The 136660-nt window shown below is 53.0% G+C and overlaps 1 protein-coding gene and 1 long non-coding RNA gene across 5 annotated transcripts; one reads left to right on the top strand and one right to left on the bottom strand.

The window, feature by feature from the left end:
* Positions 1-15080: 15080 nt before the first annotated feature.
* RBM19 (RNA binding motif protein 19) lies at positions 15081-135888 on the top strand. 4 transcript variants are annotated; one of them, XM_070386088.1, is made up of 25 exons: positions 15081-15229; positions 17516-17698; positions 18074-18199; positions 18389-18427; positions 18698-18890; positions 20023-20240; positions 21893-21973; positions 24125-24203; positions 25488-25559; positions 26488-26691; positions 27222-27352; positions 28109-28230; positions 28671-28767; positions 29314-29424; positions 33603-33803; positions 35443-35572; positions 41951-42117; positions 42955-43015; positions 46843-46922; positions 48773-48828; positions 52158-52274; positions 100427-100532; positions 115252-115372; positions 134562-134672; positions 135345-135888. In XM_070386088.1, the coding sequence occupies exons 1-24, from the start codon at positions 15194-15196 to the stop codon at positions 134657-134659; spliced, it is 2829 nt and encodes a 942-aa protein (XP_070242189.1). In that variant the 5' UTR covers positions 15081-15193; the 3' UTR covers positions 134660-134672; positions 135345-135888. The 4 variants fall into 4 exon arrangements, with proteins under 4 accessions (XP_070242189.1, XP_070242191.1, XP_070242188.1 ...); XM_070386090.1 differs by lacking the exon at positions 21893-21973; XM_070386087.1 differs by lacking the exons at positions 134562-134672; positions 135345-135888 and adding an exon at positions 117936-118395.
* On the bottom strand, positions 101416-105463 carry LOC138991477 (uncharacterized). The gene is made up of 3 exons (XR_011467433.1): positions 105327-105463; positions 102995-103124; positions 101416-101749 (listed from the first exon to the last, which is right to left on the bottom strand). It is a non-coding gene; the product is annotated as an uncharacterized lncRNA (long non-coding RNA).
* Positions 135889-136660: the final 772 nt, after the last annotated feature.

Here is a 136660-nt window from a genome sequence, read left to right as displayed (position 1 = left end):
AGAGTCTCGGGTTCAAATTCATCTCTGCCACTTTCCAGCTGTGTGACTGTGGGAAAGTCACTCAACCTCTCTGGGCACCACTTCCTCCACTATAAAATGGGCATAACCAACTGTAGTTCTTGAAGCCAGTAGTTTGCACAGGGATAAATAAGATCATGAATGGAAAGCACTTGGGGTGAGATAGGAGCTTAAGGAGCAAATATTTTGCCTCTGCTTGTGAGAAAGACAGCATGACATTGTAATTCAAAGCACAGGCTCAGGTGCCAGAGATAATCCTACTGTCTAGCTGTGTGACCTTGGGCAAGCCACTTTCCTCTTTTGAGCATCAGTCTCCTCATCCAGAAAGTGGGAATCTTACTATGGCCTCCCTAGTAGGGAAGGTTCATATGAAAATAAACCAAGGCAGCACCGTAAAGTGCTCAGAACAGTCCTCAGCACATTGTGTACACTCAGGAAACATGACCATTGTCCTCGTGATGCGGAAGAGCAGTGTCAGGCGATGCTGTGTGACCACGGCCATTGCAACCACCTCTCTGAGCAGATTCCTATCATGAAAGGATGATGATAATAACATCATTATTATGATAATATTGTTATTGTGATAGTAAGTAATAAATTTGTTATTATGATAATAACAAAGAACTCACAAATCTGAGTTCTTATCATAGGGGCACTGTGATAAGGCAATCCCACGAGGATAGATGGCACAATGGGTCACGGGTCGTTTAGGGTTAATTTCTTTTAAAATCAGGAGAAAAGGGGACTTCCCTGGTGGTCCAGCAGTTAAGACTCTGAACTTCCATGGCAGAGAGCATGGGTTCAATCCCTAGTCAGGGAACTAAGAACCTACATGCTGTGTGCTGCTGCTGCTGCTAAGTCGCTTCAGTTGTGTCCGACTCTGTGCAACCCCATAGACGGCAGCCCACCAGGCTCTGCCATCCCTGGGATTCTCCAGGCAAGAACACTGGAGTGGGTTGCCATTTGTGGGGCAGCCTAAAAAAAAATTTTTAGTTATTAATAAAGTCAGGGGAAAAAAATGAACATAATAGTAATGAATATAAAGCTGTGAATCCAGCCTGGGTTATATTTATCTTTATACCAACACAGTCATAAAATAGATATATGACTACTGCAATAATTATATGACTAGGTATAATGTTACATATCATACATGTATAACATATATATAACATATGATTGTACATGTGTTATATATAACATGTGTGTATATACATATATAACATGGTATGTATGATATGTAGCATACTTAGTCATATAACTATTGCAATAGTCATATATCTATTTTGTGACTGCATTTATGAAAGTGAAAGTGAAGTCACTCAGTCATGTTCGACTCTTTGTGACCCCATGGACTGTAGCCCTGCCAGGCTCCTCTGTCTTTGAAATTTCAGGCAAGAACACCGGAGTGGGTTGCCATTTCCTTCTCCAGGGGATCTTCCTGACCCAGAGCTAGAACCCAGGTCTCCTGTACTGCAGGCAGATTCTCCACAGTCTGAGCCAACAGGGAAGCCACTACATTTTATACGTATACACTGTATGTAACATAAAATTATATATATAAATACATGTATCTTTTATTATGCACAGGATATATATATATACACACACACATATATAGGGGCTTCCCTAGTGGCTCAGACAGTAAAGAATCCGCCTGCAATGTGGAAGACCTGGGTTCGATCCATGGATTGGGAAGATCCCCTGGAGGAGGGCATGGCAACCCACTCCAGTATTCTTGCTTGGAGAATCCCCATGGATAAGAGGAGCCTAGCGGGCTACAGTCCATGGGGTTGCAAAGAGTCAGACACGACTAAGCAACTAAGCACACACAGCATACATATATAGAGATACATGTGTATATATATATACACAAACACACACATGTACGTGTAGATAGATATATATGTATAATTGTATTAATGGGGGGGAGCAGTCGTCTTACTGTGTCCAAGTCCCAGAGGAACTAGGAGTCCTGAAGTGGGCCTGATGCTGGCGTGGACGCTAAGGCTCAGCTAGGCTGGAAGTATCCGGGCAACTACATAGATCACACCTCAGAGATGTCCTCACTCCCCAAGGGACAGGGAATCTGGGACATGTATCCACCCACTTCGCTGGGTGAGAGTAATCACAAAAGCCTGCCTAGTGTCAGGGTGTGTAGGGCCTGAAGCTGTAGGAAGCTCTCGGAGGGGAGACAGGGCTGCAGAAGCAGTCTAGCAGGTGTCAGCGCCCAGGGAGTGTGGGCGGACATCAACGCCCTCTGATCAGAACATCACTGCTTTCAGTTTCTTAGGCATCTTCCCAGAAGTAGTCTATGCATATATAAGCATATGTATGTATATTTGATATATTGTTACACAAGTGGTACCCTCATAAAAAAAAGATACATTTTTAAAAATGGATGCATTTATGAAGGCATCATCAAGACACTTGTTATAGTAAAAATAAACATGTATATACAGTACGGTCTTTAAACCAAAATGGAATTATACTCTACATACTGTTTGGAACACTGCTGTCTTCCTCCATTGAATATATATCGAACATCTTTTCATGGCCTTCTTTTTAGGAGTTAAGTGAATATCATTGTGTAAAAATATTTCAGAGTTTTAAATATTTTTTCTTAAAGTTTTAAACAATTCTTGATGGTTGGCCATTTCTAGAGCTTTGATTTTTCACTATTATAAACAACACATACTCAAAGCTTTAATACGTGGGTGAAATAACTTCCTAAAATAAGCTCCAAGAAATGCAACCACTGTGGAAAAGTCTTCTATGTGGTTTTGCACCACTTCTATGGAATATTATAGAAGGTCCATTTCCCAACACCATCATCAATACTGATTATTACATTTTTTTTAATTCTTGCCAAGTCGGAAATAAGTTAATCAGTAAAGATATATTCCCGAAATATTCCAGAGGCACCATTGTGTGAAGTCTGTATGTTGTCCTGTGAAAGAGAGGAAAATCCACCAAATTGTGGGGCCCGTCCTGCTGCTGCTGCTAAGTCGCTTCAGTCGTGTCCAACTCTGTGCGACCCCATAGATGGCAGCCCACCAGGCTCCCCCGTCCCTGGGATTCTCCAGGCAAGAACACTGGAGTGGGTTGCCATTTCCTCCTCCAATGCATAAAAGGGAAAAGTGAAAGCGAAGTCACTCAGTCGTGTCCGACTCTTAGCGACCCCATGGACTGCAGGCTACCAGGCTCCTCCATCCATGGGATTTTCCAGGCAAGAGTACTGGAGTGAGTTGGGCAATCTGGGCTGCAGGGCACAGACCTGGCCGGCTGGTTACGGTTCATTGACTCCCAGTCCCGCCCCCTTATCCGTCCTTCACCAGCCTGTTGGACTCAGCCAATGGGAGGCACCATCAGACAATCGGAGGCGGGTCAAAGAGCAGAGAGGTCTCACCCACGCACGGCCTGCACGGGTTCATGAGATAGGTTGAGTCTCACTGTGCCCATAGCTCCCCTTTAAGTAGTTCGTGATCGCCTCACTCCCTCTACCTCTTCACTCCTGCAGTAACAATATCTCTGTATTAGTCTCCAATGGCTGCTGTTAACAAACCACAAACTTAATTTAAAACAAAACACATTTACTCTTTCACAGTTCTGCAGGTCAGAAGTAGAAAACCTGGGGAGACTGTCTCACTGGGGAGACAGTGAGGTATGTGTTGAGTCGTGCTGCCTCTGGAGGCTCTGGGGAGATTCTGATCCTTTCCTCCTCCATCCTGGGGGTGAGGGGTGCTGCCAGCATTCCTTGGCTTGTGGCTGTACCTCTCTCATCTTCAAAGCTACATCTTAAAATCACCCTCTGCTCCATCTCACATTGTTCATCTCCTCTATGGGAATCAAATCTCCCGCAGTCTCCCTCTTCTAGCTTCACACAGAAATCTAAAAACACTTAATAGCTGAAAAGACACTATTTTTTTCCCCACAAGGTAGTATTCTCAGTTTGCAAGGATTTGTTGTTGTTCAGTCGCTAAGTTGTGTCTGACTCTTTGCAACCCCATGGACTGCAGCACACCAGGCTTTTCTGTCTTTCACCATCTCCCAGAGTTTGCTCAAACTCTGAGTTGGTGATGCCATCCGAGCATCTCATCCTCTGCTGCCCTCTTCTCCTTTTGCCTTCAATCTTGCCCAGCATCAGGGTTTTTTCCAATGAGTTGGCTCTTCGAATCAGGTGGCCAAAGTATTGGAGCTTCAGCAACAGTCCTTCCAATAAGTATTCAGGGTTGATTTCCTTTAGGACTGACTGGTTTGATCTTCTTGCAGTCCAAGGGACTCTCAAGAGTCTTCTCCAGCACCACAATTCGAAAGCATCCATTTTTCGGTGTTCAGCCTTCTTTATGGTCCAGCTCTCACATCCATACACCACTACTGGAAAAACCATAGCTTTAACTATATAGAGATTTGTCGGCAAAGTGATTGCAAAATCAGGGCCAGGATAGCTAATCGGCAGGGCCATTTCTCAGCCTGCCATGGGCTCCACTGTTGCAGCTCTGGTGCCTTTGGTCTGTCAACTAAAAATAATAGTCACAATCTAATAAGAGTTGAGAGTTATGTTTCACTCAGCAGGAATTTGGGGACTTCAGACCAAGAGAACTGCTCCGAGGGGGTAATGGGAGAAGATAGGTTATATAGAAGTTTTGCAACAAAGGGCAGATAGCCTGAATGTCAAAATAGTATTGCCAATTAAGGAAAATCAGTTATCTTAAGGAATTTAGCCTTTTCTATGTAGCTTCCCATGTGGCTCAATAGTGAAGAATCTGCCTGTTAACGGCAGGAGACACAGGAGACAAGGGTTTGATCCTGGGTCGGGAAGATGCCCCTGAAGGAGGAAATGGCAACCCACTCCAGCATTCTTGCCTGGGAAACTCCATGGGCAGAAGAGCCTGGTGGGCTACAGTGAATGGGGTCACACGGACAGATGACTGAGCAACTGAGCATGCATACAGACATGTATGGGAAGATGCAAGAGTCTGGGCTCACTGAAATCATGCCTTTGTTATGCACCTCAGCTATCTGGGGCCAGTATCCTGTGTTTCACATCCTGAGTTTCCTCGGAGCTCACCACTCAAGGGAGTAGATACAGTCTGATGGCTGCTGCTGCTGCTGCTGCTAAGTCACTTCAGTCATGTCCACTCTGTGCAACCCCATAGACGGCAGCCCACCAGGCTCCATCCCTGGGATTCTCCAGGCAAGAACACTGGAGTGGGTTGCAATTTCCTTCTCCAACACATGAAAGTGAAAAGTGAAGTAGCTCAGTCGTGTCCGACTCTTAGCAACCCCATGGACTGCAGCCTACCAGGCTCCTCCATCCATGGGATTTTCCAGGCAAGAGTATTGGAGTGGGGTGCCATTGCCTTCTCCAGATGGCTGCTGCTAAGCTGCTAAGTCACTTCAGTTGTGTCCGACTCTGTGAGACCCCATAGACGGCAGCCCACCAGGCTCCCCCATCCCTGGGATTCTCCAGGCAAGAACACTGGAATGGGTTGCCATTTCCTTCTCCAATGCATGAAAGTGAAAAGTGAAAGTGAAGTCGCTCAGCTGTGCCTGACTCTTAGTGACCCCATGGACTGCAGCCTACCAGGCTCCTCCATCCATGGGATTTTCCAGGCAAGAGTATTGGAGTGGGGTGCCACTGCCTTCTCCACAGATGGCTGCTAGATGGCAGGTATTATTTCCTGAGTTCCCTCAGCGCTCACCCCTCACCTCCGGTGGTGGAATCACTGGTGGCTGGGACATCTTTTGTTTGCTGATGTGGCAGGAAATATTCCATTTATCAGATCCTTGGCATCTCCTAACCCTGCCCATGACTCTAGTCAGTCTCTGTATCCAATGTCTTCAAGACTTCCAGGGTCTTTTCTCTGCTTGCGACCGTGACTATCAGTGTCCTTTCTTTCCTTCCCAGACAGAACGTTCCCTCTTGGAGTCTGCATTTAGACAGCTTTCCTGCACTTCCTCTGGGTTCAAACCCATTTATGTATCCAGAAATATTTACTGACAAACGCCAGCCGCGCTGTTGAGCAGGCTTCCACTGGCAAGGAAGCAGTGTTCTGTCTCCCTGACGAGGCGAAGTCAGGAATAAGCCCCATCCATTGTGACCAGGTTAGGCCCATATGTCTAGGACTCCTGCGGCCCAGTGGACCGTGTCCTTGAAACCTCCCACTTTGAATTCAGGTTCACAAAGATTTTCCGCCTTGTTCCCGCCGCCCTAAACGTGTTTGCACATGGTCCTCTGGCGCCACTTGCTGGTCAATCTCTAGAACTGCAGACAAATTTCTAAATGGGCAGCGCAAAGACTAGATGAGTAGAGAAGCCTCTTTGTTGATTAAGATGGGCTTCCCTGATGGCTGGGCTCGATCCCTGGGTTGGGAAGATTCCCTGGAGAAGGGAACAGCTACCCATTCCAGTATTCTGGTGTGGAGAATTCCATGGACAGAGGAGCCTGGCGGGCTACAATCCATGGGGTCGCAAAGAGTCAGACAGGACTGAGCAACTTTCACTTCCCCTGGTGGTTCAGTGGTAAAGAATCCACCTGCCAATGCAGGAGACGCAGGTTTGATCTCTGGGTCAGGGAGATCCCCTGGAGGAGGAAATGGCAACCCACTCTAGTATTCTTGCCTGGGAAATCCCATGAACAGAGTCCATGGGGGCTACAGCCCATGGAGTCGCAAAAAGTTGAATGCGACTAAAGCAATTTAGCATATGAGGGATCTTAGCTCCCCAACCCACCAGGGATGGAACCCACACCCTCTGCACTGGAAGGGAGAGTCTTAACTACTGGACCACCAGGGACTTGCCTCTTCTAGCTTGCTGGTTCCTCATCTAGTCTGATGGTGGCTGGATCACTCAAGCTCCACCTCAGTCATCTTGCAGAGTTCTCCCTTTGTGTCTGTGTTTCCACGTGGCTTCATTATAAGGACACCAGCCTTTGGAATGAGGCCCCACCCTATATCTTAAAAGAATTCATCTTGAGATCCTTCACTTAATGACATCTGTAAAGACCTCAGTTACAAATAAGGTCACATCTGCAGGTTCCAAGGATGTCAACATATCTTTTGCGGGGGCCCGGGGGTGGGATGGGGGAGAACATGATCAAACTCCTGGCAGGTGAGAACAAGGTTGGCACAGGTGAGAAGCAGAGAGTGGCTGGCGTGGCTGGAGCTGAGTGGAGGGGGAGCAGTGGTCAGTGGAGGGACCTCATAGGACCTTGAGGCCAATGTCAGGAAATGAACTAGCTTTTCAAGCCATGCCTCCTCGGTGATCCTATTTGGCAGTCAGGAAGCTGTAACCGGAACGGTGGAGTGACCAGGCCGTGTGTCTCTCCTCCTGCAGGTTGACCTGGCCTTGTCCTCAGGGTGGGAGGGGCTCCCAGAGAGATGGCAACATGTGAGCCCCCTATAATCAAGGCTCAGACATAGCCCCGCCGCTTCCACCCCGTTCTGTTCATCAGAACCAGTCCCCCAGCCAGCCTGTCCCAATGCAGGAAGGGGAAATGGGCTTTCTCTTGATGGGAAGAACTTTGAGTCTCCACACTGAGGATGGGGAGAAAAGAGGGAACAACCAAGGTCATCCTTACACTCGCTCCATCACAGCCAGATTAGAATCGTGGCTGCGTAACTTCTGAGCTACGACATTCATGCTTCCCTTCACTTCTTTTAACAGATAAACATGGATAGTAGCTAATTATCCATGGCTCAGGGGGCTGCTTCTCAGGTGGCGCTAGTGGTAAAGAACTCACCTGCCATTGCAGGAGACATAAGAGACACAGGCTTGATCCCTGGGTCGAGAAGATCCCCTGGAGGAGGGCACGGCAACCCACTCCAGTATTCCTGCCTAGAGAATCCCATGGACAGAGGGCTGGGCAGGTTACAGTCCATGCAGTTGCAAAGTGTCAGACATGACTGAAGGGACTTAGGAACAGCATGGATCAGGGATCCATGACCATGTCCAGCAAAATGTGGAGTTTCAGCTCTTCCTCTTCAATTTAATTACAACATTGCCTTTAAGTCCCTTCTTTGCATCTCAAACACGTTAATTGCCAGTTTTCAAGGCTCACTGCCTCCAGGAAGCCTTCCCTGAGTGCACACTGACCCACCTGACCAGGGCACTACCTTTGTTAAGCCCTTCTAAACAGTCAAATAATCAATGCCTTAAAAGCCTTTGGGCATTACTGTTTTTCTTTAGACTTAAAATATTTCAAGCATCTGACCCATGGCCCTGAAAGAGCCCAACTTCCTCTTCAACATTGCATTTGGTAAATAAATTCAATTAAAAAAAAATCAAATTTGCACCCAGCAACAATTACCCCACCTCCCCCCAGCCATCCTGTCCTCCTTCCTAGAGGAAACTGTTACCAATTTCTCATCTATTCCCCCAGAGCTAGCCAAGCACTGGCTCAGCAAATATTTTCTATGAAGAACCAGGTGGCAGTCCATAGATTCGGTTTTGCAGGCATGTGGCCCTGGTCACACTGTCTCACCTCTGCTGTCATCACACAAAAGCAGCCACAGACATGACATATGTGAACATATTGGACTCGATTCCAGTACAATTTTACTGATGGACACACAGATGTGAATTTTACATTATTTTCATGGGTCACACACCACGGATTTTCTTTTGGTATTTTTTTCAACCACTTAAAAATGTGCAAACCTTGGGATTTCCCTGGAAGTCCAGTGGTTAAGACTCTGCACTCCCGATGTAGGGGACATGGGTTTGATCCCTAGTCAGGGAACTAAGATCCTATAAGCCACATGGAATCACAAAACAAAATAAAAATTTAAAAGGCGTGCAAACCCTCTTAGCTATGAAGTCATTACAAAAACAGTGATGGAACGGGCCAAACCCAGCCCAGGACACGGTATGTCGCCCCGCATTCAGAAAGACCACAGCCCCCCCCAGTTTTTTTCTACACCAAGGGCAACATCTTTCTACACCATGTTTTTTGCCCTATATAATATGCCTTGGCGATTATTCCACCTCTATAAATACTGATTGCATCAGTATTCATCCTTCTCTTTTAATTTTCAAAATATCTTTTTAAAGAGGTAGTTACTAGATTATTTGGAATCATTTTCGGTATACAGAAATGAGAGAAGATTTGAGCTCTCATGCACCCTGCATCCAGTTTCTCCTACCACGAACATTACTCTGGTAGGTTTGTCACAGTGAACCAATCTACAGTGACATATTGCGTTGGCCAAAAGTTTCATTGGGGTTTTTTCGTCACATCTTAAGAAAAACCTGAATGAATTTTGGGGCCAACCCCGTATTATTACTAACAGAAATCTGTGCTCTGTTTGGACTTCCTCAATCACCGCCCTGCCATGTCCTTTTTCTTTTCCAGAATCTCAGGCTAGATGGTACATTTCAGTTGGTCAACCCGCAGCCTTCAGCTCCTCCTGGCTGTGATGGTTTCCCAGATGTCTCTCATTTGGGTGACCTCGACAACTTGGAAGAGTTCCGGTCAGGGATCTTTGTAGGCTGTCCTCTCATTGGAATTTGCCTGATGTGTTTTTTCATAATCAGGTGCCTCGTGTGCAAGAAATCAAGGGTCCAACTTTCTCTCTTTTCTCCATCCTCCAACCCTTCTGAGATCTCTCCCTACCACTGGCCCCTCCCTGCCAGGAAATGAGTTACTGTGGGGTCTAGACAGACTTCTCACTGCCTGAGAACTTTTGTGAAGGCAGTGTGATTGATGGGAGTCAGCTTAGATTTATCTGCCTTTTTCCTTTTTAATCCCCAGGTGCAATCAGAGAGGCCAGCCTGGTAGGATCCAGGTGCCCCTGGCTTATATATGCTGGGAAGGAAAAAGAGGCAGCAGACGGAACAAGAAGGCAGGAAAGCAGGAAGACTAATAACAATGTTACAACGTAGCTGTTTATTAAATGCATTGGGATATACAGGTTCTTCCTTTCCTGGACATGTGGGGACCATATTTTTCCGGTCCAGAGTTGGGCCGTGTGATTAGCCTAGAGCATTCAATTTTCTTTTAAGACTTTTGAAAGGCCTTCTGATATGTGAATTGAGAGAAGGCTACATTTAGTTGCACATTTTAATAAAGGCAGTTCATGAAAATAATAAAAGAAAAGTACATGAAACCAGGCCTGGCTGGGCAACCCACACTTGCCCTCTCATAAAAGGCTAAGATCTCAGAGCTCCCTTGTAAAGCCTGCTCCGGCCGGGCCCCACCAGGCCTGTGGAGTGCAGAAAACAGCCCCCTAATTGTCATTTAATTAAAGAGCACTTTCATACCCATCAGTAAATAACTGTTGAATAAATTGAATGTCTTGGAAACACAGTGACCCGTTGTCACCTACTCTAGACGTGAGGGTCCGTTTTTACATTGGGGTGTCTGTTTTCTTTGAAACACACAGTATGTCTTATGTAGACAGGACATAAGACATGGAGAGGGTGAAATATGACCTTTGGAGTAACCTACTACCAAGCAAGTAAATCCTCAAGTAATAGGTTAAACAGACATGCCCACCTCCTACTCCCTAGAACCTGTAAACGTGACCTTACTTGGAAAAGGGTCTTTATAGATATCAACCAAGGAATCCTGAGAGGAGGCCATTCTAGATGTAAGACAGGACCTAATAAACATGTGGACACCAAAGGAGGAAAGGGGATAGTGGGATGTTGGGAGATTGGGGTTGACGTATATGCACTACTGATACTACGGATGAAATAGGTGACTGAACCGACTGTGTAGCTCAGGGAACTCTAAATGCTCTGTGGTGACCTCAGTGGGAAGAGTATCCAAAGAAGAGGGGATACGTGTATACATGTAGCTGATTCACTTCGCTGTGCGTGAGTGCTCAGCTGTCTCCTACTCTGTGTGACCGCATGGACTGTAGCCCACCAGGCTCCTCTGTCCATGGGATTCTCCAAGCAAGAATACTGGAGTGGGTTGACATGCCCTCCAACCCAGGGGTGGAACCTGTATCTTCTGCACTGCAGGCGGATTTTTTACCACTATGCCATCTGAGAAGCCCCTCACTTTGCTATACAGTAGAAACTAACACAATACTGAAAAGCAACGATGAGTGTGCCCTATGTCACTTCAGTCATGTCCAGCGCTTTGCGGTCCTATGGACTATATAGCCTGCCAGGCTCCTCTGTCCCTGGGATTCTCCAGGCAAGAATACTGGAGTGGGTTGTCAAGCCCTCCTCCAGGGGATCTTCCGGACTCAGGGATCGAACCCACATCTCTTTACATCTCTTGAATTGGCAGGTGGGTTTTTTTTAACCATTAACATCACATAGGAAGCCCCCGAAAGCAACTATACTCCAATAAAGATTACTTTTAAAAGAAAAAAGATGAGCCCTACACCCAGTAGCAGGTATCCTCATGAAACAAAAGAGAGGGAGGTGGATTTGATTCAAACATGAAGATGGAGGCAGAGATGGAGTGATGCAGTCACGAAGCCAAGGTTCCCCTGGAACCTCCAGAAGCTGGGACACTCAGGAAGCATCCTTCCCCAGAAACTCTGGGGGCAGCCACGCCCTGCAGACACTTTAATTTTGGATTTCTGGACTCCAAAACCGTGAGAGAAAACATTTCTGTTGTTTTAGGCCACTGAATCTCTGGAAATTTGTGGCAGGTGGTAGGAAACCAATACACCCCAAGATCCTATGTCCACTGGCAAAAAAATGCACAAGCTACAAAGTAGAAATTGTGTTATATTCAGAAGACTTACTGAGGACTTAAGCCAAGGAGCTTAGGGCTTCTCAGATAGCTCTAAGTCACTGTTCCAAAGAGGTAAGGGAGGAGCCAGGATACATAGGACTTTTTGACTGAAAAAAAAAGTTGACTACAAATGATTACTGATAATCACAAAAACAGACATCTTAAATTAACAACTTTAGCGATTTTCTATGTATGGAAAGATGCAAGAGTGTGGGCTCATGCAAATTATTCCTTGGATATCTTGGCCACCTAGGGTCAGGATCCTGTTTTTCTCCATCTTGAATTCCCCTCAGGGGGCACCTTTTGGGGCAGCTGCAGTGGCTGATGGTTTGGCAGCTGCAAACACCGTCTGTTTATTGAACTGGCAGGCAATATTCCTTGTCTACACCTGTCACGTAATATAACAATATTTAACAGCTACACTGAAACCATAATCACAGAAAACTAGTCAATCTAATCACACTAGGACCACAGCCTTGTCTAACTCAATGAAACTAAGCCATGCCGTGTGGGGCCACCCAGGACAGGCGGGTCATGGTGGAGAGGTCTGACAGAATGTGGTCCACTGGAGAAGGGAATGGCAAACCACTTCAGTATTCTTGCCTTGAGAACCCCATGAACAGTATGAAAAGGCAAAATGATAGATACTGAAAGAAGAACTCCCCAGGTCAGTAGGTGCCCAATATGCTATTGGAGATCAGTGGAGAAATAACTCCAGAAAGAATGAAGGGATGGAGCCAAAGCAAAAACAATGCCCAGCTGTGGATGTGACTGGTGATAGAAGCAAGGTCCGATGCTGTAAAGAACAATATTGCATAGGAACCTGGAATGTCAGGTCCATGAATCAAGACAAATTGGAAGTGGTCAAACAGGAGATGGCAAGAGTGAACGTCAACATTCTAGGAATCAGCGAACTAAAATGGACTGGAATGGGTGGAATTTAACTCAGATGACCATTATATCTACTACTGTGGACAGGAATCCCTGAGAAGAAATGGAGTAGCCATCATGGTCAACAAAAGAGTCCGTAATGCAATACTTGGATGCAATCTCAAAAACGACAGAATGATCTCTGTTCGTTTCCAAGGCAAACCATTCAATATCACAGTAATCCAAGTCTATGCCCCAACCAGTAATGCTGAAGAAGCTGAAGTTGAATGGTTCTATGAAGACCTACAAGACCTTTTAGAACTAACACCCAAAAAAGATGTCCTTTTCATTATAGGGGGCTGGAATGCAAAAGTAGGAGGTCAAGAAATACCTGGAGTAACAGGCAAATTTGGCCTTGGAATACAGAATGAAGCAGGGCAAAGGCTAATAGAGTTTTGCCAAGAGAACGCACTGGTCATAGCAAACACCCTCTTCCAACAACAGAAGAGAAAGACTCTACACACGGACATCACCAGATGGTCAACACCGAAATCAGACTGATTATATTCTTTGCAGCCAAAGATGGAGAACCTCTATACAGTCAGCAAAAACAAGACCAGGAGCTGACTGTGGCTTAGATCATGAACTCCTTATTACCAAATTCAGACTTAAATTGAAGAAAGTAGGGAAAACCACTAGACCATTCAGGTATGACCTAAATCAAATCCCTTATCATTATACAGTGGAAGTGAGAAATAGATTTAAGGGACTAGATCTGATAGATATAGTGCCTGATGAACTGTGGACAAAGGTTCGTGACATTGTACAGGAGACAGGGATCGAGACCATCCCCATGGAAAAGAAAGGCAAAAAAGCAAAATGGCTGTCTGGGGAGGCCTTACAAATAGCTGTGAAAAGAGGAGAAATGAAAAGCAAAGGAGAAAAGGAAAGATATAAGCATCTGCATTGCAGGGTTCCAAAGAACAGCAAGAAGAGATAAGAAAGCCTTCCTCAGCGATCAGTGCAAAGAAATAGAGGAAAACAACAGAATGGGAAAGACTAGAGATCTCTTCAAGAAAATTAGAGATCTGCCTCTTGAGAAATCTGTATGCAGGTCAGGAAGGAACAGTTAGAACTGGACATGGAATAACAGACTGGTTCCAAATAGGAAAAGGAGTACGTCAAGGCTGTATATTGTCACCCTGGTTATTTAACTTATATGCAGAGTACATTATGAGAAACGCTGGACTGGAAGAAACACAAGCTGGAATCAAGATTGCCAGGAGAAATATCAATAACCTCAGATATGCAGATGACACCACCCTTATGGCAGAAAGTGAAGAGGAACTAAAAAGCCTCTTGATGAAAGTGAAAGTGGAGAGTGAAAAAGTTGGCTTAAAGCTCAACATTCAGAAAACTAAGATCATGGATCCAGTCCCATCACTTTATGGGAAATAGATGGGGAAACAGTGGAAACAGTGTCAGACTTTATCTTTTTGGGCTCCAAAATCACTGCAGATGGTGACTACAGCCATGAAATTAAAAGATGCTTACTCCTTGGAAGGAAAGTTATGACCAACCTAGAAAGCATATTGAAAAGCAGAGATAGTACTTTGCCAACAAAGGTCCATCTAGTCAATGCTATGGTTTTTCCTGTGGTCATGTATGGATGTGAGAGTTGGACTGTGAAGAAGGCTGAGCACCGAAGAATTGATGCTTTTGAACTGTGATGTTGGAGAAGACTCTTGCGAGTCCCTTGGACTGCAAGGAGATCCAACCAGTCCATTCTAAAGGAGATCAGTCCTGAGTGTTCTTTGGAAGGAATGATGCTAAAGCTGAAACTCCAGTACTTTGGCCACCTCATGTGAAGAGTTGACTTATTGGAAAGGACTCTGATGCTGGGAGGGATTGGGGGCAGGAGGAGAAGGGGACGACAGAGGATGAGATGGCTGGATGGCATCACCAACTCGACGGACGTGAGTTTGAGTGAACTCTGGGAGTTGGTGATGGACAGGGAGGCTTGGCGTGCTGCGATTCATGGGATCGCAGAGTCGGACACGACTGAGCGATTGAACTGAACTGAACTGAACTGAACATTGACAAGTGATGCTCAGTAAATGATTCACGGTACCTGGCAGCCTGTCTGAGCCTCAGCCCATGTCTCAAAGACAGGCAAGATTCCCTAATCCTGCCCCCACTCACAGGGCCAGTTAAAAGCTGAATAATAATAAAATAAAACGGAAAAGATAGCTAAAACGATTTCTGCTTAAGCACAGTTCAAACACTGCTCCAGCCAGTCAATTCCCTGCCAATGTTACGAACGAGCGCCCCCTGCCGGCCTAGCCATTACGGTGTCTTACCCAGGCGCCGCCAAACAGCCTGCGCCTGTGCAGGATGCAAGCACTCAGGCCCGCCCCTTAGAGGGTGTAACTTCCTTGGGTAGGTCTTTGGCCACGCCTACTTCCGTAGAGGCGGGCTACGTCTCTAGCACGTGACTTTGTTCCGGCTTGCCAAAGATGGCGGCGCCCAGAGCGGTAGCGTGAAAGTTACTGGTGGTAGTCGCTGCCTATTCGTGCTGAAATCAAAACAGTGGGACAGTTCGCCATGTCGCGACTGATCGTGAAGAACCTCCCGAATGGGGTGAGTACAGAAACTGGGTTTGAGAATCTGAAATTGGGACCCAGCCAGAAGTTGGAGGTTGGGAGGGAGGTGCCTGGGGATTCTTGAGGGGCTTTCTCTCTCGGGCAGGGTTCCTGGATGATTCCGCAGGATTGTCGGCAGATTCATTTGACGGCTGGGAGAGACGGGTAGTGCCTCTTAAAGGTTTTACATCTGGCCCCTTGGTCCCCCAAACCTCTTTCCCAGGGAGGTGCTAGTCCCCACGTCGTGTCGAATGCCTTGCTCCCATAACCCCCTTGTTCGATCCCTTTTTTTTGTTGACTTCTGACTGAATTAGACACTGCATCTACATTCCTCTTCCATTTGGGATACTGTCTGGGAGAAAAATGGGGTGTAATTGGCTGGGTACCTGCGTTATAGTTCCCGGTTCTCGCCTTGAGGGCAGTAGGAATGAATAGTTTTAAGAAAACTGAGTGACTGTGAAAGGTTTTAAACCACTTAATTCCGTAAGTGTAAAGGGGTGGCCCAGTCATACTTGTCTCTGCCTAGAGCCCACAGAACCTGGCACTGTGGTAGGCATGCAATAAAAGCATCCCGAATAAATGTGAAAAGATAGCTGAATGTGTAGTGTCAGATGGCTAGATGCCTTCTACCCCAGAGGATTGTCTGTACGTATTTAACAGTGACCTTTCCTTGGGTGGAGAGGGCCCTCCACCTCTGGTGTGGCCAGTAAGCTCATTCCCCAAATACAAAATGTGCCATGTGGATGGCATGAGAGATCTGTACTCCTTAGAAAGAGTAAGAACATAAAGCCATTTCTGTTTCATTTTTGTGGTTTTTTACTTTACCTTTTTTTCCTCCGTGGCAGGTTGGGGATAATCACTTAACCATATGATTATTAAAATTCAGTATAAAATGAGGAGCAAAATCTTTTTTTTTTAAGGGTCTTTAAAATTTTTTTATATTTATTTGGCTGTGGGATCTTTAGTTGTGGCATTTGAACTCTTAGTTGTGGCATATGGAATTCAGTTCTCTGACCAGGAGCCCCTGCATTGGGAGCACAGAGTCTTAGCCACTGGCCAGCCAAGCAAAGACTTTTGTTCTGTCCTGTCCTCCATCTCCAAGAGTAACCATTTTTATGACTTGGCGTCTCTTGACAAGTTACTTATTTCAAAATCCTTAATGTCATCACACGGTAAGCCTGCATATTGTCAGCTCCTACTACAACTGTTTGTAACTAATTCTTTCATTTATCAGACAAGATATACAATAGGAAGAGATAGGCCATACTGAGAAGCAAAATGAGATGGTAGTTAGAGGGGAAGAAAGGGTCGCCATGCTAAAATCCTCATTCATCAGATTGAGGCATCAAGAGATGCTGTCTAAAGCTAAAGGATGGATCAGTAATAGATGGGTTTTTTTAAGATTTTTATTTATTTATTTAGTTTTGACTGTGCTTGGCCTCCATTGCTGAGTGGGGGTTTTCTCTAGTTGCAAAGCAAGTGCTTCTCACTGCAGTGGCATCTCTTGTTGCAAAGCACAAGTTCTAGAACAAGGGCTCAGTAGTTGTGGTGCACAGGCTTAGAGCTTCCACAGCATGTGGGATCTTCCAGGACCAGGGATTGAACCCGTGTCCCCTGCATTTCAAGGCAGATTCTTAACCACTGGACCACCAGGGAAGCCCCCAATAATTGGTATTTTTAAAGTAACCTGTTTAGGGTAAATGATGAAAGAATTAAAAACAATAAATAACAGAGACTGGAAGGGAGGAATGGATGATGTAGGTTTCTTATCTTTCATAGTGGAAGTCAGCAGGTAGTCTTTGGGGGTATAAATAGGCCAGGAAACAAAGTTGAGAGCTGACTGTTGGGACATAGAACGGTGCTTATGAGGAGTCCTGAAAACAAGCTGTAAAGATGCTTACTCCTGTCTCCCACAATCAGCGAACACTGTGCGGTTTACCATGTTCCGTATTTCACACATCTACTGTGACAGCATTTGTTAGATGTTTGCATCGCAGCAGCTACCGTGCTGGGCTCCTGGCACAATAGGTCTCATTAACCTCCTAGCAGCCCACAGGCCTGCAGGATTCTGAGTCTTGACTTCCTCACTGATGAAGGGACTTGGTTAAGGCCACACACAGACCAGTGTTGGAGCTGGGTTAGAACCAGGTGCCAGCCACAAAGCATGCTCTGCCACTGCCCCGCCTAAGGGGAGGAATCCCGGGGTCTCGGGTTCCCAGCCCATTTTGTCCCTTTGGCTCCGAGGCCTCCCAGCTCCTCCCTCACCATTCCTGTCCTGTCCTAGATGAAGGAGGAGCGTTTCCGGCAGCTCTTCACCGCCTTTGGCACGCTGACGGACTGCAGCCTCAAGTTCACCAAAGACGGCAAGTTCCGCAAGTTTGGCTTCATCGGCTTCAAGTCCGAGGAAGAGGCCCAGACGGCGCTGAACCATTTCAACAAGAGTTTTATTGACACGTCCCGGATCACGGTGAGCGGGCATGGACCTCACCCCTACCTGCCTGTCGCCAGGGATGCCCTGGCTCTTTCTCTCCACATGCGAGACCAGTGCCTGGCCCCTTCCAGACCGTGATGCCTTTGGTCTTCCTCACTGTTCTCAGATCCTCGTGCTTGTTAATCCCCTGCAGCATTTGTAGAAGCGGTTTTCCCCAGAGTCTCTTGATTCCCTGCGTTGGGGGAGAGGAGCCAAGAATTTGTGTGTCTCCCAAGCTCACAGGTGATGGTGTTGCCGCTGCTCCCAAATGAGAAGCTCTGGTCTACAGTGTTCACCCACTGCCCCTGGTCAGCACCCGCCTGTGCTGGGCGTGGTGGCAGGTGTCATCATCAGCCTCTCTGTCTCTCGCAGGTGGAGTTCTGCAAGGCCTTTGGGGACCCGACAAAGCCCCGAGCCTGGAGCAAGCATGCTCAGAAATCGAGCCAGTCCAAGCCGCCCCCAAAAGACAAAGACGCCATCTCCACAGAACCTAAGAAAGTGCGTGGATGGTCACTCCCGGCCATATCCCGGGTGTCAGCAGAGCAGTCACCCCGGGAAGGCAGGGTAGTGGGAGGTAGAGGGATCTGAGAATCCCTCTTGGATGGTTCCCAAAAGCAGCCCTCCCAGGGCAGTGGGGTTCCATCTCCTTTCATCTCTGACCCTCACACCTGTGCCTTCTGTTTGCAGGACGACAAGAAGAAGAAGGTCGCAGGTGAACTGGAGAAGGTGGGTCTGTCTCGGTGACCACGCAGAGGGTGGGCAGCAGAGACGGCCCTTGCCGCCCGTCTCTCCTTGCCATGTCTCTGTGGCTTCTTCGTCTTTCTGTCCAGTGCCACTCTCCCCAGGACCAACCCGCCTGGCCCCCGGGAGCCCTCTAGAGACTGGGGGAACATGGCCTCAGAGAACGTGGTTACTCTCCAAAGAGTTAGCAAGGTTGAGCCCTCCCTGACCTACTTTGCCTGTTCTCTCTTCTTCCCGCTTCTCTGGCGCCCACAGCTGAAAGACGATAATGAGTTCCAGGAGTTCCTGTCGGTTCACCAGAAGCGGACACAGGTGGCCACTTGGGCGAACGATGCCCTGGACGCTGAGCCCTCGAAAGGGAAGAGCAAGCCAGCCAATGATTACCTGAACTTTGACTCCGACTCAGGGCAGGAGAGCGAGGAGGAGGAAGATGGGGAGAACTCGGAAGGTGAGGGTATGCCCCCCGCTATAGTGTGCGCCCTGCACCTGCCCACACCTGAGCACGAGTGACCTGGGAGATAGCAGATCAGATGCTGCCCCATAGAGGGTTGATTATCCCAACCATGGGTACGTCGGACTTGATCGATCCTGGTCCCTTATCCAGTCAGTGGATTACTCACTCAAGAATTGATTGAGCGCCTGCTGTATGCCAGGCAGTGGATGTAGCAGTGAGCAAAAGACGAGAGTCTGCTCCTATGGAGCTGTCGTCCTGGTGGGGAAAGAAACAGTAAAGGAATCAGACTGATTCCTTTATTCAGTATTCAGTAAATGATGTGAATGTGAGTGCCACAGAGAGAAAGTAGGAAGTGGGGGGTGGGAGAGGCCCCGGAGAAGGGTGGTCCTTGAACAGAGGCGGTGAGGGATGAGCCTCTGTCCTTAGAAGGGGCTCACGGTGTAGCCATAAGGGGCTCAGCGTGGTGAGTGCGGTGATCGAGGGCTGGAATCAACTTCGGTTGAAAGGCAAGGGAGTGAATTTGAGGTGAGTTTTATGACTGGTAAAGTCTCTGTGCAAAGCTGGGATCCAAAGGACTCAGTGGGAGTTGGGGGGACTCAGAGAGGGTGGAGGGTGAGGAGGGGCTCCAGGCAGAGGGAAAGGCATGGCAGAGGAGTGGGAAGAGCAGGAGCCAGGGGGTGTCCACATGCTCAGGGCGGCTGCAGCAGAGGGGGCTGGCGGAGAAGCCAGTGAGCTCACCAGACCCCACGAGGAGTTTGGATTTCCCCTGAAAGAGCAACTGGGGTAAAACCCGAGCTCCTTGTTAGGCCTGGGAGCCACCGCCAGGTCTGGCTCAAGGAGTAAAAATCCTCTCTAGGGTCTCAAAAAGTCGTGAAGCCTCACACTTGGCCAGTAAGAGAGGCTGGTGAGAGAGCCCTGAAATTCTCCACGTGGAGTGTGGAAACTGTCAGAACACTGTCATTTCAGTTATTTATCCAAGGGCTTGCTGGGCACCAGTGGGGCTTGGCAGGGGCTCCTGGTCACCATGAGCTTAGCACCTAATGTGTCACACCACCACGCTGTCTGCCACCCCAGCCCTCTGGTTTGCTCGCAGCCATCACCAATTCCAGCCTTTCCATCTTTCCAGAGGAGGAGGATGGCCTCAAACCCAAGGAACCCAAGGCAGCCGTGCAGAAGGAGCTGTCCGACATGGACTACCTGAAGTCCAAGGTGGTGGCAGCTGAGTCACCGTCCTCAGAGGAGAGTGAAGATGAAGCTGTGAACTGTGAAGAGGGGAGTGAGTCAGAGGAAGAGGGTTCCTTTGCTGCCCCCGCCCAGCAGGACAGGGAGGCGGCCCCAGCCAAGGTGTGTGTGGATCTGTGAGGACCTGGGGAGGGAGACCTGGACCTCGCCTACCTTCCCTGCAGCCCCTTTGTGGGGAGCTTAATATTAAGGAAGGATAGTTCAGCAGCCTGGAGACCTGCCTTAGCTCTCAGCCCAGCTGCTTGCTTGTTGTGTTACCCCAAGTAAGCACACTCCATCTCTGAATTTGGTTCCTTTTGCTAAGAGAGAGGCTGCCTGCCCCTCCAGAGTTGGGGGGGATGTAAACAAGCTGAAAAAGGGTCTTGAATATACTATACTTAGTATTCAGTAGGAAGGTAGGCGGGTGTGAGCCCACAGTCGGCAAGAGTAGATGAAATTAACTGAGCGTTGACTACATGTGAGGTTCAATGCCAGGCATGTTGTTTGTCACTGAATCTCATGGTAGTTGTGGGGGAATGGGGTTTCTTGTCCCATTTTACAGGTGAGGAAACTGAGGCCCAGAGAAAGGAAGTGACTTGCCCACAGGCATGGCTGGGTAGTGGTGGGAGTCAGGACCCAGATCCAGGTCTGCCAGGCTCTGGAGTCTAGATTAAAACGTGGGCACTGCCTTCCAGGACAGCCACCCCGTCTCTCACATGAGGGTTCTCTTTGCTCAGGACAGCGTCCCACATCCTTTGGGTCCTCATTCCCTCTTCTCCTTCCTCCTCTTTCTCCTTTCTCTTTTCCCTCCTTTCCTTCTCTGCCCCCTCATAATTGCTGCTTCTTGTTCTCTTTTCCTAATATACATATTCAAAAGAGATAGTCAAGTGTGGCTAAGTCAGGGAACTGCGTTCAACTCCAAGCTCTGACCTGGAGCAGCCATGGGTCCCGAGGTGAAGTGCTTCTCCTCTGGCCTCTGACCTTCATGTGAGATGAGGCTCAGCGAGCCCTGGTCCCTGTGTCTGATTCCCAGGGCTCGCTGAGCCTCATCTTAGATGAAGGTCAACCCCCGTGCCTGAGTGTGCACTGAAACTCAGAAGTTGCAGGCTTCAGGGACGTATCCCACAACTCACGCAGGGCAGCGCCCCACAAAAGCACATGACTCTTTCTGCAGTGATGTTAGACCTGATTATTCATCTACTTGGGATAATTGTAAACCTTAAATTGTGCCGGAACAGCTCAGAGCAGATTGCACCAGCAAATGAGTCCAAATCAGGGCAAGTTTTATTACCCAAGGAATTAACCCCCAAATTAGGTGTTTTTCAGAGCTGTTTCAATTCTAAAATTACAGAGGACATCCCGAACCTGTAACCTCTGTAAGACTGTTTTACAGATTCAGGAGGACGGCTGTGTCTGCGCAGTGCTTTGTGTGATGTCTGGCATAGAGTAAGCCCTGACTCCGTGGTGGCACATGTCACCTCAGGGCTCCTTCCATGTCTCTTGCCCCTCCGTGTGGCCTGGGGCCCCTGCGAGCAGAACCCCCGTGAGCCAGGCTGTGGTTCTGGCCCTCATCTTGGGGCCACATGGAGTCTTGGCGTCTCCTCCGCCAGGCCCTGGCCAGACTCCGCATCCCTGGCAGGCACGATGCTCCGGGCATCGCCCGTTCGCCTAGCGGCAGGGGTTTCAGCACGCTCACTGGGACGCCCAGGTTGGCTCCTCCTGCAGCCACACCTGGGACCTCAGTGCGATCATTTCTGCTCTCTGCCATCACTCAGACCGAGAAACCAGCCAGCCAGAAGGAACCCACCACCCCCCACACTGTGAAACTGCGGGGAGCCCCATTCAACGTCACAGAGGTGCGTGCCAGGAACCGGGTGAGGCAGGGAGCCCCTGGGGAGGGGGAGACAAAGCTAAGGGTGCCTGGAGCCTCTGTTTCGCTGGGGCTTCGGGGTCAGTTGAGGACTTGAGCTGGAGGGAACTGGGGGCCAAAAAGGCTGAGACATAGAATCTCGGGCATTGTCAGGCTCAGAAAACTGACGGCTATACCGAGACAGAGAAAGACTGAGCTCCCTCATTGATTATCTATACTAGGGGTGGGCAAACTTAGCTCTGCTAAAAACTTTTAAAAAGGGACCAGCTAGTAAATACCTAAGGCTTTGTGATCAGTCTGGTCTCTGTCACCACTATTCAACCCTGTTGTAGCAGAGACAGCCCTAGATGACAGGCAATCCAGTAGGCATGGCTGTGTGCCAATAAAACTTTATTTACAAAAACAGGCAGCGGGCCGCATTTGGCCTGCATCCTATAGTTTGCTGGCTCTGAATCTACACAAGAGAGAACACTTTGTAAGTTTCCCTCCTTATGAAAGTAGTATAAGTTCAGTGTAGGAAGTTTTGTTAGTGTAGCTAAACAAAAAAGCAAAAATGACCTATTGCTGGGATGACTGTAGAAATTGCCAACCCAACTGCATGGAGAGAGGGGAGTGGTAATTAGAGAGGATCCTTGGATGCAGTACTAATGACCTCCAGGTCTGGTTACTATAGGCGGAAAGAAGGACCTTCCCAGGCAAATTGGAGCAGGCTCCTCCAAGCCCTACATCTATATCCCGTTCACTGACAACCACTAATCAATTCTGGGTGCATCTTCGTAGAGATTTTTTTTCTTTGTATACAGACACTGACCTATGTCTTTTCTTTCTAAAATGCAGTTCTACAGCAGGAACTATTTTGAAACTTACCCCCCCATCATATTATGTCATAAATATTTCTGAATATTGAATATTCTGCTATAACACCATTTTTCACGTTGCATGCTCTTCTTTACTTGGCTATGTCACGTCTTAGTTGCAGCACGAAGGCTCAGCAGTTGGGGCACATGGGCTTAGTTGCTCTGGGGCAAGTGGGATCTTAGTTCCCTGACCAGGGATCGAACCCAAGCCCCCTGCATTGCAAGGCCAGTTCTTAACCACTGGACCACCAGAAAGTCCCCTGCGTGCTTTTCTTTACTCTGGATGCACTGTGTTATATTCAGTGCTGCTGCTGCTGCTGCTGCTAAGTCATTTCAGTCATGTCTGACTCCTTGCAGCCCCATGGACTGTAGCCCGCCAGGCTCCTCTGTCCATGGGGATTCTCCAGACAAAACTGAGTTGTGTCGCCATGCCATCTCACAGGGGATCGTCTGGACCCAGGGATCAAACCCCACATCTCATATGTCTCTTATATCCAACCCCCTAAACTGAGACATGGGTGTTGTTTCCAGTCTTCTGCTGTTTTGAATAATGATGCAGTCAGCACATTTCTTGAGATCAGAGGTCAGCAGGCTTTTCTCTATCGACATCGGTGCACATTTTAGGTTTTTGTGGGCATATGATCTCTGTTGTGCTTTTTTTTTTTTTAATATTATAATCCTTTGAAAATGTAAAAGCCATTCTTAGCTTGTAAGCTGTGGGCAGTATTTGACCTGGGGGCTATTGTTTGCCAGTCTTGGCTTGTATAAATATTTTATACAAACACCTGCACGTACATTATTAAGGCTTGGATACAGAAAATCAGTCCCTCTCTGGAAGCTTGGCCAGTTTATGCTCTCTTCAACCGAGTATGAGAGTGCCTGTGAACCCTGGGCATCCCTCTTTATCAGTGCAACAGGTCAAAATGACATCTCATCTTTCTGAGTAATTTGTGGAACTCAGTAGTCATAAGAAAAAGATGGATTAATTGGCTAGATAACATTTAAAACTTCTCTAAGGCAACTTTGTACCATAAAGTCAAAAGGCAAACAGCAGGCATTTACAACACAAACAACAGACAGAACTCGTTTCTTTAACTTACAAACAGGTAAGTAGAAATCGGGAGCTATGGATGACCCGACAGAAAAGTAGAAGCAAGGATATCTTCTAAGAGAAAGAGTTCAAATGGCCCAGAAAGATGCTTGAGTTCACTGGTAATTAAAGAAATACAGACCAAATCTGTATTGAAATGGGGAACAAAAACTTTTTCTTCTCCTCACAGAAAAATGTCATGGAATTCCTGGCACCTCTGAAACCCGTGGCCATTCGAGTAGTGAGAAATGCTCATGGGAACAAAACAGGTGAGGCGGCGGCTGTTTCCGGGGGGGCTGGAGAGGCAGGTGCCTGGACCGGAAGGTTGGGACAGTGGAACTGTGGAGGTGCTTTGAGGGTAGTCGCTGTACTTCTCCTTGCGGCCCCGTCTCAGTGAATGTGACAGTGCCAGGACGGAGTCTGCCTCCTGTCCCCGCCACGGGCATGTGGTGTGCGGCTGTGGAAGCAGGCCCGGCCCCCAGGCCTGGGGGCTCAGTAATGACTGTGGCCTTCAGCCCAGGGGCTGGGGACCCCCGGGGACTGAAAGTAGGAAGAGGCCACGATCAGATTCAGGATGGCCCCCTGCTGGTGAGAGGAGGGTCTGGGGCAGGGCCCGAGGAGGCAGGTGGGCTGGGCTGGGGGCTTTTGCAGTCCCCAAGGGGAGGGTCTTGTGACACAGACCAAAACCCTGGCCTTTGGCGCAAATTATGGCCCTGCTACCTGCTAGCCATGTGTCCGTGGACACATCCCTTAACTCAGGTTCCCCAACCCTGGACCACGGATTGGTACACGTCCACGGCCTGTTAGGAACTGCACAGCAGGAGGGCAGCAGCTGGCGAGCAAGGGAGGCTTCGTCTGTATTCACAGCCACTCCCATCACTCAAATTACCGCGTTACCACAATATAACAGAAATAAAGTGCACAAGAAACGCAGTGCGCGTGAATCACCCTGAAAGCACCCCCACTCCCAGTCTATGGAAAATCGTCTCCACGAAACCAGTCCCTGGTGCCAGAAAGGCTGGAGACCTCTGTCTTAGCACGCCTCTAGGAAAGTGGGGAGGGGAGGCCCCTCTGCGGCTCTCGGGGTTGAGGCCCCTTGAGGTCGAGGCCTCTCATTCTCAGAAAGACTCCTTGGAAAGGCACCTCCTTGTCTGTGCCAGTCAGAGCCACAGGCGGTCACTGTGCAGGTGGCCCCTCTGGTGCCAAGCTGGGCACAGCCCTGCCACCACAGACACTTGTCTGGAGAAGGCCAAGGAGCAGGCACTGGTCAGCGCGGGGTGAGGCTGGGAGGGAGGCCAAGATCGCCTTTGTTCGTGACTCCTGTGGTCCAGCACTTTCGTTCCAGAAAGCCAGCCACAGGGTCAGAACTCTTCCTGCAGAGGGAAATTTGCCCTGGGGAGAGGGGAGTGGAAAGAAGAACCTGTGGGATTTGCCAAAAACTGTAGGTTTCCCTGCTGCTTCCCCCAAACACCTAGCACAGCGTGAGTGTTCCTCGTGGCGCCCAGCAGTGTCTGCAGCCTGCGGACCTCACCTTTGTCATGGTCCTTTGGCAGGGTACGTCTTTGTGGATTTCAGCAGTGAAGAGGAAGTGAGGAAGGCCCTGAAATGCAACAGGGAATACATGGGTAAGGATGCCCGCACGGTGGCAGGGGCTCTTTCAGTCAGTTACTCCGTAAGGTCATGTTAGGGGTCTGCTGTGCGCTGCCACGCACTGCCTGGGGCACTGAGGATAAGGCCCCTGCCCTCCTAGGGCGGAGATCAGGCTGAGTCTCCTGTAGAGGAAACATATCGAGAGGGGGAGAGAGGCGGTAACCAGAGGGGCTGTGCTGTGGACAGATGCAGGCAAGGGTCGGGATTGGAGGATTTAAACAGGATCTTGTCTTCTTGGACCACGTTGAGCTGGTGACATTGGAGCAGAGGCTGGAGGAATTGAGGAAGCTGGCTCTGGCTTTGTGGGGCGGGGCCGTTCCGGTACAGGGAACTTGAGGTCCAGACTTGGGAGGTCTCTGGACTCTCTACAAGGACGTGATCTCTGACCCCTCCCTGGTGTGGACAGGTGACTCAGATCCAGCCATCAACCCCTTGTGAGGACGTGAGTTCTCTTAGAGAAGGGAGTAACCTAAGGAGTCTTGCTCGCAGCCCAGGTGGTAGGATTTATTGAGTGCCTATGTGCGTGTAGAGGGAAGGTGATGGTTGCAGTCTAATCAGCTGCTCAGAGCGATGCAAGGACGCAGCTGAGCGGCACCACCAGGGTGGGGCTGTCACCCGAGATGATTCCCAGGGCAGCGCCAGGGACCGGGCCCTGGAATCAGGAAGATGCAGCCTCGTGACCCAGGCCAGCTCCTGCAGGGCTGAAGCCAAGCTTGCAGGCTGAGTGACATTCAGGCCCGGCTTCAGCTGGGGCCACTGCCCTGCTGAGCAGAGCCTGGCATGCGGTGCCATCCCCAGCCGCCTTCGCCGTGGCCTCTGGAAGGCAGCAGCAACGATGAATCTGGAAGCTGGGAGGTTCCGGGCCTCCCCCCGGCCGGGCCCTGACGGCCTTCCCTTGCCCAGGTGGACGCTACATCGAGGTGTTCAGGGAAAGGAATGTCCCCGCGGCCAAGGCGCCCCTGAAGAATGGTGCCAAACCCTGGCAAGGCCGGACGCTCGGGGAGCATGAAGAGGAGGAGGACCTGGCCGACTCCGGGAGGCTCTTCGTGCGGAACCTGCCCTACACCAGCTCTGAGGAGGACCTGGAGAAGCTCTTCTCCAGATACGGTAGGGTGGTGGCCTCCGGCTCACTGCACGCACCTAGGGCAAGTGGCCTGAGTCCCTGTCTGCCTAGGCTTAACCTTGGCCTGACGACTTCCCTTGCTGGTCTCAGTTTTCTCATCCATAAACTGGGCTTCATCATCTCTGAGCTGCTATCAGTCAGACAGGTTGTAGGTAGAGGAGCTCGAAGTCCTAGATAGCATCACAGCCACCGTTTGTGATCTGAACCCAGACTCCCTTAGCCCTCACTCATTAAAACTCAGAATTGACGGGGTTGGGTATGGTTTTCTGAGATATCCCTGGTGTCCAAACTCTGACTTTGGTCTTGGAAGCCCACTCACTGTGTGTGCGAATATGAAGTGCTCTCCAGTCTGAATTCTGCTGTCTAAATAGTCCTCCTGTTTAGTTCAGCAGCCGCCTCAGCTCCACGCTCTCACTGGTTAAAACCCCTCCCCTGACTAGTGCCCAGCATTTTCCTGCCCGGAGCTCACACCTGGCCCTTGCCCATGGGACACTGACGCCCTTCCTGCCCGCAGGTCCCGTGTCGGAGCTGCATTACCCCATCGACAGCCTGACCAAGAAGCCCAAGGGCTTTGCCTTCGTCACCTTCATGTTCCCGGAGCATGCTGTGAAGGCCTATGCCGAGGTGGACGGGCAGGTTTTCCAGGTGATGGCCTGTGGGCTGGCGGACGACTGGTGGGCCCAGGCGGTGGGAGGAGGCCGTGAGTGTATGCACATGCACGTGTGCAGGCACGGACATGCAAGCCAGCTTCTAGGGACACGCACCTGATGCCCGTGAAGCCACCTCCTGATCTGAGCTGCTGGGAGGGTCCCCCCCCCCAACCCCACCCCGAGGGCAGGGTCTGCTCAGTTCTGGTCCCTGATTTAGTGCCTAGAGGAGCGCCTGGCACATAGTAGGCCTTTAAAAAGTGTTTGTGGATTAAATGAACATGCTCTCCAGCTTGAGAAATACCACTTGGAGGAGGAGGAAGGAAGGAAAGGGTTTTGAACCGGGCATTGAAACGGCCACAGTATAGAATGTAGGAAGCTTCTCTTTCCAAGTAGCGTGCTCGGCGCACGCGCCTCCCTTTCCTGTCATTCATTCACTCGTTCATGATCTGTTGATTCCCTGCAGGCGCCAGGCCGGACCTGATTCTTGCCCGCATGGGGCGCACATGCTCACAGGGACAGGGTAGGGTGGAGAGCCTACAGGCGTTACTTACAAACTGCGCAGCGTGCTCTTTAAGGCGGCATCAGACCCCTGTGCTAACCTCATGGGTGTTCTGCCCAAGGCTCCCGTCTTAAGACAGAACTCTCAGCGCTGGTCCAGCCCCCACGTGGAGAGGCCAGCGTCCCCCAGGCAGGATGTAGAAGCACTAGCCCCCTGCCTGTCCTCACCTACTTCCTCTCGTCCCCACTCCAGGGCAGGATGCTCCACGTGTTACCATCCACCATCAAGAAGGAGGCCAGTGAGGATGCCAACGCCCCGGAATCATCGTCCTACAAGAAGAAGAAAGAGTCCAAGGACAAAGCCAACAGCTCCAGGTCCATACCCGCCTCCGACCCGGGCTTCCCTGCCCTCGTCCCTCCTCTCCCTGCCCCCTGGGCTCCCGGCTCCTCGTGGTGACCTTAGCCCCTCATCTGTAACCTTGTTGCACCTCAGTTTCCCCATCTGTAAGATGAGGAGAATCAGAATCAGTGGTGCCTCACTTTCATGGTGTTGTAAGGATCAAGTGAGTTATTGTAAGTGAACCACTTGGTCCCTAGTGCGGAGTGAGTGCTTGACGGACCTGAGGGGGTGGTAGTATCATCGTGACTCCGTTGTCTGTGGGCCCTGGGGGTTTGGCCTACACCAGGGAAGACTGAGCAGAAGGAGGCTTTGGGGACTTAGGGAGGCAGGCCCAGGAGCTCCTTTCTTACAGGCTTTGCATCTGAAAAGAGCTTCCCCTATTCACCATCCGTCTGATCTCTTTGTCCTGCCTCAGCTCTCACAACTGGAACACGCTGTTCATGGGCCCCAACGCCGTGGCCGACGCCATCGCCCAGAAGTACAGCGCCACCAAGAGTCAAGTGTTCGACCACGTGAGTGGGCGCCCCATCTGACGTGTCCCCTGCTCTGGGCAGGGGAGGGGGTGCTCTGGACCTGCTCTTGGGGAGTGGTTCTGGGTGGGAAGGCAGCAGGGCCATAAAGGGCAACAGTCCAGCTCTTCTTGAACCTTCCACCAGAGGAGGAGGTGAGGTCATTAACCAAGGCGCCCTGCATTGGGGTGATAACTTGAAGAAAGCTTCAGCCAAGTAGGGGGACAGAGTGAGAGCGAGCAGGCCGCTCAGGGGTGAGACATTCTAGCATAAATTGAACAGAGGGTGAAGCTGAGTCTGTATAGAAGCCCCGAGGTATGAATGAACTTGACATGAGACCCTTACGTACGAGTGGAGGGGTGAACATGGGGTCCTTGATTCACCCCGACAGACGTGGAACCCAGAACCATCAAGTCAGCGGGCATCCACGGGGAGCATCCATAGGGTCTCACTCTATCCATGCCTCCTCCTCAGACTGTTAGGAGGTGTGACAGCTGACCTGTTGCCTGCCCAACAGCCGACAGGGCACCTTCCCTTTCCCTCCCGCAGGAGACCAAAGGCAGCGTGGCTGTGCGTGTGGCCCTGGGAGAGACCCAGCTAGTCCAGGAAGTGCGGCGTTTCCTCCTCGACAACGGGGTCTGTCTGGACTCCTTCAGCCAGGTGGGTGCCCTCAGGGGTGGGGGTCTCAACATCAAGGGACGTGGGCAAGGGTTGGAGGGTCAGGTCTGTCAAAGACGTTGACTTTGCAACTGTCAATTAAAGTAAGAAAGATCATTGGCTCAGACTCCTGGCCTGTCGGAGCTGGATGGTGTCTCTTGGGGGCTGATAGGCAAGAGTTTCTGCACACAGGTTGGGTGTGTGTGTGAAAGTCGCTCAGTCGTATCTGACTCTTTGCGACCCTTTGGACTATACAGTCCGTGGAATTCTTTAGGCCAGAATCCTGGAGTGGATAGTAACCTTTCCTTTCTCCAGGGGTTCTTAACATCCCAGGGATCAAACCCAGGTCTCCTGCATTGCAGGCGGATTCTTTACCAGCTGAGCCATAGGGGAAGCCCAAGAATATTGGAGTGGGTAGCCTATCCCTTCTCCAGCGGATCTTCCTGACCCAGGAATCAAACCAGGGTCTCCTGCATCGCAAGGCAGATTCTTTACCAACTGAGCTACCAGGGAGGCCCTTACACAGGTTGGGGGGAGCCCTGAGCACCCTTCATTCTGTCGCTCCTCTGCCCCGCTAGCGCCTTACTAAGAGTACCTGTGGTGTGTTTGGCGGCTGAGACCTTTCTCGAGCCACGTTGGGGGAGGGTCCTCTACGTGCTTCTGCCCCACTACGTAGAGGTTCTTAGGTGTCTGGACAGTGAAGTCTTCGAGGGCCTGTTGTAACACCTGACGTCACCACCACACACCACCCCCCAACACACACACATCGTTTTACTAGGAACCTGAGGTCCGGGGGCAGAGATGGGAGGACCAGAAGGTCAGACAGTGAGTCTGTTGTAGGAGCCTGGACTCAGTCTCAGGGCTTTACACCCCCAATCTGCAGTTTCCTCAACTTCACCAAACCTTAGAGTTTCACCATAAAAGAATGGTTCAGATGGAAGGACAGGTAGCTAGTAGGAGGATAATTAAATGGTTGGATGGTAAGTGGGTGCATAGAAAGTGGGAATGATGGGTAGGGGCATCTCGTGGGTGAGTGGATGGATGAATTCAGAAAATGTGCTGGTCTAACGTTCACTAGGGCTTCCCAAAGCACTCTTTGACGTTTATGTGCTTTATTAATTCTTTCACCCTCATTACAACCCCGGGGAGGCAGCACCATGTGCTCCCCTTGTACAGAATGGCCCATAATCACAGATTCACTCGTCTTGGGTCACGGTGGAGCTGGATTTGAATGCAGGCCCGAGTGTCCATGCCTCTTAACAGTGCGCTCTGTGACCTGAGTTACACTTAAACACCCAGTGGTGCCCAGCTTTCCCCCGCTGCCGATGGCTTCTGTCCCCTTCTCCTCACTCAACCCTCACAGCAACCGCGGGAGGCCTATAGCTGAAAGGTGGGTGTTGCCATTAGCCCAATTTGGAGATGCACAAACTGAGGCCCTTTAGAAGAAAACAGAAGCAAAATACTCTTTGACATAAATCATAGCGGTATCTCTTTGGATCTACCTCCTAGAGCTATGAAAATAAACAAATGAGATCTAATTACACAAGAGCTTTTGCACAGAAGAGGAAACCATGATCAAAACAAAAAGACAAGCCACAGAATGGGGGGAAATATTTGCAACTGATGTGATCAACAGGGGATTAATCTTCAAAATAAATAGCTCATGTAGCACAATATCAAAAATCAAATATCAATATCAGCCCAATCAGAAAGTGGGCAGAAAATCTCAGTTGACATTTCTTCAAATGAGACATAAAGATGGCCAAAGGCACGTGAAAAGATACTCAGCATTGCTAATTATTAGGTAAATGCAAATCAAAACTGCAATCAGGTATCACTTGACACTAGTCAGAATGGCCATCATCAAAAAAATCTCCAAACAATAAATGCTGGAGAGGCTGCGGAGAAAAGGGAACCCTCCTGCTCCCTTGGTGGGAATGTAAATTGGCACAGCCACTATGAAGAACAGCATGGCGGTTCTTTTAAAAACTAAAAATTGAGCTACCATACGATCCAGCAATCCCACTCCTGGGCATATATCTGGTTACTGCTGTTCAGTCACTAAGTTGTGTCCAACTCTGTGACTCCACGGACTGCAGCACGCCAGCTTCTGTCCTCCACTGTCTCCTGGAGTTTGCTCAGATTCATGTCCATTGAGTTGATGACGCTATCCAACATCTCATCCTCTGCTGCCCCCCTCTCCTTTTGTCGTCCATAATTTGAAAAGATTTATGTTAACATTCAGTGAAGCACTATTTGCGATAGCCAGGACATGGAAGCAACCGAAATGTCCGTCAGCAGATAAATGGATACAGATGTCCACATCTAGACTGGAATATTACTCAGCCATGAAAAAGAATGAAGTCATGCCATTTAGAGCAACATGAAGGGACCTGGATTATCATACTAAGTGAAATAATTCAGAGAAAGACAAGTATGATATCACCTACCCGTGGAATCTTTAAAAAATTATGTGAATTAACTTACAAAATAAACAGATTCACAAACTTCCAAGAAAAGCTTACAGTTCCCAGGGCAGGGGATGTGGTGGGGAGGGATAAATGAGGTTTTGGGATTGACACGTACACACACCACTGTATATAAAATAGATAATCAACAAGGGCCTTCTACTGGAGGGCTCCCTGGTGGTCCAGAGTGGTTAAGACTGCATGTCCACTGCAGCGGGAGTGGTTTTGATCCCTCGTTGGGGAACTAAGACCCCAAGTAGTGTGACCAAAAAAATGCCAAAAAGTACCTACTAGGGACTTCCCTGGTGGTCCAGTGGTTAGGCTCCATGCTTTCACTGCAAGGCACATGGGTTCAATACCTGGTCTGGAAACTAAGATCCCACAAGCCACATGGCCAGAAAATAAACACAATTTAAAAAAAAAAAAAGGACCTACTGAAGAGCACAGGAAACTCGATATTTTGTAACTGCTTATATGGGAAAAGACTGAAAAAGAACGAATGTATGTATAAATGAATCACTTCACTCTAACCTGAAAACTAACACAGTGTTGTAAGTCAGCTGTGGTGTTGTTTAGCTGTACAGTCATGTCCGACTGTTAGTGACCCCCCAGGCTCCTCTGTCCATGGGATTCTCCAGGCAAGAATCCTGGAGTCGGTTGCCATTTCCTTCTCCAGGGAATCTTCCAGACCCAGGGATTGAACCCGCATCTCCTACATTGGCAGATTCTTTACCGAGTATACTCCAGTATAAAACAAAGGAAAAGAAAATAGGCCTAGAGGAAAAGCACTTGATCAGAGGTTTCAAATTAGACCTGTGGCTGAGTTGAGACTTGTACCCAGATAGACCCCATGCCTGGAATTCTTCCTGTTAATTTTTTCAGCTCTTGCACTCCATCTGCCATTCATTTTTAAGAAAATAATTTCTAACGTTAGCCAGCTCATGCTGAATCAGTTTGCTTATGTCAACTTGATAGACTCTTTTCCCGGAATGATCCATGAAATGGGTGTCGTGTCCCCGTGAAAGGTGATCAGCTGAGCCATAGCCGAGGGTATGTCTCAAGGTCGGACACCTGGTATCTTGGTTTGGGTTCTTCCAAAAGCCAGTTCAGAGACAGATTCAAGCACAGGTAGTTCATTGAACAGAACACACAGGCAAGAACGGGCGAGGGGGCAGATGAGCCCAGTACAGGCTGTGCTGCTGGGGTGGCAGGCTGAGGCTTTCCCGGGGGGAACACTCACCCAATTCACATGGGAGTTGTCCCACCCAAGGGACTGGGGATGTACCAACTCCAGAGGACCATGGGCTGCTCCCACTCGGTGTTAACTCCTCACACATGTGGCAACAGGTGATCTTCAGTTTCTGGCAGAGGCCCTGAGTGCAGGGATTCAGGTCCCGGCCCTGGCTGGAGTGTTCTGGAAGGTCCAGCTGTGGTGAGGCAGTGTCAGAATCTGCCTCGCCTCAGAAGTGGAGGGGCTGGAATTTGACCCGGCGGGGGAGGGGGGTACAACCCTGGAGCCCTCACCTTCATCCCTGCCCCTTATCCCCCTCCAGAGAGGGTAGGGTTTCCTGGGCCAGCTTCCTGAGGGCCTGGTACCCCAGGTCTCACGTGGGCGCCTGGTGTGGGTTTATCCACCCCTCACTTGCTGCCAGTGGGGGTCCGGTGAGTCCCTTCCATCGTCCCACCTGAGCTGTCCTGTCCCCCTCCCTGCAGGCTGCTGCTGAACGAAGCAAGACCGTGATCCTGGTGAAGAACCTCCCTGCGGGCACCCTGGCAGCTGAGCTGCAGGAGACCTTCAGCCGCTTCGGCAGCCTGGGCCGCGTGCTCCTGCCAGAGGGTGGCATCACAGCCATCGTGGAGTTCCTGGAGCCGCTGGAGGCCCGCAAGGCCTTCCGACACCTGGCCTACTCCAAGGTAGGGCCACCCGAGCCCCGCTTCCAGGAGGGGACAGAGGGAGCTGACGGATGGGCCATCTTGGCATAGACCTTAGACCCGGCGTGTGCTGGAAACCACCGTCACTGTCGGGACTGCAACTGTCACCCTGCCCCTGGGAGCACCTTTGGATGGGAAATGTGAAAGGCAGGCTACACACATCCCCCGGGAAGCCTGCCTTGGTTCCCTGCCAACCCTGGGCCCCTCAGCTTTCTAGTGCCCCGTGAACTTGACCATCATCCATGCTGCTTTGGATGGCTTGTACCTACGATTAGTTGAAAGCCAAAAGGCAGGCTTCCTCCTTTTGGTGTATGCTAAGTCACTGCTGCTGCTGCTGCTGCTAAGTCACTTCAGTCGCATCTGACTCTGTGCGACCCCGTAGACGGCAGCCCACCAGGCTCCCCTGTCCCTGGGATTCTCCAAGCAGGAACACTGGAGTGGGTTGCAATTAAGTCACTGCAGTTGTGTCCAACTCTTTCTGACCCCGTGGACTACAGCCTGCCAGGCTCCTGTGTCCATAGGATTCTCCAGGCAGGAATACTGGAGTGGGTTGCCATGCCCTCCTCCAGGGGATCTTCCCAACCCAAGGATCGAACCCATGTCTCATGTCTGCTGCATTGGCAAGCAGGTTCTTTACCACCAGTGCCACCTGGGAAGCCCTTTGGTGATTACGGAAAAAATATATGTATTAGTGTATTCCTTTCTGTGGTTGCCATGATAACACTAATTTAGTGGCTTAAAGGAACAGAAATGTTTTCTCTCACAGTTCTAGGGGTCTGAACACTGAAACCAAGCTGTTCAGGGGCCAAGGGTCATGCTCCCTCTGAAGGCTCTTGGAGGTGGGGGCATGGATCTTTCCTGGCCACTTCCAGCGTTTGGTGGCTCCAGGCAGCCCTTGGCTTGTGTCTGCATGACTCCAGTCTTTGCCTCTGTCCACACAGCTTTCTCCTTTTCTTCAACTGAGATCTTCCCTCTCCTTTTCTCTTACACGAACTCTTGTCATTGGATTTAGGGCCCTCCCAAATAATCCAGAGTGACCCATCTCAGAATCATTTACTTAGCAAACACTTTTCCACATTCAGAGGTTCTGGGAGTTGGCACATGGACTTACCATTGGAAGGGCCACCATGCAACCCGCTGCAAGAAGCTACTGTCTATCAGGCTCTTCAGTGCTTTGCAGACCGTTTGTCTTGTTTATCCTTAAAAAAAAAAAAAAAAAAAACAACCCTCTGCACGTACACGTGTGCACGAGCACGGTCTGTGAGTGTGAGTCTGTGGAAGGAGAGAAAGCCGGCTGTCCCACAGCCTGCTGTACTTCCTCCAGGGGGCTGCCCTGTGTCCATGGTTCTGCCCCCAGTTCCGCTTCCCATTCACACCCCGTTAGAGAAGGTTGAGGGGACACAGATGTGTCCAGTGACAGCAGATGCTCTGACTTCTCCCCTGAACCCCGAGGTGCAGCAGCGGCCCCCTGTTCTCAGGGCTCAGGCGGCACATAGGGCTCTAGGCTGTGCCCCTCCTCCTGACTCCACTCCCTGAGGTCAGGGAAGAGGGTCACCATACTCTGAGCCTCAAGCTCTTGGTCTCTGTTGTGAACTGAGTCCCTCTCCCCACTTCTCTGCAGTTCCACCACGTCCCCCTTTATTTGGAGTGGGCTCCAATGGGCGTCTTTTCCAGCCCAATCCCCCAGAAAGAAGAACCCCAAGATGCACCAGCGGAACCAGCGGGAACAGACAGGATGGAGCCAGAGACCGGTGAGAGCTGGGTCTGAGATCACGGTGTCCTAAGGCAGCAGGCAGGGGAAGGACAGAGGGCTGGGGGCAGCACCAAATTGTGTATCAGGTATTTGGTTGAAAATTTTTTTCATCCTGAGACTGGTGGGTGGGTGCCCGACTCTTGGATTTTATAGGCACAAAAAATGTCCTTAAAAAACAGAACATAAAAATGATGGGTATGGTTAAGGTAGGCTGACTTTTTTTTTTAATATAAATTTATTTATTTTAACTGGAGGTTAATTACTTTACAATATTGTATTGGTTTTGCCATGTATCAGCATGAATCTGCCACAGGTATACACGTGTTCGCCATCCTGAACCCCCCTCACTCCTCCCTCCCCGTACCATCCCTCTGGGTCATCCCAGTGCACCAGCCCCAAGCAACCAGTATCATGCATCGAACCTGGACTGGCAATTCATTTCATTGTGAAAGGGGAAAAAAGGCAGGTAGAATCTTTTAGGAGCGATTCAGAACAGAGCAAGAGAAAACAGCCTTCTAGTTCATACATCTGCCAGGATAGGTGAGCCTGGCTGTTGGGAGAGAGACTCAGTCTCTGGGTCCTTGGGATGGTATGGCGCCCTCTGGTGTCCAGTGACTGCAAAGGCAGGAAAGGGGAGGGACCTGAGACCCCACCGGCTTCACGCTTGGGTGGGGAGGGGGCGCTGCTGGTGCTCAGCAGCACAGCTCTTCCGTGTCAGCCCTGTTGTGCAGATTGAATTTTAAGACAACTTGCTGACCCTGCTCCCTGAATGTCAGGAGTGTCCCCTGTAATTGTAATGTCCCCTGCATGCCAGGTGTCCTCTAGGGGACAGTGCAGCCCTCGATTGAGAACCACTTGGTCAGAGGCCTATGATTCCGTCCTAGAATCTGAGATCTTTAGAGGGGACCTGGCAGCCCCTTAACCAGACAGTAAGATCTTGCCTGGGGACCTCCCTGGTGATCCAGTGGTTAAGACTCCAGGCTTCCACTGTAGGGGGCATGGCACAGATTCTATCCCTGGTCAGAGAACTAAGATCCTATGTGCTACACGGTTTGGCCAAAAATAGATAAATAAAAACGAGAAACAGTTTTTTAAAAAAAGATCTCGCCCATCGGTAATATCCCTCCTCCTTACCCCCATCTTATCATTAGGTTGCCAGTTTATTCAAATAAGGATTAAAGAACTGCATCTCCCATCTACCCCTAATAAAAGAATGGGTGTTATAGGAGTGGGAGAAGTGAGCAGTGGGAAACAAAATTCTCAGATGAAAGAACAGCCGTTTAACTGAATAGACCTCGCTGGTCACAAACCTCCCTAAGCTGTCTGCATTTCCCAGTTCGCCCTGGATTGGTAAAACCGCCTTCAGGACTGGCCCGGTCGCTACAAGGCATTGGGAGCCCCTGGACAAGAAGCCTCGTTTCCGTTAGGAAGGAAAAGTCCTCAGTCTCTGCTTTGTGGGGCCCCCAAAGCACCCCTCCCCATTGTGGTTACCAACCATGGATACAGATCTTTCAGAAGTCCCTCAGTAGCCCCCGTCTGTGAGTTATTTTTGTCTACAGATTGGATTAGCCTTCTCTTCCAACCTGCTTATGCTCTCTTCAAAAGGAATTTTCTTTATGTAATCACGATTTCTTCTTAATCAGCCATCAGCCTCAAATTATCGTCAACTTTGATTTTTCACTTAAGTTATTAAACTTGGACGTGACTCTTGTTTTTTGTCCAAAAGCAAGTCGTCCTTTAGAGCACGGATTTGCCAGGAGTGAGGGTCCTGGGAACAGACCAGCGGAGGCCTCTCCCTGCCTTGGTGGGATCGCTGAGCGTGGTGGCTGCTGCCACGTGGCTGCGCCCTTCTACACCTGTCCTGGTGCTCCCCTCCTGTCTCGCCATCCTTTTCTTCTGTGGTGCTCGTCACAGTTTGTATTTATCCTGTCTATTCATTTGTTTCACTTGCTTAACATCCATCGCTGCTGGGTGCCAAGCACCCCGTGGGGCCCCAGGCATAGGGTGGCTCAATGAATGTGAGTCGAAGGAGTGAATGAATGCAGGAAAAGGGATTTCTGTGCGTCTCTATCTCCCCCTGTGAAAAGTAGGGCCTGGGTCATCCTTGTCCTGTGTCCCGAGCCCCAGCATGGAGTAGAGCTTGGTGACATTGGAGGATTTGTGCTCCATGGTTAGTTCAGCCTCAGCATGTGGCGCCATCTGTGGCCGTCATCGCCATGGCTCCCCTCATGGGTGCCAATTTGCACCCACCCCTTCACCTCCCTCTTTATTTAAAATTAATTAAGCTTTGGCTGTGCTAGGTGGTGGTTGCTGCGCGTGGGCTTTCTCTATTTGGGGCAGATGGGGGCTACTGTTCATTGCGGTGCTCGGGCTTCTCATCGCGGTGGTTTCTCTTGTTGCAGAGCACAGGCTCTAGGGCCTGTGGGCTCAGTAGTTGGGGCTCATGGGCTTAGTTACCCCGAGGCAGTATATGAAATCTTTCCCGATCTGGGATCGAACCCGTGTCCCCTGCATCAGCAGGCAGATTCTTAACCAGGGGACCACCAGGGGAGTCCTCACCTCATTCTTAACTTTGTTGCAAACGCTTGTCACTTTCAGATGTGCATTGTTACGGCTTCACTTCCTGTCTGTCGGACTCCCTCACTAGCCGTCCATCCCACAGGGCGGGCGCTGCTTCTGCGCACTGCTGTACCCCAGCCCTTGGCAAAGCAGCGCCCAGTGTCTGGTGGGAGAGCAGGAAGTGGTTGCTGAGCAAGTCCACGGGCCAAAGCCGCATTTCCTCCCCGCCAGGCCCTGCACTAAGCACTCTGGGTCCTCAGGATTTGAGGCTCATGGCTCCTGGGGAAGTCTCTGTCTTCCTTGTCCTCTCCTAGCCCTGTGACCGGGCAGGCCACCAGCCTTCTCCGAGGCTGTTTCTGCATCTGTACATCGGGCAGGAGGCATTTGTGAGAGTGTGGTGAGAAGCCGCCCGTCCATCACCATTACTCTGACCCGCATCCTGCCTAATTCAGCACCGTCAGCTGAAGCGGATGGTCTCGAATTCAGCCCTGAGCATCAGCCAGATGCCAGCTGCTGAGCTGGGGTGACCAGGATTTCCCCAGAAGCTCCCAGGCTGATCGGGAGACGGGGAGCTTTTAGGGGGTAGCTGAGATGTCACAGTCATAGACGTGGGCCCTGGACGCAGAATGTTCTGGAGCCCTTCAAGGGGAGGCTTTGCCAAAATAGTGTACTCTGGTCAGAAAGTAGAGGACTGCCCCGCCCACCCCCAGAGTGCAGGTGTTGAGCACACCAGACCAGGCCCTGCCTCCTGCGAGGGGCTGCTGTCCAAGGTCCTGCGGCCACTCACACAAAGGCGGCCTTGGCGCAGGGAGGAGGGAGCCTGTAGTTGTGGCAAATACAGGGGATTTGGGGCCAAGAAGTTGTGTGCGCCTGTGCTGATTTGAGGCCCCACTGAGTCCGGCGTCGTCGGCAGGCAGATCCCCACAGAGCTCATCTCCCGGCCTCCGTTCACCCTTTTTTGTTCCCTTTCTTACTCATATCTCATACATGGTCCCTGAGCTGTTCGTTTTCACCCGCTCCTCCCCAACGCCCGCCCTCTACACACTGTCCACGAAGCTCCCCCAGCTCCCCGTCCCCTCGGCCCTGGGGACTCAGCCAGCCCCCAGCCCTGGATTTTCCCAGGCTCCCCAGGAAGGCAAGCAGGAGGGGAATGGATGGAGGAGTTTTTGTTCACTGCCCCCCTCTCCCCTCCCCCTGCCCCCGCCTTCTTTTCTGCAAAGCCCTCCATTCTCTGTACCCGTCTCGAGGGAGGGGGACAGTGTGTTTTATCTCTCCACAACCAAGACCCTCACCTCCAGATAAAGGGCTCCGAGTGGGGGGAGGTCCTGAAAAGCTGCTTGCAACTGATAACAGTCTGTGCTGTCAGCCTTCCGCGCCCAGAGCCGGGAAGGGGAGGGAGCCACCGTAAATTCTGCGGCCCGATTATAATAAAGCCCCATGTGGCGACGCGTGACTGGATTTTACTGTGCCAACCACAGATGGAAGCATACCCCCTCACCCCCGCCTCTCCCAGCCCCCTCCCACCCCACCTTGCTTTCCAAGCCTCCCCCCTGGTCCCCAGCACCCCCACCCCCGGCCCCATCCTGCTCCTGCTTCTTCCCTCTTTTCCTTGATCCTGGTGAGGTTGTTGGCAAGCATCTATGTGGTTCATGATACATCCTTTCTCCTTCCCCATCTTCCTGTCCTCTGCCCACTGGAGGTCAGGGGAGGACGTGCACTTCACAACGACCTCTGGCTTCGTCCTTGGCCATTTGCGCACCTCTCTAGACCTGGGCGTGGGCCACAGCAGGGCCTGGACACCCGGGGAGGAGGAAGCCCTTCCCAGGGACGTGGCTGGCAGAGACACAGTCCCCTGGACTCAGAGCTGTGGCACCCGCCGTTCTCTACAGCCTGCCATGGGCCAGCCTGCTTCTCAGGGCCATCGGCCTTCAGAGTTGGGGATTCACAGCGTCTCCCCCGGCCCACTGTTGTAACTGGCTTCTGTGCATTAACTCTCGTAACCGTGTGACTGCTCTTCCCCTTTTCTGAATGGAAAGAAGGAAACACAGAAAGGTTGAGTGACTTCTACCAAGTCCCACATCTGGAAAGAGCCAGGCTGTGCCCCACAGCCACCAGCTCCAAGGTCTGTGCCCTTAGCCATGAGCCTGCAGCTTCTTGTGAAAGATCCGAGCACCGGTCCATAACTTGGGTCCATCTTCCCACATGGCAGCCGTTGGCTGGTGCCAAGAACAGGCTGCCACTTAAATGGCCGTGAGCTCTCCTGGTTACCATCAATCCCACCAGTCTTTTCTGCAGAAAAAAATTCTTTTCAGTTAGTCTCCCATGAACCTCTCTCCCAACCTGAAGATGCCTGGGGTTTAGGGTTCAGGTGCAGCGACTTCCAGGACTTTCTTCGGGCCCCTCCCATCTATGGTGATGTGTCACTGTGGTCAGCAATGGGATAATGTCCTCATAGTGCCTGGCCCAGCCCATGCACGCAGTGGGGCATCTGATCAGCATCTCTTCCTTTCTCCTTTCATCTCCAAGACATCGGGCACAAGGAGAGCCAGTGGGGCGGGTGTCCTTCAAAGCTGAAGGTCATGGTGTTCTTTCCAATTGAAGTTCTCATTCAGAACCTGGAGTCTTAGCCTCTGCATAGCTTTCTTCCCTGTCATTAACAATACTTTTTTTCCACCCCGCTTTGCTTTGAAAGTTGAGTTTTGAGGACAAATGGCCACCCCACGGAGTCACTTGTTGGATAAATTGTGTGAGTTTCTCGGGTAGGGGAGGGAGCCTTCATGTAGATTTCTTCTTTTTTGTCCTGGAGCGAGAGTCTAGATTCTAGGTTCACCTCCAAGGGAGTGCCAACAGCAGAGGCTGCCCGTTCAACTGATGTGGAATGGCAAAGTCCTCACTGTTGCTGTTTCCATTAGGACTTGAAAGGGTTGTTTCATGACAAAGTGGTTGAAGTTTAATTAGGACTGGCCGGCAGTGGGCTTGCATCAGAAAGGGCCAGGGAGATGGAGATGGCTCTGGTGCTCAGCATGAGGATACAGGGGACGGATATGAAACCCCAGTAGCTCCCTTGGGCTTGAACTATTTGAATGCAAGTGTTCATAAGAGAATGGAGGGTCCCCATTGTGTGCAGGGCTCAGACCTGGGGTGGGGGAGGGAGCCTTGGAGAGGTGGTGATGAACTGCCTTGGAGAATGGCTGAGATGAGGTTTGATTTCCCCGGGGTGGTGGTGGTTGGCGGGGGTGGGGGTCGGTATGGGAGGAGCCTCTAAAATCTGTGGGGGAAGGGTGATTGTCCCCAGACCCTGATCATGAAAGAAACTAGAGAGGTTGACCCAAATAGAGTACATTTCCCAGCAGCATAACTTCTCAGGAGGTTCTGATGCGATTCTCAGCCTCAAGAGGCTTCCACACTCACCACCAGGGCTGACCAGTGGCCCAAGTTGCAGCCATACGCCCACCCTGTAACTCACAACCTCACTCTTGCCCTTCCCTTCCCCTGCAATGCTGTTCCTTCAGACGAATGTTGATTCGTCTAAGTTAGGGCTCCTGGTTTTTGGTCTGTGCTGCATACTTTTTTCTCTTGAAGACAGGAGCAGGATAGTTTCTCCCCTCCCCAACTTTGCCCCCCAAGAGTTGCTAAAACCCAGCATGAGCCAGAGCCTCCAAGTCCTGTCCCTTCCTGACACTGGCCACTCAGAGACAGAACCCTCTTGATCCCCCTTGGTCTAGCAGGTTCTGTGCTTTAGGTCTTGGTGCTTAGGCAGGTAAGACATCATTTAATGGATTTCTTTTGTTGGGGGGGGGGCGGTTGGCCTGTGCAGACGGTGAGACCCCAGAAGGTGAACAGCCGACGGATAGAGCAGCACACGACGCTTCAGCAAAGATGGAGGAGGAGGAGGAAGAAGAGGAGGAGGAAGAGAGCCTTCCCGGGTGCACCCTGTTTATCAAAAATCTCAACTTCGACACCACCGAGGAGACGCTGAAGGGAGTAAGTGACTTCTTGGCCCAGAGGGAATGGGTGGGGGTGGGACTTCCAGTCTGCTGATCTATCCCTGTGGTCCCTGCATCTGTTTCCCACTCCCCACCCCCTCGCCTGGAAGTGAGACCTGCGGCAGCGTGTAGATGAAGAACCTACAGCCACCCGCTTGACTCTTTTGCTAGGCTGTGTGGTGGACATCTCACCCAGAGATTTGAGCCATGGCCAGACCAGTGTGGGGGCTGGGAGGGGCATCCGCGCGCACGTGAGACACAAGAGAGGGCCTGTTGGGGCGTCTGGGGAGGCGTACGTGGTGTGAAAGCTGTAGTCAGAAGACCGGGCCCCTCCCCACATGGTGTCTGCGAGGTTGACATAAACGCCAGGCCAGCGCAGTCTCCTGGCTTGGCAGAGCCAAGCAGGGGCACAGCAGTGAGCACGTCAGGGGCAGCCCTGCCAGGAGATCCTGATGGCCGAGAGTGTTGCATTCATAGGAGGGGGCAGAGGGGAAGACGATGGGGAACTCAGCAGCCTCTGCTTTTACTCTCGTCCTCCGCACGCCTGCGGTGACCTGGGTCCCCTCCAGCTTTCAAGTCAGTGGGCCCAACCTTTTTGACACTAACAACCAAATTTTGTGAAAGACAATTTTCCCATAGACCAGGACAGAGGCCATGGTTTCGGGATAGTTCAAATGCATTTCATTTCTTGGGCATTTTTATTTCTGATCTAATACTGCCGCTGATCTGACTGGAGATACCGGTCCACGGTCTGGAGGTTGGAGACCCCTGTTTCAAGACGCACCTGCACCAGTCGCAGGATTAGCTGGTGACACATGCCGACCTTCTCTTCCAGGTGTTTTCCAAAGTGGGTGCGGTGAAGAGCTGCTCCATTTCCAAGAAGAAGAACAAAGCAGGTATTCCACACGAGAGCTCAGTCAGAGAGAAACAATTGTGAAAGAAATGGTGTTGCTCTGGGTGGGGGGTGAGGGTGCCTCTCGCCCACTGATTCTGAAGGTCTCCTTTCATTTTGGAGCATTGCCAGCCCCACACTCTCCTGTCTGGCTCGTCCAAAATGGTCCTCGTTTCTAGGTGCATGGAGACTCGCGATTTCCAACGGGAGCAGCCATGCACATCAACTTCTCCTGAGTCGAGACCCTTTGCCACCCTGGATTGTCAGGGGTGGTTTCGGAGCAGGGCTGTTAGGGGGCTGGCAGGGTTGACCCTGTTCAGCGGCAGACACCTCTCCATCCTCCCAGCGTCTCTGCGCTCCTGGAGGTTCTTCCCTCCAGGGAGGAGCAGGAACCGACCCACCTTGGGCTTTCCCACTTCCCTCCCAAGACCAACCACTCAGATGTGGAGCACCTGAAACACTCCACTGAGTCATCAGCCACACCCCTCACTGGCCTTGGGGTGCCTCGGCCAGGCAGACACCACCTTCATCCCTCCAGTCCACCTTGGGCATTCTGACGAGTCCCTTGGCCTCTGGTCTATTTTTCTTTTCCAGCCCTGGCTTCCTACAGATGATGGACAGGCCCTCGGCCCTTGCTTTTTTTTTTTTTTTTTGCAGTCACAGAGTCCCTGTCCCTTCAATTTGGGGTATTTGTAGGGATACCATGTGGGTCAGCCCACGACTGTGTCCTAAGAAAAAAATGAGCTAGTGATGAGAGCCCGGGGGGCCTGGCTGGACAGGAGCCCAGCCAGGGGTTCTCCACGTCAGATCGAGACTCAGAGAGGAGGGAGATGGAGCAGTTAGTGGGGTGTGTGGCTGAAGGAGGCAGCAGAGGGCTGTGGTAGCAGGTCGGGAATGTACTGATGGGGCAGAAGATGCTCCTGGAAAGGTAGGTGGATTCCACATCACAGAAGGCTTCCTGCTGGGGAGAGGAGTCTGGGCTTTTTCCCAGAGCCGCCTTGGAGGGTTTGAAGCAGACACGTGGCACAGGCTTTGGGGCATTCCCCTGTATTGGTTTGGGCTGCCATCACAAAGCAGGAACCAGGAACCAGGTGGATTCCATCTCAGAAGTTCACCCTCTGGTTCTGGGAGCCAGAAGTCCAGGATAAAGGTGCAGGCAGGGTTGCTTCGTTCTGAGGGCTGTCAGGGAGGATGTGTTCCAGCCTCCTTGCTCGGCTTGCAGGGGAAGGTCTTCATGTTCACGCGGCATTCTCCCCGTGTACACCTATCCACCCGCTCCCATCACCACTTTTTTTTCTCATAATGACACCAGTCTTAATTGGATTAGGGCTTAGCCTGATGCCACTAAGTCACTTCAGTCATGTCCGACTCTTTGAGACCCCATTGACTGTAGCCCACCAGGCTCCTCTGTCCATGGTATTCTCCAGGGAAAAGTACTGAAGTGGGTTGCCATGCCCTCCACTAGCGTATCTTCCCGACCCAAGGATTGAACCCGCGTCTCTTAGGTCTCTTGCACAGGAGAGTTCTTTACCCCTAGCACCACTTGGGAAGTCTAATGACCTCATCTTTAACTTGGTTATCTCTGTAGGGAACCTGTCTCCAAATAAGGTCGCATTCAGAGAGGCAGAAAGTAGGACCTCAGCATACACATTGGGGGGTCGGGGGATAGGCCACCGTTCAAACCATGACATCCCTGTTCCCGTGAGAACTGCATACATAGTTTAGGCTACAAAGGAAAGGCTACAATGTAAGCATCAGGTGAACAACAAGAAGGCTGTCTTGTGCCGGATCAGGAAAAGAGGTGATCCCTGAAGTCTGGGGCGTGAGTCATGCTGGCAGAGGGGTCGCCCACTCCACCTGCGGCTGTTCCTGCTGGTTTTGGTGTCACTTGGCCCCTCTGGAGCCTGCCTCCCGGCCCCCCAGAACACCCTTCAGCTTTAGAGCAGTTATCTGGTCTTCTGGTGTTGTGAGCAGCTCTCAAAATCTACACTGTCTTTCAAGAGTCTCTGTTTGAGAGCCCTGCTCTCTGGGGCTCATCCATCAGTGTCTGTTACCAGCGAGGGGCTCCAGAGGAACCAGAAAGCTGGCTCAGCTGGGGTCATCAGGGGACAGTTGTAATGAAGGGGGCAAGTGCCTGGACGTGGGCTGGGCTGAGACCCACGGGATGCTGAGGCAGTGGGTCCTGTGGGAGAGCACCCCTCCCCTGCTGAGCTCAGAGGCTGTCGGGGAAGGAGTGTGTGACCAGAGCCGTAGAAGAGGGGCCCCCAGGGACTTTCCTGGGGATGGAGGGCGGGCAGGGGGTGAGACTCCATGCTTCCAGTGCAGGGGGCTGGGGCTCAACCTGGTCAGGGAACGAGATCCCCCATGCTGCAACTAAAGGTCCTACGTGCCGCACCTAAGACTGAATGCAGCCGAATAAAGAAGTACTCAGAAAAGAAGAAGAAGAGCCACCAGCAGAGCCAAGGGTGTGGATTGGTCACTGGTGCTGCCAGAACACACCAGAGCACGGAGACAGTGGAGTGCTTGGAAAGAGCCGGGGCCCTCGACGCGCTCTCCTCCACCCACCCATTTCAAATCGGGGTTTCCCATTGGCTAAACCCGACACGAAACCAGAAGGCCAGGGAGCCCGGGTTGTACTGTCTGTGGCCGTCAGCCTCCCAGGGCAGGAGAAGGGCGGAATGGGTCTGCACAGCGTCAGTGACTTGGGGACGAACTTGACTTCTTGTATTTGCCGTTCGCTCGATGCACTTTTTAAATAGCCTGTGTGCACAGACACCCCTCACCCACCACCCACACCCTTGACCCTGAGAACAGAGTGCGCACAGATCCTCTGACACACAAATACTGGAAGTCCCCACAGGGCGGTGCAGCCCATCAGCCAGCAGTTCCGTCTGAGCCTCCCTGGTGTTGCCCAGAGAGCCATGCACATTTGGGCTGTTTGTGGAATGCCTTCCTGCCTTGGGCCCCCCCTGTTGTGACAACACGTGGTTGTGAGCAGAAATGCTCACACGCAGGGGCATGTGGCAGAGGGGCGGCCTCACAAAGAAGAAATGCAGAGATGAGGACCACTGAGCCAGTGATGATACAGCTTGGAACCTCCTTTGAGCCCATCAGCCTTGAGCCAGCCCTCTTTGAGTGAAGCTGTGAAAAAGAATACAGAATACAGTCAGTAATCGGCATCCCATTTTGTGTCAAAAGGGTGAGCTGTCAAGACAGAGCTTATTCTCATGTCCCCGCAGTTACACGCGTTTACGTACAGGAAGCCAAATTCCCTATAAATGGTTGCACTGTCCCTGGCTCTCTGAACTCGGGACTCACGCCCCAGCAGTAGGGAGCCAGAGAGGATCTCATAACACAGTCACCCCCCCCATCCCAAGCTGATGTCTGAAACCTGGGAACCGGAGGTCCCTGGACGGTCAGGAACACTTGGGAGAGTAAGCCCCTGACACCCTTGACTCTGCTGCGTGTGTCCATTCTGTGTGTGACGTGTGGAAGCAGGGGACTGCCTAGGTAGAGTTTTTTGCTGCTTGGCCCAAAGGCGGTCATCCCTCCCTCTGGAAGACGGGATTCTATCACAAAGCTAATTATCATGTCTATCATCTGTTAATTAATAGTCCACCAGGCCTCAGGTGGCGGCTCTGTAACCGTGTTGGCTGATTCTTCAAGACGACCAGTAATAAATGGCAGACCAGGGGCTGGGGTCTTCCTGGGAACCAAGAGGGGCATGAAGAAATCAGGGGGCCCCTGGGAGCCCTTGAACTTGGTCCGTCCTAGCTTTGTTTTCCTCCCCGCCGGGCACCCTGGTGCGACTCCCAACTCTGTTTCTTTCAGGAGCGCTGCTGTCCATGGGATTTGGGTTTGTGGAATACAGGAAGCCGGAGCAGGCACAGAAAGCTCTCAAGCAGCTCCAGGTAAGCGGGGAGTCTTGGCCGAGGTCTCCCAGAGGCGGCGCTAGGCAGGCGGTGGGGCCGGTGTCCTGTCCAGCCTCTGAGACGGAGCAGGAATGCAGGCAAGCGCACATCTTCTGAGGCCCTAGGCTACAGCGGCCTGAGGCCCTGCAGCTTCCTCCGCTCTCCCAGTCCCTGCGGTGCTCTCATTCACTCTCTTGATCAAGAAGAGCCTGGTTTGTGCCCGGCCTTCAGGAGACCGGTGAGCAGACCTCTGAAGAAGTAACACCAAGACCAGGTCGTGAGAAGGGCTCGGGTTCCCTGGCAGAAAGGGGGCAAGGGGCAGTGTTTGCTTGTGCACCTCCTTCTTTCTGGAGACCCCCTTGCTCCCCGCTGTCACCTGCCACCTGTCCTGCCATGTGGGGTGGTGGCCAGGGTTGGGGCACTGCGGACAGGCTGGGCACTCATGCTTGTGCCTCTTGAATAGCTTCTAAGTGCAGGGAGCATGGAAGGGCCCCACAGGGGTCCAGGATCCCTTTTAAACCAGTATTTGGAACAGCCCATGTCTGTCTAGGCTGGGCAGGCAGAATGAGATGGAGCTGACTAGGGCGGAGTTTACAAGCCAGGGCCTCGCCCCCTGGCTCCTTGTTCTGAGATGTGTGCTGGCTGGACTCTGGGTGGTAAGGGCACCCATACGGGGCCACCTCTCTGGGGAGCCGGACTTCATCATAGGGACCCTCCAGGCAACTGAGTCTGTCCCGGTAGAGCTTGCTGGTCAAGAGAAAGGCCTTAGGGGTTAAAGGAAATGGAACTGGGCGCTTAGCCCGTTTGATAGTTTTTGTAGACAGTTGTGTAGACTTCTGACAACTCTCTCCCTGGCCCAAGGTGACTCCCAACAGAGCTGAATTGGGTTTCGGTGGGGGTTGGGGCGGGGGTGGCCTCTGCTTCTCTGCTCTCCACCTCAGGTGCCCACGGGGCCAGGGTGGCCGTGTAAACTAGCCAGGGGCTGGATCACCCAGAGCAGAATTGGAGTGTCCCCCATCCAAAGGGGCCACGTCTTGGCCTCAGCCAGTTACTGCCTCACGGGCAGGTGGGCCCCAGCCATACCACATCTTCTCTGGTTTTTTGTTTTGTTTGGGGTTTTTTTCAAGAGACAGTGGAAATCCAGCTGTGTCGTTAGATGCCATGTACTCCTCTAAGTGGATTTCAGCTGTGCACGCCCAGTGGTCTGTCTTTTCTCGCCCGTGTAATCCAGAAGTCTCAGATTCCCCCGCACACGGGAGAGTTACATTCTGTGCCTTGCTGTGTGCTGCATGTGGGCATGTTGCCCGCCACCCAGAGCCGTTTCTACAAGGCTGTGTGTGCTGTATTTTACGGGAGATTTAAAGGATTTTCAAGGGTAATTTTGCTAATACACCAGTTTTGCCTAAGGGACCCATGTTAGAGCCTCGCTTTAGAGACATCTCCGCTGTGATTTAGAATTTTTTTTTTTTTTCCAAGAGCCTACAATTCAAACCAAACTCTCTCTTTGGAAACCAGACCGAAGGGGCTTACTTGGCCTGAAAATGCTTATAAACAATGAAAAATTCTGTGCCCCTCGAATGGCTTAAAGGTTAAGGCCATTCTTGGCTCCAAGAGGACTCCGAGGGCTGGGTCTCCATCACCGGCAGCTGCTGCCCACGCTCGGCAGGAGCCACTTCTGGAAGAAACCTTCATTGGTCCTTGACCCCAGCGGGCTTCTCTGCCCTGAAACAGTCAGCGCCCCCTGGTGTTGCCATTCCCCTTGCTCAGCCAGAGCCCGCTCCAGCAAAGGATGGGGCTACAGGCGCATGTTTCTAAGACAGAGGGACAGGCTGTGTTGTCTCCTCTCGCAGGGTCATGTCGTGGACGGCCACAAGCTGGAAGTGAGGATCTCGGAACGAGCCACCAAGTGAGTCTCCACCTCCGCACCCCCTGGCCCTTCCCTTGGATCTGAACCTGTCCCTTTAGCCCTGATGCCGGTGCCTCAGAGGGCGTCTCACGGCCCTTTAACATCCTCCCCGACCCGACCCCTCTCACCTCTGGGGCCCCTTCCTGATCAAGGGGGTGCCCCACATGCCAGCTTCGATGCCCTTTCCCTGGTGAACTGGGATGGTGCCAGTCCCCAGAGTAGATACGTAATACACATTCATTACAACAGAAGGAATACAGGCCAGAGAAGCAAGCAAAGCTGGCTTGTTCTTGCTGGTATCAGTGAGCCAAGGTAGAGTCAGCTGCGAATTGTTGGCACTTTGATGAACCAAAAGCAGCAGTTAAGACCTAGACGTCTTATTCTTTCCGTCTTTACGGGGCTTTCTTTCTTGGAGCCAGACAACAGTGCCCAGAGAGCCTCTGCTTAATTCGAAAAGAGGTTCAGTAGGCGTCAGAGATGGAAGCAGACCACTGCACTCAAAGACCAGTTACGTGAGCTAGTGGAGGTCTTCTCGGGGTTTAGTGTTGTCCTTGTGTCTTCACCCGCTCGCACATCCTCGTTGAACTCATACACCAGGAGTGCTTTGAACAGCGGCCAGCACGTAGGGATCAGACGTTCTCGTCGTTGTCCTTGTCAGAGCCACCCGCCCCACCTCACTGTTGTCATTGAGCAGATTGGTTGCTGGTGAGCTCACCTGAAGCTGCTGCTGTTTCTTCCTTCTCTGTCTGTTTTTCTAATGCTACCTGTGAAGCCTGCCTAGGCCACATCTGGTGGTCTCGATCCAACCTGGTCCATGCCATGCTGAGCATCTTCAGCCAGAAGCAGGCTTGGTGCGGGAGCCCCCAGAAGCTAACAGAGGTTCCTGAGCCATGACTTAAGAGTGAGAGTCCAAGCTTTGAGCCCCGCAGCTTTGGGTTCTAATCCAGGGGGCTCCATGGCCTTGGGTAGGTGACTTTGCCCATCATGTAAAATGTGAGAACCGGAGATTGTGCACAAAGCATTTAGCACATGCCCTGCACATGATCACTCAGCTAGTGGTGCTGGTCTTTTCTTCTCAGTCCCCTGACTCCAGGGAGTCAGGCTGAAGTCATCTTACAGGTTCTCAACTCCTAGGCCGTGTTTAGTCTTTCTTTCATTCAACCAAAAATTACAGAAAGTCTGCTGGGAACCAGACAGTCTTCTCAGGAGCTGGGGAGGGAGAATCCTTGGGTTTCTGAAGTGGTGCTGTTTGATAGACCCTTCTGCAGGGGTGGGAACATCCTATGATGCTCTCTGCACTGTCGCTACGCATGGCGTTTGAGCGCTTGGGACATGACAGGTACCGCTCTGTTAGTTACCTGTCACACTATACCTGAGTATCCCCAAACTTGACAGATTAAAACAATAAACGTTTATTATTATCGCATAGCTTCTGAAGTTGAGGAATTCAGGAACACCTTAGCTAGGAAGTTCTGCCTTGGGGTCTCTTAGGAGGTCACAGGCAAGATGCTGGGCAGGGCTGCAGTCTCATCCGAGGGCTCAACTGAGGTTGACGGTTTTGCTTCCAAAGTGATGCCCTCACACGGCTGTTGCCAGGAGGCCTCAGTTCCTCACCACATTGGTCTCTTCCCTAGGCCTGCACGAGTGTCCTCACGGCACAGCAGTGGTTTAGCTCCAGAGCAGGTGATCCAGGAGAGAACAGGGAAGACGTGGCAGTGTCTTGCAGTGTCTCTTATGACCTGGTTTCACAGGAGAGCAGGAGGGGCATAAATACCAAGAGGCAGGGGCCGTTGGGGACCACCTTGGAGGTTGGATGACCCAGCAGCTGAGGAGTTGAATGTCTTAATTTTGTGTCATGTTAATTGCGATTTAATTGCTTGCCACATGCGGCTGGTGGCTACTGTGTTGAACAGCACAGCCCTAGAAGACAGACAGCAGAGAGACACACGACTAAATGTGTAAAGGGACTTAAGACTCCGTGCTCCCAATGTAGAGGGCCCCGGTTCAATCCCCAGTCAGGGAACTAGATTCCACTTGCCACAGCTAAAGATCCCATGTGCTGCAACCAAAAACCCTGCATGCCGTGAGGAAGATAGAAAATCCCTTGTGCTGCGGCTAAGGCCTGGCTCAGCCAAGTAAAAATAAATGAAGTTTAAAAACCAAAAACCCCCAAGTGAATTTTTTTGACAGTAACGAGTGCCAGGAAGAAAAACAGCCAGGGGGTGGGAGTGGGTTGCTGTTTCAGTGGTGATGGGGAGGAGGTGACGGTGGATCAGACTTCAGATGAGTCAGAACAAGTCATTTTAATACCAGCTGCTGTGTATGGAGGGCTTGCCCTGTGCTGGGCACAGTGCAGAGTGTTTCGACACATCTTTCTCTCATTAAAACCTCAAACAATCCGACAAGGTTGGACGGTTATTAGGCCTGTGATACAGCCAAGAAAACTGAGACCCAGAGAGGCCAAGTGATAACTTGCTCAGGATCACACAAATTCTAAGTGGCCACGAGACTCTGACACTCAGATGGTTAACTCATGCCCCTGCTCGCCACCCTCCCCTGCTGCCACGGAGCGGAAGGTCTCCCTGGAAGAGCAGGGGGACAGGGTCCAGGTGGCCTTGAGCCTCAGGTGGAAAGTTTCCTCTCGCAGCCCTGGCCTGCCTCCGTGGTTAGAAGCTGCTTCAGGCCCCTCGTAGCTCAGTTGATAAAGAATCCGCCTGCAGTGCAGGAAACCCGAGTTCGATTCCTGAGCGCAGAAGATTCCCTGGAGAAGGAAATGGCAACCCACTCTAGTATTCTTGCTTGGAAAATCCCATAGACAGAGGAGCCTGGCAGGCTACAGTCCATGGGGTCGCAAGAGTCGGACACGACTTAACGACTAAACCACCACCACCACCGGGCCCCTGTATGCTGTGCTTCCGATCAGTGATGAAATGTCTCTAGCAAGACCTGGGGAGCAGCCAGAGCCTCTCTGGGCACCTGCAAAGATACGGAGGAGACTGGGTTTGGGGTGAAACTGCCCCAGCTGCCCCCATCAGAGTTCATGAGTGCCTGCTAGTCCCAGATGAAGGGCAGCAGACACCCCCTGGGTGGGATGTGTCACCTGGACATCCACAGCTGCAGCGGAGACGAGAATTAGGCTGCATGCCACCCAGGGAGCCCTCCTTCCCTTCCCCTTCCTCTCAGCTGCGTCCACACTGACTCTGTGAGTCCCTCACCTGAGCAGAGGAGGAAAGCATCAGGGCTGGTGGTGGGGGTGGTGGTGGAGTCAGCGGAGGGCAGCAGCTGTGCCGAGGTCCCAAATAACCCGAAGCCTTCCCCTGACCCACCAGGCCAGCCCTGACATCGGCCCGGAAGAAACAAGCGCCCAGAAAGCAGACAACCTCCAAGATCCTGGTGCGGAACATCCCCTTCCAGGCTGACAGCCGCGAGATCCGAGAGCTCTTCAGGTGAGAGGCAGGGCTGTGCTGGGTGGGAGCCGGCTGGGCCTTCGGGTCCTTGATGGTGAGCTGAAGGCCATCACAGTGGCCTCTCAAAGGTCATGTTCTCGCCACCAATGATGTGTCTCCCTTAATCTCAAACACTGCTGTCTCAGAGCACTGGGCAGAAAGGTGTGCAAATGGGATGATCAGTTTTTCTCTATCCACACTGGTGACCTACAGGAGGGGCAGGAACCAGGCAGACTGAAGCCCAGCTCCTCCCTCGATGGGCCCGAAATCCTGCCGCCCAAGTCACCCTTTGGTTTAAGCAGGCAGTCTGCTGCCGTCTCTGTACATGTGAATCACCTGGTGACTTTGATAAACACACCTTTGCTCAGACTCCGCCCCCAGAAAGTTACATTCCTTCCCTTGGGGGTGGAACCCAGACATTGGTCTTGGGATCAGAGTGCCCCAGGGGATTCCAATATCCTGCCGGGGTTGGGGACCCCTGGTCTACATTGCTGTCTGTGGAAATCCCCTTTTGAAATGAGGGGAGATCGCGTGCCTACATTATGTAGTCCATCGCCAGCTGCTAACACAGGAATCAGAACTCAGAGGTCTCTCAGAGGCCAGGCAGGAAACAGCCTGGGAGAGCTGGCAGGTGGGGACTGACGGGCTGAAGGCCAGCGGCAATCTAGGTGTCTCAGGTGCTTCTCTTAGGTTTAGAGAAACTGGCAATCTGGATCCTTGGGGAGAATAAGTTGGCAACTAAAAACGCACTTTCTAAAAACAGCGCTTGTGGGACAAAGTCTATGCGTGGGCCAGATAGAGCCTGGGGCCACAGGTTTGCAGCCCTGTGCTGGAACATTGCACCAGTTGGTTCAGGTAAGTTAGCTACCACCTAGTACCAAGCCCTGGATGAAGTGTCTTTAGGGAAAGGGCCTAAGGGGGAAACGTTTAAAGCAAGCGCGCTCTCCAGGTGTGTGCCACGCAGCACAGCGAAGAAGCCACTAAGCTCTCAGAACCTAAGGGCAGGTGGTGTTGGCCCCAGCCTAGCAGACCATGGGAGCCTGGCTGCAAACTTGGAGTGTTCTGGGAACCTGTAGCCCCTTGGCCTGCACGTGGCGGGTGGGGTGGGGGGCATTTAGGATTCTGCGTGTTAGACCTTGTTTGTTGATCCCGCGTTTGTCCAGTTCTCGAACAAGGATCGGGAGAGCCAAGTCCCCGTTAGGGTTACCCATTAGCTTCTTGCCAGGTAAGCTGTGGATGGAAGATAGAAGTCCTAGATTTTGGAGACTAGAAAGGATGTATCATCGTTGTGTGAAATCTACTCTCTTTGCTCTTAGCGGTTTAAAGAATGGGAAGCCACTTGAGGGATTTCCTTTAAAAACTCCTGTCCTCCTTCCCACAATCTAAATCACACACTGGCGTGCCGTTCGTTAACAGACGTGGTCAGCACGGTGCCGATGCAAAGATGCTAGCCCTGTCGGTTTCTGAGTAGTAGGGTCTTAGTTATAATTTCTGGTAAGGTGGAGTCACAATGTGGGGGCTGTTTTCCATCTCCCGATATCTGGGGAGACAAGTCAAGAAGAGTGAGCTTGCCATCCCAAGAAGGTACGTACCCTGAGCCTCTCGTGGCTGCTGGTTTCAACGAGCTCCTGCTTTTTGAGGAGTCCAGTTTAAAGAACTGCCAGATCAAACCAGGATTGTACGTGTGGATGGAGAATCGCAACTCGCCGAAATGACAGCTTCGCTTGGTTTTGCAGTCTGAGAATGACACTGATCCAGGGAAACAAAAGACCGAGATGGAGAAGGAAAAGCACTGTCTGGTCTCGCATTTTATGTTTGTTTTGAGAAGACAGGGAATTAGTGTCCCTCCCCGAACGTCATTACGCGTGGCATCTCTTCTTCCTGCCATTCCCGGCAGTAGTTTTCATCAGCCCCTGAAAACCCAGAGCCTTCTTGGAGCCTGGCTTTGTTGTGTGTCCCGGCTGGGAGTTTGAGACCATTCCGAGCGTGGGCAGCAGGGGGCGCTGTGAGTCTTCTCAGAGAGACAAGCTGGGCCAGAAAACCAGACCCAGTTTCAGACAAAGCCAGCAGCCCTCAAGGGTCAGAGGCAGGGGAAGATGTCAAGGTTCAGGGGAACCAGTCCAGTCCATTTTGATGGGCAAGTTTTGTGGGGTTATCCTACCAGGCGTGACCACAGCTCACTGCGTGTTGGGCTCCACACCATGCTTTCCTGTGCTGTATCTTTTTTTTTAAGCAGCAGAGCAGCGCTGCAAAGGAGGGGTGCTGTTATCCCTTCTGTACCCAGAGGGACGCTGGAGACCTGGAGAGATGAGGTTTCCAGCCCAGGACCACACGACTGAGCTGGAAGTGGGGTGTCCTTGGTCTGACCCAGAGCCCTGGCTTGGAACTGCACCTCTCTGGGCCTTGAACCATGAACTGCACCTCCCTAATCCTTCTCTTGGGTCTTGAAGAAGTTACCGTCCCCAGATCATTTTAGTAGAACTGCCATCCCGTGAGGGTGTGTCGTTTGTGCCAGGCACTGCGCTAGTTGCTGGGCACAGAGCCATGTCAGGAGAGATGGGCTCCTGTTCATGAAGGACCAGGGAAGAAAGTGACTGTGACAGACAGTGACACACTCAAGGGGTGCGAGCTGGAGTGCAGGGCCGTGGGAGAGTGTAGCCTGGTTCTTGAGACCACCTGTTGAGAGGCAGCAGCTCCCCCCTGGGGGGACCCTGCCCGTGAGCTGGGGGCAGCAGCTTCTCGGCTGAGGCAGTGTTGGCCTGGGCCTTCCTGGAGACCGCCAGCCTTCCATCTGGGCTTCACTGCACCGGACCCCAGCCTCTGAAACCCAGCCTGACGGGTGCCCAAAGACCCTGCAGATCCACGCCTCCACAGGATTGTCCTCTGGGCCAATTCAAGGCTCACCCTTTAGAAAAGTCAGGGAGGTGGGACCTCCCTCGTGGTTCAGTGGTTAGGACTTCCCCTTCCAGTGCAGAGGGGTGTGGTTCAATCAGGGAGCTGAGATGCCACATGCCTCAAGGCCTAAAAACCAGAAGATAAACAGCAGAAGCAATATTGTAACAAGTTCAATAGAGATTTTAAAAATGGTTCACATCAAAAAAAAACACAAAAACTAAAAAGTAAATGGAGTAGCACTTCCCAGCTCCCTCCCTGTTGCCCCCTTTCTGGACCTCAGTTTCCCCCGGCATGAAATAGCAGTCCTCATACTGCTGGTAACGTGTGCTGTGAATTTTGATAACGATGCCAGAGTAATAATCACTAGTGTCTATCCCTATCACGAAGCAGACTTTTGGAGCCCAACCTCCACACCAGGCACTGCAGAGTGCTTGTCGTCATTGTCTCCAGAAGAGAAACCAGCTCCGGAGCCCAGAATCCTACCGCTGCGTCGTCAAGACGGCTCGGGCTGGCACCCGGCTCCCTCACCACGTGGTTGCCTCAAGGGCTGTTAAAAGGATTAAGTGAGATTATGCATGTGGGGCACTTAATACAGCGCCGGGTACGGAGCGGGTAGTTAATCAGTGTTCGCTGTGGTTATTAAACAGCACAAAGCCAGTGGCTTCGGGCTGGGAACCCCGGGCAGGGCTGACTAAAGACAGAGCCTGTGTCTTTGACAGCAGTGCCGAATCCTTGGAAGTTTTCTGGAGTATGTCCATTTTAAAAAACTTGTATTTATTTTATTTTTGACTGCGCCAGGGCTTCGTTGCTGCACAGGCGTTTCTCTAATTGTGGAGAGCCAGGGCCTCTTCTCGAGTTGCAGTGCGCGGGCTCCTCGCTGTGGTGGCTTTTCTTGTGGAGCGTGAGCTCCAGGCCACGTGGGCTCAGCAGCTGCGGGTTCTGGGCTCTAGCACACCGGGTCCAAGGCCACGCGGGCTCAGCAGCTGCGGGTTCTGGGCTCTAGCACGCCGGGTCCATAGTCGTGGCCCATGGGCTTCGTTGCTCTGTGGCACGTGAGTCGCTGCCGAACCAGGGATCGAACCCCTGTCTCCTGTCAAGCGGGCGTCCCCGCTGCTCTCTGGGTTGGCTCTGGGGTTGGTCTGTGGTTCACTGTGGAGGCCACAGGCCCCTGGTGCATGGATGGTTCCCAGTAAATGTGTGCTGAGCACCTGGATTTAACTGCAAAGCCTTCCTCTGTGGGATCTGATAAAGACAGGGCGTGAGACATGGAGAGGTTAAGGAGTTTGCCCAGGGTCACACAGCTCTGCAGCGGCACAGCAGGGTGGCTCTCACTCTAGACGCCCCTTCCCTCACCTCCCCTGAGGTCAGGATGTCAGGTGGCAGAAACGCAGCCACCTCGGGCAGGCTGAGCCTTCAGCCCCAGGCTGCAGATGGACACTTTTTCATCCGAGCAGGTTTCTTCCGCTTCCTCAGAGGTGCGAACCGCCTGCCAGGGGTGTGAATGGGTGAGCTCACAACAGGTGTCTAGAGGCCTTAATTACTCGGCTTGCGTCTCCCATCCCCAGCACACCTGTTGTGCCCGCTTTGTGGATGGCGTCCATCCGTCCCCGGCCCCCTCTCCTCCTCATTTCCTTTTGCAGTGACACGGTGACCACGACCAGGACCGTGGAGGGAAGGCCAAACGCAGCTGGCCTGCCGAGTTCCTCTCTCGCGCTCCCCCCTACAACCCGCGTCTCCCCTCACCCAAGGGCGGGGTCACTGCCGGTTTAACTCCTGGTGGTCCGCAGTACTTTTCCAGAAGCTTTGAGCCCTGTTATCTGCTCTCCACAGACTCCCTGGAAGACGCCTGGGGCCACTTCCCCTTCACCAGGGAGAAGCCCTGCAAAAAACAGCTCAGGTCGTTCGAGAGAGCCAGCCTGGACCAGTCCTGAAGGCGGCGGGGTCAGGGGTTGAGGGGGAGAGAAAACCCTCAGCCAGGTTCTGAAGGGGTGGGGTGAGGAGGGCACAGCTGTCCCCAGGTCCCCCCTCCACCCACCCCTGTCATCTGCCAAGTGCCACCCCCGCAGAGCGACCCTGAAAAGAAGGCTCTGCATCCACTGATCAGACCTGGCCATGCTCATTCATGGTTTTGTCCACGGCTGCTCTCACCTGTAGCAGCGTCAGAGTTGGGTGGTTATGACCAAAACAAGATCCACAAGGTTATGGAATACTGACAGTCCACCCCTTCATGGGGAAAGTTTGCTGAGCCCCGGACTAAAGGAGATCGTGGGGCCTGCAAGGAGACGGGGCATGCCCTAAGGGGCTTTGTTTCTGTCTTCTAGTTTTAATTGTACACAGAAAGTAGTTTTTTCTTCCCCCTCTTATAAAAAAGAAAAATGTGACAGGTAATGCTAGGGCCCCGCTGACCCCTCTGAAGACAGGATGTGAGGTCTCAGCTCAAGGAATTGCCCTGTCCATTTCTGCAAACTGCACCCAGGCCATTTTTTCCATCAGAGTATCTCTGCTCCTCCAACGTTGCTGAGTTTTTTTGTTTGTTTGTGTGCTTGCTTTGTTATAGGACCGTTTTTTTATGAGCAGTTTTTGGTTTACAGCCAAATCGAGAGGAAGGTTTAGACGTTTCCCACGTGCCCCTGGCCCCACCTATATGTACACGGCCTCCCGAACTAGCAGCGTCCCTACCAGAGTGGGACATTTGGACTCAGTGACTGTGTGGTCTGCGGTGTTTTGTCTTTTTTGAATAACAAATGCTCCTGGGAACATTCTTGTGTATGTCAGTAGCCATGTGCGTGTTTTTCTGTAGGGTGTACCCATAGGAGTGCAGTTGCCGGGTCATGGGTGAGCATATGTCAGCTTCAGTAAACATTACTGAGATGCTTTCCAAATCAGTTCTATCAGTTTCCACTTGCAGTTGCCCACTGACCTCGCCAACACTTGGTAGTGTCTGTCTTTCTCTTTTTAGGCATATCTGGTGCGTATATAGTAGCATCATCCCATGATTTTAACTTGTGCTTCCCTGATGGCTAAGGAAATCAAATCCCTTTTCATACTTTATGGTGATTTGATCATGTTATTGTTCAGTCGCTAAGTCACGTCTGATTCTGTGACCCCGTGGACTGCAGCACACCAGGCTTCCCTGCCCTTCAGCATCTCCCAGAGTTTGCTCACACTCATGTCCATCAACTCGGTGACACCATCCAACCATCTCATCCTCTGCCTCCCTTTTCTCCTGCCTTGAATCTTTCCCAGCATCAGAGTCTTTTCCTGTGAGTTGGCTCTTCACTTCAGGTGGCCAAAGTATTGGAACTCCAGCTTGAATATACCCTTGTGGAATGTCTATTCAAATCTTTTGCTCATTTTTTAAAAATTGGGTTGTCTGATTTTTTTTATTATTAATTTTCTTAGTTACCTTTTACATAATTATGCACATTCTGGATTCCAGTCCTTTGGTGGATGTAGGATTGCATGCCCTTCCTCTCCCATTCTGTGGGTAGCTTAGCGGTGTCCTTGGATGAACTGAGTTTCTTAATTTTAAACATTGTCAATTTGTCATTTCTTCCCTTTCTTGGTTAGAACTTTCTGGGTCCTGTTTAAGAAATTGGTGCCTCCTCCAAGCTCATAAAGACGGTCTCCTATGTTTTCCTCTGAAATCTTTGACCCTTCGTAGTTATGCAATCCATCTGGAATTGATTTTTGTGTATGGCGTGAGGTAGAGATCAAGGGACATTTTTCCCCCACATGGATATTCAGTCGGCCCAGCATCATTTATTGCAAAGGCCATTCTTTCCCCTGTGCTCTGCAGTATTGATTTTGTCATAAATCAGGTGACCGCGTATGTGAGGGGCTGTTTCTGGACTCTCTAATCTGTTCCACGGGTCTATTTGTCTCCCCTTTGCCAATACCCCCAGTCTTAATTACTGTGGCTTTGTAATAGCTTGCTCTGCGGTGTCTTTGTTCCTCGTGACGGCCTCGGCTGTTCTCGGCCCCCGTGCTCTTTGGGTCTGTGTGTTTTATTCCTCAGCAGCTGGAGGTTCTGAGCAGAGGGAGTGGTGGGATCTGACATATCTGTGAATGATCTTGTAAGGAGACTCGAGAGGTTTCTGTAGTCCCCTCGGCTAGAGGTGACAGTGGCCGGGACCAGGTGTCAGCCGTGGAAGTGGGGTGCCAGATGTGTATGGGGGTGCATTTTCAGAGTCCTGCTAATGGCTTTAATGAGGACTGCGATGCAAACGGGAATCAAGGATGACCCCTGAATTTAAGTCCTAAGCAACGAACTGGATGGTCCGGGGGCAGGGCAGTCCAAGGGAGGATGAGCCCCACTCTGCACACCCACCGCCTCCTCGCCCGTGATCCAGCACACATAACAGGGGCCAGAGAGCGCGGCTCAGTTGGCCTGTCCACTGGTGTGCTTGTGTTTGGGGGTTCGGGGCCACCCGTTAGCTGCGTGATGTCAGCTGCGGCAGCGGCATCGCTGTGTCAATGTCCCTCACCGGCATGCTCTCTGCCGTGAGAGGGAGGGCTGTTGACAACAGTCGGGTGTTTGCACGGCCTTTACCAGCAGGCCCTACCGGGGCCTGAAGTGCCTTTGTGCTCACGATTTCATCTGTTCCTTCCCCCCGCAAGCCTGGGGAATGGCCGCTGATGAGGCAGATGGCCATGCGGCCATAAAACCCCAAGCAAGCGGCAGAGTCAGATCTGTGCTCCCAGTCATTCTCTTTCTCTGCTGCCTTTCCCGTTACAGAGTCGGGGACAGAGACACTCCTTGTCCCATGCGCTCCTCTCATTCGCTCAGTCGTGTCCCACTCTTTTCGACCCCATGGACTATAGGCCGCCAGGCTCCTCTCCATGGGATTTCCCAGGGAAGAATACTGGAGTGGGTTACCATTTCCTTCCCCAGGGGATCTTCCCAACCCAGAGATTAAACCCTCATCTCCTGCATTGGCAGGTGGGTTCTTTATCACTGAGCCACCAAGGAAGCCCCCATGTATCCATGTAGCTTATATCTATTAAGTCCTTATACTATGCCCATGATTTTCCATGTCCGTGATGCTTGTCAAGGCCTGTCTACAAATACTTAACATGTGCTCACTGCAAGCTGGGTACTGTGCCCATTTCATTCAAAGAGCCTGCTTCTGTCCCTGGGATCACTACATTCTAAGGACATGATGGGCCCACCTGGGAAGGTGATTACAGTTATGAGGCATAACAACAACAACAAAAACACAAAGGTATCTTCTTTCACTGAGGGACTGTCCCAGAGACAGAATGCAGGAGTCCCTGCCTGACCTCTTTTTATTTTGAAAGAGATCCAGGGTTCTGAGTGGACTCCACAATCCAGCTGTAGAACACAGCTCAACACCCTTACATGGTCCAATCCCAGAGGTCCCACCCAGCCCAGCCTATGGGGTGACCACATCTCAGCTCCAGCTTTTAATGCAAGGGCCCCATGGTATAGAGGAGAGAGGCATGAACTAACCAGGCTGTAACTGATTAGAGGAGACCTCAGGGCAAGACTCTCAGCAGATGTTACTGGGCATCTTATTTCTGCTCAGGGGAAAACCAAGCAAATACATACACCTGTCACCATGGCTAAAAGAACAAAATAAGAGTAATACAAAAGGCCAATGAGGATGCAGAGAAACTGAATCAAACACATTGCTGTTGAGATGTAAAATGGTCCAGCTATCCTGGAAAAGTGTGTGGACAGTTTTAGACAAATGAAACAGACACTTATCACACGACTCAGCAACTGCACTCTTGAGCATCTGTACCAGAGAAATGGAAATGTGTGTTCATACAGAAACCTACATGGAAGACTCCCATGGTGGTCCAGTGCTTATGAATTCACACTTTCACTGCCAAGGGCCCGGGTTCAATCCCTGATCAGGGAACTAAAATCCCACAAGCCACACAGCACCGCCAAAAAAGAAAAAAGTTTACACATGTCTAACCACTGATGAGTGGATAAACCAAATGTAGTCTGTCTCCACACTGAAATGTTACTCTGCCATAAATAGGAATGAAGTACTGTTGGCTTCTATACCATGGGCGAACCTCAAAAACAATATGTTAAGTGAAAGAAGCCAGACACAGAAGACCCCACATTACATGATTTCATTTATATGCAAAGTCCAGAAGAGGCAAACCGAGAAAGGAAGTAAATTAACGGTGGTTTAGGGATGGGGTAGAAATTGTGGGTGACGGCTAAGGGATGTGAAAGCTGATGAAATTTTCTAAAATGGCTGCAGTGATGGTTGCACAACTCTGAACACACTAAAAGCTGTGGAATTGTACACTTTGGGCGAATTGTGTGGTATGTGAATTGCATCTCGATAAGCTGTACTCTTGCCTGGAAAATCCCATGGACAGAGGAGCCTGGTAGGCTGCAGTCCATGGGGTTGCTGAGAGTTGGGCACGACTGAGCAACTTCCCTTTCACTTTTCACTTTCATGCATTGGAGAAGGAAATGGCAACCCACTCCAGTGTTCTTGCCTGGAGAATCCCAGGGACAGAGGAGCCTAGTGGGTTGCTGTGTGTGGGGTCGCACAGACTTGGACACGACTGAAGCAACTTAGCAGCAGTATCAGCAAGCTGTTGGAAGGAAGGGAGGAAGAGGCACACACAAGTTCATACCTGTTTCATTCATAATGTCCTTCAGTGGGCACGTGGTTAAAATGCGATGCATTTGGGTGGTAGAATACAACTCAGCAATAAAAAGGAACAAACCAAGACACCGTGGTGTCCCAGTGGTTAAGAATCTGCCTGCCAAGGCAGGGGACACGAGTTCAACCCTAGGTCCGGGAGGATTCCACATGCCTCTGGGCAACTGCGCCCAAGCTCTAGAGCCCGTGCTCCGCACCAAGGGAAGCCACCACAGTGAGAAGCCCGCGCACCGCGACTCGAGAGTAGCCCCCAGTCCCCACAGCCAGAGGAAGCCTGTGCACGGCAACGGAGACCCAGTGTTGCCAGCGCCCCCAAGTTCATTAGTTAGTGAATTCTTTTTTTAAAGAACAGATCGGGCTTCCCTGATAACTCAGTGGTAAAGAATCTGCCTGCTAATACAGGAGACACGGGGTTGATCCCTAGTCCGGGAAGATTGCACATGCCGTGGAGCAACTAAGCCCTTGGCCACAGCTGCTGGAGCCCACGAGCTGCAGCTTCCGAAGCCTGCGTGCCCTGGAGCTCATGTTCTGCAGCGGAAGCCGCCGCAGTGAGAAGTCCACACACCACAACTCGAGAAAAGCCCATGCAGCGTTGAAGACCCAGAGCAGCAAAAACAAATACATAGACTATCGACACAGGCAGCAATCCAGATGGATCTCTAGAGAATTACACTGAGTGGAAAAGCTTATCCCCAGAGGTTACATACTGCCTGATTCCGTTGCTCTAATGTTCTTCAAATGACTGGATGACAGAGGTGGAGAGCAGATGGCTGGTTGCCTGGGATTGGGTAGGCAAGAGGGAAGGATCCTGTGATGGGCCGGCTCTGTGTCTTGTGTGGGCAGACGAGTCTACATGTGATAAAATTGCACAGAACAGAATATTCACACACATGGATACATGCAAAACTGGTGTTTGGGAGCTTTGGGAGCATGGAGTATTAGCCCCTGGACCACCACGGAAGTCCTTTGTGATGTGCTAAGTTGCTTCAGTCATGTCTGACTCTCTGCGACCCTGTGGACTGTAGGCCGCCAGGCTCCTCAGTCCATGAGATTCTCCAGGCAAGAAAACATGAGTGGGTGGCCATGCTCTTTTCCAGGGTATCTTCCCAGCCCAAGAATCAAACCCAGGTCTCATGTATTGTAGGCAGGTTCTTTACCATCTGAGCCACCAGGTTTATGTATAAACTTGGCTATGGAAAAAGAGTAGGCTTCAGTTGTTTGCAGTGTGAGTGAACAGGTTAAGTGTTTTTGCACCCTTTTCGGAGAGCTAGGGAACCAGCAGGTAGGTTCCTTAGGCTCTTGTCCATCTGCAGATCCATCTCCAGGTCGTCAGTCCTGCAGGCTAGGTAGGGAGCCCCGAGGGGTCTGGTTGACTTGTGAGCTGGGTGATACTCCCTTCATTTCAGAGGCCTGCTTTGCAGAAAATCCACGCCAGACTCTGCTTCTGTTTGTTTTTCTAATGACCCTGTTCCCTCTCTACCAATAATACATCTACTCAGGGGCAGTCTGGAGAAGGCAATGGCACCCCACTCCAGTACTCTTGCCTGGAAAATCCCACGGATGAAGGAGCCTGGTAGGCTGCAGTCCATGGGGTCGCGAAGAGTCGGGCATGACTGAGCGACTTCCCTTTCACTTTTCACTTTCATGCATTGGAGAAGAAAATGGCCACCCACTCCAGTGTTCTTGACTGGAGAATCCCAGAGACAGGGGAGCCTGGTGGGCTGCCGTCTATGGGGTCGCACAGAGTCGGACACGACTGAAGCGACTTAGCAGCAGCAGCAGCAGGGGCGGTCAGAGGCTGTAAAAGTGACTGCAGCACTTGCCCACAAGAGGTACTCGGGCCACCTGAGTTCTCCTTTTCCACACCGTCCTTGTCCCCCCGTCATCAGAAGTCAGCCATGAGCTTGGAAAGGAGCCAGTGTGATTTTCCAAGTGAGAACGCCCAGCCAGGGAGTCAGGAGAATTTTGGCTGAGCTCCGCCAGCACCCGCTGCATAGCCTTAGGCACTTGGTGACTTCTCAGAGAGTCTGTTTATTGAGTGACTCAGTGATGGGGTTGGGCGAGACCAGTGGAGCAGAGGGCTTCCTCCTCTCGAGAGCCAGCACAAACCCTTTGGTCATGGCTGCTGTTCGGTCTCAGAGGATTGTGAGGCTGCCTGGGCTCTGCAGGAAATGGCACTGTAATTGACTAGCGATGTCTGCCACGGACGTGGGCGCGGCATCTGTGATAGGCAAGCGGCTGCAGGTATCCACCGAAGAATATGGTATTTATCACCCGTCGCTGGAGCTCTTACATTTCCATCTGCTGGACTGAGTGGTAGTGCAGTTCCAAACCCCAGCCTGTGTGAAAGCCTACTTCGCTCTCCTCTCTAAAAAAATAAGAATGAGCTGAGAAGTTGAGAGGCTGTTTCTTCCTGTGGTTGTTCTCTACCTTCCTTTGCGATTCTGTAGATCTGGTCTTCCAGCGCAGCCAATGTTTCCTATCTCTCCATGCCCAGACTCATTCCAGAGTAAGGTGACGAAGCCCAGACAGTGGAATGGGGCACCCTGGGGAGAACCACGTGGTTCCGAGGTTGGGGGGCAGGAAGGAGGCTTTGTGCACTGGCTCCCGCCCGCAGCAGCCCGCCCCTACCTCCTCGCTCCGCATTTGGTGCCTTTTCAGTTACAAGGTCTCGGCGCTTTGTCTGGGTTTGCAGGAGGGCGGCAGTCGGCTCATTGTTGCCTCGGGTAATTGTGCTCTGTGTCTCCTGCACCCTGGCGCTGAATGGCAGCGGGGAGGGAGCCCCAGGAAATCTTGGGACACCTCGGAGTAAGAGCAGCTTCTGAATCCTCTCCCATCTCGGAGCTTTCCATGGAAAGGGGGTCCTGCCACACTGCATTTTAGTTAACAAATACCTCTTGGGTTTAGCAGATATTTACAAAGCATCTCTCACGAGGCAGGGACTGTGCCAGAAACCATCGTGAACTCCCGAAAGGGAAGGGACTATCTTGGTTTAGGGAGAAGTGGATCCAGGGTTCACTCCAGTAGAACCCTCACGGCAGAGGGCAGGTCATACACATGGTTGGTCTGGTGACTCAGCTTCTCTAGGGCTCAGTGTTCCTCTCTGTGCGTGGGCGTGTGCTAAGTCGCTTCAGTCGTGTCCAACTCTTTTGTGACCCTACTGGCTGTAGCCCACCAGGCTCCTCTGTCCATGGGATTCTCCAGGCAAGAATACTGGAGTGGTTTGCCATGCCCTCCTCCAGGGGATCTTCCTAACCCAGGGATTGAACCCAAATCTCTTGCATTGTCTCCCGCATTGCAGGCGGATTCCTTACTGCTGAGCCACCAGGGAAGTCAGTTCATCTCTGTAGAATGGCAGGATTAACTGCTGTTTCCAGTTTGCCATAAGGACAAGGTCAGTGCTATTGGTGAAGCACTTGGCCCTGCTCCAATTCAGAGAATGCTGTATCTGGTACCCAGAACTCCCACGGTACACTGGGAGGGCACTGCTTATTCCCAGCTCTCCTCCTAACTAGCCACACGCTCTTAGAAGACTTACCTTGTTTTTCTGCTCCTCCCCAAGGATACTCAGAAGTGAGGGAGCTTAACAGCATGAAGGTCTCCAGAAAGGTTTTACATTCTAAAGGAGCATTTTGTAAAATCACTGGCCATAGCCGTGTTTCTCAAACTTGAGAAATATATAAACAGCCCTCCTTTTAAAAGAAAAATGTCATGGCCCTTCCCCCCAACAGCAGTGATGCAAATATTTTTATTATGACGTTACTTAACTGTGTACAAATGTAAACCCCAGCATCAACCAACAACTTAACACAGTTCTCTTAGGACCATATAACCAAACACATTTTCACATTAAATACAAACAAAATTCAAAATCAATAACATTCGGATTAACAACATTTTTTTTAGTGTGATGGATGATGTTGTTTTGTGGAAACCAAATTCAGAATGTGGGTTTTAATATTAGGAAGATGTTGCCACAGGTCCAGATCTGTAGTCAGTTTCCCTACTTTTCTGTCAGTCATACTAATGTGGAGGATGCTTGTTTGCATAAGTAAGTACGGGCAGGAGGGGAGGGATTTATTTGCCAGTGCAGCATAATCAGACCTCTCTCCTATCGGAATCTCAGCCAGTCATCAGGTGTCCCTTTTCAGGCAGCGTCACTCAGTGGTTCTATAAAGCCATCTCCATCACTTGAAAATAAACAGTTAGCATTAAAGCGTCACTGAAAATATCAATGAATAGGACAACCAGTTTCTTGTTGACTTGAGGACAGAGAAGTGTTTCATTGTTCCTTCCGGCTAATCATTTTCTTGTTGCAAGTTGGGGCATGTAAAGGTAAGTTCAGCACGAGACAGCATCTGTTCTTACCCCAAGTGCTGTCTACCCTGGTACAGGCCTTTTGAGGTTAGCGCTCTTGTACCAGGACTCTCCATAGCACTGTTATAATTCACATATGCATGCATATATTAAAAATTGCAGAGTGGGATGGGTTGGGAGATTGGGATTGACGTATATACATACATATGAAATAGAGAACTATTGAGAACCTGCTGTACAGCACAGGGAGCTCCGCTCAACACTGGATGGTGACCTGAAGGGGAAGGAAACCCAAAAAAGAGGGGATAAATGTAAACATATAGCTGGTTCACTTTGCTATACAACGGAAACGAACACAACATTGTAAAGCAACTATACCCCAATAAAAAGTAATTTAAAACAAATTACATTTTCTGAATACAAACAGAAGATTTTTTAATTATCCTACAGAAGTAGCTAATCTTGCCCATATCCCTGCCCCTACTATCGTACATGTCCCCAGGTCGAACTGAGAGGCAGCAGACCTTACAATGAGAAACTCAGTTCTATTAAGTAGGCGCTTACCATAGTACAAATTTCAGGTCCAAGGCACTTGTGGGGTCCACTTAGACCTGTAGATCTTTTTCTCTAGCGAGCCCGCTTACAGTTGAAATGCTACTGTTTTTTATGCAGTTCATGCAGAAGTCACTCACTTGGTCACGCAGAGTTCATTGAAGCTTTTGGAGCTCTGTAGCTTGCCCTCCCCGCTCCGAATTTGTTGGGAAAAGATGGGGGCCAAGACAATTGGAGATGTTAAAATTAAAGCAAGAGGTTGCTCAGCGCAGGGTCTGTCAGAGCTGGAGGCTTGTGCTAAATCCATCACCACCCGTTAGCTTCATAATTCAGAGCACCTCACACTGTAGTCTGTGGCACTTGCAGCATTGTGCAGTATTCAACCTGTACCACTGTCTGTGGCAACCCTGGGAGTCCATCAGGTTGCAGTTTCACTGCTGGCCCCTTCATCACCAGCTGTCAGACTTGAACAAGTCATTTAAATACCCACATCTCAGTGTCTGCATCTGTAGAATGGAGACCACAGTACACACCTGTCAGCGTTATTGAGGATTCAGTGAGGGGATAAAAGTGAAAGTGATGTGCTTCCCAAACTGTGCGCCGAGGCTCTTCAGGCTGCCTCAGTGACCTCAGAGATGCACTGTGGGTTTTTCAAGAAGAACACAGCGACATCATCAGTCATGGTGCCAACTGCAGCTTCAGTTGTTTATACCTATTAATGGTTTATGGGCTTCCCTGGTGGCTCAGACAGTTAAGAATCCACCTGCAATGTGAGAGACCTGGGTTTGATCCCTGGGTTGGGAAGATCCCCTGGAGGAGGAAATGGCAACTCACTCCAGTATTCTTGCCTGGAGAATCCCATGGACAGAGGAGCTTGGCAGGCTATAGTCCATGGGGTCAGAAAGAGTGGGACATGACTGAATGACTAAGCAAAAGGCACATTAATGGTTTAGACTGTTTAGCTATTATAACGTCCTCAGTTTGGTTCAGTTCAGTCACAGTCGTGTCCAACTCTTTGCGACCCCATGAACCGCAGCACGCCAGGCTTCCCTGTCCATCACCAATTCCTGGAGTTCGCCCAAATCATGTCCGTTGAGTCGGTGATGCCATCCAGCCATCTCATCCTCTGTCGTCCCCTTCTCCTCCTGCCCTCAATCTTTCCCAGCATCAGAGTCTTTTCCAATGAGTCAGCTGTTTGCATCAGGTGGCCAAAGTATTGGGAGTTTCAGCTTCAACATCAGTCCTTCCAATGAACACCCAGGACTGATTTCCCTTAGGATGGACTGGTTGGATCTCCTTGCAGTCCAAGGGACTCTCAAGAGTCTTCTCCAACACCACAGTTCAAAAGCATCAATTCTTTGGCGTTCAGCTTTCTTTATAGTCCAACTCTCACATCCATACATGACTACTGGAAAAACCATAGCCTTGACTAGACAGACCTTTGTTGACAAAGTAATGTCTCTGCTTTTGAATATGCTATCTAGGCTGGTCATAACTTTCCTTCCAAGGAGTAAATGTCTTTTAATTTCATGGCTGCAGTCACCATCAGCAGTGATTTTGGAGCCCAGAAAAATAAAGGCAGCCACCATTTCCACTGTTGCTCCATCTATTTGCCATGAAGTGATGGGACCGGATGCCATGATCTTAGTTTTCTGAATGTTGAGCTTTAAGCCAACTTTTTCACTCTCCTCTTTCACTTTCATCAAGAGGCTCTTTAGTTCGTCTTCATTTTCTGCCATAAGGGTGGTGTCATCTACATATCTGGGGTTATTGATATTTCTCCCGGCAATCTTGATTCCAGCTTGTGCTTCTTCCAGCCCAGCGTTTCTCATGATGTACTCTGCATATAAGTTAAATAAGCAGGGTGACAATATACAGCCTTGACATTCTCCTTTTCCTATTTGGAACCAGTCTGTTGTTCCATGTGCAATTCTAATGGTTGCTTCCTGATCTGCATACAGGTTTCTCAAGAGGCAGGTCAGGTGGTCTGGTATTCCCATCTCTTTCAGTGCTCAGTCATATCTGACTCTTTGTGACCTTGTGGACTGTAGCCCGCCAGGCTCCTCTGTCCATGGGATTTCCCACACAAGAACACTGGAGTGGGTTGCCATTTCCTTCTCCAGGGGATCTTCCCGACCCAGGGATCAAACCTGCATCTCCTGTGTCTTCTGCATTGCAGGCAGATTCTTTACCTGTTGAGCCATCAGGGAAGCCCAACCTGTTACAACCAAACTATTAGGTGTGTCTTTTGACCTAGGAATGCCATGAGAAAATTACTGAAGTGTCAAGGACAGCAGGCATGAACCAAGAATGTTTGGGAAGCTGTGGCCTACTGTTTGGTACAGTCACAGCTCGATAAAGGAGATTGTTTTATTATAATTTAACCAGAAAGGCTGTGCCGACCCCAAGCTTCCATTCTCAACTCTTCATGTGTTGCACGTGTGGGATTGGTGTCCTTGATGGCTAAGCTTCCCTTCCTGCCTCCCTTTGCTCCACCTCTGCTTGCTTGTAAAAAGCATTTCAGAACATTGACTTCCCAGCTGAGATTTTTTGAAAAACCCTGGGCTGCCCGCAGTCATCTCAAAGGGGTATCATGACGCGTCTGAAACATAAAAGTCTTTAGAAGGAAATGCATTCACTCGAGTGTCCATGTGCCTCACAGGGTTCTTGGCGAAGGCCAGTACCCGAGGTCTCAACTCCAGGGTGGGGGAGAGGGAGTGGCCTTGACCGCCTGACTTGTGCAGAGGATGGCCTTGACACCCTAAGCCTTTGAATTGTACATGCTCCCCTGGTTGTGGAATCCCCCGTGCTCCCACAGCAGCTTTCCCTGCTCTGGGACAGGCAAACACAGCACCCTGCAGGGAAGGTGTGTGAACCCAGGGCCCAGCATTGTGTGTGTGTGGTTTGGTGGTGGTGGTGTTGCTGTTCAGTCATTAAGTTGTGTCCCACTCTTTGCGACCCCATGGACTGTAGCAGGCCAGGCTTCCCTGTCCTTCACTATCTCCTGGAGTTTGCTCAAACTCATGTCCGTTGAGTCAGTGATGCCATCCAACCATCTCATCCTCTGTTGCCCCGTTCTCCTCCTGCCGTCAATCTTTCCCAGCATCAGGGTCTTTTCTGATGAGTCAGCCCTTCGCATCAGGTGGCCAGAGTATTGGAGTTTCAGCTTCAGCATCAGTCCTTCCACTGAATTGGTTTGCTGTGGTTTGTTTTAATTCTCCTCCTCCTAGCCACCTCTGACCGTCTGGCAGGACTGGGGGTACACTTTAGCGTGCAGATACAGAGTTAAACTCTATGAGCATGCCAATATGTCAGTTTTGACTGGCAAAAACAACATTTTTACTTCAGCCTAAGTAATTGTTCATCCTTAATTGAATACCTTCCATGCAACCGTCAGTTCCATGCACTCATGTTTGTGATCTCCCTTTTTATTAATTTTTTTCCTTTAAAAAAAGAATTAGTTGCACAACTAAAACAGAAATGTTTTCCTCGTTGAAAGAAAGCTGGAAAGCCAGACGTTTAACCACTGCCACCCCAGAGAAATCTACATGATCCATTTGGCCACCCACCCACCCCTGCCCCCATCCCCTCTTCTAGGTCTTTTCTCGTGCTTTCTATATATATGTGAACCCTGGTGGCTCAGACAGTAAAGCGTCTGCCTGCAGTGCGAGAGACCCAGGTTTGATCCCTGGGTTGGGAAGATCCCCTGGAGAAGGAAATGGCAATCCACTCCAGTACTCTTGCCTGGAAAATCCCATGGACTGAGGAGCCTGGCAGGCTACAGTCTGTGGGGTCGCAAACAGTCGGACACAACTGAGCGACTTCACTTTCACTTTCACTTTTCAAAGACAGAATACACAATTGCATTGGTTGATTTAGACCGAAACGGTGCCGTATGTCATGTATCATGAAGAGTTTTTCCCTCCTCAAATGTATCTTGGCGATTTTTCCAACTTAGTCCCTGTAGCTCTGCCTCATTCTTCTCAATGTGCTATGTCATCGCTTTACTCTGGGAATCATGCAGCCCATTTTACAGATGAGGAAAGTGGAGTTTAGAGTGGAGACAGTCACAGAGCCAGGAGGTGGCAAAGCCACTTCTGACTCCCCAGCCCAGGCTGGATTTCCTCCCCCCGAGCAGCCTGCTCGGTCATCGTTTACAGACTGATGTATAACTCCCTCCAACCCAACGGGGCTGCTGGGCACTCCCATCATTCAGGTAAATGGAGAATTACCACTGATAGCATAGATGGCCAATTTCCAAGGAATTAGAATAGAGTCATGCTGGAACTCCGTGGAGTGTAATTGAATGTTTGATGATAGGGGCCTGCAGGACCCTGGGTCATCATTGCAGATATCAGTTGTCACTGCGCGCTGGTAGAAACCTTAGTTCACAGGGCGTCCTGGCTGCTGGCCTGAGCGACTCTCAGTGAGTGCCCGTCCCCTGTGACAGGCCTTGTCCTCCGGCCAGAAAAAGCAGGCTTAGAGAAAGAGACAGTGCTTGTCCAACATCGGAAAGCTCAGGGACGTCGGGGGTGGTGGCCCCCAGCTTGGCCTTTAACATCACCCCACCAGATGTGTCCCACCTGAGCTTCTGCAGAGCCCCGTCAGCCAGAGTTTGGACTCTGCGCTCAGCCACCACTGGCCTTGGTTACAGCCCAGACCTTCACTCATTTGAAGGAACAGATGTGCAGTTTCTTCCTTTTTTTGGGAAAAGGAATATCTGAGAGTTGAAGGAACTTGAAAGTGCCAGCGGCTTGCCTAGGAATCTATAAAGGGACCTTGTCTTTTTCTCTCTATTTACAAGTAGATTCCTCACCCACTTGCAGAAGGAGTAAGACCTTAGTTCAGTCACTGCAGAAATGTAAGAAAACTGTCAATTGGAAGGAAATTATAGTACAGTTCCCATACTGGGGAGTCCTTCAGTAAAGGGGTACTCAAGTCTGAGCTTCGTAGCAGTCAAAGCAAAAAGGGGAAAAAGCACCAGTGCCTGCTAATTCTTAAGCTATCGTCCAGCCCTCTAAAGAGATACTGCTCCCATGGAGGGCTCCCATGGGACTGGCAAGATGAATTTTTTTTTTAAATTTATTTATGTTTTTGCACAAATTTACAGCCCTGTTCTGGAATAGAATACAGAGTTGACACAAAACATTAAAATGAGCACAAGACAACTTTGAATTATATTCATGGAGTCTTATCTTGTCTGACCTTTGGGATAACGTGCATCACTGAGGCGTCTTGAGAAGTCTCAAGTTTAAGTGGAGAGAAAGGGCTAGAAAGAGGGGGATGAAAGAAGGAAGATGGTGCCAGGTCAGGAGGAGGCCCAGTGCCGAGCTTGTGTTAGTGCACCAGCCCATGCTGTGAATGTGTGGTGCGTTCTGAGGGCAGCATGGTCCTGTAGAACTCTGCGACCGTGGAAATGTGTCCACTCTGGTGACCATCAGCTCCATGTGATCACTGAGCCTTGGAACACGGCCTGTGCAGCTGAGGAACTGAATCTCAGTGTTGTTTAGTTGACCTTAAATAGCAAGTGTTTTTCCTCTCAATTTGAAGCAGTCACATGTGGCAGAGGCTGCCATACCGGACAGCACAGTATAGAAACGTTCATACCTTTTGATCTGGCGATTATGTTTCTAGAGTTTTATCCTAAAGAAATGATCAGAGGTAGGGACGAACTTGCTACACAGGGATCTGCCATGAAGGATTGCTCATGGCAGTGAAAAACTGGAAACACTATTAATACCCAGCAGTGAGAGAGGGTGGGTTGAGTAAATTTTTGAATGGAATGCCAGAGAGACATCAACAGCGTTCATAAAGAACGCAGACGAGAGGGGAAATGCTTTTGTCCAGCAATTAAGTGAAAGACGCAAGAATCCAAATAGGGTACAGTGTGATCTCCAAGTAAGCATGGGGAGAAAAAGACAGGAAGGAAGTGCTCCAGAATAACAGTTGCTGTTGGTGGGTTTATTGTCACTTCTTATTTCCATCTCTGCATTACTGTGCGTTCGGCAGATTGCCTACATGAGCGTGAAGGTTGCTTTAGATTCAGAAGGAAAAGTAGTTCTTCAAAATAAGACAGAAGAAGATGGCTATCCATTGCTCTGAGTTTCAGGGGCCAGGAGGGTGGAGGATATTTCTTGAAATATTCTGGTCAAACTCAAAACCCAGTTAACTTAGAATAGATCCTCTGAGTGGCTCCTAGCTTTCTCTCTTTCCCCATCTCTATTCCCTATTGCCCTTGAACTCCAAAGCCAACCCTTTAAAAAAAAAATCTATTTGCATTTAGTAGAGCCAGGATAATATACCACTTTAGTGGTGTTTTCTTTTTTTTTTTTTTTTTGCTCAGCACTGTACAGAATTTCAAAACTCATATTGAAAACTCTATTGCATCTTTCTCTGTTATTAGTAAGGCAAAGTTGTTGTTTTGGCTGCGCCGGGGCTTAGTTGTGGTATGCGGGATCTTTAGTTATGGCATGCGGAATCCTGGTTCCCCAACCAGGGGTCAAACCGGGGCCCCCTGCGTAGGGAGCTCGGAGTCTTAACCGCTGGACCACCAGGGAAAGTCCCAAGGCAGAGTTTGACTCTTTTTAAAATTCTCTCTTCTGATTAGAAAAGTCACCTCATTCCAGAGCCTTTGGAAAACCAAGCACAAGCCAAAGAAAACTGCCCCCTCCCCACCACGAGACACAGCAGCTGGCTTGGCGGGTGCCTTCCCGCGTCCTCTTTCATACGGCTCTAGTCAGGGCAGGTATTAATATCACCGTCTCACACATGAGGAGACAGCGGGGTCAGCGGGGTTAAGTGCCTCGCCTGGGGTCTCGTGGCTGGTTAAGTGGCAGAACCAAGCCCAAGCCCGAGTTCTAGTCTGCATCCTTTCCCTGGCTCTCTAGGTGAGGTTTGACGTGGCCCCCAAACAGGCTCCTCACCTATTCATGGGACGTTGAGAGCCTCTTGTCCTTCCGAGTGCGGCACTTAAAAGCTTCCTATAATGGCTCAGCTCACAGAGTAAGTTACACCGGGCTGATCCTTTCTTTATGGGAGTTTACTCTTTAAAGTAGGCACGGGTGACACAGACGGGGTTATTCAAGACGTGCATTGTCGCACACACAACGGAGTAAGCTAAATGTTTACCCGACACATGGACGGGGGAATAAAGGCTTTCTGCAGAGAAATGAGTGGGAAGAAAGAGAGTGAGTCATGTGGAAGAGGTTTTAATCCAGGCAGCATGATTGCACTTCCCTGGGACAATTATACTCTGCCTACCTTGAATTTAAATAAAGTCCCTTCAAGTCCCTTCAACAGCTTGTTCGCAAAAGTGCTTTTTTTTTCAATTTCACCCCAGCCTGAGCCGTCACCTCGGCTTCTCTGACTATAGCCAAGCTCAACCCAGTGTGGTGTGTACTCTGGAATTTTCAGAGGCATTCCGTATCCTCAAGTGAATGAATGTTACGGCCTCTGCCTCCTCTCCCACCTGGAGGATCCCAGCCCTGCCTTAGATCCCAGATGAGGGCTGGTTCCAGCCAATGAGAAGGGAGTTTCAGATCCTTTCTGAGCCCCCTCCATCCTAGGGAAGACAGGGAAGTGCTGACCACACACTTTGTATTCCCTGGGGCTTATTTGTGCTTTTCTATACAAGCTGTGTTCCTGTTGGCTTCCCCAGGGGAGTAACAGCCTAAGTTTGAAGGAAAGAGTTGGCTTGATAAATAAAAACACAGCCCAGCAGATGGTGATGCGAGGGGGCGGGGGGCGGGGGTGTGAGGCATCCTGGGAAGGAGCCTCCCCCTCCCTGGCTCTCTCCCTGGGGCTTCTGACTCAGCCTCCCTGGACGGGTGGAGAGAAAAGAACCCCACCACCACTGGCACATCCAGCCACATCTTGGAGTGGGCAGCATTCCCTTTGGGGAAGGATGGTGGACCCGTTCTGAAATCCTGTGGGACCCCCTTTAAGGGGAATGGAATGGGGACCGTCTTCCACGTCTTGGTGGTTTGGGGTTTTTTCCTTAGCCCATCTCTCCTCCCCTCGGGCCAGCACTCATATCTCTAGCATCCCTGACCATTCCCCGCTGCACCCAGAAGCCCGCGGGGTGGTGGGGGGCAGCGGCACGTCCCCGCTCACGAAGTCACTCATTTGTATCTCATTTTCGAGTTATTATCGAGCCACCGGTCGTGAGAGTGTTTTGACAGCAGCTGTCAGCAAGGTGCAGGCAGCTGCCATCGCCTCCGATTGGCTGAAGACACCTATGGCAGCGTGCCGAATAACATCCTAGCCTGTCTCGCCCCGACCCCAGCCAGGGACCGGGGAGACCAGGGTGCCAAGGGGAGAAAAAGCAAACAGAAGAGCAGAGAAGGGAGACCACGCCGGCCACTCGAGGCCCCAAGGCAGCCAGCCCGGTTCTCAGCTCGGCAGCATCCGGAATCCATAGCATGTTTTCCGACTCCCGCTAGAGAAGACGGCCGTAAAAGACTCAGATTGTGTCTCGCGTTTTGTGTAATTTATTTTATTGGAGGTTTTTGGGCAGCAAGGGTGGGGAGGATGAGAGAGCATCCATCCAAACAACCATTTAGGCTTGTCAGAGTTCATTTATTGAATTAGCGAGGTTACCACTGCCGGGCTCCCAGCTGCCAGCCCGCAAAGCTGGGCTGGATGCAGCCTCGAGCCTGGAGCAGAACCAGGCGCTCCGATCAATTACGGTGGCTTTTTTTTTTCCTTCCTCCCTCTGCTCGACTGAAGTGCAGAGGAATGTGTGTGTGTTTTCCTTTCTCCCCTGAAGAGTCTCCTTCTCTCTGTAATATCAGTCGTTCCACGTGTTTCTTTCCAAGCACCGTGCATCCAAGCAGGGAATAAATAATGCTTTGTATTCACTGCCTTTTACCTAAGCAGTTTAAAATTCATTCTTTTCTCTTCTTCTTTTTCTTTAAGTACTGGGGTCCGGGGCGGGGGAGAGAAAAATGTGAGCGACACCAGAGAGCAGCTGTTTCGTGATCAGGAAGCAAGCTCACTTCTGCCTTAAATCGAGGGCCCGTGGGGTAGTCGCAAAGACGCAGTGACCGCAGGAGAATGTAATCTTTATGTACCAGGTAAGGGAGCCCATGTGTCATCCTTGTTTCCTCCCCTCAAAAAATTCCCACATCGACTCAGACTTCCACGATGGGGGTCTCTTACTTTGGGTTTCTGTCGCTGCAGTCAGACTTGGGGCTGAGATGGTTTGGGCATTACAGCCGGGTACCCTCCTCCTCCCTGCAGAGTTCCCTCACCCGTTGGTACCCAGAGAACTGAAAAGGGCTACATCCTCAGGATGCCTCTGTTTATCTCTAGCACAAGTGGTCACGGGGCTTCGCTGGTGGCTTAGCGGTGAAGAGCCCACCTGCCAGTGCAGGAGATAGGGATTTGATCCCTGGGTCAGGAGGATCCCCTGGAGAAGGAAATGGCAACCCGCTCCAGTATTCTTGCCTGGAGAATCCTATGGACAGAGGAGCCTGGCGGGCTGCAGTCCATGGGGTCACAAAAGAGTCTGACATGACTGAGCAACTAAACTGAACAAAGGCTTCAGCAGCGAGCACTCACCAGGGGCGTTTGTGCCCACGGGGGGATACTCGGCAGCGTCTGCAGTCGTGTTTGGTCGTCACAGTGTGCTAGGTGCTAGCAGCCTCAAGCGTAGGCCAGGCATCCTTCAGGGCACAGGACGGCCCCCCTACAACAACAGAGTATCCTGCATAAGACATGGGTGGTGCCCAGGTGGAGAAACCCTGGCCTGTAGGGAGAGGGACCTTATTTGCAGAGGAAACAGCAGAGGAGCTGTCAGTGTACCAGTGTTTTTAAATAGGGCTGCTGTCGGCATGGGATGAGAGGCGTCTGAGGGGTATTTCATCTGTAAAGCTGCCACTTAATCAGTGCCACTGATGTCCCCGCCTTCATTGTGACAACCAAAAGCAGCCCCCTTCTGGGTGAGGGCTGCCTCTTTCCTTAAGAATCCCTGCTTTGGGGGCTTCCCTGGTAGCTCGGTGGTAAAGAATCTGCCTGCCAATGCAAAAGACGAGAGTTTGATCCCTGGTCCAGGAAGATCCCACATGCCTCAGAGCAGTTAAGCCTACGCACCACAACTTCTGAGCCAGTGCTCTAGAGCCCAGGAGCCACAACCCCTGAAGCCCACATGCTCTAGAGCCCGTGTTCCGCAACCAGAGAAGCCACCACAGTGAGACGCCTTTGTACCACAGCTGGACAGTGTGCCCCGCTCACTGCAACCAGAGAAAGCCTGAGCGAGCACGGAAGACCCAGAGCAGCCAAAAATAAAACTAAAAAAACACCTGCTTTAGTTTTGTTTTTAGTCATGACTGTGTGCCCAGTGCCAACCTAAAGTCTTAGGTATCCTTTTTTTTAAATAAATGTTTCATTTTCTTGGCTGCACCACACTGCATGTGGGATCTTAGTTCTCCTGACTAGGGATCAAGCCCAAGACCACTGCACTGGAAGCGAGGAGTCTTAACCACTGGACCGCCAGAGAAGTCCCTTTGCACATCCCTTTTTATATTTAGTCTTTACCGCAGTCCCAGGAGGTCGATGTTCTACCTCCACTGTAAAGATAAGAAAAAAATGAAGACTAGAGAGGTGACAGCCCTTACCTGCAGCCAAGAAGCAGGGAAGACAGGGTTAAAACCCAGACCTGTCAGAGGCCAAAGTCTCAGTCACTCTGCTTTCCGATCCTCTCGGAGCCTCCGTCTCCTCACCTGTTAAATGGGTGGAAGTGTGATAACCATTCTCCCATCTCAGATGTTTTCCTGAGAATCATGAGAGAGAATGCATGCAAAGGGCCTTTGGAAAAGTACAGGGTACAGATGTAAGGAAAGTGTAGTATTGTTGCACCTGCCAAGAATCTGAAGCCGTCTGAACAGTGAGAAGTGTTTTTCGTGAACCCATGTCATCAGCTGAGTCCGTGGCCCCTGGAATGTGAGCTTGGAAGATCGCCCTTAAAGCTAGACGAAGTTGGGCTGAAACATGCAAAGTGGCCACATGGCTGTCTCAAATACCCTTTGGGTGATCAGATGCTGGCTTCTTCAGGACTGTTCCATGCTGTGTCATTAAACAAACTGGTTATATAATGGTATTTCAAGGGGGATGTTTTTAAAGCATTGAGTTTATACAAAAAGCATCATGGGTGTAGTGGTTAAGTACCCACAACCCAGAATCTCAACAGAGCAATGTTCTGTGCTGTCTCTCTGTCCCCAGCTTGGATGGGTGATGGGGGGGTGGGCAGTAAGTCGGGGAACCAACAGCAGGGTGAGCTGCACATCCAGATCACTTTGGGGGCTTTTAAAAGTGGGGAAGACAGAGCCTCATCCCAGCCCAATTGAAGTGGAACCTCTCGGTACTGGCATTTTTTTTTTAACACCTTAAGTAAGAATGTATTTTTTCAAAAACAGGGTTGTTTTTATCATTGCAGTGCAGTTCTCAAAAATCATGAAATTACCTTGGATGCAGTCATCTTATCTAATCTACAGACCTTATTCACATTTTGTTAGTTGTCCTAATAATGTCCTTTATTTGGGGAAGAGGCAGAGGGGCCAGGTCTGATTCAGAATTCAGTCCAGGATCACATGTTGCATTTAGTTTACTCATCTCTTTAGTGTTTGTCCCTCAGTCGTGTCTGACTCTTTGCGACCCCATGGACTGTAGCCCACCAGGCTTCTCTAAAGTCTGTGGAATTCTCCAGGCAAGAATACAGGAGTGGGTTGCCATTCCCTTCTCCAGGGGATCCTCCCGACCCAGGGATCCAACTTGAGTCTCCCACATTGCAGGCAAAGTCTTTACCATCTGAGCCACCAGGGAAACCCAGTTTCCTTAATTTTGGAGACATTACCTGGCATTTCTTTGCCTTCCGTGACCGTGACAGTTTTGGAGCAGCCAGCCAGTTGTCTTGCAGATGTTCTCAGTTGTGGCTGCAGGCTGCCTCCTCGGAATTAGATTGGATCGAGGCTCTTTGGTGGCGATAACCTCAGAAATGGCATCCTCTGAGGTGCTCAGCATCAGGAGGCACCTCCGCTTTGTCCCACTGCTGATGATGTTATCTTTCTTTTTAATTAATTAATTGGTTGCACAGGATCTTAGTTGTGGCTCGAGGGCTCTCGGGTTCAAGGGCTCAGTGGTTGCAGCGCACAGGCATCTGTCTAGTTGCGTTACAAGGGCTCGGTTGCCCCATGGCATGTGGAATCTTAGTTCCCAGATCCTCGTCCCTCTACATTAGAAGGCAGATTCTTAGCCACTGGACACCAGGTGATGTTATCTTTGATCACTTGGTTAAAGTAGTTTCTGCCAAGTTTCTCCACTGTTAACCTATTATTGTTCCCTTTGCAATTATCAATATTAATAGTAAGTATCTCATCTCAGGAGGTGCTTTGGGGCTCTGCAAATACCCTGTATCTGGGCTCGCCATACTGCGGTTAGCATCACTAATGGTGCCTGAATTATTCATTGCTGTGCTGGCTAACAAATGGTGATTTTGTAATTCATTCATTGCCCACAGTTATTGGTTGGTAGTCTCCTGGGAAGAGCCTCTCTGCCCTCTCCCTGACCCCCGCCCTGCCCATATTTATTTTTTAAGTTTTTATCAGTGTAGGCTCAAGAATTATTCAATGAGTCAAAACCCATGATCATCATTATTTATTATGTTATTGAAATTGTCCCCAGTTTGGCCAGTGGAAAGTCCTTCAGGCTGGGGTGTATCCTTTTGACATGCCTCTCTTTTTTTTTTCCTCTTTGAGTACTTCCTTATCTTCTGGCGTAACAAGATACTGCAAACTCATCTTGTACTTTTTCAGCTCCAGCCCTGGAACCAGCCATGTCTCCAGGGAGCCCTGGTTCTTTTCAGTGAGTGATGGTATTTAGATACCAAGATCTGGGTGCGGGGTGTGCTCAGGGGTCTCACGGCTTCTGGACCAGGATTTTAGCTCTTTTAGGGCAGGATAATTTTCTGTGGTAGAGGCTGTCCTACATATTGTGGGACATTTAACAGCATCCCTGACCTTTAGTGCTAGATGTTGGAATTTTAGTGTCTGGAAGCAGTGGCGGTTACAGAATTTCTCCAGTGGGAGAGACGGGGTGTCTGCAGGGACTCATGTGGGAGCTGTAGTCACACGGTAATGAAGCATATGTCTTACTTAGAGAGCAGGTGGCATGGGGACAGTTGAAAGTCCTGAGGGCTAGGGTACCCCCAAGTCACTCCTTGGAGCCGTCCATGGTCTTGTCCAGCTCCCCTCCCCAAAACTCTCCGAGCCTTCTCATCTCCCTCTGCCTAGAGCTCTCATTTTAAATTCACCCCAACCCCAGTGCCTTCTCGCATCCCTCCTGGTACCAAACAGGGTTTGTCTTGCAACTCTTTTTTAGTATGACCTTACTTAAAATAAAATGTGCTGGTCCTGGTCCTTACCTCTGAGGCAGAAGTGTAATACTAGAACACAGAGTGATGACGAGTTGGGATGAGGCTTTACAGTCTGCAGACCTGGAGGCCAGGTCACACATGGGTCAGTGCCATGGCCACCCGCCCAGAGTGCCACAGGCCAGGTTGCCGATGTCGCTGAACAACCTGTTAAAACGTGAAGAACCCGGCAGCCTGTTAGTCTGTCCATTCCAAGGAGAGTGAAGATTTTCTTCTTCTTCTTTTTTTAATATTTGTTTGGCTGCACTGGGTCTTAGTTGCAGCATGGGGGATCTTTTGTTGCGGCATGCTTGCTCTCAGTTACAGCATGGAGGATCAAGTTCCCTGACCAGGGACTGAGCCCAGGCCCCCTGCCTTGGGAGCCTGGAGTCCTAGCCACTGGACCACCAGGGAAGTCCGGAGCTTTTCCTTCTTTTCCCCACAAGCCAGGAGACGCCCCCTCCCCAGCACTGCATCTCCTCCTGTATTACTGCCATTCGGTGTTTGGCACCCCAATTTCAGAGCTTCCTTCCCCGACACATCCCCAGACAGCTCCAGGCTGGACTTCCCAGGACCCCTGCCCGCTGATGGGGCCTGGCAGTTTCACGGAGGGAGTTGCAGTTATGAAAGGCTTAGCAGCTGGGGTGCTGGCCGCCGGGTGTGTCCTGGACACACCCTCGGGTGGAGGGTGTCTGCATCACCCATGTGGGCGGGGTTGGCTTCCATCCAGACGGATTGGTCACCTAAAAGAGCCATTCACCACCCCCAGAGTTAGTGTTATTTCCAGAGTCAGTGGTGTAAGGAGCAACGGTGGTTTGTAGAATGAAGGGTTTCTCCAGCTCCTAGAAGCAAGCTCCACTCAAGTCAGGGAGACAGGAGGTCACAGAGCCACAAACGTGGCTCCCTTTCTCGTCCACGCCCTCCGTCCACACTGCCACCTAGCATCCTGACCACCCTGTCCTCTCCTGTCCCCACCTTCATCCTCCTCCATCCATGGGCCCCCAAAGGAGGGAGGAAGCCACTCAAAAGCTTTGACAGGCAGTGGCTTTAAAGAAAGCTTTCCAGGTGGCACAGTGGTAAGGAATCCGCCTGCCTATGCAAGAGACGCAGGTTTGATCCCTGAGTCGGGAAGATTCCCTGGAGGGAGAAATGGCAACCCACTCCAGTATTCTTGTCTGGGAAATCCCTTGGACAGAGGAGCCTGGTGGGCTGCAGTCCATGGGGTTGCGAAGAGTGAGATATGCATGCACAGCTTTAAATAAAGACCCTTGAGGCTCTGGATATAAAAGGAACGTAGTTGACAGCCGGAGAAAGGCACAGTTGGGAGTGGATGTCCCCACAGCTTTTCTAATTCACTCGTTTCTCTGCTGCAAAGGTAGATAGGGAAGGCATGCCCACCTGGGTCCTGGGAAGAAATGTTCTCAGCCTCCCATCTCTCCAGTCGGGAACCTTCTCTAGCTGCGGGTGCTTCGATTATTTTTTGGAGGTGGGGACATCAGGCCACTCGACACTCGTCCTCCTTCCTCTGTTCCCATGACAGATTAAATTATTCCGCAGGAGCCTGCACTCAGGCTAAATGACCGCAACAGCCGTATCATGGCAACTATACCTGCCTCTGGTTCTATCACTTTCTTCTGCAGCCGCAGCTGCTGAGAAACTTGGTTGAGAAAAGTCATTTTCAGCGTCGGGCGGGGAATCCAAGACAATAAGGTTCCAAAGCTCCCTCCCGTGTCCACACACCCTTTAGAGCAATGCCCCAGTTAGGGCAAAGCTTGCCCATGTAACGAAGCAGATTGAGGGCATGGGCGTTTGAGAGGTGATGTAGGTGCTTAGGTTGGCAGGCTAAAAACTAAAGGGTGTTACAGACTAAGTGGAAAAAAATTGTTTTAATTTTTACTTATTGATTATTATTATTTGAGGAGGTGCTATGCTGAGTCTGCGTCACTGCATGCCGGCTGTTTCTAGTCGCGGCGAGCTACACTCTGGGCTCCCAGGTGGCACTAGTGGTAACGAACCAGCCTGTCAGTGCAGGAGACAGAAGAGATACAGGTTCTATCCCTGGGTCGGGAAGATGCCCCTGGAGGAGGAAATGACAGCCCACTCCAGTATCCTTGCCTGGAGAATCCCCATGAATAGAGGAGCCTGGCAGGCCACAGTCCACAGGGTCGCAAAGAGTCAGACACGGCTGAAGCGGCTGAGCAGGCATGCCCTCTCGCTGTGGCGCTCGGGCTTCTCGTTGCAGAGCACAGGGCTCGGGTGCGTGGACTCACTAGTCAGGGCACACGGGCTTAGTTGCCTGTTTCGTGTGGGATCTTCCTGAACCAGGGATGGGACCCATGTCCACTGCATTGGCAGGCAGATTCTTAACCACTGGACCTCCAGGGAAGTCCGACCAAGTGACATTTGATGAGGTCCGTGGGGCGGCAAAGAGTCGGACACAACTGAGCGACTGAGCACAGAGCCACAGATATCTTCATTTGGTTCTCCTCACACCAGAAGCTTGGAGAAAGGATGTAGGTATAGAGAGATTGGCAGGTGACCCGGGAGCACCGAGGGGAGGTCAGGAAGGAGCAGTCATACACGGGGGCGGCCAAGGCCACTGCTGTGTCACCAGGGCCTGATCCCCCGGAGACTCCTGAGATGGGCACAGAAGGCCTTTCCAGAACAGTCTGCCTGAGAGCCCGCACCCTGCCAGCTGGACTACCCCCCGGGGCCAGGGCTGCCTTCCACTTGGGATTGAGCAGGCACCGGGAGCAGAGCGGGGGCCACCGGAGGGGGACGCTGGCAGGGAGTGGGATCGGAGTCCTCGGGGGGACTGGCCACCACAGCTGCAGCCGCACGCCAGCACTGGGGAGAGCTGTGCAACAGAGTCTGGTCCCTTGAGCTGCTCCCCACAGGCAGCCGCATAGCTGGTGGCGTGTGCTTCTCTCCAGAAGTGGTGCTGTGAGCACATGCCATCCCATGTCCTGTCGTCTCCCTGCTGGGTTTTGTTTTCTTTTTTTAACTCCCTGGCACCTGTTTTTTGGTTTTGTCTTCTTTTGTGTTGTCTTCCACTTAATCGACTATCTTGGCTAAGTCTGATTTGGGAGCAGTTTTCTAACATTGCACCCAAAGGGAGTGGGGAGAAGGGAGAGGGGAGTGCCCTGTTCTGAGCACAGCATCCTCTCCTCCAAGGACAGAGTGTTCAGGTGGATATTCTCTTCTCGTAGTCCTAGAAAAGCTGAGTTGGGGGCTGCTGGAGTGTCTCCAGGCCCAGCCATCTGCAATGGCAGGCTCCCGGGAAACCATCCCCTATTAGGGTCTCCTCCAGTGGATGTTGCCTTGGGAGGCCGAGGGGGGGGGGCCTAATGATACTTTCTGCAAACCTCCCTAATTACCAGCCGACATGAATTTTCTCACGGCCTCTGATAGTGCCCCCTGCTCATACAGGCAGACCTCGGAGATACTGTGGTTCAGATCCAGACCACATCAATCAGGAGATTCACAATAAAGCGAGGCGCACACACATTCTCTTTGGTTTCCCAGCACACGTAAAAGTTATGTGTTCACCCTGCTATTAAGAAAGTCTATGAAGTGTGCAACACGTTGTGTCTAAAACAATAATGTACTTACCTTAATTGAAAAGTACCTTCCTGAGAAGTCCCTGGCAGTCCAAGGGTTATGACTCAGTGCTTTCACTGCTGAGGGATCCAGGTTCAATTCCTGATTGGGGAACTAAGATCCCACAAGCCACTTGGCGTGGCCCAAATAAATAAATAGTTCCTGATTGCTTAAAAATACCAAAATGATTACAGTCATCACATCCAGGATCACAGATCAGGGACCACCACAACCAATCTAACAGTGATGTGAAAGTTTGAAATGATTCAAGAATTACTAGAATGTGATGCAGAGACACAGAGCAACCAGATACTGCTGGAAAAAATGGTACCAGTAGACCTGCTCGATGCAGGGTTACTGCAGATCTTAAATTTGGTCTGAAAAAAAGTGCTGTAGTATTTACAAACCACAGGAAAACGAGGTCTGCTTATGAATGCCTGATCAGGGAAAACAAGTAACGCAGGAAGGAGCCAGGAGGTAGACACCTGCTTTTCAAGGTGATGTAAGGAGGACATGGCTGTGCAGGGGGAAGGTTCTGAGCTGGGGTGTGGGGTGGGTGAGGGCGGGCAGTGACGGTGTGATGACCGAGGGGAGTGGGATTGGGCCAGAGGATGAGATTGTCTGGAACTGGGGTTGTCAAACTTCTGTAAAGAACCTGTGATGGTTAATTTTAAGCATCAACTTGACAGGGCCACTGGGTGCCCATAAAGCTGGTAAAGCATCATTTCTGTCTGTGAGGGCCTTTCTGGCAGGGGTGAGCATTTGACTTTATGAACTGAGTAAAGGGCAGGAACCTCACCAGGTGGGGGAGGGTGGGGGGCAGGCACCATCCACGGCCTTACGCCAGAGCCCGAATAGAACAAAACAGTGCTGGAAGCGGGACTCTGCTCTTCTGCCCCCAAACACTGCTGCTCTCGTTCTCAGGCCTGGGAACTCAGACCAGACTCACGCCAGAGGCCCCTGGTTCCTGACCCTTGGACCTGGGACTTCAACACCATTGCTCCCCTGGTTCTCCGACCCTTGGACTTGAACCAGAGCTAGCTTTCCTGGGCCCCAGCTTGCAGGTGGCAGGTTGTGGGGCCAGTCTGCCTTCGTGAATGTCTTTCTCTGTATGTATTGGACTGGCCAAAACCCGTATTCACGTTTTCCCTACGATGTTGTGGAAAAACCCAGATAAACTTCTTGGCCAACACAAGATAGAGAGAGAGAGAGATAGATAACCTATTGGTTTTGTTTCTCTGGAGAACCTTGAGCCAGAGAGTAAATATATTCGGCCTTGTGGGCTGTGTGGTCTCCATCACAGATACTCAGCTCCATCTGACTCGCCAGCAGGCCTAAACAGACTCTAAGCAGACAGGCAGAGCTGTGCTCCGTTGAAACCTTACCCAAGAGAGGTAATAGGCCAGATTTGGCCCGTGGGCCAGAGATTGCCAACTCCTGGTTTAAAAGAACCAGTCGCTTTTTCCTCATCAGAGTAGACACGGATACTGGAGAGCAGGTGATGTCTCTGCTGCAGTAACTGACCTTCCACCCCACCCCCCAGTCCACCCCATACACCATCAGTCAGTATCCCCAGAACACAGTAGTAATGATCACTGGCAGAGCTGCTCCCCACCAGGGAAATCACACACACACACCCCTGCAGAATTCTAGGCTCCAAAGCACACCTGTGCACAGCTACCCTGTTTCGCATTGGAGAGGATGAACTCTGGCATCCCGGGCCCTGGGGCAGCCCGTCCAGTGAATAGAGCATCAGTCTGTGCATGCTGAGCATCATCAGTCTGTGGGTACCAGTCCCATCTCTGCCACTTGACCTATAGAAGGGAGGCGAGGCCAGGGGCCTTCCCCCTCTTTCTCATCTGGAAGGTGGGTTGCAGTCCTGGCCCAGGACTGCTTTGCATTGGCTCAGAAAGTCAGAACTTGCCAGAGAGGAGCACCCTTACCTGCCTCACCTGATCCCCTGTATTGACTCTGTCACCCTCCCCTTCATTTGTCCCTTGTGCTCTTAGCATGCACTAAGGGCACAGCTCTGTGTGAAATGCTTTAGACATTATGTCTCCTTTAAGCCCCACCACAGCTCTGTTGAGTGTGAGGGATTGTTATCCCCATTTTTACAGACTTGCAAGCCAAAGTAGAGAGTGGGGGAGGCAGCTTGACCCCCAAGCTTGTGTCGTGAGCCCGTGTATCCCTTGTAACACCACCGTGCCTCCTGACCTCTGATGTCTCTCACGTTGAGTGGTTATTGTTTAGTCGCTCAGTCATGTCTGACTCTTTGTGACCCCATCATGGACTGTAGCCGGCCAGGCTCCTCTGTCCATGGGATTTCCCAGACAAGAATACTGGAGTGGGTTGCCATTTCTTCCGCCAGGGCATCTTCCCGACCCAGGGATCGAAGCCTCGACTCTTACATCTCCTGCATTGGCAGGCAGGTTCTTTACCACGGAGCCACCTGGGAAGCCCTAGTTTGACTGGGGGCCACCCCAAACATGGGGTACGAACTCATCCTTGTCTTTGGAGGAACAGCTCCCCACCAGGGGTTGGGAAACAAGACGTCTGATCTATGTAGAATTTGTTTCTCTGGGGGATGGGGGGTGGCTTGAATGGAGCCAGAGAAACCAAGCCTGGTTTTCTTTTCTCTCCCATCTTGCCCCACGAGGGCGTGAACACCTTTGATTGTTTTTCCTCTCCCAGTAATTCCCCACGCCCACCCCAAGGTGCGCTTCGCCCCAGGTCTGCTGCTTCTGAAAAAGTTGCAACCACACTTCCTGTCTTCCAAAAGAAACGGGGGCAGCCGTGGGGGACGGGAGACGCGGCCAAGATCCACACCCCACGTGCCAAGAGGCAGCTGGGAGATAAAGCACGTCCACGGCTTTGTACGTTGCCAGAGACAGGATAATTTACTCTTCCCTCCTCTCGAACTTTGCAGAGGACGCTCTTTAACTCGCTGGGGAGATAAACAGTGTTTGTTGCGGAGGGGACCTCTCCCTACTGATGACTGACTCTTCCCTTTCTCTTCACCCCTGCCTGGGGCTCGTCAGTTTTCTTACACCCTGAATCCTATCTGGCCCTAATTGGGTTTCTTATCATAGAAAGACGCCCCCCCCGCCCCCCCGCCTCAACCCGAGACACCTGTACACACCAAGATGCATCCCACGGTGGGACCCATCGTGGCCCTCACGTCCAGACTCTCTCCCTCTCCTCCCCCCAGAGCCACTGGAACTGGCTCTCTGGAGGCCATTTCTCTCTGTCCCTGACTCCAGACCCCTCCAGCTCTCGGCTCCCACTGGACCTTCAGCTCCTGAACTTCCTCTTCCCTCCTGTAGTTGAACTGAGCTCTGCGCTGGTTTATTCAGCCCCAAACAGATGGCTCCCTCTCACCAATCCATTTCCACCTCTCCCTGCCTCTGAAAACTCGCCAGCCAGCCCGAGCTTGGTTTGTTTTATTGTCATTTTCTTTCCCAGGCTTTTAAAAATTCTGTTTGTCCCAGTCAGTCAGGGTGAGTGTCCCCCTCCCGCTTGGTGCCGGCAGGGGACCGTCCACTCCCTGTCTCCCGCCGGCCCCTGGAACGGCCTCCCAGGCCTTCCATCAAAGGCCCACACTGTGGATTTGCATCCCACATTGTCTGCAAGGGTGTGTCAGCTCTCTTCCCCCTGGTGACAACCTGCCGGCTTTTCTTGGAAAGCTCAGATATTGAGGCTGCTCAGTTATCTGAGGCACACTCCACTCTGAGCCCTCTGGACCAGAGAAGGGGGTCCCTCCCGGGTGTGAGGTCTCGGTCAGGGGGCCTGCCTGCCCGGCAGACCTGGCAACCACACTGTCTGCCTCTTCCCAGCCATGAGTAGGGCTTGATGGATGCTCAGGATGCTTGCTAAGGGGATGGAGAGCTTCCTGACGCTGTGGCGGTCCTGTGGCATTCCTTCTAACGGTAGGTGTCAGAAGTTTCTAGGATGCCAAGCTCTTTAGGAGCTGCTTTCCGTATCTGTCAGCATCTCCTTAGCCTCTTTTTCTGCTCCCTCCCATCACTCACCTGATGGCTTCCCAGTGGCTGACAGGTTCCAGCGAGAACCCGAGAAGGGGGTGCAGGAACAGAAGTGGGTTACTGCGGTGGCCTGGGGACGCGGTACAGCAGAGGAAGAAGTCGGGGAACTCCACAGTCAGACAGCCCTGGGCATTGCCCTGTGGGTTCAGACAGTTGGCCCCTCGGGATCACGTACACTCTGGGAGCTCAGCGTCCATGAACCTTGCTCCCAGCAGTGACTGAGAGCAGCAGTGTCCACCCTTTTGGCACCAGGGACCAGTTTCATGGAAGACAGCTTTTCCCTGGCCCGGGGGTGGGGGAGTGGGGGTTGTTTCAGGGTGCTTCGAGCACATGACTTTCATCGTGCACTTTGTTTCTAATCTAATGCCGCCACCCATCTGACAGGAGGTAGGGGTCCGCGGCCCAGAGACTGGGGACCCCTGGATGAGAGCTTCCTCCGAGGCCCCAGGCACCCGTTTACCTCCCTGAGCTGTGTTTCCTGTTTCTGGCATCGAGGACCTGGGTCCTAAGAGGGACCACACATGGTTTGTTCTGCTGCACACCAGGCACCTTTAGCCCCATCCTGGGCCCTGGCCACACAGTAGTCCAGCAGGGAAGAAGGACCTTAAGCAAAGAGAGAGCAAGATACAGGGAAGGATGGAAGTCGGTGACATCCAGGAAGAGGCGTGCCTCAGGTGATGGCAGAGGCAAAGCTGATGTATGTCAGCGGGCCGGGTGGGAAGCCTTCGGGATCCTCCACCTGGCAGTCTGTCCCGCTCGCCGTTTTGTGGGGCAACAACCAGGCTTATGGGTCTGTGTTGACCTCCAAGTCACTGAGCCCAGGACATATCACAGAAGGCGTGTCAGGGCTGCGTAGATACGTCTGCCGTTTGCCCCCTGCATCTGATGGCCCCGGGCTGCTGTGCTTGGCCAGTTCTTTTAATACTATGTTTTGGTTTTTTTAGATTCACACAGGGGTCAGCAAACTAAGGCGCACATGCCAGCCCCCCGGGGCTTCCCAGGTGGGGCTAGTGGTAAAGAGACTGCCTGCCAATGCAGGAGATGCAAGACACGCGGGTTCGATCCCTGGGTCAGAAAGGTCCCCTGGAGGAGGGCATGGAAACCGTTTCCAGTGTTCTTGCCTGGAGAACCCCATGGAGGAGCCTGGCAGGCTATAGTCCATGGGGTCGCAAAGCGTCAGGCACACTGAAGCAGCGTGGCACAGCCCCCTGCCTTTGTTAGTCAAGTCTCACTGGCACATAGCGGTTTGTTGACACGCTGCAGTGGCAGAGCTGGGAAGCTGTAAAGGCAAAACTATAGACTGTCTGACCCTTCGCAGAGGAAGCGTGTGAACCCCTCGTCAGCCCTCACTTCTTGAGGCCTTTTATTAACCTCTTGGCCCTTCTCAGCTGCTTTGGGACAAGAAATTAGATCAACGAGTTTGCAAAGTAAAAGCAAACAGGCTTTCAGTGGGAGGGGGCAGGGTCAAGGGCTCTCCCATGGGTGACCAGCGGAAGCTTAGGACGTGGGCTTCCTGGCGTCATTCTCTTTTGCCCGTGGGACTCTGCTTCCTTCTGGAGTCTACGCGAACACGCAGCAGCATCTCCTCCTGCAGGACGCAGGAGCTGTGTGGCACGGATGGTATGCGACTTGCCATGCTCTGAGCCCCCTGCTCCCCGCGCCTCTGTCCTCGACCCCTAAGTGGTGGTGTTGACTCACATCCCATCGGAGCTCCGATTCCTGAACCCGGGCAGGATGCTGCTATCGCCTTCCCGCCCCTTTTCCTAGAGATGCTGTCGGGACGCTAGAGGCTTGTCTGGGTGCTGGGCTGCCGCCTTGTGCTTCTCCAGAGAGAGGAGAAGAGCCGGGCCTGCAGCCATGAGGCAGGCGTGCTCACTGGTGCGCCCCGGCAGCCCCGAGTCGCTCTGTGGTCCATGTTCAGTCTCCCCGGGATGCCTTCCTCTTGATGCATCAGGAAGTGGGAGACGCTGTTGGCAGCTGTGGGCTGCTGATTGGCACTACAGTGGGGGGACCATCAATGGAGAGTTTCTAATCCCCCCAGTGACTAGAAGTTTTCTACTTAACCATGTCTGCCCCTTAAGATCCCTTCAAAACCTTACAAGCTCAGCGGAAGTTCTCCCTGTATTTGTGAGATCTGGTTTCTCTTTTTTTTTTTTTCCTTCACATCCTCCTTCGTCCACCCACCGTCCACAGTCCCCAGTTAGGACCTTGTGGATCACTGGGAGACCTGTGCCCTTAGCTTGAGGTGTCAGAACAGGCCATGTTAGTTTGGGAGAGTGGTGTGGGCCTGATGGCAATCAACTGGAGGTCATCTGGCTTCATGACATGCAGTCCTCCCTAGGGTTCTGAGCGTTAAGATGGATCCAAAAGAAATGACGTTGAAGGGGCCCTTCTGTGTGTGTATGGATGTGGCAGAGGAGGGGGCGGGCACTGAGTGGAAGTGCCAGGGGCTGAGAAGTGGAGTGGCCCCCCTTCATTCAGCCTGCTCAGGAGGTCTGGCTGTGACCTGGCAGCGGGCATCATGAGGGCTGTGGGCCAAGGGGCATCTCTCTGCCCAGCACACCATGCCCACCCTGCATAGTGGGTCCACCTGCCTGCCCTGTTTAGCATGGGAACTAACCGTACCCTTTCCTGCCTCATAGAGACCCCAGGAGGGTACAATTCTAATCCAGTATCAGAGGGCTCAGAGTCTGATCGTGAGGGGGGTGCCTGGGAGTGGTCCTTCTCTGAGTGAGTAGCAGCAGTGATGGGCAGAGTCACCAGGTATCAAAAGGCATCAAGTTGTACCCACGTTTAACCCCGACTTCAGACTTCCTGGATTCTCTCACCCTCATTTCCTATTTTCTGCAGTTACTGTGGAAATATCGGGCACCACAGAGACCATTACAGGAAGTCAGATACACAGCAGATTAATTATTTAATCAGATGTAAGCCCACCAGAAAGAGGCTAGGTCTTAGAGAAAGTGTTTTTTTTTCTAATTTTTTTCTTTCCTCCCTCTCGAATATTTTCTGTATTGAGACTAACACCAAAGGGTGTTAAATTGGTTCTGAATGTCCAGCTCTGGCTGCCCACATTCTTGTAACGATTTCATTAGCCTGAATTATCCACTTTATTTTCTTGTAATGGGATTAGCTGTACTTGAGGCAGCGGAAGACCAGAGGGGGAGAAAGGTGGTGGGGAGAGCATCCGCCACGTATTCCATTAGCTCAACCCGGCAGAGGCGTGGAACCCACCAGAGTGCACGCCCCCGGCCGGCGGACGTGTCTAGGAGCTCTCCTTCCAAGAGGAAGAGGGGACACGCTCTGCCCCAGTGGGCTTGCTCGGCCCGAGGAAGATGGAGGAGCCTGGGTCTGGCTGAAGGATGCCTCCTTGAGGACAGTGCTTCTGATTATCTTGTAACAGCGGTAGGACATGTGGAGAAGATGGAGCACCGCTGCTTTCTTCAGGGCTCCAAGAATCACAGTCACACCTGGCCCTCTTAACCTCTTCTCCTTGCAGGAAACGCCTGGGTTCCCTGACCAGCCCCGCCTGCTCCTTCTCAGCTTTGACCTGGCACATCATAAGAGCTTGGGAAGGGTCACTCTTTTGGCCCCAGTACAGATCTGTATGGAAGACAGGGGTGTTACTGATAAGACAGCTTCCCTTTCTTCCTTACGTGTGGGAACCATGGCATCAGCAGCCCCTGTATGGCGGCCTAGTTATTCCCATTTTACAGATAAGGAAACCAAGCCTCAGAAAGCTGACATCAGGTGCAGGGCTGAAATCTGAAGCCACGTCTGACTCCAGACTTAGATTCTTTCAGCGATGCTGTGACTTGGCCCCTCGTGGTCAAAACTAGACTCACTCTGAGCATTCCCCCACTTTGCACAGTCCCGGGTGAATTTGAGGTTTCACCCAAGTGTTCAAGACAAAGGCCTTTCACCTGGGGGTGTATGACTCTCTTACTTCTCTTTCTCTTCCAAATTGGACTTCCCAGCTGTGTTCAGTGGAATACCAGTGTCTTGGGAGATGCTCGGGAGGAGAGATTCAATGGCTGGATGAGCTTGAGAAACGCTGTTTTCTTTCTCGCACTTGCAGATAAATCCTCCCTGCTTGAGATGTCTTAAAGGCACTGACAAGGTCTGCAGCCAAGAAGCTTGCTGAGTTCTGTTTAGCCAGATCTCTCCTACATGTATTTAATTTCAGAAGTCTTCTTACACAAAATACCTATAAACATCTTTCAGGACAAATTTGGAACATGTTTTTTTTAAAAGTTACCTGTTATTTCAAAAATCTTGTTTTAATGGCATTTTCTGCCTGAAGCCTACACTTGGATCTAACAGACAATGTTCAGTCTGGGGCTACGTCCTGGAGAATGGTGAGGGGCAGTTGATTGGCTACATGTGTAGCCACCCACGAAGATGTCCATGCCTGGTTAGGTGCTGCGTGGCAAATGCAATGGGAAAACCCTCTCTGTCCTCAGGGAGCCCAAGGGGCCAGGAAGGGAAGGGCAGGGGCCCAATCTGGGGTAATAAAGAGCGGAGGACAGTCAATCACTTGGGAAGTAGACCAGCACTTCTGATCACTTAGGATCGAAGCAGAACAGAACCCACATGTGGGGATGCTAAAAACTCAGCACTGAAAATGTTTTGACTTTGTTACCAGTATTTGAAAACTCCATTTCTTCAAAGAGTCTGGACTGCAGACCTCTTTAGAAAAAAGATCTCCCAGCTGGCTGTTTAAGATGGGGCTGAGGGGTCCCTGCCCACTCTGATGGAGCAGTGGTCCTCAACCTGGGCAGGCGCACCCTCACCTGGAGGGCTTGTTACCACTTGGACTGCCGGATCTCCCCCAGAGATTCTGATTTCAGAAAGAGAGGAGTGGGCTGAGACTTTCTGACAAGCCTCACAGATGACACTGATGCTACTGGTCCAAGAATTGCCCAGAGTTGGGACTTGGCCAGTTTGCCCCAGCTCTTGGCCCCCTCCTGTCATCTGTCTGGCCCCAGAAATTTTTGACTCGAGGGCCAGCGTTCTGTCCCTTACATTGTCCTGGGCCTGGCACATCTCAAGATGTTCTTATACACCTTCCTCCCTTTCTCTCTGTCTCTCCCCTGATTATCAGTCCAGCCTGGAAACGACTCAGCCAGGGTCACACAGGCGGTGAGGGCAGAGCTGGGCCAGAGCCCCTCCACCAGAACCTCTGGGGAGAATCTGGGCTCTGCCTGGAACGCAGGCCCTGAATCTGATTCAGAGATGCCATTTAACTGCTCATCCCCGAGAGGGTCACGCCTGCCTGCAGAGGACCCTGTGAAAGGCTATTGAGAAAAGCTAAGCGCTATCCTCCATACCTCCTTTCTCACTTTCTTGGAAACCAGGCCATTCTCAGCCTCCAAGAGGCAAGAATGAAAGGCCTAGTGCGCCGATGGTGATAAGGTAACCTTTCTGCATCCAGCTCTCACCTCAACGAGCGGTGCGTAATTGGAGAAGTTCACTCTAAAAGGCACTCTTTAAACAGCGAGCAAGAACAAAAGAAGGAGGAACAGCTCTGAGCTTAAATATGCCTCCATGAACCCCCCCTCCCCACCACCACCCCCCCACAACAGAGTAGAGGCCTGACTGGGGGTCAGCGCACACCTTTATAACCTTCTGGGGGAGCAGTCACTGCAGGTGGAGCCTCACACCGAGACCCCCAGCACCTGGCTGCAGCTTGGCCAGGGTTGTCTGGAGGGAATGATGTCGTTGCTCTCCAACCTAGCAGGGCAGAATTCTGAACCCCGTTGTCTGGGCTCTGGTCCCTTGGTGAGTAATCCTGTCCCCCCACCCCCACCCCCGTTTTGCTGCTGTTACTCACTCCTGCAGTTGAAGGAATCCCTGTGGCTACTTTGAAAGGAGCGTGGACCTCCAGAGGCCAAACACTCCCTGTGATACCGTGTGGTTGTGCAACATGAGAGAGCGTCCTGAGGACAGAAGGACTGCGTGTCCTGGCCTGGCCCCAGACATGCCGGTGTCTGTTGCAATAGCTTATGCCTTGTGTGAGATGATCAGAGAGAAGGAGGGGGACCTGGTGCTCACCAAGGACTCGGTCAATGTCAAGTGCGTGTTTTTGTGAATGTTTACAGGGCGTTTTCTGTGGGCTAGGCGCAGGCCAAGGTTCCGCAGACGCAACAGAGACTCGACCCTGCTGTCTTAGAGTGTTCTTTCTGTCTCTTGTGGGTCTTTGTGAACGGCAAGGGAAAGACAGATAAACAAGCCATTCCAGACAGTGTTCAGAGGCAACAGAGAGTGGCTGGTGCAGCAGAGGAACAGTGTTAGAGTCTGGGTTCTGCCTGGAGCACAGAAGGCCTCATTGAGAAGGTGGCATTCAAGCTGAGACTGGATGATAAGAGGGTCGATCATGGGAACAGCTCAGCACTGAGAGTTGTGGGTTATGGGAAGAGCAGGGTCATAGGTTCTGAGGCTAGGCCAAGCTTGGTGGCTTCTGAAGCAGGAGGAAAGCCAGAGTGGTCAGATTAGTCTCCGTTTCCCAGTTTATGAGGCTGGAGGATTGGACGAGGAAGCCTCGGCTAAAGGCTTTGCTCTGTGCACATTCCAGAAGCCGGAGGTTTGGGTGATGGGTCGTGTTGCCTGGCTTCCCTCGGTTGCAGAAACCCATGTGTCCTAGATGGAGGGATGGATTTGTCCTCAGGTGTCCATTCAGCCCGTCTGTCCCTCCATTGTGCTTCCGCTGGGGCCCTTAGCATCATGGCGACTCAGTAAGGAGAGGAGCCTTGAGACGGGATGCCGGGCGAAGCAGCTGCTGACCTGCCACATTCATTTACCTGGTGGGAACTATTCTGTGGGTCCGTGAATTCACAGATGGACTCTTCATCAGCATGCGGGAAGAGAGGGAGAGCAGTGAGCAGAGATCAGAAGCCCCCAGCTGTGGACACTAAGCAGTTGAGATGGGGAGGGGATTGATCCCAGAGTCCTTGGGCAGTGGTGGGGGAGCTCACCACCTGCCTGTAGCTCTTCCCTGCCAGCCCAGAATCCCTAAGAACAAAGTTGATGTCTGGCCCACCCTCACCTCTCACCTGGCACCTTGCACAAAGAGCCCTTTGGCCAATTATTGATAGACAGACCACGCAAATGTCCAGTGAGCAGAGGCTCAGGAGCAGACTGCCCACTTGGAGTTCAGCCTGGCTCATGACCACCTGTGGGACCTTGAACAGGTCACTTCACCCCCTGTTGTAGGTAATGACTCAGGGGCTGACCTTGGAGAAATCACATAATTTGAGCCTCAGTTTTTTCCATCTATAAAGTGGGCACAGCAGTACACAGATCATGAGGCTGTTGTGAGATCATGTGCAGCCCGTGTTTAACACGCCGTAGGGCATGTGGCCCTAAGAAAGACCGTAGGGATGGATGGATACGTCATGTGTGTTAGAACATTGCTGGTGCCAGTGGTATACTGGAAAGGCTTCTAATGCCAAGAGCTTTAGCCCTTTTTTCTTGGCTCTAGAAGAAACAGAAAGAAGCCTGCAGTTTATTCTTATCACAAAACCAGCCCTTCATCTCATTCTTGTTCAGACCACAGTGTTGTTCCAATTCTGGATCCCTTGGGTGGCAGCTGATTTCCCTGCGCCCACCACCCCCCCCCACCTCAGTAATGCCTTGAGCACCGGTGGAGAGATGTCAGACTTCCCCCACGTGACTCAGCACTTCTACTGAGACCCTGGTTCCTCCAGTGGATCCAAATAGGAGAGCAATAAGGACTTGTGTCCTGGGAGCAGAAGGGCCGAGGCTCCCTAGGGTGTGCCTGACCTCCACTTGGTGTCAGCGTGCAGGCTGGAAGGTTGGCCTGTGCATGAAGCCTCCAAACCCAGGCATCAGAGTAGCTACAGAATCATCAGGGTCGGCATCTCTGGAGGGCTCTCTCTCTCTCTGTCTCCCCGTCACTTCCTTCCCCTCCCCAACCTATCCCATCACTTCAGTGGAGGAGAGAGAGGCTGCTTCATCCTTTTCAGTAGCAGAGCTAAAAATACCCCCCCACCCCACCCCCCGAGCAAAGTTGCCATCCAGGACTGCAGCAGGTCTGGTCACAGAGTCTCAAGGGAGGGGATCCCTACACACACGCACACGCGTGCACATGCACACGTTGTGTCTACATTCAGACCTTGTGTGCAAACAAATTTGCATGCCTGGACTTGTTTATGAGGCCCAGGCATAATTGGCTTGCCTCGCTCTACACCTCAGCGTCCCCTCCCCACTCCCCTACCCCCTACCCCCATCCCTACCCCCACCGCACCTCGAAAGAGATGAGAAACATGACAACAAACTCGTTGTCGAAAGCCCACGAATCCCCTACCAGTCACGCGCTCCCTGGCGTGGCGGAGATGGGGGTGGGGCTGCGGCGTGGGGGAGTGATGGGTGAACCCGAGGTGAATGAAATAATTGGAAAAGTGAGGTGTGAGTTTGTTACTGAAGTGTGAGCGTGGTGGGGGAGGGAAGGCGGGCCATGTTTAAAAGCCCGGTATGTCCTCTTTATTCACAGCTTCTGATACAGTAATTGCTATTTTGTGGTTTCTATTATCTACACAGTGGGGAGCATCCGTGTCTCCTTCCCAAGCGGTAGAGTCTGGGCTTGGGTAGGAGCGGGTGGGAGGGTGGGGTTCCTGGGTGCCCTGTCATCTTCTCCCTCTCTGGTTCCCTGGTGGCCCTGCCCAGCCTCACCCAAGCCTCTGCTCCCAGGAGACACACACAACTTCCTGCAAAAGCCGCTCTTAAACATGGCTCCATGGGCTTTGCTGCCAGATAAGAACCTTAATAATGTTTGGTATTTATATATCGCTTATCTCCAAGGAGCTAAAGGTACTTCATTGATTTTCTCCACTGCCCCCACCCCCCCCACCCCGGCCCACCACACCAACCTTTTTTCTTTTTCTATTTTAATTCTCTTTCAATATCTCTCTGAGATCATTAGTGTCAGCTTTATTTTCTCCCACACAGTAGTTTCAACCAAAGCCATCCACGTCCCCAGCATCCTTTCTCCACCAGGAGCAAAAGCTGGCTTGGGTTTCACGTCCCGGACCGTGGGGCTTAGGGGGGCCACTTGGCCTCTTTGGCGCTTTAAGTTTTCTCATCTGTAAAAACAGGAGGCAGCGACTCTTAACCCACAGTTGTTGTACCTAGAAACGGTATGTTTAAAAGCCCTAGCACGTCACAGGCACGACGACTCTGTCGTCGATCGCTGGGGTGACAGCCACAATGACAGTGTCTTGACGCTACAGCCGTTCATTCTGGGGCTTCACAGGTAGCGGTTCTAAGATCTAACCCTAATCTTTCAGCCGTTTCAGAAGCCTGCCCTCTCTCTCATCACATTCTCAGAAGGAAGGAACAGGCGGGCCCACCATCACCCCTTCCCAGTCCCCCAAAGGGTGCTGTTGTTCAGTCTCTCAGTCAGGTCTGAGTCTTTTACGACCCCATAGACTGTAGACCACCAGGCTCCTCTGTCCATGGGATTCTCCGGGCAAGAGTACTAGAGTGGAGGGCCATTTCCTCCTCCAGGGGATCTTGATGGCCCAGGGATCAAACCCATGTCTCCCGAATTGCAGGCACATTCTTTACCATCTGAACCACCTTGGAAGCCCCCAGCCCCCAAAGAATAGTTTTGGTTTTGTTTTTTAAGCTCCTCGGGTCCTGGGACACAGCATTTCCTTGGCCTTGCAGATGTCTGTCTGGACATCTGCACAGCCCAGATGGGCTGTGACCTCCCCCTTGGCCCACCGTCTCCCTGGGACAGGACCCCAGCTCCCTGGTCCCTGCCCTCATCCCTTATGGACTGAGGCTGCCCTTCCATCCAGGCTTTCCCCGCCGAGCTCTCATATCCCACTTCTCCAGGCCACGTGAGCATGGCTCCTTCAGCTTCTCCCCATCAGCTTTATTCTCCACCTTTTAATTATTTTCCTCGCCTTTCTCCGGACCCTCAGCTGCTTACCATGCATAGGGCGTCCACAGCTTGCAATGCTCTGCGGAGAGGGAGGAATTAACCTCACCAGTCTCTCCCTCTGTCTGTCTCACGCGCGCGTGCGCACACACACACACACACACACACGTGCGCGCGCGTGAGCTCCCCTGAAAGGAGCCAGGCTCAGGAGGTTGGAGCCCCTGCGGGCAGAGGCAGGGGGTTTGCACTTAGTATGGAGGTGGAAGGAACTGGAACTCAGTCAGCCGTCCTTACTGCCATCTCAGGCAGGTCACTTGGACCCCTCAGAGCCTACACGGGGCAATCCTTGCTGCCCCCTACACTCGGCCTTCCTGCTTCACGCCAGATGGGGCCATGCCCCAGGGACAGAAAGAAAGTCCCCGCTCCTGAAAGTGGTCCCCTCCAGATAACTGAAGGGGGTGAAACACTGGGCAGTGGAGAGAGCTCCGGGTTCACGTCAGACACTCTCTGGCTCTCTCTCCAGCCCTGCTGCCTACTTGCAAGAAGCACTTGCCTCCCTGAACCTCAGTTTCCTCATCTGTAAAATGGGCATGGTGAGACCAATGATAATGAATGTTTGTGCTCTTGGTGTGTGTACCCAGTGGCCTGGTTCCTCCACCCTCCAAGTGTGGCTGTGATGTCCCAGTGGTCGTGTCCCCCTTCCACTAGGGGTACTGTTTCTTCATTCCAAAACTACCTTCACACATCCACTCTGAGCCAGGCCCGGGGCGCCTTGCCACAGATCCAGTGGTGAGCAAGATAGATGTGGTTTCCACTCTCGCAGAGCTGGGTTCCAGCCCCAGGGGGAGGCAGAGACTTACTTGGGTGTCCGTATGGCAGCACCCTGAAGCGCAGTGGGAACCCCAAGCAGATCAGCCAAGGCTGCTGCCTTAAGTCAAAGCCTAAAAGAGCCTGGAAGCTGAGGCAGGAGTGGAGGGCGAGCGGAGAGACCAACACACCCATAGGTTGTGTCTGTCCAGTGCCCAGCATGGCCTGGACACGTACAGGTGCTTGCCAAGGCCCCCTGTGCCTGAGAGCCTTCTCAGACCAGGTTTGGATCCATCCGATGCTCCTGCCCCTGCAGCCCCAGTGGCTTTCTGAAGAACTTGGGGCCAAAGGGCCGCTTACATCTACCCGAAGGGGTCTACCAGGAAGTGTGTGTATCCCCTGCCTTCCGTGTCCAAGGCCAGCCCTGGAGGAGGCGCTGGGGCTTCGCTGGAGAAAGAGGCGGTGTATCTGTCGTGGGGCGTGTCGGCCTTTAGGTGGCAGAGTAAAGCAGGGTTTGTGGACTGGGCTCCACTGGGCGCTCTTCCACCTCACCTTCCTGCTCATCCCCCCCTGCCCAGCCTCCAGGCCCTTCCAAGTCGGCCATGAGCCCCAGCTGGGGGGGGTGGTGCTGGGAAGACTGACAAGGTGCCCCCCAGCCCCTCCCCTCCCTGGCAGGCCGGCCTCCTCACCAGCAGCAACCCCCCACCCCCTGCTCAGAGCGAGGCCAGGAGGGGGAGCGAAGCGGCCGGGTGCGCGCCAGGGAGACGTGCAGATTCATTTTGAGGCCTCATAATGCCGCATTTACACACCATCCTGCCTCCAGAAATTGGGCCGGCCGATGCCTGGTCATGCTGGCAGGGCCGCGGGTTAACTCCTTGGATTTAGCTTAGATCATTTCACAAGAGCTTACGGCCTTTACTGTGTTTTTTTCGCCCAATCGGTCTCTGGCCCTGAGGCATCCTAGACCGTCGTAGGTAGGCGCGTATGCCCCCGCACCCGCAAGTGTGTGTAGATTTTCAAATAAAATAATACCTCTCTTCAGATGCCACACACATTAAATATTTATTGGCAGCAATCGCGTGTATACATTTGATAAATGGATCTGAGGATGGGGTGGGGGTGGGGGCGGGGGCAGTGGGATGGGGTAAAAGCAAGGGAGGCCCCATCCTTTTGTCCCGGAATTTCTCAAAGGTTTATCCTTGAGGGGCAGGGGGTAGAAAGGAGGGGAGGGGCTGGGGGGATGGCCAGGGACCATGTTTACCTGTCTGATCCCTGTTGGGAGGGGGTGGGGGGGGTGAGCCATTTTCTCCCCCAGAGCTTGGCCTGACTTCACTTAGCACATATCAAAACCCAGAGGCCGGTGGGAGAAGTGGAGTTCAGAGGGCGTGGCTGTGCGTCATTCAAGCGCCAAGCACTGAAGAAGCACTTCAGGTCCCATGTCTGGGATCAGGGACTCATCCTGCTTACACAGTGCAGCCGTGGGGCCGATTTCAGGTCAAGAGACCGTGCTGACCCCAAGTCCGGGGGCCCCTGGCACGCACACATGAGCAGGCCCTGGCCCTGGCCAGTCAGGTGTGCAGGGGTCTGGATCCCCGCCCCCCACTCGCTGAATATTTACCCCTGCCCTCCAACTCCCCAGGAGCAAAGGGAGGATGAGTGTGTCCACCCATTAGAAAGGAAGGGAAAAGTCTCCATCAGCGGGGTTGTCCCCTTGCTGCCCGGCGTGATGACCAAGGCCTGAAGGGAGGAGGCCACCCACGCACCCCCACTAGGGCACATGCTGGCCAGTGGGGAGCTGGCACTGACACGAGTGTGTGCACACCTGTCTGTGCACACGTGTGCAATCTGTAAGCACCCCAGTCTTCTGACTGGCAAGGATCAGCAAGTGGGGATCAGTCCTGGCCCACCCTCATATCTGCCCCCTACCCGGCTCCAGTGCAGGCAGTTCTGAAACTCGCATGTTTTTGTTCCAGCACCTTCGGGGAGCTGAAGACCGTCCGCTTGCCGAAGAAGCTGACCGGGACGGGCACGCACAGAGGCTTCGGCTTTGTCGACTTCCTCACCAAGCAGGATGCAAAGGTGAGACCAGGGTTCCTCCCACCCAGCCTCTCCTTTCTGGGCCATTTTGCCAAAGAAGCAACAAGGCACCTTAACAGATGTGGGTGCCCCTACCCGCCCCCCGCTGATGTGGGTTTCCTCTTCTCTCCCTGCAACCCTGCTAATTTGTATGATGTCCTTGGAAGAGAAGACCCTGGGTTTTGTGTTGGAGGAAGGGGCAGTTCAGGGTGCCGGCTACTGCAGGTCAGACAGCAAGCGTGGGAGACAGTGTGGAGAGTGTGGAGGGGAGCCGGTGGGTGGTGCTCAGTGAGGAGGCCACCAGACAGCCCAGTGGGAACCCCTGGGGTCACCTCTATCCCTACTTCTTCCCACTGGTGCCGGGGGCTTCTGTTTTGTGCTCGCTTCAGGTCAGGCCAGGCAGGTGCTGCTGTGTATAAGCACGGGTGCAGAGCTACTTGGAGAGAGCTTTTCTTTTCGAAGCAAGGCGGCCTCTCTGGGTTTGGGGCTTGGCGCACGGGGGTCCTGAGTCCTCATGCTCTCTCCCCAACAGCAGAGAGGGGCAGAGGCTATGTGACCCAGGGTTCATTCAGCTGTGTCTGTGGTCGCTGGGCTGTGGCGCCGTCTCCGTGGGCTCCTTCTGTGAGCCCGTGCCACAGCCCACCCGCCCCCACCCTGGCCTGTCATCCCTTGAGGGCTCAGTGCAGCGGGGGAGCAGCTCACACTGAGGGCTGGCACGCGCCCTGCCTGTGACGAGGTGTCTTTGGAGAAGCAGGGTGTTGGTTGGGAGCACACCCATTGGCCTGCTGCAGGGGTGGGTGGGGCTGGAGGTGGCAGCTCAGGGACACAGCTGCGGCCTTTGTGGGCCCTGGGAAACACGCACAGGCAGAGAGGGCACCCTGGGACCCCGGCAAGCCTGCCAGCCAGCCACCTTTGTCTCTCAGCGTCTTGAACTCAAGTGCCTGCTTTGTTGACACGTGGCCATGTTTGTCCAGACATCTGCTCCTCTTTCTTCTTGCCTGGCAGCCCTTCCCTTGCCTCTCATCCTCGTGGCAAGAGAGACCGCACCCCCTGCTTGCAGCCAGCCCATGCATGGCCTTGACACTCACCAGTAAGGGGTGCACCTGTCGGGGTCCCCACGCTGGCTGGCCGGGAAGCCGGGAACAGCATGTCTAGAGCACGGCTTCTAACGGCTGGCCGCTCTGCTTTCCCAGCTCTGCCCTGTTCCTCAGTCTTCTTGTCTGTAAAAAACGGGGCAGTGACAGGTCCCACGGTCACGGAGTGAAGGCAGATGGTGACACGGGTCCTGGCACACGGTGCTCATTCACGCCAGCCCAGGTCCCTTCGGGGCCACCAGCCCTCCATCCGCAGACAGGAGAGGAGAGGCCTGCAAAGTAGTGCTTTCTGTACTGCATCCGTTGAGCCCTCAGCTTCCGTGTTTGTATAGAACCACCGTCATCTGCTCTATGTCAGGGAGACTGTGACCAGAGGAAAAATGAAGGGGCTTTGCTCCTGCTCCCTAAATCACATCTTTTATTCAGATACAGTTGGGTTTCCCAGGTTGCTCAGTGGTAAAGAATCTACTTGCCAATGTAGGAGATGTAAGAGATACAGGTTCAATTCTTGGATCAGGAAGATGCCCTGGAGGAGGGCATGGTAACCCACTCCAGTATCCTTGCCTGGAGAATTCCATAGACAGAGGATCCGGTGAGCTACAGTCCATGCGGTCGCAAAGAGTCGGACACAGCTAAAGCTACTTAGCATGACACAGCACAGCCAGGGCTGGCTGTCAGGGCACAGACTCTACAGCCGGGATCCTAGCACTTAGCTGCGGTGTGACCTTGAGGGGGGTCCTACATGCCTCAGTTACCCCCCATATAAAACAAGAACGGGATTTTCCTCATCCTGTTATCATGAGGTTTGGATGAAGTGATAGTCTCAGAGTGGGATCTGGCCTCTGTGAGCTCTGCATGTTAGCTGCAATGAGCAGGAGTATGGTGAGGGTGGTGGTGGTGATTGGAGAGGAAGGCACAGAAGGAGCAAAGAGAAGAGTTGTCAGCGCTCCTCCAGCTGGGAGCCGAGGCCTCTCCCCAGAGCCTGACAGCAGAATTAACGTGGCTCTCAGGACCCAAAGGGTGGGACCAGACGTGAGCTCCCAGCCTTGAAATTCCACGTGTCCCCGTCCCCAGGACACAGTCAGTATCTCTTTGTTCCCTGGGATCATTAGAATGGGGCAGGAGGGCAAGGGTCCACAGGTGGGCAGGGCAGTGCCAGCTCCCCGTACCGGAGGCCAGGCTGCAAATGTTCTCTGCCAAGCCCAGCACAGCCCTCTGCCGATTCTTGGAAATGGCTCCTCCTCCCCCACCCACCCCCGCCCCCGCCCCTTCTCTCCCTTCCATCCTGGGCTCCAGGAGGAGAAAGGGCAGCTGAGGACAGCAAGGACGCAACCCCACACCCCTCCGGGACTGGCTCTCATTGCCCCTCACCTCACACAGGCGGCAGCCGGGCTCCTGAGCTGTCCTGGCCCCGATGTCCCCGTCTCTCTCCGGCCCTTTGTGCTGCCGAGGAGTGAGCTGGTCTCCCGTAAAGTCTGAACCCGCCAGGAGCGCGCCTCTCCTGCAAAGATCCCTTTGCTCTTTTTGCTTCCCGGAGAAGCCGCCGTGCCTTCTCCCTCTCCTTCTCCCGTCTGCCTGAAGAACTTTATTGTCTCCCGAGTGGAACATTTAGCGCTCTCCACTGACCCATAGCGCCATGCGTGCTGCATGTTGGTGAATAGGATTCTGAATATTGTAAATACCTGGTTAGCTCAAGGGTGGGCGTGAGTTTGAAGAGGGAAAGCAATGCTGGAAGGAGACACTGAGTTAGAAAACCCCAGAGATCCTTTTTTTCCCTTCTCCAAAGATAGCACTCATGGGAATCCCAGGGCTGGCAGAGGGGCCTCCAGGACCTCTCCCCATCCCCCATTTCTCAGGGCAAGCACCCTCCTGACCCCCAGAGGTTCTCCCTTTGAAGATCTGCTTTAGAAACCCTTTCCAGGTCTTTACTGAACCCTGACCACTCGGCTCCCTCACCAAGGGCTTCATTTCATCCCCGTTTTTTTCCCCCACGTGAAGATGAGTGGTCAGGCACTGTCTTGGAGTCAGCAGTGACTGAACCTGGAGATGTAAGCCTCCCACGGGGACCCCAAGAAGTCCTCAGACAGGAGAAAAGGCAAAGAGGAGGAAAAAAAGGGAAGGGGGACTCCTACGACGGGCGGAGGCAGGGAGGAAATAAAGGCCGATTGCAGCACCTTGGGTCTGGAGAACAGTGAGGAGATGAGGTCTGTGAACCCAAGTGTGTGACTCCGGGCACAGGGCTCCTCCCTGGCACCAGCTGGTCCATTTCACCAGCTGGCAGAGGAGAGAGTTAGGCTCCCGGTCAGTCCCCGGAGGTATCCCCACAGCACCCAGGTCTTTCTTTGGGCCCTGAGCACCGGCCATCTGCGTCATCCCCACACCCAGGGATTCTCAGTCTTCTGACCTTGCTCCATGACCCCGTGTTCCAACCCAGCATATCCTGGGGAACTCCATCATCTGTCTGCCCCCCACTCCCAGGGTCAAGCACAGATCCCTAAACAGGAAAGAGAATGCTAGCACAAGGCTCCACGGAGAGCTCAGGGTAACCAGGCAACTGAGGACAATAGTCAGAGGCTCCAGCGACGGCCGGGCAGGCTTTGTGTGTAACACGTACTCGGCACACGCATTGTCTCGTCCCAACCTGCGGCAACCCCGGAATGCAAGAGAGATTTGCATTAACTCGTTCCCTGGTTTCTCCGAGCACTGGCTAAGCTTTGTGCGTACAGGACCGTGGGAAGCTGGGACCTGGCTCTTGCTGACATGCTAAACTGGGGGTGGGACCTGGCCTGGCCGTCAGCCCCTATCACAGGCTCCCGGAACTGGCAGGTTCTCCTAAACCTAGGGCGTTTTACCAGCCCCTGATACCCCAGGCATAAATGTCAGTCCCTTTGAAAGGGCTGCTTATTATCTGAGCCTCCAGGTGCAATGAGCCTGCCTGTCTCAAAGAACCTTCCCGCACGTGCTAGAAAGAAGCAGGGATAAAGGTTGGTGAGAGCAGACGGGAAGTCCCAAATTCAGTGGTCTTCTCCCATGGCCTGGGTCTGCCCTTACGTGTAGGGGTGTTTGTCGTGTCTCGGGCTCACACAGTTCTCTGGGCCCTGATGATGTTTCTGGAAGGGGAGCCCCTTGGCACCAATTTAAAAAGCACATCCACTTCTAAAAGCCCATCTGGGCGTTCGCATGCATAGGCTTAAGGAAGCCATTTGACAGATGGAAAAACTAAGGTTCAAAGGGATGGGGCCACTTGGCCAGAGCTGAGAAACCCCACATGTCCATCTGATTCCAAAACCCATGTGTTAGCACTTCCTTCCTTCATTCACATATTCACTTAAAGCGAGTGTTGGCTGCAACCAGACGGTGTGCCCAGCCCCTCTGCCCCACACCCCCAGCCAGCCCCAACCCCTCCCCAAAGAAAAGGACTCACCAATTAGACATTTTGGAGGAAGGCCAAAAGGCTGGGCCTTAAAATGTCTCTTGGGAACAGGCCCAGGATGGAATCAACTCCTCCAGGGGCCCCAGAGAAGTAGCGGGCATCCCTTTAGCAGCCTCCACAGCCCCAGTCTCCATCCAGCCCTCCCAAGCAGCTTTCTACCTGCACGGGTGACCTGGGATTCCAGACCAGCTGTGTCCCCGCCCATTGGCCAAGAGGCCACCGATAGCCATTGGGATTCCATGTAGAAGCCGCCACCTTCTCCGTCTTTACCTGGACTGCCGGTCGGTCACTGAGGAAGAAGAGCAGACTTGAGGTTCAGCAACCAGAACATTCTTTTTTTTTCTTTTTCTTTTCCTCCCCATGCATGCGCCTTTAATTTCTCCCTTCTCCGAGCCCACCGAGCCTTTGTACTTTTGCAGTTGCAGCTGTTTTTATTTGCCGCTGCTGCTGTTGTTTTAAAAGGTCTGTTTTCACATGGAATGTTATCCAATTAGCAGAGCAATGTGTTGGCTTAAATAAACACTTGGGGGGAGCCGGCAGTAGGGAGATGGGATGGCGGGCGGGTTGGCAGGCAGCGTTCTTCTCACTGGTAAACAGCCGCAGCTTTAATTGGGGGGTCGCGCCAGTTGACGTCTCCTTTCCCACTTCTCACTTTTTGCTCGCTGCCTGCGGAGGTGGTGGGGGGGCAGGGAGGGGTGGTGGGGGGGCAGGGAGGGGTGATGTGGGCACACGGCCTCAGGCCCACCGCAGTTGGGGTGATACTGAGCATCTCGTAGTGGGAGTCCCACCGGGCCTCTCCGCACCTATGGACTTCGCCTTGCAAATTCCACCAAAACGAGACTGGTGGTGGGAAGAGGTGATGGTGAGCGAACCAGACAGAGCTTCTCAAGGCGGAGACAGCCGCCTCCGTGCTGGGTGCCTGGCCATGGTGCAGGCGCCATCAACAGCTATCGCCATCAGGCTAGTGATGGTATGCGGTCTGCACACATTTGCTTATCCAAGTGCAAGGACAGCAGAGAGTACAGCCTGCTCCATGGCCCTGAAGGAGTGCAGCCAGGGACTGAAGGGGACATGGCCCCATGGGAATGAGAAATCCAGGCTGTGTGCTCCCCCGGGCAGCCCATGTTCTAGAAAGGCAGGGCGGCACAGTGGTTAGCAGCGTGGCCGTGAAATCAGAGCTGCCTCCTCCATCTGTGTGAATGTGCACAAGGGGTTTTACCTCCCCGCACCCCAGGTTACTCGTCCCCACAACCAGAAATAGTAGTACTACCGCCAGGCAGCTGTGAAGGTTAAGTGGAAGGATGCGTGCCAAGCGATTGCCATAGGCTTTGGCAGAGGGCAGCAGAGAAGGAGAGGCAGTGGTGTGCTCTGGGCCCCTGGGAGGTGGTTTCACTGCACTTTGGAGACTGGGGTCAGTTGTCTCTGTTGCCTTAACTGGATGCAAATCCGGGAATTAGGGTGCTGTCCCCACTGGTCCACTGAAGCGTGTGTGTTAAGTGTGTGCATTCATGCTCGTGGGGTTCTTATTTATTTATTTTCAGTGTTGATTGCACGGAGTCTTCACCGCTGTGTGGGCTTTTCTCTAGTTGTGTCGAATAGGGGCTTCTCTCCAGTTGTGGTTCGAGAGCTTCTCATAGCTGTGGCTTCTCGCGTCTCGTTGTGGAGCATGGGCTCTAGACGCGTGGGCTTCAGTAGTCATGGCATTCAGGCTTGATTGCCCCACAGCATCTGGGATCTTCCTGGACCAGGAATCGAACCCGTGTCTCCTGCATTGGCAGGTGGACTCTTAACCTCTGGACCAACAGGGAAGTCCTCATGTTTGTACTTTAATTGCGAGTTTTGCCTAGTTCCTATCATCGGGGCCCGGGGCTAAAAGAAAGCACCTTTGAATCCTGAGCCTTGCATTTGAGAGCAAGGATTTGGACTCAGCCAGCGCATTTATGGGCTGAGAACCCGGGATCAGGACAAGCCGCCCTCCTGCAACGAGCAGATGTTCATCCATCACCACCGGGCATGAGTGGCCCAAAGCGTGCCCGTGTCCTTCTGTCCCTCTGTATGTCCTGCAGCTGCCCCACCCCCGTGGGGTCAGAGTGGAGGCCATGGGGCTCCACCGCTCTGAGAAGGGCCTGGGTTCAGATGTCCTTGTCTCAGATTTACTCAGCGGTCTAGACCAGTTCCCAAGGAAAGGTAACCAGCCCAGCTGAGCTGACCGGCCTTTCTCCCTCCCAGTGGCACAAAGTTATCATCATCTTAAAAGCAGATTACCAGGAATTCCCTAGCAATTCTGTGCTTAGGACTTTAGGCTTTTGCTGCCGAGGGCCCAGGGTTCAGTCCCTGGTCGGGGAACTAAGGTCCTACAAGCCGTTGTGGTATGGCCCAAAAAAGTAACGATAAAACTACACCACCAAGGGCAGAATCACCGGTCCCAGCAAGCACAGGCCCTGAGTGTGTGCTGGGCACTGGATTAAATGCCTAGTCATGTATTCTCAGCCTCAGGAAGCCTGAAACTCCACCACTTTGTAATCGAGAAAGTGAACACCGAGAAGTTTCTCGTCAGATCAAAGGCAAGAAAGCACCAGGACCAAGCTTTCCGTGCTGCTGTGAAGCCCAAGGCCATCGCCAGACCCCACCGCCCCACTGCCTGGTCACTCTGGGCCCTCGGCTCCCTGGGGGGGCCTCTTTCTCTAGTGGCTCTTTTCTCCGTCTCTGAGGTCAGAGGTCATGTGTCACCTTCCTGTTCCGTGGTTCTGTCCCTTCATTTGGGCTCTTAGTAGGTCCTCCAGTGATGTTGAGTAGAGTTGAGCTGTGTGGATGGATGGATACAAGGTAGAGACATCTAGTCATCTGAAAGATTTGGACACAACAGCCTAGAAAATGGGTCCCTGAGCGTTCCTTAGAAAACTGCCCTCAGCTCCACGATATCAGACCTCAGAATGGCCCTAGGTGCTAAGTGGGGGGCCCCCAGTTGGAGTCACCAGTGTTGTGCAAAGAACCCCACTTATTCAGGGGGGTAGCTCCTCCCCCGTGGAGGCCAGAAGCAGCTGGAAGATTTGCCAAGAGCACGTGTACAGGAGTCCGGGAGTGTTGGGCCAGGGACAGAAGTGATGTGTCCCTCAGGCGCACGGTCCAAAAGACAATACCAAACGTCCCAGGGTGGTGGCCCCCCCTCTCTGGAGCCGCCAGCCCCTGGTGTCCGACGCCCTCGGCCGAGAAGGAGCCGAGCTCCCAGCAGGGCCAGCACTCCGAGCTCACGTGGTCGTTCTTGGCTGGCACAGGCCATGATTCCTCCAGGCAGCGGGGACACAGATGGTTTGGGACAGGTTGGCGGCATCCGTGTTCAGGTGGATCTGGCATGTGCTGAGAGATGCTGCCCTCCCTCTCGGCAGGAGACAGCAGAGGGCCAAGAGATGCCCTGTCTTCTCAGGACAGGAGGCCTGGCCTGGGTCCCTGAGACGGGAGTCCTGCCAAGGGCATCGAATGGGCTGTCGCCAGGAGGCAGAGGCCTGTCTCCAGGGAAAGCCAAAGAAAGACCTTCCAGCCGGCGCTGGAGGCCAGGGCTCTCAGGGCCTGCAGTTGGTGGCTTAGGTCAGAGGAGGTGAGAGAGGCGTGCTTCTGGGATGGCCGGGGCAGAGAGCCGGGTGATGGGGACAGCTCCGGACCCAGGCCTGAGACCTGCTGTCTGAAGCGGGCCGTCCATCTGCCCGGGTCAAGGCAGAGGGGACTTCAGGCGGCCATCTGCATCAGCAAACAGAACCCAGCCCCAGATGGTTCAAGGGAAGAGAGATTCATGGAAGGGTAAGAAGGGCTCAGGGGCTCACCAGGGACCATGCAATCCACCCCCTCCCAGGGCCAGTGACAGTGGGAGCTGCTGCCACCTCAGGCTAAGGGACCTTGAAGGGACAGGTGAGGGCTTGAGCTGTCAAGGGGGAGCCACCAGCAGGAGCTGTCGTCCTCGGCAGAGGGAGCAAGGGAGAAAGTCCCCCAACCTCTCTGATCCCTCCCTCCAGCCTCCCATATGCTTGTCCTAAATTGAACCCAGGGCCCATGAGCCCTGGTTATTCCCTACAGGAGAGTCACCCCAGAGAAGGGGTTGCAGAGGAAGAGCAGAAATAACCAGCACGGGCACATGGGATCGTGGCAGGAATGGCCCCGAAGTGGCCCAATTAGGGGGGTGTCTTGTCATCCGTTGCTGCCTCCTCTTTGCCAAACCACTGCATCCTTAGAGTTCTGTTCTGCATCTTCAGGCTTCAGCATTTACCCTGCCGGGGGACCGATCAGGTGTTCAGCCAAGTCCTAGTGGCCCAGGGGACTTCCCATCCCGAGGTCCCGAAGTCACGCATGTTGGGAGCGGGGTCTTTTGTCCATCTCGGTGCCACACCCAGAAGTGTGTGTGTGTGTGAGGTCTTGGCCTAACCAAAGGCGGGGTCTTCTGTCCATCTCGGTGCCACACCCAGGAGTGTGTGTGTGTGTGTGTGTGTGTGTGTGAGGTCTTGGCCTAACCAAAGGCGGAACCTCGGGCTTGATGGGCCAGAGGTACTCATTTTCCTGCCACCTGCACGGACTGAATCCAGGGGCTGGGGGAGCCAGGGCAGGACCCCTAAGTCCCAGGCAGCCCTCCGTCTCCAGCCAGGACCAATCTCAGCGTCCCTCCCGGTCTGGAGATGTTTTCAAGACCCTCGGTGGAGAAGACTCCAAGGCTGTATCCACTGATCATGTGTTGCCCCGAGCAGTGTGCTGCGGATAGCAAGGATAGAGACCTCCCTTGGAGGTCCAGGTCAAGCTGGGGAGCCTGGCACACAAGCAGATGCTGGAAGACAGCTGGGGGCGCAGGGCACAGCATGGGGGGTGCTGGAGTCTGTAGGAGGGGAGCAGGGGGCCACCAGCAAGTCGGCTCTGACAAGGGGAGCCCTCCAAGGCTGAGGAGAATGTTGTGAAGGCTCAGAGATGGAACCCATAGAGGCGGAAAGGATAAGTAAGAAGGACCTTGTGCTGTGCTGTGCTTAGTCGCTCAGTCGTATTCGACTCTGCAGTCCCATGGACTGTAGCCCACCAGGATCCTCTGTCCATGGGGAATCTCCAGGCAAGAATACTGGAGTGGGTTGCTGTGCCCTCCTTCGGGGGATCTTCCTGACCCAGGGATCATACCCAGGTCTCCCTTTATAGTCTGAGCCACCAGGGAAGCCTAGGAATACTGGAGTGGGTAGCCTATTCCTTCTCCAAGGGAATTTCCCGACCCAGGATTCAAACCAGGGTCTCCTGCATTGCAGGCAGATTCTTTACCAGCTGAGCTACCAGGGAAGCCCAAGAAGGACCTTGACGTGCCTACAAACTTTGGCCTCAGTTTTCCTCTCCTTGAAATGGGAGCATGACCTGTCTCCTCATGAGTAGGCTGAGGTCATGTGCTTAGAGTTCTCTAGAGCCCAGGAGATCTGTAATCCTGGGTTTGCAGCCCCTTGGATGGCAGGGGAGGAACACAGGCACCAGAAGCAGGATTTGGCGAGAAGCAGGGAGCTGGGAACAGCTAACTTGCCACTTCCTCCTCCGTTGGCACACCCAGCCCTGCACAGAGCTCTGGACAGCCTGCCATGACTGAGGCCCCATGGGCACACCGTGCCTGGAGCTGAGGTCTGGGAGGCTTTTCTCTGGGGAGAAGGTGGCTTGGATTGGGAGGAAGCTGCTATCAGACAGCAGTCCAGAGGGTCTGGGGCTGGGTCTCCCCTTCACCATTCCCCTGTCTCAAATATATAACAGGCTCCTCTGGGCTCTTTTTTTTTTTTAAGCAGATCATTCTTTTAAAATTCATTAATTATTCCTGGCTGCACTGGGTCTTCCTGCTGTGTGCGGGCTTTCTCTAGTTGTGGCAAGTGGGGGCTACTCTTCGTCATGCATGAGTTTCTCATTGCAGCGGCTTTTCTGTGGAACATGGGCTCTAAGCTCGCGGGCTCAGGAGTTTCGGCTCCCAGCTCTAGAGCACAGGCTCAGCAGTTGTGGTGCATGGGCTTAGTTGCTCTGCGGCGTGGGATGTCCCGGGGCCAGGGATCGAACCCATGTGCCTTGAATTAGCAGGCAGATTCTTAACCAGTGGACCACCAGGGAAGTCTTAACCATTTCTTTTTTTAAGTCCTTACTGAATTTGTTAACAATATTGTTTCTGTTTTATGTTTGTTTGGGGTTTTTTTGGCCCCAAGGCATGTGGGATCTTAGCCCCCTGACCAGGGATCGAACCTGCACCCCCTACAGTGGAAGGTGGAATCTTAACCACTGGACCACCAGGGAAGTCCCCGGGCTCTTTTAAGGAAGCCCAGATTACTCTGGATTATACAAGGCCAGTTTTAGCCAGGAATCACTGTCCTTCCTGCCCGGGACAGTTTGAGGCCACCACATTCCAACCAGCAAGGCAATGGGGCTGGAAACACAACCTGATTTCCTACTCACCTGAGGGGATTAGAACCAGGAAGGGTAGTTCTGCTATTTTTAGAGATTCACATATTGTGCTCTAACCTCAAATACAAAAGAGCTTTTGTAGCCTACTTACTATTGTTCCTGCTCTTCAGTGTGGCAATGGGAAGTCAGGGGCACACGTCATAATAATATCAACAGCCAGCCTTTAGTGAGAATTACCGTGTGCCGGGCAATGTGGTGTTAGACTTAATAGTTCATTGAATCTGCGCAACCATTCTTCTTTGCTACCTCTAGATTTACACATGGGGAATCTGAAGTGCAGAGAGGTTAAGCAGCTTGCCCAAGATCACACAACTTACAAGCGATGAAGCACGGATTTGAACCATAAGTAGGCTTAGACTGTAAAGAATCTGCCTGCAGTGCAGTAGACTCGTGTTCGATCCCTGATCCAGGAAGATCCACTGGAGAAGGGAATGGCTACCCACTCCAGTAGTCTTGCCTGGAGAATCCCATGGACAGAGGAGCCTGGGGGGCTACAGTTCATGTGGTCACCGGAGTCAGACACGACTGAGCAACTAACACACAGACACAGCCCAGATCCAAGCCCCCAACCTTAACTGCCATGCACCCTCATGTCTTAGAGTGAAAAGCCCTTCCAGAGAGAAGGGGATGAAAATTTGAAAGGGGTGACAGGAGGCTGGGAGACAGAATTTTTAGTAATTCCCACAATGAACAGGGCTTCCCTGGTGGCTCAGCCGTAAAGAATCTGCCTGTAATGCAGGAGACACAGGTTCAATCCCTGGGTTGGGAAGATCCCCTGGAGGAGAAAATGGGAACCCGCTCCAATATTCTTGTCTGGGGAATCCCATGGACAGAGGAGCCTGGTGGGCTACTGGGGTGAGCCTGGTGGTCGGTCCATGGGGTCGCAAAGAGTCAGACACAACTTAATGACTTTATCACCGCCACAGTGAACAGAGACTGCTCCAGGCTTTGTGTGGCACTGGAATGGAGAGCGGGTAAGAAAGAAACACAGATGCGACGACTGGAGCTAGAGAGAGGCTGGGGTAGGAGCATCACGCCTGGACCCTCCTTCCAGGCTCCATTATCACTTCTTCGGACCCTGACTTAACCCCTCCCAGAGGCCGCCGTTCGGCCACCCCCACCCAACCGTGTCCCCGGGACCACCGCTCCTCAGGGACCCTGGCACCAGAAGTACCCACCATGCCAGACTTGCAACCAATTTCTCTCCCCCCTCTTAAAACCCCAACTCCCCCAGTCAGGCTGTTTCTCTGCCTTGCCAGCTGAGAACGCGTGTGTTTTAAAGCTCTGAATGGGCCATTTCGGCTCGGAGTCCAGATGCATTTTTATATCTGTGTGGGAAAAAAATGCAGAGGCTCGGCTGGCAGTCAGAAAGAGTTTTTAAATTAACGTTTTAAAAAAAAGAGAGAAAGTTTCCCGCACCTGGCCCCGCTCAGAAAAGCACAGAGAAGAACAAAGACATTTCTTTAATTTGGCCCCACCCACATTTAATTTTTAAGAGATAACGTGTCCCGCCCAAGTACTTTTCAGATGCAGCTGTCTATCAAATACCTACCCTGTGCCAGCCTCGGGGCTCATACTGTGTAAGTCACACACGTAACCCCATTTTACAGGTAAGGTAACTGAGGCTCATAGTGGGGCAGTTGGCTTACCCAGGGTCACACTTGTCTTCCTAGGCTGCCATGGCTTAAAAGAGCAGTGTTGTCTTCTCTTGGTGGGTGCTTGCTAAGTCGCTTCAGTCATGTCCGAGTCTTTGCAACCCCATGGACTGTATAGCCCGCCAGGCTTCTTTCTCCATGGGATTCCCCAGGCAAAAATGCTGGAGTGGATTGCCATGCCCTCTTCCAGGGATTTTCCCGACTCAAAGATCGAACCCGCATCTTTTATGTCTCCTACATTGGCAGGAGGGTTCTTGATCACCAGCGCCACCTGGGAAGCCCTTAGTGTCGAGGCCAGAAATCCAAGATCAGGGTGCGGAAGTGTTGGTTTCTTCTCAGGAAATCTCTGTTCCACGGCCTCTCCTAGCTTCTGGTGTCAGCCAGCATTCCTTGGCTTGTGGACATCACTCCAACCTCGGTCCTCACGGGCATTTACCCTGTCCGTGTCTTCTCATGGCCATCTCTTGTAAGAATGCCAGTCACCCTAGATCAGGGGCCCGCCCTGCTCCACCAGGTCCTTGTCTTAATTTAACTGCAGCTGCAAAGACCCTCTGCGAATTAAGTCACAACCTGATGGGGCGTGGAGAGGGTTAGGATTTCCATGTATCTTCTTTGCGACAGGGACCCAATCCAACCCGTAACCATCACAGTACAGATGAGGTTAGAAAGGGCTTGGTTCCGGTCCAGACCACTGCTGGGTACGCACTGCCTCCTCGCAGCATCAGAGAAGCCAGAGGGACATGCCCCCACAGCGTCTCTTCTCGTAGCAGATGGCGCTGACTGCTACCCAGAAGCAAAAAGCAAGACATTGCTGCCAGCTGCTGCTGCTCCCCGGTGCTCACAGTGCCCAGGGACCTGCCGTCTTCAAACTCAGTGCTAACCCAAGGCCCCTCTACCGAGAGAAAAAAGAAAAATCAGAGCTATCTGTGGCAGCAACACCACCTCCAAGAGAACTAGTATCTATTGAGCGCTTGCTGTGTGCCCCCAGGCTGTTCTGAGCACTTTGAGTGTTAACGCTACTCTAGAACCCTAGAGGAGGGTGCTGTTAAAACACCTATTTTATAGATGAGGAAACTGAGGCCGGGGAGGTTTCTTTAACTAGCCCAAGACCCTGAGGCTAGGAAGTACAGGACCCGCCCTGCCCAGGCAGAGTGGCCTCAGAGCCCAAGCTCCTGGCCACCAAGCACCACCAGCTCTGTGTACGTCAGGGATATTTTGGGAAGGGCCCCAGCACAGAGCCGTTTAGCTCTAGACCCGGTGATACTGAAGACAGAACCTGCTGGTGCCGTACAGTTCCATTTATATGAAGAACAAGCAAATCTGCAGACCTGGAAAGTGGACTAGTGTTTGCTGGGGCTCCCGGGGGGTGGGGAGTGGCTACCGGTGGGTCCACAGTTCCTCTTGGGGTGATGATGTTCAACGAGCTCTAAATGTCCTTGTCCATCACTGTTCTGAAACAGGTGTGGGGACGGTCACATGACTGTGAATAGCCTAAAAGCCGTTGCATTGTAGATGGGTGATGAGTTATATCTCAGTAAAGCTGTTACAAAACAAAAATCAAAAAGAGCAAAGTAGGCAGCGTGCAGGGGAGGGTCAGGAAGGGTGGAAAGCAGGAGGCGGGAAGAGCCGGGTGGATGCTGGCAGCCCTGAGCGTGGTTCTGCAGAGGGCAGCAGAGAGCCGGGGGACGGAACCCCCAGGGCCAGCAGAGGACGTATCTGCCACCCGGTGTAAGCACGGGGCCCGTGTGCTTGTCATCGAGGGGCCAGACCGGCTCGGCTTCCTCAAGAGGCGCTGCCCCGGAGGAAGGCCAGCCGACTCACAGGCTCGCCGTCCCCAGACGGGCTGTGACCCTGGCGGGGAGCTGGCCACCTGGCCCACGCACCAATCACAGGCCGGGACGGTGGCTGTTGTGACCACCCCACCAGTTGTAGCTCTGCCCTGGTCACGTAACCCCTAGTGGAAGAGGAGCGCGCAGTGCCTCCTCACACCCCTGCCAGGGAGCGGGTGTCCCGGGGCCAAGGCTGGCCTTCAGCTATGCGGGGCAGGGGGCCAGGCTGCGAGGAGGTCTCTGCTCACGCTCTGTGTCTCTCTCCAGAGAGCCTTCAACGCCCTGTGTCACAGCACCCACCTCTACGGCCGGAGGCTGGTGCTGGAGTGGGCCGACTCAGAGGTGAGCCTGCCGGCCCTGCGGCGCAAGACGGCTGAGCACTTCCACGGTAAGAGGACTCCCCCGCCCCTCCATCTCTCTGCACCTACTTTCTGTATTCCTTCTGCTTTCTCCGAGCCGGTGCGGGGTGCTGACCTCTGCGGGTGGCATCAGTGGCCTCCACACCATTGGTGTTTGCCCGTCGAGTCCGGTCATCGGGAGGCCTGGAGGAGGTCAGGGAGAGGGGCAGCCTGGGTCAGGGTGGTCATCCTCACCACCCCACCCCCACCGCCTCCCTACCTGTCCGGGTGCTGCCGGCTGGCTGTGACTGCCACCAGAGGCCACAGCTCCCATCCAGTAGCCCTCTCCACCTAGCGAGTGCTCTCTGTCCAGGGTCCAGGGGCCCCTCGCCCCAATTTCTCTGCAGCCGCTACCCCTTTACTTGTGCGTCCTCAGTTGCCCGTGTGCTTCCTGCCAGGACCAAGCCCCGCCTCTCACAAGCCTTGGTGGTATCACCCGGCCCCGCCGATGACTCAGCCCACCCCCGCTAATTATTAGTGAGCCCCTGCCGTGCCCCGTCCGGCAGTGCAGCACTGACCTGGGCGGGTGGCCGGGGTTGGGTCCAGGTGGAAGGCGCCGGATCCAGACAGGCCTCCCAGCAGAGGCGACGCTTGTGCCCACAGAAGGGCTCCCCGAGGTTATGAGTGTGACAGTGGAGAAGCAGGCTGGCCAGCATGATGGGAGCAGGTGGAGTCAGAAAGGGTGGCCGGAGGGGCTTACACAAGCCTTGCCTTCTCCAGCATGTCGTCCAGAAGTGGAATGGAAGCCCTGTGACTGTAGCTTCGCCCACCAGACTCTTTAGAACACACCCCCTGCCCAACCCAGGGGCCTCTCCCGCCTAATCCTTCCCCACCACACCTCCCTCGGAGGTCACCATCCCCAAATGCCCAGCAAGACACTGACTTTGCATATGCTCTTCCCTCTGCTCACAGTGCCTTGCCTCAACTTTTTTTTCAACCTGGTCAGTGCCTATCTAGCGTTTAAGGTCTAGCGCAAAGGATACCTCCTCCAGGAAGCGTTCCCTTTCCCCGCTCCTCAGGTTATCAGTAACGGCTCTGTCCTCTGCTGTTTCCACGGGTGTTCCTATATCTCCTTGCCGCATCATCATGTATTTCTTTACGATTCTTCTCCCCGCTGGACCAGCGCCTTTCCCATGGTGGAGACTGCACCACTGGGCTTACCTTTGTCACTGATGGGCTGATCTCTGAGCCCCCATGCCAGCCGGGGCCCGTCCAAGACTGGGGAATCCATAAGTAAAGGCAAACGAGAAACCAGAGACGTTAGGGCTAAGTACACAGCCACAAGCACACGACTCAATAAGTCCCCAAATCCTATCTTTATCGACAGCCATTGACAGGCCCAAATGCACCCATCGGCAAATGTTTGTGTAAGGGACTCTTCCATCCCCCCCTACCTCTCCTCCCTGGGGCCAGCGGGAGAGTGCAGGCTCAGCAGTCCTGCCCTGCCTTGGAGAGCAACCCCCTTCAATAGATTGATCTCCAAAGACAACCTCCCCCCAGAAGAAAGCCGCAGCTGGAAGCGCTTCTGTGAGATTGGCCATCTCCCCAGGTCAACTGCAGGCCGAGGCCCAGATGGGCAGGTATTAGGTTGGCCAAAAAGTTGGTTTGGGGGACTTGCCTGGTGGTCCAGTGGTTAAGAATCCACCTGCCAATGCAGAGGACACAGGTTTGATCCCTGGTCTGGGAACTAAGATCCCACATGCCCTGCAGCCAAAAAAAAAAAGAAGGGGTTAGGGTTAGGGCATGTGGGACCGTGCGTGCCACCACGCAGCACACCTGCTGAGCCCGCACCCTAGCAGCCGTGCTCTGCAACAGGAGAAGCCGCCTCGACGACAGCCAGGTACCAGAACTAGAGAGTAGCCCCCGCTCGCCGCCGCAGCTAGAGAAAAAGGCCATGTGCAGCCAGCAGGACCCAGTGCAGCCAAAACAAATTTTTTTAACAGTTTGTTCATGAACTATCCGGAGAAGGCAATGGCACCCCACTCCAGTCACTCTTGCCTGGAAAATCCCATGGACAGAGGTAGAAAATCCCATGGTAGGCTGCAGTCCACGGGGTTGCTCAGAGTCAGACACAACTGAGCGACTTCACTTTCACTTTTCACTTTCATGCATTGGAGAAGGAAATGGCAACCCATTCCAGTGTTCTTGCCTGGAGAATCCCAGGGACTGGGGAGCCTGGTGGGCTGCCATCTGTGGGGTTGCACAGAGTCGGACATGACTGAAGTGACTTAGCAGCAGCAGCATGAACTATCTTTTGAAAAAACTTGACGATGGTTTGGAAAAGATGGTATGGAAAAAAAACCAAATGAACTTTCTGGCCAACCTAATGCAATAATAGTGGGAAAAACAGCAGTGAATTTGCATCCATCTTCCCATTCATGCTCTCACAGCGCTATGCAGTGGGTGTGAACAGCCCCATTTTGCAGATGACAGAACTGAGGCCAGCTGAGTGTAGAGGGACTCATAACAGCTACTGTGTACTAATAATAAGGACTTCTTCTGTGCTGGGGCACCGTCTGTATGTGATACGCGTCATGTCTCTCATCCTCACAGCGGCCCCTGCTGCCGTGGGTACTGCTGCCCCAGCTTGCTGCTCTTCAGTCGCTAAGTCGTGTCGACCACATGGACTCCAGCACGCCAGGCTTCCCTGTCCTTCACCGTCTCTTGGAGTTTGCTCAAACTCATGTCCATTGAGTCAGTGATGCCATCCAACCTTCTCATCCTCTGCTGCACCCCTTCTCCTCCTGCCCTCAGTCTTTCCCAGCATCAGGGTCTTTTCCATTGAGTCAGTTCTTCGCATCGAGTGGCCAACGTATTCATCGTACAGATAAAGAAACAGAGGCATGGAGAGGCTCCGCTGAGTGCCTCCTAGCCGAGCGTCCTGGGACGAGTCCCTGCGCCGCCTGGGGCTTCTGTTTGCCATCCCACAAGTGGCTCAGTCGTGTCTGACTCTCGCGACCCCACGGACTGTAGCCCACCAGGCTCCTCTGTCCACGGGATTTCCCAGACGAGAACACCGGCGTGGGTTGCCATGTCCTTCTCCAGGGGATCTTCCCGACCCAGGGGTCGGATCCACGTCTCCTGCATTGGCAGGTGGGTTCTTTACCACTGAGCCACCGGGGGTGGATGCCCTCAGTCACTCCGTTTTACAGATGAAGGGACTGAGGCTCGCATAGATGACAGAACTTGCCCAGGGTCACCTAGATAGTAGGGGGTGGAAGCAGAGTTTGCACTCTCGGACAGCCTGGCTGTAGCACCCCATCCTTGGAGTGACACCCCCTCCGTCCCTCCCCAGTAGGCAGAACGCTGTGGGGGAAGCAGGGCAGACACGTCAGCTGAAAACCGGTGCTCTGAAAATGTCAGCCCTCTCACCCACCTGCCCATTGTCTGTGGATCTCCTTGGGAACGGGGTACCGCAGCGGCCCTAAATACTCAGAATAGGGCTGCTGGCCTCCTGCCCTGCTGGCTGCACCCTTTTCCCGGCTCTGCCCCTTTCCCATGGCGAAAAGTACCCAGCTCGTTTGTGTCAAAATCCGCATTGTTCAGAGCTTCCAGGTCCCTGGCAGACTTCAAGGGCAGGTGGGATCCATGCCCAGTTCCTCCCCCCAGGCCCTGAGCTGTGCCAGGAAGGCACTCAGATCTCAGGTGGAAGCCCCGAGCCCCATTTGCCCAACTCGAGCACCGAGGCCACGACAAAGGGCTCCCTGGGGAAGGTGGGCCTCGGAATGAAAGGCCGGCGTCTTAGCCATTTGGGGGGACCCAGCAGGGAGCTCACTGGTGACACCGTGGCCTCCGAGGTGGTCAGAGTGATGGAGAGGCCCGCCATTATGGCTGGTGCAGTCACCGTGCATCACCCCAAGTTCACCCTCACCTCCGGGGCTCAGCTCCTCCACCAGGCCCACCACTCCCCTGGGGGAGACCGTGGGGACAGGGTGCTGCTGGGCCGAGGGCTTCCCAGGCCCTCTGACCAGCTCTTCTCTCCCCTGTCGGTCACTGACAAGCCGAGGTCAAGGCGCACAGTTCCACGAGCAGTTCGGGCCAAGTAATACTCATTACTGTTATTATTCCCATGACAACCTTCATCTGTTAAGCCTCAGTCCGTGCCAGGTACTGTCTATGGGCTTTCACAGGTATTAATCCTGCAGAATCCTGGCAGGTAAACACCGTCATTATCCTCCGTTTCCCAGATGAGGAAACCGAGGCCCAGAGAGGGCCAGTGACTTCCCCAGGGGTGCCCAGCCACTAGTGACCGAGTCAGGAGTCAGAGCTGGGCCTCTAGCCATCCTGCTGGCTACCCGTGAGCAGCTGTGCACATGGCCCCTTACGTTTCACCCCAGTCTGTGCAGTGACCTCAGGCAGGTTGCTCCGCCTCGGTTTGCCATCTGTACAGTGGGACTAGGGTGTTACCTCAAAGGAGGGGCAGGGGCCGGGGCTTACAGGAGATGATGCTTCTGAAGCTGAGGGTGCCCAGTGAGAAGGCAGCAGATACTACATTTTCTCCCCTCCCCTGCCAGGTGCTTACACATCCTGTTTTCCTTGCATTCCTGTGGACCCAGGCCAAGGGAGGATGCTCTCTGGGCAGAGGAAAGAGACGTAAAGAGGAATCCTAGTTTTTAGAAGCCCGGACAACAGGGAATATGTGAGAGAGAGGAAGGGAGGGAGAGAGAATGAGAATGAAATGCCCATCAGCTGGGCAGGGCACGGGATGGTGTGTTTGCATCTGATCCTGGATGCCACCTGGTCCCCATGCCTGGCACACAGAAGGTGCTTCTCAGTACACGGTAACAACAAGGAGGAGGAGATGGATTCCTCGCTGATAAAAATTCGTGCTGTCTGGCCATCTGATGCGATCGTGGGAACTAAATGCCCTCAGCTCCCTGTCTCAACCTCACCACTTACCTAGGGTCCCTTATCAGCAGCCACAAAAGCTCAGAGCAAACCCCCCAGTGCCCCTTCCCCAAGGCAGGGGTGGGCAGTCTTCATTTCATCCACTGGTGTCCCTGATCACGTGGGGCATTAGATAGTCCCTGGTGAATTGACATTTAACAAAACACCCATCAAATGGACCAGCCGAGAGCAGGTCTTTGAAAGTCATTGGAAAAGCTGCCCCGAGTAGGCAAAGCCCTTGATTCCGGACAGCGATACTCGCGCCCAGGGATGAACACGACCACCCCGTTCCTCAGTCCCGCCTTCCCGTCATCTCCCTGCCTCCCTTCCTGGCCGGAATCAGCTATCTCATCCACAGCTCTGCGGCCCCCCGGCAGGTGAAGTGCTATTCTTCGGTGCCTTGCATGCGGGAGGGTGAAAAGAGAGAGCACGGAGGGAAGAAAGCAGAAAGGCGGCCACTGGCTGCGTCCCTTTCTTCCCGAGCGTGTTACAAACCAGCAGGGTCAGGGCATTGAGAAGCTTTCAGGGCCCCGGCAGGCTGTGGTACCTGCGAGCGCCGCCGACAGAATATAATGGTACGGAAGCAATCCGCCCGCAGAACCCTCTGTTTTCGAGCGCGCACAGCCAGGGAGGCCGGGGCAAACAGGCTTTTATTTGGCCGGGAGCGCGGCTCTGCTTCCCAGCGTTGTCTTATTCCAGCTGGGAGACTGATGGGCTGTGGTTAGCGGCTGTACCTTTCACCTCCAGAGCTGGGAGCGCAGACATGACCAGCGTGGCAAGTGGCTGGCAGTGCCGCCGCTCCCCCACCCGGCCAAGCCAGGCCAGCCTGGGATGTGAGAGCTGCCCTCATCAGGCCCAGGCTGTCACTGGCTTTCAGCATGGTGCCCCTCCCTGCTGGGGAAGTAAGGAGCCCAATTCCTGGGCCCCTGGCTCCGTCGGCCTGACCCACCCACCCGTGACTTGAGATCTCAGCCCAAGTATCAGAGATTGGACTTCTCCCCGACACCTGCCGTCCTGGGAGTTCCCCTGTCACCCCACACCTCATCTCCCTGACACTTTAATGAACACAGGTTCCCATGCCAGATGCATAGTGAGGTCATACTGAAACGTGAGAAAGGTTTATTGCAGGGCCATGCAAAAAGACAAGCTGGCTTCTGACCCCAAAAACCCTCAAGCTCCCCTAAGGGTTCCAGCAGAGCGTATTTAAAAGCCTGTTGGGAGGAGGGGATCCCCGGATCCGTGATCAGATCGTGCATAATTTTCTGACTGATGGTGAGGTAACAGGGCGGTGTCACAGGGGTTAACTTTATCGGTCCTTAGGCTCCAGGAAGCCTGGGGCTATGAGCTCACGGTCATCAGGTGGTGGTTGTTCAGCCGCTCAGTCGTCCAACTCGTGATCGTATGGACTGCAGGACGCCAGGCTTCCCTGGTCCTCCACTGTCTCCGGGAGGTTGCTCAGATTCATGTCCCTTTGGGTCGGTGATGCTGTCTAACCACCTCCTTCATCTCATCAGGTAGTTAACACCCTCCATTTGATGGGGTGGGTGTTCATATCTGCGAAACAACTGGAGAAATTTGCATCAATTATTGCTGTCTGGACACTTCAGAGAAGAGCTAAAGCAGAGGATATGGGGGCAGGCCTGTCCTGGGAAGGCCCCATAGGGTCCTGCTCTGTTGCACTGTGTGTTCACCTCTGTGGTTCAACCTGGCTACTCCCCAAGAGACGTGATCCTCCAGGGGACATGGTCCTCCCCACGTCCCTGGCCTCGTCTTAGCATCCAGCACAGAGCAGGTGCTCACCAACAACCCGTGGGGTGAATAAGCGAACAGAAAAGCCCTGGTCATCAGAAGGGCCCCTTTTAATGGAGCGTCTAATGTGTCCTGGACTCTCTGAGAGCAGCCCTGTGTGCTGTGCTGCCAGGGAGCCCTAACCTTGACCCTTGAAACCCCACTGGTCAAAAGAGAGGCAGTCAAGTGCCTCCTTGTTAAAGATGAAGTCAGAGAAAGAGGAGAGAGCTTTGTTGAAGATGTACCGTGCACCGGGGGCGGTGCCAGGTTTCACGCGCTATCTCATTTTAGCCTCAAACTCCCTAGAGAGAGGTGCTGTTCCCGTTTTTCGGGAGACAGCCGTAGAAGGGTCGAGTGACTTTTCCTGAGGACACTCATCTTTGCACACTATAGGACAGCTCACCCTATCACCACTGCCGAGACCCCAGCAGTTCCTAAATCCCTAAAATTATCCCCGCACCTTTTATCAGATCTGGGTTCCATGGTCCAAGTAGGACCATGGTTACAAACTACAGCCCACAGCCAGATCCAGCCTACAGCCCATTTTTGTAAATACAGCTGTTTTTTGGCACACAGCCATGCCCATTTTTCACATAAAGTCTCTAGCTGTGTCTTCACACCGTAAGGACAGAGTTGAGTAGTTATGACAGAGACCCTACGGCCCACAAAACCCTAAAATATTTACTGTCTCCCCTTTTAGAGAAAAAGTTTACTGCCCCTAGGGCTTGTGAAATGGCTGCCCTTCTTTTATGTCTGAAGCCATGTGGGTGACTAATTTCTCCCACATAACCCCCCTTTCTCAGAGAGTGTACTGTTTTAGAGGCATGATAATCACAGTCTCATCCTCCTACCTCAAGTCCTCTGCCTAGGAATCCCCCAGCTTTTCCTGGAGCAGAGGCTCCAGAGCCTTGCTTCCCCTTCTGGTCATTCACACCCTCAATTCCCCATTGATTGTCTAATTACCCAGCCTTAACTTGGCAGCAAGGACAAAGCAGCCACCAGAAGAGACAGTCCCTGCCCTCATGGAGCTGGTGTTTGAGTGGGAGAGACTAATAATTTAAAAAGTGATGACAAGAAAGTTCTGATGATCGCAAGCTCTGTGCAGGAAATGCAGAAGGCTAATTTATTCTCCTCAAGGGTGGGAGGAGGGAGGAGAGATTCCAAATGTGGTGGTTTTTGTTGCAGGAAGGGGGACCCTTTCCAAGGCCCAAGAGCCGGCTCTTGTCTAACACTCAGAAATGAATTGTCCAAGGAGACACATGCGCTCACAAAGCAAGAGATTTTTGGGGAAGGGACGCCTAGGTGGGAAGCAGGACGGTAAGGGAGCCCAACAGGACCGCTCTGCCATGTAGTCTCAGGGTTTATGGTGATGGGGTTAGTTTCCGGGTTGTCTCTGGCCAATCATTCAGACTCCATTCCCGGTGGCACATGCATTGCTCAGCCAAGATGGATTCCAGTGAGGAGGATTCTGAGAAGGTGGGTAGGACATATGGACTGGTGTCTCCTCTCTCCTTTTGACTTTTCCCAAATTCTTCTGGCTGGTAGGGGCTTGTTAGCTCCATGTTCCTCACCAGGACCTTCTGTTGTAAAATAATTCATGCACATGACTCCTACAGTGCCTGGCCAGGGCGGGCAGCTTCAGTCAGTGTTCCCCTAACAGTTGCAAAAGTCTTTCCCAGGCGTTGGTGTTTTTGTGTGAGGGAAAGAAGCCGGCCAGCCCAAGAACTGGGGGGACATCCTTCCAGGCAGAGGGAGCCGCAGGTGCAAAGGCCCCGGGGCAGAAGGCTGCTCATAGCAGGCCACTGTGGCTGGAGAAGAAGTCCCGGGTGGAGCGTGGTCGGAAACAAAGCCACAGAGGCCAGCAGGGCTCCCTCGGGGGATCTTGTGGCGTGGGATCTTATGGGGTGGTGCAGGAAGCCTGACTTTTCATCAAGTTACATGGGAAGTCCCTCAAAGATTTAAACTGGGGAGTGCCATGGCCCGTCGTATCACACTTCATACTTCATGCTCGCTGCTATACCGGGCAAGAATATGGAATAGGAGTCCCAATGTAGTCGTCCCAGCTGACCAGGGCGGTGGTCTGAGCAGGGACGGAGACCAGAGGGGTGGACAGAAGGCAGTGGTTTGAGCATATGCGGTAAAGGTACAGCTGACCAGACTTGCCTCTGGAAGGCAGAGGGGAAATTAAGGCCAGAATGGAGTTATTTGCTCAAAGCGAGCCTCTCAGAGGATGGTGCTGCCACGTGATGATGAAGCTGGGAAGAGCGGGTGGTGGGGGGAGGTGATCTGGACACGTCGGGTTTGAGACACCTATTAGGACTCACCGTGGGATGTCAGGCAGATAGATCTATGAGTTCAGAGCTCAGGGGCGAAGTCCAGGCAGAGATATAAATTTGGAAGTCATCAGCATACAAATGATATTTAAAGCCCGCAACAGTTCACCAAACCCTCCCCTTCTGTAACTTAATCATTCACCGGACGGCACATTTTCAAAAGATCGGGGACCAGGAGAGCCTGTTATCCCCATGCTAGCCCTTGCAAATGGCCTCCTTGATCTTGGCCATGAAAACATAATCTTCAGGCTTTAAAAATCACAGTCAGGAAAGTTTGAGCAAGCATGTGGAGTCACAGAATTTATTATTCAAAATATCCGTCTGCCATGGATCTTGCCAGCTACCTGGAGACAGAAGGTTCCCATAAGCTCCCCTCATCTCATTTTTATTCCATTTGGGTGTCTCTCATTCCCACCTTAAGGCTTCGCAGTGGCAGCCCTTGTTCCAGAGGCCTCGAAAGACCCAGGAGGCGAGGGAAGACTGTCCTGGATTGCCACCAAGGGTCCCAACAGAGTAAAGGCCACCATGGGCCCCGGGGTGCTTTACAGGAGGTGTTTCACCCCTGCCCCTTGGAAGTGGCTGCCCATCCCTGTCCAGGGTGCTGAATTTAGTTCCTTCTCCTGCTCCCAGCCATATTGACGGGCCACAGCAGGAGAGGTTGAAACTGACCAGGAAACACACTCTTCCTCGACACCCGGCCACCCCAGCTGATGGAGGCAGAATCGAGAGAAGAAAAATCAGGAAGCAGGAGTGGTTTCAGTCATGGTGGCTCCGTGGTGGCAACTGCTAGCAAGGGTACCAATGGCTGGGCCGTGGGGAGGGAGCCAGGCTCCGAGAGCCGAGTGTTTTCTCCCTGCAGAGGCACTGGGGAGGCTGGAGGGGGCCTGGAGCAAGCCAGAGCAGGTGTCTCCCTGGGCACCCCCTCCCCCTTGCTCCCACCCACCCCATGCCCCGATCTTCTTTGAGTGGTGTTTTGGAAATATTTCCAAGCGCTCCGGCAATATCCTGCACACCGTCTCCGCCTTCCCCCGGGAGTGGCTGTCCGTGCGGAGAAGGTACTTGCTCCCAATCCAGCTAAATTGTTATTGACTTGTGTTCTCTGCGTTCTGCAAACATTTCATTCAGCCATCGCCAGCGAGGCCAGGAATCCCTGCTAGGGCTAACGGGGAAACCAGCTGTGCCGGGCCATTTCTCCTGCTCTTCCTCATCGATCACAGAATTAAACTGACAGAAGGAGAATTTCAGAGCAACTTGGGAGGGGAAGGGGCTGAGCCCGGATTGGATGAAGGTTCAGGGACCTGGGGACCAAAGTGCTAGAAATAGGGGCTGGAGGAGGGTGGACTCGCCTCCAGCTCTGTGGCTGGTGGCAGGGGGTGGCCGGTTTGTTTCTGAACCGTAGGCTGGCCCAGGCCTGAGAAACCCAAGGAAAACACACGGACGAGGAGGTTGTCGTTACTGCTCAGGGCCACAAGTGAAGCTAGTGGGGCCCTGTAGGCAGAGGGGAGAGAGAGTGAAGCAGGCCGCTCTGGTGAGCCGTCGATAAGATCGCGGGTCTGTATTTTGCCTAGAAGATAGGAAATAAGGCGGGTTTTTTGAATTAATATTATTATAAATTTTACTTACTTAGTTTTGGCTGTGCTGGGTCTTCGTTGCGGCACCCGGGCCTTTCTCTAGTTGGGACTCGCGGGTCTCCTCTCCAGTTGCGGTACTTGGGCTTCTCATTACAGTGGCTTCTCTTATTGGCCTCTCTTGAAAAATAAGATCTGACCGCTCCTGGTCCTGCACTCACAGGGTAGCTGGGGCCAGGTTACATGGGCTGTTTGTTTATTGTTGTTGTTTTTCCCCCTTTTGCCACAGTTCGTGTCCGTCCCTGTGGTCACCGCTCAGACCGATTAACTCCATCACATTCCTCCCTGGCGCCTTTAGGCCTTTGCACTTAGAGATCCTGGTACAGACAGCATCCCACCTTGGCCTCTTGAGATGACGTTACTGATTCTTTTGAGCCTCTACTCCCAACCCAAGGACTTTGCCAAGAGAAAAGGGACAGGGATCTAATGCTGACCAAGCCCCCAGAAATGGGAAGATCTCTCCAGGCCCGAGACAGGAGAGTGGGGGGCACCTTCTGCCTCTCCTGGTTTCTTTTCCTTTTTTTTTTTTTTTTTTTTGGTCCTCTGCAGTGAGTCACCTTCCTTTGGTCTCCCCACTGCCTCCCCAGCCTATACAGGCCTCTGCAGCATCTGTAACTAATGCAGACATGTGCTGGACCAAGCCCCAAAGTCCCCAGGCTTAGCCCAGCCCCAAGGCCCTACCAGGGACTAAATCCACAATAATCCAGGCCAGGCAGCTTCACCAACCCCCGTGGATGGGAGCCCACCAGCCCAGCTACCTGTAACTCCTAGGCCCCCAGGATGCCCAGAGCACAGCAAGGTCGACCTGAGTCCTGAGCACTGTGAGTAATCATAGCAGTAGTCACAGTAACCAATGCCCACCCCAGGCCATTTGCATCAGAACCTCTGGGAGTAGGGTCCAGGTATCAGAGGTTTTCTAGATGATTCTATCAGGCTATGGGTTGGGAACCAATAGCAGCTTTTTTTTTTAATTTTAATTGTGCCCCATCTTTGTTGCAGCATGTATAAGCTTTAGTTGCAGCCTGTGAACTCTTGCGGCGTGTGGGTATCTAGTTCCCTGAGCAGGGATCAAGCTTAGGCCCCCTGCATTGAGAGCTCAGAGTCTTAGCCGCTGGACCACCAAGGAAGCTCAGTAGCTCCTGGAGAAAAAAAACAGCTGATGCAGGCAAGGGGGTGCTGACACATGGCCTGCGTCTGTTTCACGCCCTTCCTGTCTAGGAGTGCCTTCTGAGGAGTCTGGGCCGCTGGCTCCCCCTGCAGGGCGGGCAGCAGAGCCAGGGGACACACGTGTCTCTGGGGTGTGACAGGAAGGCCCCGGGACCAGCCCGATCTGAGCTCAGGGTCCCACGTGGGCACATCTTCCCCAAAGCCCTAGAACAGCTGCTACTGCGTCTGAAAAATGGGGCAGTGATATCTCCCGGCTCGTGGGAGGCCTGTGAGTCCACGCCCATTCCGCTGCCTGCAGCCCAGAGAGCTGGGCTCGAGGCCCAGGGATGCAGGGTTCTCTGGGCTCCAGCTCAGCCCACTGGCTTCCCCGTTTCCTGAGCACTGCCCGCCCTCCGGGTGTTCTTCGAAGACACCTGTGTTTTTACGCTTCTGCGTACCTGGCATTGGGTTGTGGGTGTCCACACCTTATTTGTTGACTGCTCTGCAGTGGCCACTTCGGTCACGCCCTTTCTACAGATAGGAGCGCGAGACTCGAGCAGGCCAGAGGTGACTGGGGTGACCACTGGTGTGAGTGACAGGTGACTCCTAGTGTGAGTGACAGCTCACAGCCCACCTCTGCCAGCACCGGGACCCAGCGTGGCCTCTGTGGCTGCTGGTTCGGTTTGTCATTTGTGATTTTCTTGGCAGCTGATCCCTAGCACCAGGCCTGGTACAGTGTGTGTGTGTGCGTGTATTCAGTGACTACTGTGTGTGTGTGTGTGTGTGTGTGTTCAACGACTACTTGCTGTGAATGACTAAAGGCTGGAACCTTCAAGGCCTGAGATCAGGAGAGCAGGCACTATCCCCATTTAACAGATAGGAACACTGAGGAATGGAGTTACGCGACTCCCTTAAATCCTTGAGGTGGCACAGGTGGGCCTGGGGCCCAGTCTCCCGCCTGCTGGCTCAGAGAAGATTCTTTCAGATCACACGTGCTTCTTGGGAACCAGCTGTGCTTTGAAAAGGTACCTCCTTGAAACAGCCTCCTTGTACCAATAAAGTGCCACTGGTTTGGTCGTGGGAGCCAGGCTGGTCCTGTCTACACACTGCCCATTATTCTGTGAGCATCTAGTGTGCGCCTACTGTGAACAGAGCCCTGGGATGCAGACCTGTCTGGGAATCTGAGGATTTTGCCCACGGGGTCCGCAAGTCTGGAGCATGGGAGGCAGGGCTCCCAAGAGCGGGCAGCCTCAGACACTAGGCCAGCCTTCGGGGTGCCCAACACCCCCTCCCCACCCCCGCCGACAGGGCCCACACCCTGTCTCCAGCGCCTCGTGTGCCCGATGGCCTGGGGCAGCAGGCCATCTGAAGGCGGTGGTGCCCTGTCCACACCTGGAATGCCACCCTCTACTCCCCACCCCAGCCTCCTTCCTCTCCTCCCCTTGAGGGACAGACGGGAGAGGGTTACACCTGCTACCCTTTCCCGCCGCCCCCAGCCTGTTGGAGTCGCCTGTTTCGGGTTTAATAGGGGAAACCCGCTACACGGGCCTGCACTTTATACTTTGCCTCACTTGCCCTTCGTCTCGGGGAGCAGTGAGCTTCGGACCTCCTGGAACAGTCAGAAAACACCCAAATGAGTGAGGCCTCCATCTCCAGGAGCAACCAGCACACAGCCCATCAGTTACTCTTAGGTGGGGACATGGGCCCGGTGTGCCCAGGTTAGCCGGTTTCAAGAGAAACTAGAAATGGAGGCTCTTGTGTAGCCTTTCCCATTTTTCCATATTAGTAACTTTTTTTTTTTTTTAATCAATGATGTCAGCAAATCCAGACGCTCTTCAGTGTGCCGGCCCCGTGAGGCCCTGCTTCGTGCCGTTTGCTCACCTGTAGACACAGTGTCTGCCGTTTGCGTGCCTTAGTTTGGGTTCCCCGGAAGCAGCCCCTGAGGTGTGGGTAAGGCTCCCAGCAGAGCAGCTGGGAGGGGAGCCGGTAAGCAGTGTGTGTGCAGTATGCAGCCCGGGGGGACCCCCCTAGAGCTGTGCCGCTCCGAACTGTCCCCCAGAAGTCGAAGGAGCCAGGACATCTTTTCAGGGGGCTTCAGTCCCCATCACTGCCAGCCTCCCCTGTGCTGGGGCCAGGGGTGCCCTCGTAGCCAGAGAAGGCCCCTGGCCCTCCATGTGGGTAGGGAGCTGTTAATACATCCCCAGGTTGCCCGCTGACGCCGTGGGTGACCCCCAGGAAGGGGTAGCCACCACGGCCACTGTTACCTGTCGAGGGTTGGTGCCACCACTCTCGTTCGTCTCATGCAGGAGGGAGGTGGCCGGCCCATGTGTTCTCCGTCACTGCACCCGCTGATGACAGTCAGGGTTGGCTCACCTTCATCGCATGCCTCGTGGGTACAGGGCTCTGTTGTAAAGGCCTTCAGCACCTCTGCCCTGCTGATGGCTCTTCGGCCCCCGTGAAGCCAGGTGCTCTTCAGTACCTGCCGAGACGGAGCACAGAGCGGGGAGGCCAGGCCCCCGGTAGCCCAGCGGGGACGGCAGCCTCACCTGCGATCTGGGCAGCCTGGCTCCAGCCAGCCACGCCATCGGTCGCAAACCCCTTGTCCACGACCGGTCACACTGGGGTCCCTTCCAGAACCCCCTCCTCCCTGACCAGCCATGAAGCTTCCTCTCCTCCTCCCAACAGCCCCCTGCCCCCGCCCGTACCCTTCCCCCTGCCCGCCCCCCGCCTTGCACGCAGGGCGACAGCGCCAGCCAGGGACGGGAGAGAGACACGGGCTGGCATTCTGTCAAGGAATTAATTGAAAAATAAAATCATTAGATGGGGAACTCCAGAAATGCAAAATGGTAGTTGGAGGGTGGTTGGGGGGCGGGGGGGGGACGGGGGCAGGACTGGGGGGTTGTTGGGGGACGGCTGAGCTCTTTGTCAAGTTAATTTCTCGGGTATTGATGTTTGGTGACATTCACTTGTTGTTTATCTTCGGGTGCAGCTGTAATACGGAAAGAAAACGCACAGCTTGTTTCGTTTATTTATTTTACACCTTTCTCCGGCTCTGCATTATGTTTGTTTGGTGAAAACCCACTGAGGCTTTTGATGTCGGGGAAATAGGATTTGAGCAGCTGTTCCCGGCAAGCGGGGCGCTCCGCATGCGGGCAGGGCCAGCAGGGGGTGCTGGGTGTCGCTCGGTGGGGACTCGGGGCCTGACACGTCCTCCGGGGAGGGCGGTGCTGGGGGCCCAGCCTGAGCCAGATATGCCAGGCCCCCCCGGGTGCTGAGCCCTCGGGGTGCCAAGCTCCCATAAACTTGCTAATCCTCGCCACCGCCCCAGGAGGTAGATGAGTCCTGTGCCCACCCCCAGTGGACTGACGAGACAGCCGAGACCCAGGGAGCACAAGTGACCTGCCCAAGGTCACCGAGTGCGCAACGGCAGCGCCGTGACCTCAGACCGTCTCACTTCTGGGCCGTGAAGTCGGCTGGTTGCTAATGACTTCCCCCACCCCTCCCCCACAGCCCCCAGGGGAGACCCCTGCGCCTCTCCAGTCAGTGACTGGAGGAGGTGGGGATTGGGTTGTACTTGCTTTGGCCTTGACGAACCAAATCGCTTCGTTCCTTTCCCTTTTATTGATCACCTGCTATGTATTGGCCTTCCTATGACAGCACCCCCCCCCACCAGTGGCACTCCCTGGCCTGATGGTAGCCCGCCCCACCAGTGGTGCTCCCTGGCCTGATGGTAGCGGGACATGTTAAGTCAGCACCTCTGATGTGAGTGATAAGTAAAGGTGGTGGCCTCGGCGCTGCCGTGGAGCCCTCACCAGGTGCTGGTGTCGCTTCTTTCTCTCCTTCAGTCCTCGCCGCAGCCCCGAGGTGGGCAGTCCTAGTGGCCCATATTACAGATGAGGATACTGAGGCCCGGAAGGGCTCAGTCTGCGGCACACAGCCTCCAGCCTCCAGTCAGTGCTTGGGGCTGCGGGGTCAGTGCCAGCCATTCCTGAGCTCAGTTATGACAGGTGCTGGGGACAAGTCCAGGGGCTTTGAGGGGTTTTCAAAGGAAGGAGGAGCCCTCACCCTCAGGGGAGGTCAGGAAGACAACGGAAGGCGGCTGCAGAGAAGAGGGGTAGGAGAACAGTCATGTCCCCCCATTTGGTACATGAGGGGTTCAATCCCGGACCGGGCACATGCCCTGCCCAGGGTCACCCAGCTCGGGAAGAGCCAAGGCCAGTGCACCAGCCAATCCTCAATCCAGACTGTGACCACCTGCCCTGTCAGAGTCCTGGGTGACCTGGGCCCCTCCACACATCCCTGCCCCCTGGGGGGCCCGTCAGAAGATGCCCCTCCCCTCCCAATACAGAGGGTGCATGTTGCAAACTGAACTGTCTGAGGTGGAAGCCAGGGGCTGCCATGTGTCAGCTGGGGGGCCTTGGGGGGCATGCGTTTCCCTGCACCTCTGTTTTCCCATCTGTGAAATGGGGGCAGTGGTCTCACACCGGGGGCAGGGGAGCTGTGTAAGGCTCAGGTGCGGCCCTGTTTCTAAAGTACATGTCCCGTGTGTCTCCTCTTCCAGCCATGCCCTCACCGGGCCTCAGTTTCCCCAGGATCAGCACCTCTTGTCCCGCCTCTGTTTAATTATTATCCTGACAACTGCTGTTTTATTATTTTAAAGTTCCCCACCTCAGTGCCCAAGAAGGACTTACTCATTCATTTGTCCGTTCATTTGTCCACTCTTGTGTTCTCCAGATGATGACCTACTGTGTGCTGAGCCCTGGGACAAGATCGCCCCAGTTCCCATCTCACAGGGTTCAGTCTGGCAAGGCTAGGCCAGCGTGATGCTGGGGACACTCAGGTGGCAAGGGGCCCTCGGAGCCCCCAGGCCCCTGGACAGCGGGCCATGCTTCTCTGAAAGGTCCCCCAGGTGGGCCGGTGCCCTTGGGGGTGCCCTGTGCTGGCCACTGGGGGCACCGGGAATGTAACCCACAGTCACCACCTGCAGGGCACCCCTGGGCCAGCTGGATAAGAGGTACCAGTACCTGGCACCGCCCCGGTATCAGTCTTGGAATCATGAGTCAGGCCGTGGGAAAGAAGAAACAATTCTGCCAAAGTGAAAACGGTAGCTGCCACCATCAGGACTACTGCTGGCCGCCACTAGCTACCCTCTGGGACCCCAGGCCAGTGCAGGAGAGCAGGGACACGCCGTTCCCAGCGCTCACACCCGCCCCGTTGTTAGTCACTGGGAGGGGGCGTCAGTGACAGGCCTGCAGGCTCTCTTTGCTTCCATTTCCCGGCTCCTATTACCTGCCCACAAATTCAATTTCCAGAGGCCATTGTGCACCTCTGGTGATTATGAGGAAACCCGGGGTGAGGAGAGGAAGGGGCTGACTACCCTGCAGGTGGCCACCTCAACTCCTAGCCCGTCCGGTCCCCTCTCCCTCCTCCTCCTCGTGACTACCGATGCTGGTGATGCTGGTGTGGGGCTCGGGCCATGCGGGCCCCCCACCCCTTCTTCACCTTCCCCAAGGGGCCAGCTCCACAGCGTCGCCCCTTCCTGCCCCATTTGCTCAGCCTCCCTTTCGACAGCTGCTCGTGGGCCCCCACTAGGTGCCCAGCAGTGTGCTGAGGCAGGGGACACGGACATAAACGGGACAGTTCTTTCCCGAAACGAAGAAACGCGCGCCATCGGCGGTGAGAAGCACTTCGAAGTGAGGGGTTCCTGTAGACGATGGCCAGCGGGTCCTCGCTGGGGAGGAGGCGTGGGGGGGGGAGTCTCGGGTAGGAGCAGAGCCGGGAGACCCAGGGAGGGGCCAGTCCAGTGATGTCCTAGGACGGCCTTTCTGCACTCAGCTGAGCTCCCGGAGCAGAGCAGGAGCGGAAGGACCCGTCGCGCAGCCGTTGGGGGCAGGGTAGATGGCCACAAGGGTGAGCGCAGAGGCCAGGAGTCCACTGAGAAGTGGGAGTGCTCGGGTCAGGCAGGTAGCCATGGAGAAGACAAGGGCCAGTGATGGCGTCCGTTTCGTAGGAATGAAATGAAATAATCTGAGACCAAGTCACTCTCCCAGGACCACCTGGAAGAGACCCAAGATGCTCCATCTCCAGGGCAAGCATTGGACTGGGCCCTGGGGAGACCCGCCGCCTGCAGGAGCCCCTGACCCAGCTGGGGAGATGGCCGCTAAGAGTCACAGGGGCGATTAGTTCTACCCGGAGGACTTCACAGAGCCAGAGGAGGAGAGGGGATTTGGACAGCCTCTAACAGCTGCCTCTGAACAAGCCCACCATGAATGAGTGGTTAGATTAGCAGGAGACAGACAGTCGATCTAAGCTCGGAGCCTGATGTTCCCCCATCCCCGCAATTCCCCTCCTGGAGGGCCAAGGGAACCAGCACATTCTCTTGCCCTACCCTTTGTCTCCCTGGCGATCTCTGGGCAGCACCAGAGACTTAGGAAAATAGGAAAGACCGTGGGCTCTGCTGTGTCTTGGGTCCTGGCTTCACCGCTTCCTGGCTGTGTGACCTCAGGCTTAGCTGCCTGCACTCAGCCCCCGCGCTTGTGCAGGTGATGACAACAGCTGCCTGTGGGATCGCGGAGAAGACGAGCCGCGGCGCACAGCAGGTCATCAGTAGTGTGTGGGACCCAGAAGACATACATTTTGCTGAGCCTGCCACGTCCGTCTTTCCACACTGTGCATCTCTGTCCCCTTCCCTGTCTTCTCACAGAGAACTCCTCCACACTCTTCAAAGCCCAAGTCAAATAACCCCTCTTCTCTAAAGCCACCTCTTATTCCCTCCATGTTGCCTCTGGAGTCCTTGAGCATCTCGTCACCCTGCTTTTCCTGAACACCTGCCGTATGCCAGCTGCCCACTACCCCATTGAGAGTCCATGACCTCCAAGCAAACAGGAATAGTTCCTACTTGTTCCCTAACCTCTGCCCTCACTTGATTCCGCCCCTCTGGCTCCCTCTACACCCCGCAGAGATGCTCTAACCTCTGCCCCCGCTGGGAAGGGCCTTCCTCCATCTCTTTCCTGGGTGGGTGGATGATGGGCAGGGATGGCTGGCAGGACTGGGAGAGGGGCCACCCCTGGACGAAGCAGAGACTAACCCTCCATGTTTTTGTCTTCCTCCCTGTGCTCTCTTCCCCTTTCTCATACCCGCTTTGATCCTCCTCCTTCCCACCCCCCCATTTCTTGTCTGGTCTTATTCCTTCTGCCTCCTGTCTCGCCTCCGTGTCTGTATCTGCTCTCCCGTCTCCTGCCACTTCCCTGTCTTTCTCAATTTCTTCCCCCTCCTCCCCACCCCCACCCCCCGGCTTTCCCCTCCCCCTCCCTCTGTCTCTCTGTCCCCGCTGTCTTCCCGCCTCCCATCCCTGTTGGCTGTTCTGTCCTCCTCTCTCGCCATCTGGGCGCCCACAGAGCCCCCGAAGAAAAAGCGGTCTGTGGTGTTGGACGAGATCCTAGAGCAGCTGGAAGACAGCGAGGACGACGGCGAGGCGCAGACCCTTCAGCTGTGAGCTGGCACCGAGGGTACGTGGCAGCGGGGCCCTGGGGACGGGCTCAGCCGCGCCGGCTTCCGCACCCCTACCACAGGGCTACCCCATGCTCCACTGGTCCAAGGTCAGAGGGACGAGGGTCTCAGCTCACAGCCCCAGGCATCCCGGGCATTGACTGCGCCTGCCCTGTGCCCGGCACTGGAGGCCCGGAGAGCAGCCGAGGCACCACCACGCTGGGGCGTCCCGCGCAGCAGCACAGGGACCCAGAAGTGGCCAAACCTCCCAGCCCCGAGTCCCCCGGCTCGCTCCTCCTCCCAGCAACCCCGAGACGCAGGCAGGGCCCCATCTGCCTGGGGCGAAGGTCAGAACACAGAGGGACTTCGGGGTGCTCACTCCAGGGCAGGCAACTGCATGGTAGTGAGGACCTTCAGGCCCCACTGCCCACAACCCCAGAACAATCCCCAGGGTAACGGCCACTCTGTGGAGCTGGGCGTGAAGCCCCCCAGCCCACCACACCCCGCTCCGGCCAGCATAGACCAGGGACCCCAGCCGAGTCAGCTCGCCTCCCTGGGCCCAGCCTCCGCCTCACTAACTGGTTCCCACCACGTAGGGCTTTAGCAAGAAGGAATCAAATTCATCAAAAAGAATGCAGACATGGTGCCAAGCATGTAAGGCTCCAGCAGCTTCTCTTCTTGTCCCCTTCTAGGGCTGCTGAGCTGGAGTTCCCACCTCCGTCTCCTCAAGGGATAGACGGCTCAGAGTCCGGGACATGGACTCTGTCCTGCCCCTTCCTCGCCACTCGGACTGCGAGCTGTGGTTTAGTCCTCCGTCCGTCCACACTGACCGTGGGGCCACTCACAAAGCACCAGGCTCCAAGCCCAGACATCAGCTCGTTGGTGGAGCTCAGCCGCATCCACTAACGGCAGACACCCTCTGCTCACGGGCCGGGGACCCCGCAAATGCGAGCAGGTCCCCAGTCCTGGCCAGCGGGGTCCCAAGGCTCATCCCAGACCTATTGGAGATCCCAGCCTAGCACATACCAAGATGGGGTGATGGACAGGAAAGAGCAGTAGCCTGTCTGCCCTGGGCCTGAATCCCAGCCCAGCTGCCCCCAGCTTTGTGACTGTGGACCAGCAAGGGTCCGTCTGAGCCTTGGCTTCTCTTTCTGTAAAATGGGCGTGATCTTGTGCCTACCTCACAGACGGTGCTGGGACCACACCAGTCAATCCAAGTAAAGCCCAGAGCAAGCACTCATCAGCATTTTCATTTCCCTCTTCATTTGCAGGGCTGGGGGGCTCCGAGTCAGAGCCCTGGAGTCTTCGGACTGGCTGTGTAAAATTTGCTCTGTGTGTTTTTTCTGGGAGGACTTTCTGATCCACATCTGGCAATTTTCAGAGTGGCCTGGAATCCAGGCAACACCACACAACGCTGACCACCTTGCGAGGCTGAGCTTGTCCCTAGTTCCCTGGGAGGCAGGTGCCTCCTAACCCATCCTAGCCCATACCAGGAATGTAACAGAAGCGAAAGACACAGATCCAGTGCATCTCATCCAGTCTCTATAGTGGGGTATCCCCCCAGCCCCAGCATCAGACCACAGCGTCTGGGTAGGGACCCTCGGTGACCAGGCTTCTACGTTGCCATGGGTCCCAGGAACGACAGGGCTGAGGTCCATACCCTCCCTCCCCACTGCTCATCCTCTTATAGGCCATGTGGATTCTCCTGAAATAAGATTGCAGGCCTGACACGGAAGGAGGCGACTTTGGCACTGATCTCACTGACCCAGATGAAGGTACTAGAACGTCCCCAGAGAGGGGTTTGCCACCTCCTGGTTTTGCTGTGCCAGCTCGGGCTCTACGTTCAGACCATTCTGAGTTCCTAGTGACATCCATCACTCACCAGCCTCATGAACGTGGGGCAGTGAATCTTCGATTCCTCAGTCTCCTCATCTTTAAAATGGGCTGGTGCTGACAGCGCCTCCGTCACAGGGGTGCTGTGAGACCCAGAGAGCTTCAGGGATCCGCA

The sequence above is a fragment of the Bos mutus genome, chromosome 17, assembly GCF_027580195.1.
Source record: "Bos mutus isolate GX-2022 chromosome 17, NWIPB_WYAK_1.1, whole genome shotgun sequence".
Lineage (NCBI taxonomy): Eukaryota > Metazoa > Chordata > Mammalia > Artiodactyla > Bovidae > Bos > Bos mutus.
The sequence above is the reverse complement of the archived record's forward strand: the minus strand, read 5'-3'. Positions and strand labels throughout refer to the sequence as shown.

Coding starts and splice junctions, on each gene's coding strand:
- RBM19 (XM_070386087.1), top strand. CDS start 15,194: ATGTCGCGACTGATCGTGAAGAACCTCCCGAATGGG. Junction 18,200..18,388: donor TCTCCACAGAACCTAAGAAA/GTGCGTGGATGG, acceptor TTCTGTTTGCAG/GACGACAAGAAGAAGAAGGT. Junction 100,533..115,251: donor TCACCAAGCAGGATGCAAAG/GTGAGACCAGGG, acceptor GTCTCTCTCCAG/AGAGCCTTCAACGCCCTGTG.